The 122,147-nt window shown below is 46.9% G+C and overlaps 3 protein-coding genes across 8 annotated transcripts in view; 2 read left to right on the forward strand and 1 right to left on the reverse strand.

Annotated features, from left to right (window-relative positions):
* LOC134354341 (carbonic anhydrase 4-like) overlaps window positions 1-8,187 on the forward strand; it is a 24,365-nt gene extending 16,178 nt beyond the window's left edge. Inside the window, exons 8-9 of the mRNA XM_063063275.1 lie at window positions 6,555-6,718; window positions 7,208-8,187. Of these exons, the coding sequence (XP_062919345.1) occupies window positions 6,555-6,718; window positions 7,208-7,474 (431 nt within the window). The 3' untranslated portion in view covers window positions 7,475-8,187. The remainder of the gene's footprint in view (window positions 1-6,554; window positions 6,719-7,207) is intronic.
* Window positions 8,188-14,902: 6,715 nt separating this feature from the next.
* Window positions 14,903-29,731, reverse strand: rnf25 (ring finger protein 25). The gene is made up of 10 exons (XM_063062444.1): window positions 29,690-29,731; window positions 28,551-28,625; window positions 27,549-27,651; window positions 26,788-26,855; window positions 23,255-23,324; window positions 22,830-22,901; window positions 20,539-20,679; window positions 19,953-20,039; window positions 16,781-16,915; window positions 14,903-15,893 (listed from the first exon to the last, which is right to left on the reverse strand). Exons 1-10 carry the CDS (start codon window positions 29,710-29,712, stop codon window positions 15,420-15,422), a joined length of 1,248 nt encoding a protein of 415 aa, XP_062918514.1. The 5' UTR covers window positions 29,713-29,731; the 3' UTR covers window positions 14,903-15,419.
* Window positions 29,035-108,123, forward strand: stk36 (serine/threonine kinase 36 (fused homolog, Drosophila)). 6 transcript variants are annotated; one of them, XM_063062439.1, is made up of 27 exons: window positions 29,035-29,044; window positions 30,894-31,055; window positions 31,334-31,474; window positions 35,365-35,442; window positions 36,499-36,629; window positions 40,867-41,116; window positions 41,355-41,448; window positions 41,918-42,090; window positions 42,403-42,584; window positions 52,155-52,251; window positions 58,430-58,576; window positions 59,984-60,163; window positions 61,521-61,609; window positions 68,623-68,728; window positions 69,162-69,312; window positions 71,247-71,362; window positions 76,875-76,982; window positions 79,792-79,884; window positions 80,386-80,480; window positions 89,810-89,867; window positions 90,147-90,257; window positions 92,180-92,254; window positions 92,653-92,815; window positions 94,290-94,437; window positions 98,757-98,913; window positions 103,779-104,275; window positions 105,007-108,123. In XM_063062439.1, exons 2-26 carry the CDS (start codon window positions 30,945-30,947, stop codon window positions 104,250-104,252), a joined length of 3,528 nt encoding a protein of 1,175 aa, XP_062918509.1. In that variant the 5' UTR covers window positions 29,035-29,044; window positions 30,894-30,944; the 3' UTR covers window positions 104,253-104,275; window positions 105,007-108,123. The 6 variants fall into 6 exon arrangements, with proteins under 6 accessions (XP_062918509.1, XP_062918508.1, XP_062918510.1 ...); XM_063062438.1 differs by lacking the exon at window positions 29,035-29,044 and adding an exon at window positions 29,837-29,937; XM_063062440.1 differs by lacking the exon at window positions 29,035-29,044 and adding an exon at window positions 29,837-29,937 and having other exon boundaries at window positions 58,433-58,576.
* Window positions 108,124-122,147: the final 14,024 nt, after the last annotated feature.

Here is a 122,147-nt window from a genome sequence, read left to right on the forward strand (position 1 = left end):
TAGATACCAATGATCCAGAAATCTGAAACAATATCCCCTGCACCAATTCCTCAGCCAAGCATTCATCCTATACTTACCCTCACTGGTGCATGGCATGGGCAATAATTAAGAGATTACCACCCCTGAGTTCCTGCTTTTCAGCTGTCTACCTAGCCTCCTCATCAATTTTCCTATGTATATCGTTGATAGCAATATATACCACAACTTCTGGCTGCTTACTCTCCTCCTTTAGAATGCTGTGCTCCTGATCTGAGATATCCTTGATCGTAGCACCCAGGAGGCAGTATACCATGTGGGCCAGAGTTTTTGATGCCCATAGAATCTCCTGTCTGCTCCCCAAACTATAGAATGCTCAAATACCACTGCATTTCTCTCCATTTACCTTCTCAGCTACAGAGCCAGAATCAGTGCCATATTACTGGTCACTACATCTTTCCCTGGGAAGTTGTCCCCTCCCTCAATGATATCCAAAGCAGTACAGTATACCTGTTATTGAGGGGAATGGCCACAGGGGTACTCTGCATTGTCAGGTTATTCCTTTTTCCTCTCCGGACAGTCACCGGCTACCTGCCTGCTGCAATTTAGGAATGACAATCTCCCTGCAGCAATTATCTGTCATATCCTCACTCTCTTGTATGAGCTGAAGGTCATCCAGCTCCAGCTGCGGTTCCCTAACATTGTCTGTAAGGAGCTGCAGCTGGATGCACCTCATGCAAATGTAGCTATTAGGGAGACCGGATATTATGCAGAACTCCCATATCTGAAGTGAAGAAAACACCATTGACACTGGAACCATTCTAGCTAGGAGAAATAGACAATAGGTGCAGGAGTAGGCCATTTCGCCCTTCGAGCCAGCACCACCATTCACTGTGATCATGGCTGATCATCCACAATCAGTATCCAGTTCCTGCCTTATCCCCATAACCTTTGATTCCGCTATCTTTAAGAGCTCTATCCATCTCTTTCTTGAAAGCATCCAGAGACTTGGCCTCCACAGGCTTTTGGGGCAGAGCATTCCATATATCCACCACTCTCAAAGGAAAGAAATAAATTTACCTTAGCCCCTTTTCTTACCAAAATGTCTAGCTTTCCAGTCTGTACACTTGCACAGTGGCCACTCTGCTTAAATCACACTTAGTTTTATAGACATTTGCCAAATGCCTAATAAACTCACAACTGAGGTAGGTCATTATCCTACAATCTTCTGATGATATTGCATCAGACTCCATATCCATTAGGCCACCAAGTTGCACACTTAAGGAAACCATTCTGACTTCAGCCTATTTTATCATGTGCCACCAAGTACCCTGAACCTTGTCCTTAATAAAGGACTATAACATCTACCCAGCCACTGAAATCAGACTAACTGGTCCATAATTTCCTGTCCCTTGCCCTTCTCCCCTCTTAAAGAATGGCATGACTTTGACAATTTTCCAGTCTCCAGAACCATACCAGAATCTAATGGTTCTTCAACAATCACAACTAAATGCCTCTCAGCTACCTTCTCAGAATTCCAGGGTTTAGTCCAGCTGGTACTGGTGACTTATCTACCTTCAAACTTTTCAGCTTCGCAAGCACCTTCTCCTTAGTAATAACGACAACATTCACTTTTCCCTCCTGACTTCCATGAATTTCTGGCATACTGCTGGTGTCTTCCACAGAGAAGAATAATGTAAAATACTTAAGCAGTTCATCTGTCATTTGTTTGTTTCAATTACTACCTCTCCAGCATCATTTTCCAATGGCCCAATGTCCACTTTTATCTCTCTTTTACTCTCTATACTGCATATCTGGAAAAAGAACTTCTACTATCCCCTTTTGGCTGGCTTATTATTGCCTAGCTGATGTTCATGTTTCATATTTTCTAACCTTTTTTTAGCTGCCTTCTGCTGGATTTTAAAAGCTCTGCAATTCTTTAGCTGCCCACTATTTTTTCCTATTTTCCATGCTCTCTCTTGCTTTTATGCTGCTTCGATTTCCATTGTCAGCCATGGATGTCTCATCCAAGCTTACCCCATCGTTCTGCTGCTCTAACAGTCATAACGCCATGAGATATAGAAGCAGAATTAGGCCATTTGGACCATCAAGTCTGCTCCACTATTTTCCATGATCCAATTTTCCTCTCAGCTCCAGTCTCCTGCTTTCTCTCTATATTTCTTCAGACCTTGACCAATCAAGAATCTATCAATTTCTGCCTTAAATATACATAAAGACTTGGCCTCCACAGTTGCCTGTGGCAAAGAATTTCATAGTCACCACTCTCTGGCTAAAGAAATTCCTCCTCATTTAATTTCTAAAAGGATGGCCCTTTATTCTGAGGCTGTGCCCTCTGGTCTTAGATGCTCACAACATAAGAAACAGCCTCTTCACATCCATTATATCAAGGCCTTTCACCATTCGATAGGTTTCAATTAGGTCACCCCCCCATACCAATAAATTCTAATGAATATAGGCCCAGAGCCATCAAACGCTCTTCATATAACAAGCCATTCAATCCTAGAATCATTTTCGTGAAACTCCTTTGAAACCTCTCCAGTTTCAGCGCATCCTTTCTATGATACGGGACCCAAAACTGCTCACAATACTCCAAGTGAAGCCTCACCAGTGCTTTCTAAAGTCTCAATATTACATCCTTGCTTTTATATTCTCATCTTGAAATTAATGCTAACATTGCATTTGCCTTCCTCAACGCAGACTCGACCTGTAAATTAATCTTTAGGGAATCCTGCACAAAGGTTCCCAAGTCCCTTTGCTCCTTGTTTTTTTTGTATTTTCTCTCCATTTAAATTTCTTCTTCCAAAGTGCATGACCATGCACTTCCCGACACTGTACTCCATCTGCCATTTCTTTTGCCCATTCTCCTAATCTGTTTAAGTACTTCTGTAGTCTCTCTATTTCCTCAAAACTACCTGCCCCTCCACCTAGCTTCACATCATTTGCAAACTTTGCAACAAAGCCATCAATTCATCAATTCCATCATCAAAATCATTGGCATATAATGTAACAAAAGAATAGGTCCCAACACAGACCCGATGGAACACCACTAGGCACCCACAGCCAACCAGAAAAGACTCCCTTTAATCCCATTCTTTGCCTCCTGCCAATCAGCCACTGCTTTGTTCATGCTTTCCTGTAATACCATGGGCTCATAGGTTGTTTAGCAGCCTCACATGTGGCTCCTTGTCAAAGACCTTCTGAAAATCCAAGTACACAACATCAACTGGTTCTCCTTTGCCTATCCTACTTGTTATTTCTTCAAAGAATTCCAACAGATTTGTCAGGCATGATTTTCCCCTGAGGAAACCATGCTGACTGCAGCCTATTTTATCATGTCCCTCCAAGTACCCTGAGACCTCATCCTTAATAATCAACTCCAACATCTTCCCAACCACTGAGGTCAGGCTATCTGCCCTATAGTTTCCTTTCTTCTGCCTCTCTCCCTTCTTGAAAAGTGGAGTGACATTTGCAATTTTCCAGTCTTCTGGAACCATTCCAGAATCTAGTGATTCTTGAAAGATCATTACTAATGCTTTCACGATCTCTTCAGCCACCTCATATAGAACCCTGGGGTGTACACCATCACTCTATCTGGTAATTGTTCTTCTTTTCCTTACCTACTACCCCATCATTCTCTTCAACTTCTGCCATCTCCAAAGGAATCTTACCAGCAAACATAGCTCTACCTCCCACACTATCTGCTTTTGAAGAGATTGCACCCTCTGCAATTCCCTCCTCTATTCATCCCTCTCCACATATCTCCCTCTCTGCACTTATCCCTTCCAGTGGCCTAACTGCTACACCTGCCCATACACTTCCATTCAGGGTCCCAACAGTCCCTTCACATGAGGCAACACTTCACCTGTGAATTTTCCCAGATCATCTACTGTGCCCGGTGTTCCAGATGCAACCTCCTCTATATTGGTGAGATCCATGGTAAACTGGGCGACAGCTTGGTCAAGCACCTCCATTCCATCCGCTACTAGTGGAACTTCCCATTTTATTTCTGATTCCCATTCGGAAATTTAAATCCATTGCTTCCTCCATGCCAAGATGAGGAGACTTCAGGATGGAGGAGCAACACCTTATATTCTGTCTGTGAAGCCTCCAACCTAAGGGCAAGAATATTGATTTCTCCTTCTGGTAACAAATCTTCCCCTCTCTTCCCCCTCTTTCTGTATTCCCCAATCTGGTCTTTTATCTCTTCTCACCTGCCTATCACTTCCCCTGGGTCCCTTCTTCATTCACATACTTTTATGATCCACTCTCCTCTTCTATCAGATTCTTTCTTCTCCAGCCCTTCACCTTCCCCACCCACCTGGCTTGACCTATCACCTTCCAGCTAGCCTCCTTCCCCTCCCCTCATCTTGTTATTCTGGCATCTTCACCCTTCCTTCTCAGTGCTGAAGATGTGTCTCAGCCCAAAATGTTGACTGTTTATTCATTTCCATACATGCTGCCTCACATGCTGAGTTCCTCAAGTACTTTGTGTGTGTTCCTTTGGATTTCCAGCAGCTGCGGACTTTCTTGTGTTTATGAATTCTATCACTGCCTCCTAAGGGTTCCTTTATCTTAAGCTCCCAAATCAAATCAATTAGATTACACAACACCCAATCCAAAAATGCCTTTCCCCAGTGGGCTCAACCATAAACTATTTGAAAAAGTAATCTCTTAAGCATTCTTCAAACTGGGATCCAGCAACAAACTGATTTTTCAAATTTTCTTTCATATTGAAATCCCCAACATCTTTACTCTTTTTTGCATGCTTTTTCTATCTGTTGTAATTTGTACTACTTGGAAGCCTGAATGTAATTTCCATCATGGTCTATTTATCCTTGAAGTTTCTATACCCACACCAATTCGACATCTTCTGCTTTTATATCACTTCTTTGTAAGGACATGATTTATTACCAAGGGAACCATTCCACCCTTGCTGCTGACCTGCCTATCCTTTTGCTACGACGTGTATCCTTGGTTTTTAAGTTCCCAGCTATGATCTTTCAAATATGACTCTGTGATGCCCAGAACATCATACCTGGCAATTTCTAGCTGCACCATAAGCTTATTTCATATACAGTGTGCATTCAAATATTCTTTTCACTGTATACATGAATGATTTGGATGAAGGATTTGATGCATTGGTGGACAGGCGTGCGGATGGTATGAAGGTATGTGGAGGGGCAAATGCAGTTGAGGATGCAGAGAGTCTGCAGAATGGCTTAAGACAGATTGGGAAAATGGACAAAGAAGTGGTGTATGGAATATAGTGTAGAGAATTGTACGGTCATGTACTTTGGTGGAAGGAATAAAGGCATAAACTATTCTATAAATTCAACAATCAGAGGTTCCAAGGGACTTGGGAGTCCTTGTGCAAGATTCCCTAATGGTTATCTTGCAGGCTGAGTTAGTGGTAAGGAAGGTAAATGCAATGTTAACATTCACTTTGAGATGATTAGAATATAAAAGCAACTATGTAGTGCTGAGGATTTATTGGGCTTTGGTTAGACCGCACGGGGTATTGTCAGTAATTTTAGGCCCCTTAACTGAGAAAAGATGTGCTGGTATCGTTGAGAGTCCAGAGGAGGTTCATGAGAATAATGTGTGGGAATGAAAGGGTCAATGTATGAGGAGCATTTTCTGCAGTCTCTGGAGTTTAGAAGAATGAAGGGGGATCTCACTGAAACTTTTCGACTCTTGAAAGGGTGTGGAGAGGATGTTTCCTTTCATGGGGATGTCAAGGACCAGAGGGCACAGCCTCAAAATACAAGGATGACCCTTTAGAACAGAGATGAGGAATAATTTCTTCAGCCGGGGGTGGTGAATCTGTAGAATTTTTTGCTGTAGGTGGCTGTGGAGGCCACGTCATGGAGTATACTTAAAGTGGACTTTGATAATTTCTTGTTTAGTTCTGGTGTCAAAAATTATGGGGGAGAAGGCAGAAGAATGAGGTTGAGAAGGATAATAAAACAATCATGATAGGTGGTGGAGCAGTCTCGCTGTGCTGAATGACCTATTTCTGCTCTTATGTCTTATGGTTACAAATATTATACCTTCAGTCCTTTTTTCACCACTCTTCTCAATATTATCTCCATGTTGCCTGAAGTTAAATTCTTATCCCTTTCTAGACTTTCTAATTCTTCACATTGGGGACTTCAGTAACCTCTTCCACACCCTCCTTGCATTTTACTTTATTCCTATGTTTCCAAACTGTTCCAAACTGTTTCCCAACTGTTGAACCCATCCCTTACTCTTTAGTTTAAAACCCAAACCTATCCAGAGGCCAGTTATGCGATGTGCCAGGATCCTGGTCCTGGCATGGTTCAGGTGGATCCCATCACATCCGAACAGTTCCCTCCTTCCCCAGTACAGTTGCCAATATCCCATAAATTAAAACATACTTCTCCCATACCAATCTTTGAGCCACATATTTAATTCTATGATCTAATTAAACCTATGCCAATTTGCACGTGGCTCAGGGAACTATCCAGATCATTACCTGTTTCTGTGATTGATTCTGACCTCTCCACCACCTCACCTGACCCCACTCTCCTCTGTAGGTGATAAACTCACACTTGATGGGGCATTCTCGATGATGGATCTCATTGACAGCATCAACCTCACCAAATACTACCGGTACAATGGCTCCCTCACCACTCCAGAGTGTAACGAGATCGTCCTCTGGACTGTATTCGAAGAACCCATCCGCCTCAATGCATCACTGGTGCGTACATCATCTGCCTGTGGGGGGAGCTTTACTCTGTGTCTGACGTAGGGAGTGTGTGATGGGATGATGTGGAGGGAGCCTTTCCCTGTGTCTGATCTCAGGAGTGTGTGATGGAATAGCCTGGAGGGAGTTTCACTGTGTCTTTCACCCCAGGAGTGTGTGATGGGATGGTGTGAAGGGAGCTTCACTCTGTATTTGACCCTTGAAGGCATGCAAGAAGCTTCACTCTGTGTCTCATACCAGTAGTGAGAAACAGAGTCAACAGGATGAAGCCGGTGACAGGATGGTGTGGAGGGAGTTTCATTCTCCCTGTCTGACATCAGTAGTGTACGATGGGATGGTGTGGAGGGAACTTCCCTGTGTCTGAAGCTGGAAGGGTATGACAGGGCAGCGCGGTGGGAAGTCTGCCCTCTGTCTGACCGCTGGATGGTTGGTGAATGACTCCTCTCTTCCCTTCTCTCACCCCTCTGCCCTCTCCCCTCACAGGTGGAAACTTTCTACGCCGACCTCTTTGTCAATGCCACCCAAGGAATACACTTGCTCAACAACTTCCGGCCCGTCCAGGAGAACAGGAACCCAATCTGGGCCTCACGGGAGGCATCCCAGGCAGCCCCCACAGTCATCCCCACCACCACCCCCTCCATCATCCCCACCACCCCCACCAACCCCACCACCACCGGAGGGAGCTCAACTGTCTGGACTCACCCCCTTGGCCTGCTCCTGCCTCTGGCTTCCATCCTGAAGTTGCTCTGAGTTCCTCTCCTCCACAGTGAATGACACTCCCTTGCCCCACATGGGGCAGGCAGAGAGGGGGGAGTTGAAGTGTTTATAAGGACTGATAGAGGGAGCCTTAAACCATAAAATCAAATTGAATCGAATCATAAGCACCTGATGTGACAGGAAGGTGCCCCATCCAACCTGATCCAGTCTGGTGAGGGATCGTAGGTTAATTGGTTATTATAAATTGTCCTGTGATTGGGCTAGGATTCAATGGGTGGGGTGCTAGCCAGTGCATCTCATTGGGCCTTTTCTGCAGCTGTCTCAAAAAAATCAATCAACCAATCAATAACTTATTAAATAAATACAGAACACCTAGATCCACTCCAATGGGAAGTCTGATCCAGTCCAGTGAGGAGTTCACTCTCTCCCTGATCAATCTGATGTCCAGTCCAGTTCATTTCGAGCTAATGGGTTGTGGAACATTGGTGGGTGCCATCAGGATGGGGGCACAAGCTTAGCACTCTGTCCTCCCTGTGTTGAGAGTCTGGACTGTCAGCTGCAGAGCTCCACAGGGAGCAGAGCCGAAATGCGGTCCCAATCACCTTTGTGTGATTGCACCCCATCATTTTCTCTGGTGACAGGATGGGTGGCTGGGCATGGTGCCTGAATTACTGTGTCAGTTCATATTATCTCAATGCATAATTATTTCAATGATTAAACTGCACTTTATATGTGACATTGTGTCTCGTGAGAGGATTGTGTCCAGTCCATACTACATACATCTTGTCCAGTATTGGGTCCCCATAGTAGGGAGGCAGGGGGAATGTCCTGATTAAAGATGAGAAATGAGAGAGAAGGAAGGAGGGGAGATGGGGAGGTGTTTTGGATGAGAATAAGAGGAAGAGTGAGTATGTGTGTGTGGGGGGAGTGGAGGAGGTTAGTTGGGAGGGGTATTTGGGTGATGTCGGGGAACAGGAGGAAAATGTACTGATGAAAGAGGAGAAATGAGAATGGAAGAGGGGTGTTGAGAGCTGAGATGAGATTGGGTGTGGGAGTGGGGGGGGGTGGGAGGAGGGTAATGTCCTAACTAAAGAGGACAAATGGAGAAGGGAGAATGTGCGAGAACAAGGCCGGGGGAGGTTGGTGACTATGGAATGAGAAAGAGTGAGTGTGAGGCTGATAGTGGGTGGGTTGGAAGGGGGGAGAAGAAATGGGGAAGGGAGGAGGAGATACAGGAAGGAGAGGGAAGAAAGGATGGTGGGGTGGGAATGAGGAAACAGGATGACTCATCATTTTGGAATTGCCTGTTCTGTTCCCTGACAACCCCAATGATACCAAAGATATCAGACCCACTGCTCCACCAGTTTACTCTGCAGACATAATTGCACTACCAGATCCAGCTCAGAACACATCAAGTTCGCTGATGATACAAGTGGTTGTCCTCATCAGCAACAGTGATCAGTCTACATACAGAGAGTTGGTAGAGCTTGATAAATGCATCTCAAAGTGGACAAGACAAAGATGATTGAGGACTTCAGGATGCGCAGGTTGACTCAGTCCATTGCGCATCAATGACTCTACCATGGAGAGAGGGAAGAGCACCAAGTTCTAAAACCTAAGTTTTTAATGCACAATCTAGCTTCGATCCCCAACACCTCCTCATTAGTCAATAAGGAATAGCCATGTCTATACTTTCTGAGCAGGTTAAGATGTGCAAGGCTCCTTGCCCCCATTCTAACAACTGCCAGTGAGGCCAGATCATACAGTTTAAGGAATTGATTAGAAGGGAGTGCATCAAATTTTTGGATCATTTGCCTCTCTTCCAGGGAAGGTGGGACCTGTACAGAAGAGATGGTTTGCACCTGAACTGGAGGGGGACTAATATCCAGAAGGAAGATTTTGCTAGTGTTGCATAGAGGTGCGGGGGTGGGGGGGGGGGTTATACTGGTGTTGCTGGGGATGGGAACCAGAGTGCCAGAACATATCAGAAATCAGATGTTGTTTGGACCTCAGCCAAAGTCATGAATCAAAAGGTTGAGCACGGTACAACTAATGTTCTCAGCAGCGTATATTTCAATGAAAGAAGTATTGCAGGAAAGGCAGATGAGCTCAGGTGGTGGTATGGCTTTGCCAAATTTTAGAATGTATTATTGGGCAATTAATATTTGATATATTACTTTTTGGATTCATTATTCAGACATACATAGATGTCCTTCATGGTTGGATTTGGAGAAAAACTCGGTGAAGGGTTTCTCTTTGGTCTCTTTACTGGGAGCTCCTCTTCCCTAAGATTAGTAGACAAGACTTTAATCCCATTATTAAACATACATTAAGTATTTGGTTTCAGTTTCATAGATTTTTTGAGTTAAATAATTTTGTTCTTTCTAGTAATATCCATTCCAATTATGTTTTTAAACCATCAATTTTGGATAAGGCCTTTTTAATTTGGAAAAGCAAAGGAATAACAACTTTTTCAGATTTGATTTTAGGGGATTGTTTAATGTCTTTTTCTCAGTTAGTGGATAAATATGATTTATCTGATGTACACTTTTTTAGATATTTACAAATTAAGAATTTTTTACATGGTTTGCTGCCAAATTACCCTTCTGCTTATCCACCTAATATGACAGATGCTCTCTTTCAGCTTAAACCACTTCAAAAAGGGTTGATAGCTATAACTTATAAATGGTTATTGAATTTACGAATGACATTTAATGATAAAATTAAACGTGCTTGGGAATTGGAATTTCAAGAGTGATTTTCAGATAATCAATGGAGTAAAATTTTTCATTTGGTTAATAACTCATATATTTGTGCCCGTCATTCCTCGCTACAGTTCAAGGTAGTGCATCAGGCCCATATGTCAAAGGATAAACTAGCACGTATTTTTTCCAACATCAATCCTATTTGTGACAGATGTAATATTGAGGCGGCCACTTTAACTCATATGTTTTGGTCTTGCATAAAGCTAGATAATTTTTGGAGAGATGGTTTTTAAAACGCTATCAAAAGTCTTGGATCTGGACTTACAACCTAATTTACTTATCCCATCGGAAGCAGGAAATATTCCTGATTCTGCTCAATGTATGATAGCCTTTTCAACTTTATTGGCTAGGAAAGCCATTTTATCGAAGTGGAAGGATTCTAATCCACCTTCTGTCTTTTACTGACTTTCCTCCATTATGTCCTGTTTAAGTTTGGAGAAAATAAGTTGGACATTTGATACATCCTTTAAATTTGAGCAAATCTGACGACCTTTTATTCAATGGCAGCGTAGGTTCACAAGGTTAATTCCTGGGATGGCGGGACTGTCATATGTCGAAAGATTGGAGTGACTGGGCTTGTATACTCTGGAATTTAGAAGGCTAAGAGGGGATCTTATTGAAACATATAAGATTAAGGGATTGGATACGCTGGAGGCAGGAAGCACGTTCCCGCTGATGGGTGAGTACAGAACCAGAGGCCACAGTTTAAGAATAAGGGGTAGGCCATTTAGAATGGAGTTGAGGAAAAGCTTTTTCACCCAGAGAGTGGTGGATATATGGAATACTCTGCCCCAGAAGGCTGTGGAGGCCAAGTCTCTGGATGCTTTCAAAAAAGAGATGGATAGAGCTCTTAAAGATAGTGGAATCAAAAGTTATGGGGATAAGGCAGGAACTGGATACTGATTGTGGATGATCAGCCATGATCACAGTGAATGGCGGTGCTGGCTCGAAGGACCGAATGGCCTACTCCTGCACCTATTGTCTATTGTCTGTATTGTCAATATTTTCATTTGATTTGATTTATTACTCTTCCAATTATTTTTTTTCGAAGTTTTAGATTTGATCAGAAAGTCTTTCCTTTTTTTTGGTCATATCCTCAGAATGGACTGCCCAGTTCCTTCCCCCCACCCCCTTTTTCATATAGTGTAGTGGTATTTTTCCTCTCATTTTAAAAATTTAAAGTTTTTTCCTCCCTTCATGAATTGAAAAGAGGAGAATTGGCTGTCTTCTATTATATACTACATATCAGCTTAATACTATGTGTGATTTTGATAACGTCTATTTCACTGTTTGTATTATTGATATATATATTTGAGATAATTCTTCTCTTGTTTGTATATATGCTCTTTTTAAATCAATAAAAAGATTAAGAAAGAAAGAAAGAGAGAAGAATCAACACATGGAATTACAATATTGTAGCCATTAGTGCGATTTGGATGCCGGAAGTGCAAGACTGGCAGCTTAGTGTTCCAGGGCTTCGTTGCTTTCGACATGACGGAGGAGACATTAAAAGGGGAGGGGTGGCATTAGTCAGGCAAAATGTCTGGACAGACTGGAGGACTCTTCGAGTGAGGTTTTATGGGTGGAACTGAGGAATAAGAAAGGTATGGCCACATTAATGGAGCTATATTAATGGGGTGCGGCCCGTGGACAACCGATTCCATGCCAGTGTCGCCGAATGAGGCGTTGCAGAAGGAACATCAACATTTTGTGGCGGCGGATGCAGCTGTCTCTGTACTTGAGTGATTGCGCCCTCTCTTTCTCTTCACGGTTGGGTGAGTTTACTACTGATTCTACAGTTGAAGAATCTCATAAAAAGTAACGCAGCAGACTGTAACACCGTAACAGCGACTCTTTGCTAGTCTCAGAGGGAGAGAGCGACTGTGGCTGTCACCAGGTTTGGATATGGCCCAAGTGTGGAGTGAGAGACACTGAAACAGGTCACAGATTTTTATGTGAACAGTGTTAAAGGGTAAGAAAACAATAAACACTGGGCCAAACAGGATCGTTAACTAAAACTCCCCAATGGAAAACGAACCCTACACTGCGGCTGAAAAGTTAAACGAATACCGCTTGTCTTCAGATTCAGTTGACTCAACAGTCCAATTTCCTCAGGCAAAACGGAATGATGATGCGCTACCGAATCTGTGGTTGTGGCAGTGGCAGGTCAAACTGTCGGGTAAACAATAGCGTTTGGTTACTGCAGATCATGGCTCCCTTTGGGGGATTGGTGGGTGGTGGATGCTGATGCTTTCTGCTGAATGGAGGGGGAGATTGACCCTTTGCCGCTGCTTGTGCGTGGGAGGTGGAAAGGGGGCTTTGGGGGGTCTCTTGTTTTTGTGGATGTCCGCGAAGAATAAGAATCTCAGGTACACATTACTGCATACATTATCCGATATTAAAACGGAACTATTTGATATTATAGACCACACAACAGCACGCGGAATTTTGAGGAACAAATTTGTCAAGAGACGGCAGACAGTTGCTAGAAACACAAGATTGTTATAATCGGTGACTTTAACGTTCCATATTTTGAATGGTACTCCCATGCTGTAAAAGGACTAAATAGGGTAGGGCCTGTCTAATGTGTTCAGGAAAGTTTCCTTAATTAGTACATAGAAGTCCCAACAAAATTGTGCGATACTTGATCTGCTATTAGGCAATGAGACAGGACGGGTGACATCAGATTGTGAAGGTGAACACCTTGCATCTAGTGATCCCAACGCCATTACTTTCAAAGTAAATATGGCAAAAGATAAGCCTGGTCCACAGTTCTAAATTGGAGAAAGACCAAATTTGGTGGTATCTGGCATTTGCCGACTGGGACATCTATTTTCTGGCAAAGGTGTATTTGGTAAGTGGGAGGCCTTCAAAAGAGAAATATTGAGCATACAAAGCTTGAATGCACCTATCAGAATAAAAAGTAAATATGGTAGGTTTAGGGAACCTTAGTTTTCAAGAGATAGAGGCCCTGGTTAAGAAAAAAAAGGAGCTGCGTAGCAGGTATAGGAGGTAGGAACAAATGAGGTGCTTATGTAAGAATTGCAGGAGAACACTTAATAAGGGGGGTTCAAAGAAGACATGAGATTGTCCTAACAGGCAATCTAAACGTGGAGCCAGAAGAGTTGGGGGAGATCTTAAATGTATTTTTTCACTTTAGTATTTACCCAGGAGACCTACACAGTCTATAAAAGTGAGGCACAGCAGCAGCGAGGTCAGACTCTAGAGATTAGAAGAGGAGCTGCTGTTGTCTTGAGGTGGATTACATGGCAATGTAATGGATGGAAGTATGGAAACATAGGCATAACTCACAACCACCAACATAGAGAAGCTGGTCTGACGTGATGACATAATTACATGAAGTTTTTTACCGTGCCTTTATGTTCCATTCTGGAGGACAATAAAAGTGTTGTTATAATTTCCCTTAAACTTAAAGGTCCTCTGCTGTTTTATTTGCGAAAACCCAGAGCTTGACAAGGTGTTCCACAGACCTTGTAGGAGGCATATGCAGAAATTGCGGGGGCCCTAGCAGAGATATTTAATTCATCCTTAGAGACAGGTGAAGTGCTAGAGGACTGCAGAAGATAAAGTTGTTCTGCTTTTTAAGAAAGGCTCTAAAATAAGACCAGGAAATTATAAGCCGGTGAACCTAATATCAGTAGTAGGAAAGTTATTGAAAGCTATTCCAAGGAACCAGATATATGAGTATTTATCCAATATGATGGACCGATTAAGGATAGTCAGCATAGTGTTGTGTGTTGTAGGTCAGGTCTAACCAATCTTAAAGAATTTTTTTGAGAAATTTGATGAAGGCAGTGGATGTTATCTTGAAGAGTGAGGAGTGCAGTTGGACAAAGGGATCTGGGAGTACAGGTCCATAATTCATTAAAAGTGGCGTTACAGGTAGATAGGGTCGTAAAGAAAGTTTTTGGCACATTGGCCTTCATAAGTCGAAATACTGAGTATATGAGATGGGATATTATATTGAAGCTATACAACAGTGAGGCCTAATTTGGAGGATTATGCACAGTTTTAGTCTCCTATCTACAGGAAAGATGCAAGTAAGGTTGAAAGAAAACAGAAAAATTTACAAGAATGTTGCTATGATTGGAGGACCTAAATTATAAGGGAAGATTGAATAGGTTAGGACTTTATTCCTTGGAACATAGAAGAATGAGGGGTGATTTGATAGCAGTATACACAATTATGAAGGGTATAGCTACGGTAAAAGCAAGCAGGCTTTTTCCACTGAGGTTGGTTGGGACTACAAGTAGAGATCATGGGTTAAGAGCCCAAAGTTTAAGAGGAACACGAGGGGAACCTTTTTTTAAAAACTCAGAGGGCATGAGAGTGTGGGATGAGCTGCCAGGGTAAGTGGCTGCATCATTGCATGATATGGAAGCTGCAAGGCATTGGGCTGCAAAACCCAACACAGGATAGTGAGAACCACCGAGGGAATCACTACAGACTCCCTCCCCTCATTTCTGATAATTACCAGAAGTGTTGTATATGAAGGGCCCAAAGCATTGTTGAGGATCTCTACCACATAATCCACAATCTCTTTAACCCACTACCATCAGTAAGGAGGTACAGGAGCATCAGGACTAGAACTGCTAGACTGGGTCTGTGAGTCTCATACATAACTTGCCACCACTGAGGTCTTGTTACAAGGACAGCAATACTGTTAACTAATTATCTGTGCTGCACACATAACATGCATTTTGAAATATATTTTATTAACTTATTTGTGGGAACATTTTGTTTAATGTGCTGTATGTACACTGTGGTATGGAGGAACACTGTTTTGTTTGGTTGTGCATATGTACAGTCAGATGACAATAAACTTGAACTTTAACTTATTATCCGGGTGGACCACACAAGGTATTCACCCCCAGATCCCAAAATGAATCACAATGGACTCGTCACCAACCTGTCCTGGGACCCAGACCAGATCGGCATAGACCGGACCCATCACTGACCTTCCCCTAAACCCGGTCAGATCAGCGTGGGCCGATCACCAACCCCCCTTCAGGACCCACACCAGGTAAGAATACACCGGACCCATCACTGAACCTCCCCAGGACCTGACCCAGATCAGCATGGACCAGACCAATCACCTACCCTACCTGGAACCCAACAGATCAACATGGACTATCCTGGACCTAGCACTGATCATCCATAGGACCCGATGGGATCAGTACCGACTGCACCCTTCAGTGACCCTCCCTGGGAGCCTCCCCAGGCTGCGGGTCAGCAGGATCCTGTGGCAGGGGGCACCCCTTGCCAGGCCAGCCACGCCCCCGCCCCCTTCCCCTTCCCCGCCCCCAGCCAATCCGGCCCCTGCCAGCCCTGGGATGGGCACCCCCCTCCATCCTGGGCCAAGGGCCTCGAGCCTGGGGCGGACTCTTCTCAATCTCAGTCTCCAGCTGGGGCTTGGTGAGCCGCGATGTGTGTGAGGCCTCAGCTGATGTCTCCACCTTCTCCTCATTCTCCTGCCTGACACCTTGGGTCTCAGAAGGAGCCCGTGTCCCATGATGGCCCCTCCTGGCGGGGCGTGGGCGGCAGAAGGGGCGGGAGCTCTGGGGGTGTGGAGCCCGAGGGTCCATCTGCTGAGGAGGAGGGCCAGCAGGCGAGGGCGTCGCTGTGGTCTCCTTCCGCTCCACCTCACGGGCCATGACGTCCAAAGGCTGTGGAAGTGCAAGAAACTGGGGTTAGTGATGTAGTGGAGGGATGAGGTAGGGGGTTGAGGAGAGGAGAGGATGTGTGTAGGGGAGAGGGACAGAGGAAATGTAAGGGTGAATAAGGGGAGGCATACTGGAGGGAAGGAGGTGGGAGAGAGGTAGCAGGGTGGAGGGAGGCAGGGAGGGTGAGGAAGAGAAGAGAGGGGAGAGGAAGGTAGGGAAAGGATAGGACAGGGAAGAAGGAAGGGGAACAAGGAGGGAAGGGGAGTGAGGTAAAGACAAGACAAAGAGGAAGGGGAAGCATAGGGAGGGGAGGAAGGAACAAGGGATGGGCAATTGGAGAGGGGAAAGGAGGGAGGGAAGGGGAAAGGGAGATGGGGAGAGGAAAAGAAAGGGGAGACTGTTAAGACGAGGAGGATAGAAACTCCTGTACCAGTCCCAATGTCACCTCCTGGGATCTTCCTTTACAGCATCCCCAAGTGCATTCCTGTACCAGACAGCATCCCCCCAGGATCTACCTGTAATGGACATGATTCCCCCACCATCCCCTCCCCGAGCTCTTCTAGTGTCCCAGTATCTGTGACCTTCCCGTACTGGATACTGACCCCCCCTCGGATTCTTCTTATACCAAGCCATCAATCCTGGGATCCTCCTATAATACTCTCAGACCCAGGATCTTCCTGTATGGACCCTACCCCCCACCCTGCAATCTTCCTGCACTGCACACCCAGCCCCAGGATTTTTTTGTACTGGACCTCATTCCCCGCGATCTGCCTGTATCAGATCATTGTACCCCTAGGGTCTTCCTGTACAGGTCCCCACTCCCTGCCTCGAGGGATCTTCCTGTAGTGTACCCACAACACAAGGATCTTCTTGTATCTGTTCCCACTCACTCTGGTCAAGCTAACGAGGAAGCGATCACGGTCAGCCTGGGGGTCTATGATCCCCCCACGCTCCTTCTGCCGGCGGTAAATCCTCTGAAGCTCCTGCCACCTCTTCACCCACGTCTCATCTGGCTGGTAGGGTTCCTGCAGGCAGAAGGGAAGATGGTGGGTGTCCACACAGAGGCCAGTTGCTACATGTCTAAACATGACCAAGAAGTTGCAGGCAGAGGGAAGATAGACATTTGGGAGAGCAAGGAGTCCATAAGACATCAGAACAGAATTAGGCTACTTGGTCGGAGTCTGCTCCACCATTCCATATTGGCTTTTTTTAAAAATCCCTCTCAATCCAATTCTCCTTTCCCTTGTAACATTTACGCCCTGATTAATCAAGAACCTATCAACCTCCGCTTTAAATATACCCAATGATTGGGCCTCCACAGCTGTCTATGCCATTAAATTCCGCAGATTCACTGCCCTCTGAATAAAATTCCTCATCTGTCCTAAATGGATGTCTCTCCATTCTGAGGATATGTCTTCTCTTCTTGGACTCCCATAATATTAAAAAAAATCCTCTCCACATCCCCTATATCTAGGTCTTTCAATATTCCATAGGTTTCAATGAGATTACCCCTCATTCTTCAGAATTCCAACATGTACAGGCCCAGAGTCATCATATACTCCACATTCATTTTTGGAATCATTCTTGAGAACCTCCTCTGGACCTTCTCCAATGCCAGCTTGTATTTATTTAGACAAGGGGCCCAAACTGCTCACAATACTTCTAAGCAGTCTGATCAATGTCTTCTAAAATCCTCAACGTTGAATGCTTGCTTTTATATTTGTCCTCTTGCAATGAATGCTAATAATTCATTTGCCTTCCTTACCACTGACTCAATCTGCAATATAACCTTTAGGAAATACTGCACAAGGACTGCCAAGTTCCTTTGCACCTCAGATTTTTGAATTTTCTCCCCACTTAGAAAACAGTCTACACCTTTATACATTCTACCAAAGTGCATGACCATTCACTTCCCTACAGTTTATTCCATCTACTGCTACTTTGCCCATTCTCCTACTCTAAGTCCTTCTGCAGTCTCTCAACTTCCTCGAATCTACCTGCCCCTCCACCTATTGTCTGCAAACTTGGCCACAAAGCCATCAATTCCATCATCCAAATTATTGACGTACAACATGAAAAGAAGTCGTTACAACATCGACTTCTGTGGAACACCATTATTCACTGGCAGCCAACCAGAAAAGGCTCCCTTTATTTCTATTCTTCACCTTCTGGCTGTCAGCCAGTCTTCTAGCCATGCCCAGATCTGGTTCGCAACTCAACACCCAATCCTTCTGGGTAGGCTCAACCACAACTACTACTACTACTACGTCGACTCAGGCCTAGGGGGCTGGCGTTGGGCATGATGACGGACTCTCCACTTCTCCCTCTCCCTCATCAATATGTTCAGTTCATCTACATTAGCCACGCTGCTGTCTTCTAGGAGCCTGTTGACCAGTCTTGGGAGGGTGCCCAGGGTTCATCCTCTCACGCTTGGGCTCCCGTATGATGACTAGGCTGGCAGGTAGCTTGGGGTGGTGTAGACAGTGCCCTGGTAGTTGCAGTTTTCTTGCCTCAGTTTTAGTGGTGAGCATTGGCAGGTTGTTACAGAGCTCGACATTTGTTATGTGCTGTTACCAACTCACGTCAAGAGCCATCCGGAGCATTCGTGTATAGCAACCGTCTAGAGACTTTCGCATCGTCTTGGTGAGTGTCCACATCTCTCATCCGTACGTGAGAATGAACTCTATGACTGCTGTGAAAATCCTCTTTTTAAGCCCTCTGGTCAGGTTTGACTTCCAGATTTCCTTCATGTCATTCATGGCCCTCCACGCCAGCGCCTTCCGTATCTTTATGTCCTTCTCTGAACTCATCATTCTTGACCCGAGGTACTTGTAGTCAAAGACTTTCTTAATGGTATTATTTTTTACGGTCTTGAGAGTACCTTCGTCGCAGTTAAACACCACATACTCTGTCTTTTTAGCAGTTAGGTGAAGTCCAACTTTATTGCACTCAATTTCCACTTGTCAGTCGCTGCTGTGCTTCCTCCATCTGGTCAGAGAGCAGGACTATGTCATCTACAAAATCGAGATCTGTGAGCATAACTGGTCTGATCCTTTTGGTTTGTCCTGGTTTTATGGTAAAACCAAGCTTGTCATGATCTTTGGTAGCTTGACGCAGAGCATAATCAAGGAAGATTATGAAGCTGTATAAAGATGTAGGGTGCCAGAGTGCCTCCTTGCAGCACACCAGCTAGGAGCTCGAACACTGCTGTTTCTCCATCTGGTGATACAACTTTCGCCATGGTTTTGCTATAGCTGGACTCTATTGCTCTCAGTAGATGGTCTGGCACTCCGTAAGCTTTCAGGATCTTCAGCATTTTACCTCAGTGAATGGAGTCAAAAGCTTTGCGAAGATCGATGTAAGCAAGCACGGCTGGTAGGTTGTTCTTCTTGACTTCCTCGATGATTCTATGGAGAGCAAGTATTTGCATTACTGTTGTGCGCTTCTGCCGAAAACCATTCTGATTGAATCTTAGCTTGGGGTCAATGGTGGTGCGAATCCTGTTCAAGATCATCCGATTGTATAGCTTTGCTAAGATGCAGGTCAAGCTGATACCGCGGTAACTATCTGTCTTCGTGAGGGATCCAGACTTGGGGACTGGGATAATGCTTGAGAGTGATCACTGTTCCGGTTTGTCACCTTTCATCAGTGCCGTATTACGTATGTCCAGCAAGATGTCATCCAGGTCGCCATTCTTCAACCACAAACTGCTCTAAAAAGCCATTCTGTAATTTCCCTCTCTTGAGATCCAGCACCAACCTTCTTTCACACCAACAGAATTTCCTGTTTGTTCCTCTCATTATCTGATCGGCTATCACTATTGCCCCTCTTCCCTTCTGAGCCACCGAGTCAGAGACCTGGGCGCTGCAGCTTTCCCCTTTGGAACTGAGTCTGAGGAAGGGTAGACTGTGCCTAGACAATCTGGTGCGGAGGGGAGGTGAACACAATTGCTAAGGGTTAACCGCACCCATCCACTCCTCCTGGTGACTTCACAACCCCTGACCACACCTACCACTCCCAGTGATTCCACGGCCCCTGACGTCCCCCATGCCCCCTCCTCACCAGCGGGTGACTAGGATCGGCAGCCGATGACAGCAGGCCCAGGTTGTAGGTCAGAGGTTCCCGGCAAACGGGGCAGAGAACACCCACCTGCTAGAGGCAACAGGGAGATGCAGTGGTTACTAAGGGGAAGAAGGGTGACAGGAGAGTTCCCTACTCCCTCAACCTTTTCCTCCTTCCACCTCCCCTATTTCACTGAACCGCTCTTCTTCCCCACCTTGCTCCACCCCACCAACTCCCTGTCCATCTCCCTCATCAACCCTTAAAGCTTTCCCATACTCGCCCTTCACATAGTTCCCCATTCCCCTTATCCAGCTTCTCCCTCAATCCCTTTTTCCACTCAGCAGCCTCCCATTCCTATCTCCTCTCCCACTCCCCTTCTTTTCCTATCCCTCCTCTCTGCTGCCCATCCCCTCTCCTCCATGCTCCCAAATCTTCTTTCCCTCCTCCCTGCCCCCTCCCCACTCCCAACACAATTCCCATCCCCCCCATTCCCCCAACCTATTTCTTACGCCCCACGGCCTCATCACTTCCTCACCACACCATTTATCCCTCCTTCCACAGTCCCTCCCTTCCATGAGTTCCTTACCGTCTGTGTGTTGGGGGGTTTAGAGGAGGGTGGAGGAGACCCCTGCACCCTGAGCTCCGCCTGCACGTTCTGAATGTAAGAGGCCAGGCAGTATGAATGGAAGTGGTGGTAGCAGCTGGTCCGGGTGAAGTCGTCGCTCTCCTGGGGAGACAGACAGACCAGATGCCCAGGTGGGTGAGGCAGGTGGAGCATATGTTGGTGCGGGGGTGGGGATGAGCCAACTGGGTCAAGGTAGCTGGAGCAGAATTCTTCCGGGGGAAGAGATGACTACGACTGGGGGAGTGGGGTCAAGGTGGGCAGCGCAGGTATCAGAAATGGAAGAGGCAGATGGAGCAGACGTTGTTGGGGGGAGGGTGGAAGATGTGGGCAGAGCTGGCATTGGGGATAAGAGGCGGGTGGACCAGCTGTCGAGAAGGTCGGCAATATGGGCACAGCAGTTTTCACTATGGGGGTGGTGAGGGCAGATGTCGGTGGCATGGAGGCGAGGCAGACAGAGCAGATGCCCATGGGGGGGCGGGGTATGTGGAGGCAAGGCATACAAAGCAGACATCCATCCTAATGCACAGGAGAGGGGTGAAGGAGGCAGAACAAACATCAGGGAGGGTGGGCACGTCGGGTGGTAGTGGGGTCGGAACAGGTGGAACAAGCTTCCAGTAAAGCAGGGCCCAGGTGTTGGGGTGGATTCACGAGGCAGGTTGGGCAGATGCAAATGGGGGGGGGGGGGGCAGAGCAGATGTCCCAGCGTGAGGAAGGTTGTGCAGCTGTATAGTAGAGTAGGACAAGCAGAACAGATATCTGAGTGCGGTGGGCTATCCACTCCCCCACCCATTGCTCTGCTCATGCCATCAATCACCAACTCTGCATCTCAAACTCCATTCCCCTCATCATCAGGAACTGCTTTGGGTTACTCTCCCCCATCCTCTCCTCATCCCTACCCCATTCTCTCCTTGTCCACTTCCTTCCACCCCCGTGCACTCATCATCCACCTCTCTTTAATTCCTCCTATGCTATCAAACCCTACACGTCCTCCAACCCCACCACACTCCCTCCTCTCCTTAACCCTTCTCTTCCAATCACCTTCCCTCCACTCTTATCTCTCTCCAACCTTGCCATCACATCTGGGATTCAATGCAGACAAGTGATATTTAGGAGGATAGATGAGGGTAGGACTACATAGTGAACATTAGGGCACTGAGAATTGTGGTAGAAAAGAGGGATCTGGGAATACAGATCCAGAAATCCTTGAAGGTGGCGTCACAGGTGGATAGGGTCATAACATGATCTTTTGGCACAATGCGCTTCAGAGCACTGAGTACAGGAATTGGAATGTTTCACTGAAGTTGTACAAGAGGGCAAACTAAGCGTACTGTGTGTAATTCTGGTCACATACTCACAGGAAAGATATCAATAGATCTGAAAGAGTGTAGAGAAAATTTACAACCACGTTGCCAGGACTTTACCATCCTGAGTTAGAGGGAAAGGTTGAATAAGTCTGGAGCATAGGAGAAATAGGGGCTATCTTAGAGGCATACAAAATTTAGGGACATAGATATGGTGAATACATGGAGGTTTTTTCCTCTCAGGTAGGATGAAACTAGAACTAGAGGTCATAGGTTTTGGGTGAAAGGTGAAATACTGAAGGGTGGTGTGAGTATCAGATGACAATCAAGTGGAAATGGTGCATGGAGGTTCAATTGAATCATTCAAGAGCGGTTTGGACATGTATATAGACGGGAGTGATATGGAGGACTATGGCCTGTGTGCATGTAAATTGGACTAGGTAGAAGATTAGTTCTGTGCTGTCATTCTCTCCGACTCCGTGACTCTACCCACACATACTAATTCCTGCTCTCTGTCCCACCCATCCCTCCCTTCTCCCTACCCCTCACAAACTCCTTGCTCAACCTTAAGCCCTTCCCTATCAAACATCTAATACCCCATCACCTACTCTTTCATCTCCATTCCCTCTTCCACTAGCATGCCCTCGCCCCTCTCCCACTGACCTATTCCCCATGAGACACACAGCGGCACTCTCTTCCCCACTTCCTCTTCTCGCACTACCCTGCCTCATTGATCCTCATCTTCCCTTTCCCTACACATCATCACCCACTGCTACTCCTCGACCCTATCAGACACCAATCACAGACCACACATCCACCGTCTCCCCTCCTCTGCCACATTCACCTCTTCCACCCTTGAATCTTTTCCCAACATTGTTGCCCACTGCTACTCCCTTGACCCACTCCCCACCAGGCCACAGAGCACCACCCTTCCCTGTTTGGCCCCCTCACCTGAAAACAGTTCAGGCAGATGACACAATGACCAAAGGGCACATTGTTGTTAGTGAGGATCTCCTTCCCCTTCTGAAAAGCACAAGAGCAGGTCATTCAACACGACAGCTGAGTCCCTGGAGTAAATCTAGCTTCCTCACACCATCCTTCAGGAACCCCTCTCCCCCAACTGTCATGATACTGACTATATCCCAACTGATGTTAATCCAGCTCCCTTACGTCTTCCCTCTACCCATGTTCTGTGTCACTGACTGTCTTCACTGATTTTAATTGTTCTGTCAACGACACTTTCCTCTAGCACCCTATCACTGACTATATCCCCTCTGATGTTAATCCTGCACACCATTACCTCCAGCTCCCACCCCACATCCCCTTCGAACGCAGACCCCACATTGGCAAGTCCTGCCACTCAATCCCTTGCTCACCTCGATCAACTGGTAGAGCACCTGCCCTCCTCTTCCCGCCTCTGCCTCCTCCTCCAATTCTCGTCGGATACTGCATCATCAGAAAAGGCACATTCCTGTCAGATTATCCCCAGTGAGACCTGTCACCCTCACATTCTGGCTGAATCTTTACACCACCCCACTTTGTTAAATTGATTTATGATTGTCATGAGTACTGAGGGATAGCGAAAAATTTGTTCTGCAACCTATCCATTCAGACTACTTTATCGAAGTACGGATATGTTAGCATATACTTCCTTGAGGTTCATTTTCCTGCAGGCATTTACAGGAGAAAAAGAAAACCAATAGTATTTTACCAAAAACTACATAAACAAATAAAGATCAACTTACGACCAATGTGCAAAAGAATGCAAACTGTACAAATAAAAATAATACTGAGAGCATGCGTTGTAAAAAGTCCTTTAAAGTAAGTCTATAGGTTGTACAATCAGTTCATAGAGTTGAACGAAATTATCCATGCCAGTTCAGGAGTCTGATGTTTGTAGAATAAATGTTGCTGAACCTGGTCAGGTGGGGCTCAAGGCTTCTGTACCTCCTGCCAAATGGTTATAGTAAGAAAAGGGCATGGCCTGGTTGGTGGGCATCTTTGATGATGGATGCTACTTTCTTGTGGCAGCATTATAAAACAGCATCAGCACATTCAGAGAATACAAATCAAAAACAATAACAGAATACAGGAGGAAGTGTTATAATTAGAGAAAGAGATCAGAGAGAGACAGGAGAGGGGGTGGGAGAGAGAGAGTGTCAAAGTGTTGTGACAAAGTCTGATTCAGTGGAAATCATTTTTGTTGTGGAAATAAACAACACCTTTTCTGGTTGGCTGCTGGTGACAGGTGGAGTTCTGCAGGACTCAGTGTTGGGACTGTTTCTTTACATGTTATATATCAGTGATTTAGACGACTAAGTTGATGGCGTTGTGGCCAAGTTTATAGATGATATTAAGAAAGATGTGGGGGCAGGGAGTACTGAGGAAGTAGGAAGTCTGCAGAAGGGATCAGGTAGATTAGTAGAATGAGCAAAAAGATGGCAATGAACTACAGTGTAGGGAAGTACATGGTCGTGCACTTCGGTAGAAGGATGATAGACATATACAATTTTCTATATGGGGAGCAAATTTAGAAATTGGAGGTGCAAAGGAACTTCAGAGTCCCAGTGCAAGATTCCCCAAAGGTTAACTGCAGTCAGTAGTAAGACAGCAATGTTAGCATTCATTTCGAGAGGACTAGGATATAAAAGTAAGGATGTAATGCTAAGGCTTGGAGCATTGTGAGCAGTTTTGGGCCTCTTATATAATAAAGGATGTGTGAGGGTCCAGAGGAGGTTCACAAGAATGATCCTGGGAATGAAAGGGTTAACATAGGAGGGTTTGATGGCCCTGGGCCTGTACTCACTGGAGGCTGGAAGAATGAGAGGGATCTCATTGAAATCTATTGAATATTGGAAATCCGAGATGTTTAGAGAGAATTTCCTATATTAGGGGACTCTAGGACCAAAGGACAGTATCTCAGAACAAATGGATATCCTTTCAGAAAAGATGAGGAGGATTCTTTTTTTTTTAAGACAGATGGTGGTGAATTTGTGGAACACTGCCACAGACTGCTGTAGGGGCTGTTATTGGATATATTTAAAACGAAGGTTGATAAGTTCTTGATTAGTAAAGGCATCAAAAATTACTGAATTGAAAAACTTACTCAATGACATTTATGAGACTGGAATAATACCAGAAGAGATGAAAAAAAAAATCAGTATTTATCACTCTTCCTAAGAAACCTAGAGCAATAGAATGTGAATTACAGAGAACCATAAGTTTAATGAGTCATATCACCAAGATACTTCTAAGAATTTTGGTGACAAGAGCTATAAGTAGGATACAAGCTGAAATAGGTAAAGAACAATGTGGTTTTGTGAAAGACAAAGGTACAAGAAATGTGAGATCGATGTTAAAGATACCATCAGAACGAGCTATTCAAGTGCAAAAATATTTGTTTGTTTTATCGACTACACAAAAGCTTTTGATAAAGTGAAGCACAATAAGTTATTCGAAGTATTACAGGAAACTGTAGATCTATATTTGAAAGACCTCCGCCTAATCAGAAATCTGTACTGAAAACAAACTGCTGCTGTAAGAATAGATGGAGAAGTGAGTCAGTTTACGAAAATCAAGACAGGTGTTAGACAAGGGTGTATTCTCTCCCCTGATTTGTTTAATACGTACAGTGAAACAACATTACAAAAAATAAGAGACATCTTGGGAATCAAAGTTGGCGGTGAAAACATCAATAATTTTAGATATGTGGATGACACTGTGTTAATTGCAAGTACGGAGGAAGAACTACAAAACTTAATTGATATAGATGTTGAAGAAAGTGCAAAAATGGGTCTGTCTATCAATCGCAAAAAGACAGAATGTATGGTGATATCCAAAAAGGAGAATCCTATCTGCAGGCTGAGAATAAATGGGGAAGGCATAAAACAAGTACAGAACTTCTGCTACTTAGGAAGCTGGGGGACATCAGATGGCAGGTGCGACATGGACATCAAAAGAAGAATAGGGATGGCAAAAGACAACTTTATGAGAATGAAGAGTATACTGACCAACACTAAACTAGGCATGACAACCCACTTCAGAACACTGAAATGTTACGTTTATCCAGTTATGTTATATGGCTCAGAATGTTGGACAATATCTAGTAACATGAAGAAACGAATTGAAGCAGCAGAGATGTGGTTTTTGAGGAGGATGCAAAGAATATCATGGACGAAACAAATATCTAATGAGGATGTCATGAACAGAGCAAACACAAAAAGAGAAATAGTGTATGAGATCATGAAAAGGCAACATAACTTCACTGGACATGTGATTGGGAAAGAGGAGTTAGAATGCACTGTAATTATTGGAAAGACTGAAGGGAAGAAAGCAAGAGGAAGACAAAGACAAATGATGATGGAGACAGCAGCCAGAGAACTGGAAATGAATACCAATGAATTGATCCACTTGACCCGAAACAGGAGTGTGTGGGCCATGGCAGTCAAAGCTCAACCTGGATATGGCACCTGATGATGATGATCAAAAGTTACAGGGAGAAAGAGGAGAATGGAGTTGAGAGGAATAGTAAATCAGCCATGATGGAATGACAGAACGTACTCAATGGGCTGAATAGCCCAAGTCTATTCCCATGTCTTATGGCCTTGGGACTTACACAATGAATGGTAGTGCACTGAGAAAAGCAGTAGAACACAGGGATCCGAAAATACAGATCCATAATTCTTTGAAAGTGGTATCATAAAGAGATCTTTTCACACATTTGCTTTCATAAATCAGCACTGAGTAGAGGAGTATAGATGTCCTGTTGAAGTTTTATTGGTCAGGCCAAATTTATTATGTACGATTGTGGTCAACTACCTACAGAAAAAAAGTTGAAAGGTCCCCACCACTCTCCACTGCCATAATAAAAGGCAAGACACTCGGTAAAACTCGCAAAGACATTTCCCACCTGAGGATCCGGTCATCTGACAAGCCTCGAGGATTCCAGATTGAGATCGATGGCACTATGTCAGGATACTGGGAAGAGTGGGAGGGAGGAAGGGAGGAGACAGGGTAGAAAGAAGAGAGAATGGGAGAGTGGGAAAAAGAACCCCAAGCAGAAAGGGGAAATCAACAGATTAATCTCCTGACCTGAACATCAAGCTGCAGTGTTAATTAATGTCAATGACAGCGCGCTGGGGGCGAGATGTTACTGAAGGAGAGTGTAAGGGAGGTAGTTGAACATTGGTGGAGTTATAATCAACCACATAGGCCCAGGTACAGCCTGGGCCAAATCCTAAGTCACTTAAGACTCAATTCTGAGAGCACAGTGGGAGATGGCAGCAAGTAGGGAGGAACTGCCATGGGAGAGTGTGGTGCAAAGTGAGGGTGCAGGAGGGAGGCAAGCAGAAGAGGAGGGCAGGGAAGATGGGCCAGCAGCGAGAAGGGATTGAGAAAGGATGGGGAACATGGAGGCGGTATGCTGTGTTAAGGGATGCTAAGGTGGGGTGGGGGAGGAGGGGGGCTCTGGGAGGGACTGGCAAAGTGGTGGGGAGGGTGTGTGTTGGGGCATTAATTTTCGTAGGCAGCAGGGGGGAGTGGAAGCAGCAAGGCATAAGACAGAGCACGTGGTATCGGACCACGCCTGGGACGCTAAGGGCCATCAGTAGAGTGTATAGTCTTTCGCTTCTCACACCCACCCTCCCTCACACCCAACTTCTCCACACTCACCTGGGCAGTTAAGGAGAGGCCAAGGGTGAGGCAGACGTACTGGGACTCGGTGACGTCCGCTGTAGCCGGGTGCAAGGTGATACTGAGTTCCCAAGGGTGTTGCCTAGAGGTAGGGAGGGAGAGGGTCAGCAGGCAGGCAGGTGGAGGGGAGGAGGGGAGGGGGAGAGGGGAGGGGGGAGAGGGGAGGAGGGAGGGGGAGGGGGGAGAGGGGAGAGGGGAGAGGGGAGGGGGAGAGGGGAGAGGGGAGGGGGGAGAGGGGAGAGGGGAGGGGGGAGAGGGGAGGGGGGAGAGGGGAGGGGGGAGGGGGGGAGAGGGGAGGGGGGAAGGGGAGAGGGGGAGAAGGGGAGAGGGGGAGAGGGGGGGAGAAGGGGAGAGGGGGAGAAGGGGAGGGGGGAGAAGGGGAGGGGGGAAGGGGAGAGGGAGAAGGGGAGGGGAGAAGGGGAGGGGAGAAGGGGAGAAGGGGAGGGGAGAAGGGGAGAAGGGGAGGGGAGAAGGGGAGAAGGGGAGGGGAGAAGGGGAGGGGAGAAGGGGAGGGGAGAAGGGGAGGGGAGAAGGGGAGAAGGGGAGGGGGAGGGGAGAAGGGGAGGGGAGAAGGGGAGGGGAGAAGGGGAGGGGAGAAGGGGAGGGGGTGGGTGTGGGGGGAGGGGGTGGGTGTGGGGGGAGGGGGTGGGTGTGGGGTTAGGGGTGTGAGGACAGTGAGGTGGGAGGGAGGTGAGGGAGGGGATGGAGGGAGGTGAGGGAGGGAGGTGAGAGAGGGATGGAGGGAGGGGAGGGGAGAAGAGAGGAGGAGGTGTGTGGAGAGGAGAAGGGGTAGTGAGAAATTGGGGAGGGAGAGGGAAATGGGGGGTGCGGGTGGGTAATTGGGAGGGAGGGTGTGTAGGGGAGAAGGATAAGGTGAATGGAGAAAGAAGTGGGAAGTCGGGGAGGGGAGGGAAGTGGTGTGGGTGGATAGGGTATGTGGAGGGCTGGAGGAAGGAGAGGAACAGCTCCACAGCTACCTACCTGTTCGAATCGTGTGAAATCTTCAGCTCATCCAGGTAGATGGAGCGAAGGATTTCCAGCTCTGAGCCCAGGTCCCTGCAAGAAAGGGACGGAAAACTGTGTCAGAGTGGCAGAACAGTGGACAGGCCCTTCACCCCGACTTGTCTGTGCTGAACAAAATCCCACTCAAACCATACAGCTGCAACATAACTTTCCAAAGCCAGCATCTCAAATGAGATGATACTGAACAGCAACGTCCATTGGATTTGTGGGTCAGACTTATTGTACTGGGCTTGAATACAGCATGAGAATTTAGAGGTCTGGTGAGATGTCGGCCAGAGATGAGGGGAGTGAGATGGCAGAAGCAGTAAATAGCTGCAAGTCGGAGGCCAGCAAGCCCCAGAGATTGTGGTGTGAGGACAGTGAGTCCTGTGATTCAAGGGCCAAGGTTTTTTGACAAGGTCCAAAGTCAGAGGCCTGTGATTGTCAAAGAGGAGGTCGAAATCCTGAGATTTGTGAGTATAGAAGTTAAGCCTGAAGTTCAATGCCCCATGCGACTGTGGAGCCATGGTCTGGAGGCTGGAGGTCAGAGGTCTGGATGAGGTGTGGGTGTGTGTAGGAGAGGGGGGAAATAGGCTTGTTTTGCTGTTTTTGCATGTTTTTCTGGGAACGTTGTGAGCATGCTCAGTTAGCACCAGATTGTATGGTAACATTTGTGAACTGTCCCCAGTACATCGTCAGCATATAAATCTAACCTGATCTAGCTGTGACTCCACTCACAGGAAACCTTGCACTCTAGTCTACAAAAACACCCAGGACCCCTTTAACATTGGAGAGGCAGAGGTCGATACATGATTAGTCAGGACATGGGGAGAACACAAGAGATTGGGGCTGAGAGGGAAAATGGCAGACTCGAAGGGCCAAATGGCAGGAGGGAGGGGGAGGATGGAGAAAGGAGGAGGAGAGGCGGGGAGGGGTTGCGGAAAGGGAGGGGGTGGGGGTGGGGAAGCGGGACGGAGAGGGAGAAAAGCGGGGAAGGGAACGGGAAGGAGAAAGGTGATCCCGGTTCTCTGGAGGTACCCTCTACTCCTGCGCCCGCCCAAACCGGCTCTCCCTCCCTCACCACCCCTCCTCCACTCGTCTCTCTTCCCAGCTCTTACCCCTCCTCTCCTTCCTCCGCCATTTTGTAGTCTTCCGGCCGCCGTCACTCTGTACTGTCTGATGATTGGCTGCAGCAGCTGTCGATCAGATGGGGTGCCTCGGCCTCTCTGGTTGTATAGTAAATTCTGGTTTCGTTCCCGAGACGCGGCGCCGGTTGCCATGGCGGCGGGCGCGGGGTCCTCTATCAGAGCTGGGCTAACTCTGTTCCGCCTGACGGGCAGTAGACACACGGGGAAGGGGGAGACAGGTGAGGTGGGAATGGAAGGAAGGGAGAGATGCTTGGAGTGAGGGAGGGAGGAGGTACAGACAAATAAATGGGGTGGTGGTTAACGGGAAGGAAAAAATTAGAATGTGCGATGGAGTGAGAGGAATGACGGAGGGAGGGGGATGAGAGTGAGGAATAACGGAGGGAGGGAGAATGAGAGTGAGAGGAATGACAGAGGGAGGGGGAACGGAGAGCAAGAAGAATGACGGAGGGAGGGGGAATGAGAGTGAGAGGAATGACAGAGGGAGGGGGAACGGAGAGCAAGAAGAATGACGGAGGGAGGGGAATGAGAGTGAGAGGAATGACAGAGGGAGGGGGAACGGAGAGCAAGAGGAATGACGGAGGGAGGGGGAATGAGAGTGAGGAATAACGGAGGGAGGGGGAATGAGAGTGAGAGGAGTGACGAAGAGGGAATGAGAGTCAGAGTGACGGAGGAAGAGGGAATGAGAGTCAGAGGAGTGACAGAGGAAGAGGGAATGAGAGTCAGAGGAGTGACGGAGGAAGAGGGAATGAGAGTCAGAGGAATGACAGAGGGAGGGGGAATGAGAGTGAGAGGAATGGCGGAGGGAGGGGGAACGGAGAGATGGATGTCGATGGGGGTTAAGGGGAATGAATCGAGGAAAGGATGGGAAAGGAGGGTGGGGAGGGGAGGGGAATGGAATAGACGGATGAGGAAGGAAAGAAGGGTGGAAGGAGTGGGATGGTGATGGAGAGGTGAGGGAAGCAGAAAGTGAGCAGCAGAGGAGAATAGAGAGGAAGATCGTCAGGTGTACTGGGACTGAATGAGGGAGTGATCGAAGACAGGGAGGATTGTACTTTTGGAAAAAAGGAGGCTAGCAGACTTTCCCTGACTGTTGGAAAGGGATGATAGGGGTCTCAGGTCGGGAAGAAGGCTAAATCCCCACACCCCACTGAACTCTTGCCCTCACCCTCTGCAGGCAGATCCGCGGCTCCTTCGCTTGGAGCCATCGTCTCCCGGTAACCCCGGGATGGAGAACCCACCACTAGGCTCGGGGTTGAAGGATTACCATGTGCTGAATCTGATCGGGGAGGGGTCCTTCGGCAGAGTCTATAAGGGCCGCAGGAAGTTCAGTGGACAGGTACTGAGCCTGTGCCACCTCTAAACACTACCTCCCCAAGTCCCCTGCGCATCGCCTCCCCTGTTGTTGCATACTGCCTACCTCTACCCCCATTCCCCCAGTGACCTTGTACGTCCTCCCACCTCTTCCCCTGCCCCACCTCCTTCTTCATTGGTGACACCCCTTGGTGCCCCTGACTCTATTTGACTTCTGTTCCCACCCCCATATGACCACGTGCTCCAGCCAGCCCTCCACCCTCAGTAACCTCTTCCCTGGTGACCGAAGCCCTGTCCCTGCAGGTCGTGGCGCTGAAGTTCATCCCGAAGGTCGGCCGCTCGGAGAAGGAGCTGAGGTGCCTGCAACGGGAGATTGACATCATGCGGGGTCTCCGGCACCCCAACGTGATCCAGCTGCTCGACAGCTTCCACACTGACCAGGAGGTGAGGAACTGATTGGCTTCGGCAGACTGCACCCAACTATGGCCGCCACGCCATGACTGGCTGTTGCGTCTTTTTTTACAGAAGTGCATTGTTACAAATTACATTCTAGAATACTAATCAGAATCAGGTTTATTATCACTGCCATACAACATGCTGTGAAATTTGTTGTTTTCCAGTGGCAGTACATTGTAACACATTAAAAGAAATTATGTGCCTTTTGAAGGTGTCCTCGATACTGGGGAGGCTAGTGGCCATGATGGAGCTGGCGGAGTTTACGACTTGCTGCAGCTTTTTCTGATCTTGTGCAGTGGCCCTTCTTTACCAGACAGTGATGCAACCAGTTAGAATGCTTTCCACTGTATACCTATAGAAAATTGCAGAGTGGTCTTCAGTGACTCTCCTTAGGCTTCTGATCAGGTATGGCCGCTGTTGTGCCTTGTTTGTGATTGCATCAATATGTTCAGCCCAGGATAGATCTTCAGAGATATTGAAACTACTCACTCTTTCCACTGCTAATCCCTTGATGAGGACAAGTCTGCGTTTCCTCAACTTTTCCTTCCTGAAATCCACCATCAATTCCTTGGTCTTACAAACGTTGATGATGAGGTTGTTGCGACATCTGTCAACCAGCCGATCTATCTCAATACTATAGACTCCTCGTCACCATCTCAAATTCTGCCAACAATAGTTGTGTCATCAGCAAATTTATAGATGGTGTTTGAGCTGTGCCTAGCCACACAGTTATGGGTGTAGAGAGAGTTCAGCAGTGGGTTAAGAAAGGATGCATCCTTGAGGTGTGCCAGTGTTGTCAGTGAGGAGGAGATGTTATTTCTGAACTGCACTAACTGGTCTCCTGATGTTGGAAGTCAAGGATCTATTTACAGAGGGAGGTACAGAGGCCTGATTTGGGAGCTTGTTCATTAATACTGAGGGTATGATGGTGTTGAATGCCGAGCTGTAATCAGTTGACAGCAGCATGACGTACGTATTGCTGTTGTCCGGGTGATCCATGGTTGAGTGGTGAGCTAGTAAGATTATATCTGGTGTAGGCCTGTTGTGGTGATAGGCAAACTAGCAGGTCCAAATCCTTGCTTTGGCAGGAACGAGTCTGGTGATAACTACCCTCTCAAAGCACTTCATCACAGTAGAGACGAGTGCAACTGGGCAGCTTACCCTGCTCTGCTTGGGCAATGATGTGATTGTCGCACTTTTGAAGCAAGATTGAAGATGTTCTTGAACACTCCCACCAGTGGATTGGCACAGGTTTTCAGTGCCTTACAAGGTACACCATCAGGGCCTGATGCCTTGCGAGGGGTCACCCTTGTGAAAGATGTTCTGACGTTGGCCTCTGAGACAGAGATCACAAGGTCATTAGATGCTGCAGGATTCGCGTAGGTTTAGTTTCTCGTCTCCCTTTCAAAACACGCATAAAAGGTGTTCAGCTCACCTGGGAGTGAAGCGTCACAACCACTCATGAGGTTTGGTTTTGGCTTGTAGGAAATAATGGCTAAAATTAAATGGCCATTACAGGGGTGAGCCATATTTCCAGGAAGCAGACCCCAATATAACCTCTGGTACCGAAATGTTGTTCTGAGTTCTTCTATTTTACTTTACAGAGACTACGTTCACCAGTAGCATAGTTGGGATTGGTGGTCTAAAGGCTCTGCATCTCAATCGTACCTGCAAACTGCCCCACGCTCACTTCCTTTTTCTTAAAGAGGAACTGCACTCACAACGTGAGCCTGTGATCCAAGAACGGCTGATTTTGAGAATCGATAGGTTTTTTGAATGTCTTAAAATGATGTTACTTATTGGGAACCTATGTCTATGACTGGATTTCAACTGTAGTAGTTCTAAACTGATGTGAGATGGATTCTTGTGAGGGCAAAAGAACACCAGATGGACATCTATGTGTGCTTTACTGACAACATCAAAGCCTTCGACTGTGCCATTCATGTCTAACTGTGGATCACATTAAGACACAAGGCTGTATCAGAATATTTGATCGTCCTCGTGCACGATCTTTATATCAATCAAGAGGCAGCAGTTCGAACGGGACAAGGAGAAACAGAGTGGTTCAGCATCCGTAAAGGCATATGATAAGGCTGTATTCTCTCATTTAATTTGTACACCGAACAAATCTTCAGAGATGCAGGAATATACGAGGATAATCAAGGGGTGAGAATTGATGGCAGAATCATCAATAATCTTCGTTGTGCTGATGACACCACAATACTGGCTGAAAACGAAGAACATCTGAAGCAAATGCCAACCAACATCAAGTTACGTAGGCTGAAGATGGGTCTGCACCTTAATCTGAAGAAGGCTAAGATTTTGATTACTGGCAGCACAACTGATTTCAATCTTGATGGCGAGGAAATTGAAGTGGTTGACAGTTTCAGTTTACTTGGATCAATGATTGACACTGAAGTGGTAAGCAGTCAAGAAATCCAGTGAAGAAGCACCCTTGGCAGAGCAGTCATGGAGGATTAAGAGAAGATTTTTGGAAACAGGACTCTATCTCTACGTACAAAGATACGACTTGGGCAGGTGATAGGTGATGGTGTTCTCAACAACATTATATGGATGCGAAAGTTGGATGGTAAAGAAGGAGGATAGGAAGCAAATCGATGTCTTTGAACTGTGGTGCAGGAGAACAGAAGGAACAAATCGGTCCTCAATGAGATCAAATCGTCTCTCTCTGGAGTCTCAAATGACAAGACTCCACCTATCACTCTTTGGGCACATCATGTGAAGAAACAGCTTTCTGGAAAAGGATATCTTGCTTGGCAAGGTGGAATGACAGTGGAAGAGGGGAAGGCCGCCAATCAGATGGACATAATAAGGACAGCTATGAATGCAACGCTATCTACAATGAACTGCCTTTGCGAGGATCGAAACTCATTTAGGACAACTACCCATAGGGTAACCGTGAGTCGATGACTCAATGGCACGTAACAACAAATAGTCAATGGGAATATTTGATACTATAAACACAGAGACATTAACAGTAACTGATATAATCACTAACACAAACTAAATTATATGAAAATATCCCCATCCTGATCTTGGATGACTCTCATCCCATGTGGTGCCTAACTGTCCTGGAACAGCTGCATGATACCTGTGTTTCACCTCCACTGTTACACAGGCACGGACATATGCCTGGAACGTCGCCTAGACAAAAACCTCTGCTGCCCACTTCCAACACCTATGAATAGTTATCTTTGCCAACCCCAAGAGCAAATTTACTGGGACATTTTAAGCCCTCCTTCCACCCTCCCCTTACTGGATGAATGCATTTAAATAGGGTCGCTGCACCCCTGGACAGGATAGTCCAATTGTGGTCACCGTGCCACTGGTTGGGATGGTCTGATTGTGGTCGCCACACCCTGAATGGAATGGTCTGATTGTCGTTACCGTGCCCCTGGATGGGATGGTCTGATTGTGGTCGCCACACCCCGGATGGAATGGTCTGATTGTCGTTACCGTGCCCCTGGATGCGATGGTCCGATTGTGGTCACCGCGCCCTCGTCAGCATGGTCCAATTGTAGTCACCGTGCTGCAGCATCACCGTCCGATTGGAGTCACTGTGTCCCCGATAAGAGTGGTTTGATGCTGGTTGCTGCATCCCCGGGCAGGACGGTCTGGCTGTGGGCACCATACCCTGGGACTGGGCAGTTTGATTGTTGGCACCATCTATTTGGGCGGGATGGCCCAGCTGTAGTCTCTGCACCTTTTGGACGAGTTGCATCTTGACCTCATTTCTGGGTTTGTGGGAGTGCACCGTATATAAAGACAATTGTAGACATGGTGGTGATGGGTGTGGAGTGATGTCGTGTCTGGTGTCTCACTCTGGCTTTCTTCCACTGACTTGTTCTTTCCTGCAGGTAGTGGTGGTGACGGAGTATGCGGAGGGCGAACTCTTCCAGGTGTTGGAGGATGACGGCAGCCTCTCCGAGGAGCAGGTGTGTGAATCTGTGCCAGACCACCCTACAATCTCCACAGCATTCCTCCACCCTGTTCACTCCCTTGCCTTCACTTTCCTCTCCCACCCTCTCTGATTACCTCCCTCCTCCACCCCTGCCTTAAGCAAACTCTACATCCCTGTTCATCTTGCCACTGTCCTGCCCCCACCCATTACCCCTCTCGTCCTCTCCTCCCTCACCCCTTTTGCCAGCCTCCAGGTACTTCACTCTCCTCCCTCTATCTTTCTCCCCCACGTCTCTCTCCCACTGTCACTTACACTCCATGTCCCATTCCCCGGCATCCCCCACAAGGTCCCCTCTAGCTGATCCCCCCCCGACACTCCCTCTGATCCCCCCTCAACCCCCCACACACCACCTCATTCCCTCTCAATCCCTCCCTCAACCCTCCCAATCCCTGCCTCACATTTGTCTTCCTTTCCTTCTCTGTCGTCAATCCTTCCCTCCCTCCCTTCCTCGCCGCCCACATCTCTCACTCTTTCCTTTTCCTCTCTTCCTTCCTCCCCCTCCCCCTTATCTTTCCCTGCCACACCCTCTCCCCCTCCTTTTCTCTACCCTGCTCCCAGCTCCGCTCTGACCTCCTTGCTCTATTTCTAGGTCCAGGAAATGACAGGTCAACTGATGGTCTGCTCTGTACTACCTACCCCTTCCCCCCCAACATCTCTCCCCCCCAACATCTCTCCTCCCAACATCTCTCCCCCCCAGCATCTCTCCCCACCAACATCTCTCCCCCCATCTCTCCCCCCAACTCTCCCCCAACATCTCTCCCCACCAACATCTCTCCCCCAACATCTCTCCCCCCAACATCTCTCCCCACAACATCTCTCCCCAATATCTCTCTCCCCCAACATCTCTCCCCCTCAACATTTCTCCCTCCAACATCTCTCCCCATTAACATCTCTCCCCCCGCAACATCTCTCTCCCTTCACCCTCCATCTCTCCCCCCACAACATCTCTCCCCTTCAACATCTCTCCCCCTCCTGGGTAGGATAACAGCTCCTTTCTTGCCCTGCTCTGATCTTTCTGCTCTATGTGCAGGTCCAGGAGATTGCGGGGCAGCTGGTGTCTGCTCTGTATTACCTGCACTCCCACCGCGTCCTACACCGGGACCTGAAGCCTCAGAATGTTCTGATCGGCAAGGGAGGGATCCTCAAACTCTGCGACTTTGGGTGAGCTCAGACCGGGGACCTCCCACCACTTTTGCCAGCGGCAGTGCTAAGGGAGGTCCTGAAGTGTGGTACATGGCCTCTTCAGTCGGTTCTTCACAGGAATATCTGAATTAGACACAGCACTCCCCTCGGCAACTAGGAGTGCTGGCATGGGGAAGTGATGCAGTGAGTGGAAGTGAGTGATGAGGGGCAGGCATCAGAGTCTGGATAGGAAATGGAACATTCAGTAGTAGAGCACGTTAAAGGCTCCCATGATGTTGTACCAACCTTTAAGCTACTCCAAGTTAAATTTAACCCTTGCCTCTCACAGAGTCCACCATTTATCTTTCATCCGTGTGCTCATAAATGTCCCTTACATGTCCTCGTCCATCGACCCCTTAAATATGCTACACAGGTTGGTAGAGTCCTTAAGAAGGCATATGGTGGGTTGGCCTTCATTAGTCAGGGGATGGAGCTCAAGAGCTGTGAGGTAACATTGCAGCTCTGTAAAAACTTTGTTAGACCCTCACTTGGAATGTTGTGCTCAGTTCTGGTCACCTTATTATAGGAAGGATGTGGAAGCTTTAGGGAGGATGCTACCTGGAATAGAGGCCATGCCTTATAAGGTAGGCTAAGTAAGCTAGGGATTTCCCCTTTGGTATGAAGGCAGATGAGAGATGACATAATAAAAGCATGCAAAATGAAGTACAGATTGAGTAGATAACCAAAAGACTTTTTCCCCAAGATGAAAATGCTTATAAACGTGATTGGAGGAAGGTACAGAAGGGATGTCAGAGGTGAGTTCTTTACACAGAGAATGGTGTGTGTGTGGATAGTGGTAGAGGCAGATACATCAGGCACATGAATGATGGAAAAAAAAATGAAAGGCTATGTAGGAGGGAAGGGTTAAATTGATTTTAGATTAGATTAAAAAGTTGGCACAATACCATGGCCTGAAGGGTATGTACTGTGCTGTAATGCTCTGTTCTATGTTTTATCCAATTCTCACCCCGTCACCCGCCATCTGTTTAAAATAAACCCCACCTCTGACATTCCCCCTCCCTCTATTCCTTTATTCCAGTCACCCTCTCGTACTAACCATTTCTGCCCTGGGAAAATGGTGCTGGCAGGCCACTCTGTAAATGCCTCTTATCTTCTTATATACCTCTATCAAGTCACATCTAAATTTTCCTTGCTCCAAAGAGAAAAGCCCAAGCTCGCTCAACCATCCGAGCAGGCTCTCAATACAACCATCCGTTGTACAAGTTGTACTGAAGTTGCACTTCGGAGCAGAGATGAAGTGTGCTAAGTGTCTTTTTCCACTTCCTCTCACAGCTCGTTCGATTTCTGGAGAGGAAATGGAAGGGATGGATATAGTAAGAAAACTTAAAGGAGGCGGGAGCACCGATAGGTCACAATCTTTCTCTCCTGGGGAGGGGACTCCAAAATCAGAGGTCACAGGTTATAGGAGAGAGGAGAAAGGTTTAAAGGGGCAGGTTTTCCCACACAGAAGGTGGCGGGAATATGGAATGAACTGCCAGAGGAAGTGGGAATAGCGACTACAATTAATTATACTTGGACCTATATTTGGCCTCAGAATAGGAACGCCAGGTTTCAGAGATCACAGCTTCATTATGTTGCAGGTATAGAAGTGTAATGAATGGTACGTACGCAGACCTCGACAGCTAAAACTATAGCAAACTTCTATAGATGTTTGGTGGAGAGTATATTCTTTTTAAATCTTTTTATTAATTTTCCAAAATTATAAACAGAATAACAACATTGATACAGAGAGATTGGAATTATCTTATTGTTGATAAACATGTACAAAAAAGACTTCAAATAATACAGGTGTAATAGACTTCCAAACTCTTAATATAATCATAGAGAAAAAAGAAATAAAAAGAAAAAAATAATGCAAAGAAAACCCCCCCCAAAAAACAAAAAAAAGAAAACTAAATACTAAACCCAAAAAGAAAGCAATTGGAACAAAACAAGGCAAGACCAATATCTCAAATCGAATATGTTCAATAATGTCGTTAACTCCGCTCCTCTGTTTATATATTTTAAGTTAATAAGAAGGATTCGGAAAAGGTCAAGTCACATCATATGAGAATGTTGAGGTGGACGGTATATTTAGTGGCTGCATCACAGCCTGATATGGAAACACCAATGTCCTTGAACGGAAAATCTGACAAATAGTCATGGATATGGCCTGTCTATCACAGGTAAAGTCCTCCCAACCATTGAACGTATCTAAATGGAGCGATGTTGCATCAAAACAACATCCATCATCAGGGACCCACACTACCCAGGGCATACTCTCTTCTTGCTGCTACCATTGGGAAGAAAATACAGGAGCCTCAGGACTCACACCACCAGGTTCAGAAATGGTTATTAACCCTCAACCTCCTTCCTTGGACCAGAGAAGATAACTTCACTCAACTTCCCTTTCCCTATCAATGAACTGTTCCCACAACTATGGACTCACTTTCAAGGACTCTTCATCTCATGTTCAGAATCAGCATCAGGTTTAATATGGCATATGTCATGACATTTGTTGACTTTGAGGCAGCAGTGTGTAATAATGGAAAAAAAGCTGTATTACAGTAAATATTTATAAAATAAAAAGTGCAAAAATAGAAGTGAAAAAAAAAATAGAGAGCTGGTATTCATGGGTTCAATATCCATTGAGAAAACAGATGGCAAAGGGGAAGAAGCTGTTCCTGAATAGCTGTGTGTGTGTCTTCAGGCTTCTGTACCATCTTCCTGATGGTAACAATGAGAACAAGGCGTGACCTGGGTGATGGGGGTCCTTAATGATGGACACTGCCTTTTTGAGACATCGCTCCTCAATATTTATTGCGTATTTATTATTTTTGTTGTTTATTTATATATTTGCACAGTTTATTGTCTTTTTTATTGTCAGGCTGTCCGTTCCGTTGGAGTGGTCTTTCATTGATTCTATTATGGTGTTACGTACCCCGTAACTGGGTTGCCAAACCAGCAGAAATGGATCACTCAGTTGGAGTCTGGAGTACTAGAACTAAGAAAGTTTTATTAAAGAAACAAGCAACACATTAATCGAAAGGATAATAAATGCAACAGTTCAGTGATGATAAACACACATGTGCACAGCATTAAGATAACAGCATCAATCAAGCTCTATCGTTGTCTAGGGGTAAATGACCAATTTCAAAATGACTCAAAGTTCAGTCCAGTTAGTAGTTCAGTTCGCAGTAATCGTTGCCATGGCGGTGGACAAGGTGGGGGAAGAGAGACATAGAATAGGAACAACTCATCATTCAGCACAGCTTCACTCACAGACCAGCGGGATGGCTCACAAACAGCATTTGGGCGGGTCCTTGGTGATGTCACCTGAGGTCACCGACTGTGACCCCTCCTCCAGATGCGGTCGATCCTCTGCAGTGAACCCGGCACCCAGGCAAGGGCGGACACACACCGGGTTCCCGCTGATCGTACCTTTCCACCCTGGCCGTTGTCTGATACTTCTCACCCACTCGTGAGAAGCGTACCGCTTCCAGGGTCTCGTCACCTCGGGTGGCGTGTGTGTGTCCTGTCTTAGCGAACCTGTCCCTTTTTATCCCCCTGCTGGGGTATCGCCTGTCCATCACTTCAAAACAGTTCAAGGTTCAAAGAGGGGAGCCGCTCCAGACAGCTCTTCCTCCCACATCCCTTCATTACACATCTCCAGACGCTGCTCCATTGTTCCTTATCTCTCCTTCCCCTGAGGGCAGGTGGCAGACCAACTGCTGATGTCACTGATGCTAGCCCAGGCCAGCAAACATCTTGATTTTATGTGTATTCTCGTAACAATGGTTATTGGAATTATTGAGTACACTTGCAAGAAAATGAATGTCAGGGTTGAAGATGTGACATACATGTACTTTGATGATAAATTTACTTTGAACTTGAGGAGAGGGACCTTGGTTTGAGTACAAACACGGCAGTCCTGTATGTAACTCTGATCTCTCGTCACTATTTGTACCCATTCCAAACCCATTGCTGTATTTTGTTTACTCCTCCTCCTCCTCTCTTTGATTTGCTCCCACTTTTCCCTCTCTCTCTCCCCCTCTCTAACCTGCTTTATGTACCTCTCCCTCTCTCTCCCCTTCCCCTCTCCTTTCCCTGCCTCTCCTTACTCCCTATTCCCCTCTCCCCCATCTCTTTGCCTTACACCCCCCTCCACCCCATCTCCCTCCCCTCCCTCTCTCTCTCCACCACTTTTCTCCCCTAGCTTTGCACGGGCCATGAGCCAGCAGACCCTAGTGCTGACCTCCATCAAAGGGACCCCACTGTACATGAGCCCAGAGCTGGTGGAGGAGAGACCCTACGACCACACGGCCGACCTCTGGTCCTTGGGCTGCATCCTCTATGAGCTCTTTGTCGGCACTCCTCCCTTCTACACCAGCAGCATCTTCCAGCTGGTTAGCATTATCGTCAGAGACCCTGTCAAGTGGCCCAAGGGCATCAGCTCCCAATTCAAGGTCAGTCAGCCTCAACCTCCCTCTGTGGACTTTGGCGGGGGTTTTGAGGTGTGGGGTAGAGTGTCCATGAGGTAGGGGAGGGGATTTAGTGGGTGGGGGGAGTTGATGATTGGGGGAGTATCTGTGGGCTCTGGCATGGGATTTGGTGGGTGGGGGAATCGGTGGAGAATGGGAGGAATCCCCTGCCCATTGCAGAGCTTCTGATCCAGTCTCTCACCACCCCACACCCCCAACCCAGGAGTTTCTGCAGGGACTTCTGACCAAGGATCCAAACCAGAGACTCTCGTGGCCTGACCTCCTCCACCACCCATTCGTGGCTGACAGAGTATTCGGTGAGAGGGTCAGGGAATGGCAAATGACGGCAGGGTGATAGAATATGGAGGGAGAGGTGTGGGGACAAATGTGGAGAGGGAGAGAAATATTGGAGAGGGAGGTGGGACAGAGAGCTGGAGGATGGCAGAAAGGGAGAGAGGGTGGGAGGCAGGTGTGGGCTGGAAAGGGAGGATTGGGAGGGAGGGGAGGGCTTTCGAGAGGGTATGGGCTGGAGGGAGGGGGGGTCAGGGAAAGAGTGGAGAAGGAGGAGAGGGAGGAAGCAATAAAAGTAGGAGGGAAGTGGAGAGGGAGGTCTGAGAGGATGGAGAGGGTCTGAGGGATAACAGGGTGGGGGCTGGAGGGGAAGTGATAATCCCTCCCGCCCTGTCTCTCCCAACCTGTCAGTGGTGGAGGAAGGGAGGGAGGGAAGAGTATGATGATCGCCCTGACTCTGGTTTCCACCCCACCCCCCACCCCCACCCCCCACAGTAGTGGAGGAGGAGAGACAGGATGAGGCCAGCTACAAGCCCCTGACCCTTGTGCTAAGCCCCGAGGAACAGGCACGGAAGGAAAAGCAGAGCCGTGAACGGGCACCCACCTCTGGTCACTCCCGCATCCTGAGGAAGGCCCGGCAGAGAATGCTGCAGGAGGGACGCAACAAGGTCAGAAAGAGAGGGTGAAGGAGTGGGGGCAAAGGTGGAGAAACAATGTGTGGATCGGGCTGGGGGATGAAGTGCTGGTGTGTGGGCAGGAGTGGGGAGCAGAGAGAGGATGTGGGGGACAGAGACTAGAGAGGAGAGAGCCTCTCTCTACACCCTGCATCCATAACTTCTCTCCATCCTCTCCCCCCATCTGGAACCCCCTACTCCTCTCCCCCACCCCCCACCCCCACATCCCTCCTGGTGTGCCGGGTTGGATTTTTCTTGCATTGAAGGATCCTGGCCCATCACCAACACCTCTTTTTACCCCCACAGGACTCGGGTAATCAATTGGTCATCCAGGAGACAAACCCAAGGGTGGATTCCAAGGCCCAGGAGAGTAGGTGGCCTGCAGGAGAAGAGGCTGCTAATGACTGGATCCCAGCACACAGCGCTCATCCCTGTGTACAGACCACCAGCCACCAGGGAAGCACGCAGGCCCAGCAGACGGGGCAGAGGTGAGGGGGAGCGGGTGGGTGTGGGAACTAGCATTGGGTGGAAGGAGGTAAGAGGACAAGAGGGGAACTGGGTGGGAGGAGACTGCAGAAGTCCAAACTTCTTCCTAATTAGGGTCCATTGATTTGGCAGGATCCCTCAAATCTCTCTCACAAAAGTTGGTGGTGGCACAGTGGTAGATTCAGAATTAGCTTTATTATCATGGACTGTCAAGAAATTTGTTATTTCGTAGCAGCAGTACAGTGCAAGACATAATAACATTTACTAAAAGTCACAAAAAATAGTGCAAATATCATGTAACAAGGTAGTGTTCATGGACCGTTTAGAAATCTGATAGTTTTGGGGCAATGTTTTAGCTGTTCATAAAACGTTGAGTGTTCCTGTACTCCTCCCCGATGATAGCAGTGCAAAGAAAGTGTGTCACAGATGGTAAGGGTTCGTAATGAAAAACACTGTCTTCCTGAGTCATTGCTGCTTGATGGTGGAGCTGGTTTGATGCTGTGCATTGAAGCCTCTGCACCAGACAGTGACACAAGTGCTCTGCTGTAGAAATTGTCTAAGAGTTTTTGACACACCAAAGACTCTGCGGTGTCTACCTTACGAGGTGATGTGCTATTTCCGCCACTTGCTCAGGGCAACTCCATCCCACCACAAACCTGCCTCAGTACAGGACGACAGGGTTCTCTACATTTTCCTGAATGCTCCTCCTTCAGTACTTCCAGGGCATTCAGGGGTCAGCAGATATGTTGCAATGGAAGGCTTTGAGAACATCCTTGGAACTTGTGGGAAATTAGGAGGGTGGGTTAGAAGGTATGGAAGGAGTGAATGGGAGAGGAATGTTAACCAATGATGCCCCAAGTGGATTGAGTGGATACAAGTGACGCCTCCAAGTGGATTGGGTCATCAAGAAGGTGTGAGCCATGCTTGCCTTCGTAGGTCATGGCAGAGAATATAAGAGTTGAGACATGAAGTTGCAACTTTACAAAACTGGTTAGATTGCGTGGAGTATATTGTGTGCATTTCTGGTCTCCACACTATAGGAGAGATGTGATAGCACTGGAAAAGATGCAGAGGAGATTTCCCCAAGACAGCAGCTGGATTGGGAGGACTGTAGTCACACAGTGAAATTGGAGAGGCTGGGACTTTATTCACTAGAGCGAAGGAGGCTGAGGGGGTGACCTGAGAGACGACAGCTTCAGTCTCCCAGTTATGAGACTATTGAACAGTCCCCTAGTACCATAAGACAGAGTCTTGATCTCCAAGTCTACCTTGCAATGACCTTGCAAATAGACGGGAGGAGAAGATGGCGGCGTGATGCAGCTCGCAGCGGCCACTCCGGTGGAGATATCTGTTATCTGTCAAGTAGGGTGCCGTGCATAATCCTGATCTGATGGAGACAGACGTGAGAGCACGGAGGAACATCCGGTGAAACTTCTGAAATGCCTGCTTCGCTACCGCTGCTACTGTGTGATGCAGAATCTCCGGAGGGGAAGGCCTCGAGTCCTCGGCTTTGCTTGTTGCTCGGTGGCCGGGCGGGGTCGAAAGCACTCGGCAGAGGGTGGTGCTCGGTGCTCAGTGTCGGAGGGCTGGTTGGAGGCTCGAAGTTTTCGGACGGACTCAGAGTCGGCTGCGGTCCGGTGCTTCCAATGCATTGGCAAGTTTGCGGCGCTTGGAGGTTCATGGCAGGGAGAGTTTCTCCCTTCTGCTGTCTGCGTGAGATGATGGGGCTATTGGGACTTGAGACTTTTTTTTACCGTGTCCATAGTCTGCTCTTTATCAAATTACGGTATCGCTTTGCACTGTTGTAACTATATGTTATAATTATGTGGTTTTGTCAGTTTCGTCTTGGTTTGTCCTGTGTTTCTGTGATATCTTTCTGGAGGAACATTGTATCATTTTTTTAAATGACAATAAATGAGGACTGGGTGTCCTCATAATCTAAAATTATTATCTGCCTGCACTCCAATGTGGTAATAAAATGGTCTGTGCAAATGGCATTCAAAACTAAGTTTTTCAATGCACCTCAGTACATATCTCCAAAATAAATTATTTACCCATTTGATCTCAAGGTAATGCAAGCGAAAAGCAATTAACAGAATGCAAAATGAAGTGTTACAGTTACAGAGAAAGTGCAGTGTCGGAGGATAATAAGGTACTGTGGCGACCCACTTTCTGGCACCCACGAACCGGCTCACGAAACAGTGCGCGCAGGCAGAGGGCTGGCAGCAAAAAGGGCGCCAGGCCATCTTCACCAGCAGGGGGAAAATCCCGCGCGCAGAAAGGGTTTGGGAATATGCATTCCCCACAGTAGTCCCACCCAGGGAGGGCGGGAACGGGAAGGCTTTAAAGCGGGCCACGAAGTTTGAATAAATCTCTTTCATCGCAACTCTAACTCACCGACTCCGTGTGGTTATTCTAGCGCTGTGTGTAGCACGCCGCTACAATTGGTGACCCCACGGCCCAAACGATATTTGGACCAGAGATGACCGACACTGCATCTGTTCACGCAGTTTCGTTAAAACTGCCAAGCTTCTGGACGCTGCGACTCCAATTATGGTTCGAACAAGCAGAAGCACAATTCCACATTCGGCAGATAACCTCGAAGTCCACTCGCTACTACCACGTGCTGAGCTCCCTCGACCAGGAGACTGCTGCACAAGTTGAGGAGTTTATACAGTCGCCCCCGGAGAACGGCAAATACACAGCATTCAAAGCCCTGCTCATAAGGACTTTCGGACTCTCACGGCGCGAACGAGCACGCCGCTTAATGCACCTGGATGGTTTGGGAGACAGGCCGCCGTCAGCATTAATGAACGAGATGCTGGCCCTGGCTGAAGGACACAAACCCTGCCTCATGTTTGAGCAGGCGTTCCTAGAGCAACTGCCCGAGGACATATGCCTGCTGCTGTCCGACGCAGATTTCAGCAACCGCCGGGAGATGGCGGCCCGAGCAGATGTGCTGTGGAATGCCAGGAAAGAGAGAGGGGCATCCGTCGCACAGATCACCAAGCCGCATGCCCAACGACAGACCAGAGCTGGCAGCAGAGCCTACAAAACCCGGCGACGGGAGTGAGGAGCCCAACGAACAATGGTGTTTTTACCACCAGCGGCGGGGCACAGAGGCCCGCCGCTGCAGACCACCCTGCAAATTCCCGGGAAACGCCAGGGCCAGCCGCCGCTGATGGCTATGGCGGCTGGCCATCAGGACAGCCTCCTGTACGTCTGGGACAAGCAGTCGGGACGCCGCTTTTTGGTCGACACCGGAGCGGAGATCAGCGTCTTACCTCCAACGAGTTACGACACCCGCAACAGAGAACCGCGACCCACCCTGAGGGCCGCAAATGGCAGCACAATACGAACCTACAGCACCCGCACGGTGCGGCTACAGTTCAGCTCCAGCCAGTTCACGTGGGACTTCACACTGGCCGCTGTGGCCCAACCACTCCTGGGGGCAGATTTTCTACGAGCCCACAGCCTGCTGGTCGACTTGCAAGGGAAGCGATTAGTCCACGCCAAGACTTTTCAAACGTTCTCCCTGGGTGAAGCACAGTTGCCAGCCCCACACCTGGACTCCATCACGCTGTCCGACGATGAATTCACCAGGGTCCTGGCGGATTTCCCATCAGTACTGACACCGCAGTTCACGGTAGCCATGCCCAGACACGGAGTACAGCACCATATCCCGACCCAGGGACCACCCCTCTACGCCCGTGCTCGAAGGCTTCCCCCGGACAAGCTCCGACTGGCGAAGGAGGAGTTCAAGAAGATGGAGGAATTAGGGATCATACGACGGTCCGACAGCCCATGGGCCTCCCGCCTTCACATGGTGCCCAAGGCAGCGGGGGGCTGGAGACCATGCGGTGACTACCGCAGACTGAACGAGGCTACAACGCCAGACCGCTACCCTGTGCCGCACATTCAAGACTTCGCAGCAAACCTTCACGGCGCAAGGATCTTTTCCAAGGTAGACCTCGTCCGGGGATACCAACAAATCCCTGTACATCCGGACGACATCCCCAAAACAGCACTTATCACCCCGTTCGGACTTTTCGAATTCCTCCGAATGCCATTTGGTCTAAAGAATGCCGCACAGACTTTCCAGCGGCTAATGGACGCGGTGGGACGCGACCTGGACTTTGCATTCGTCTATTTGGACGACATCCTCATAGCCAGCAGTAGTCGGCAGGAGCATCTGTCCCACCTCCGCCAGCTCTACTCCCGCCTGAGTGAATTGGCCTTACAATCAATCCAGCCAAATGCCAGTTCGGACTCGACACCATCGACTTCCTGGGCCACAGGATTACTAAAGACGGGGCAACCCCGCTGCCCGCCAAGGTAGACTCGGTCCGCCACTTCCCCCGACCCAACACAATCAAAGGCTTGCAGGAATTCGTGGGTATGGTGAATTTCTACCACCGTTTCCTCCCCTCAGCAGTCCGAACCATGCGCCCCTTGTTCACTCTAATGTCGGGTAAGGGCAAGGACATTACCTGGAACGAAGAGGCCGCAACCGCTTTCGTTAAAACCAAAGAAGCCTTGGCAAACGCCGCGATGCTAGTGCACCCCAGAACGGACGTTCCTACTGCCCTCACGGTGGGCGCATCCAACACAGCAGTCGGTGGAGTGCTGGAACAACTCATCGAGGGTCGCTGGCAACCCCTGGCGTTCTTCAGCAAACACCTACGACCACCCGAACTCAAATACAGTGCTTTCGACCGGGAGCTATTGGCACTATAGCTGGCAATCCGGCATTTCAGGTACTTCTTAGAAGGTAGGCCCTTCACCGCGTTCACATACCACAAACCGCTTACCTTTGCGTTCACTAAGGTGTCCGACCCCTGGTCTTCCCGCCAGCAGCGACATCTGTTCTACATCTCCGAGTACACGACGGACATCCGGCATGTCTCTGGAAAGAACAATGTCGTGGCAGACTCACTTTCCAGACCTACCATACAGGCCCTGTCCCAGGGGGTGGACTATGCAGCGCTGGCAGAGGCACAGCAGACAGACGATGAGATCCCCAGTTACAGGACTGCAGTCTCCGGTTTGCAGCTCCAAGACCTCCCCGTAGGCCCAGGTGAGAGGACCCTACTATGTGACGTAGCTACCGGCCAAGCCCGCCCCGTCGTCCCAGCAGCCTGGCGCCGGCGGGTGTTCGAATCCATTCACAACTTAGCGCACCCCTCCGTCAGGACAACTGTCCGGCTGGTCTCCAACAGGTTCGTGTGGCATGGACTTCGTAAACAGGTCAGTGAATGGGCCAAAACGTGTACGCAGTGCCAAACGGCCAAGGTGCAGCGGCACACCAAGGCTCCACCGCAGCAGTTCGAACCCACCCGCCGGAGGTTCGACCACATCCATGTGGATATCGTGGGGCCCCTGCCAGTGTCACGAGGAGCGCGGTACCTCCTAACTATGATAGACCGGTTCACCAGATGGCCAGAGGCAGTCCCGCTCAGCGACACCACCTCCAAATCCTGCGCCCGAGCGCTGATCGCAACCTGGGTAGCACGCTTCGGGGTACCAGCCCACATTACCTCCGACAGTGGCGCCCAGTTCACCTCCAGCCTGTGGTCAGCTATGGCCAGACTTTTAGGAACACAGCTACACCACACAACTGCCTACCACCCACAGTCGAACGGACTAGTGGAGCGCTTCCACCGTCACCTGAAATCGGCTCTCATGGCCCGCCTGGAGGGGCCTAACTGAGTGGACGAGTTTCCCTGGGTCCTGCTCGGAATCCGCACGGCGCCCAAAGAGGATCTGCACACCTCGTCGGCCGAGTTGGTGTACGGCGCGCCCCTGGTCGTCCCAGAAGAGTTCATACCAGCCCCAAGGGGGCAAGAGGAAGAACCCACAGCAGTCCTGGACAGACTACGGGAGAGGCTCGGTAACCTGGCCCCCATACCCACTTCACAGCACGGACAGAGCCCGACCTGCGTACCCAAAGACCTGCAGAACTGTAAGTTTCTTTTTGTACGACGGGGCGGACACCGGGCACCGCTACAGCGGCCCTACGAGGGGCCGTTTAAGGTGATCAGGAACAACGGGTCCACGTTCGTGCTGGACATTGGGGGGAGAGAGGAGGTTTTCACGGTGGACCGACTCAAACCGGCCCATGTGGACTTGGCGCAACCGGTCCAGGCTCAGGCACCGCGGCGCAGGGGCAGACCTCCCAAACAGAGGCCGATCCAGGCTGTGGACATTGGGGGAGGTATCGCCGGTTCTGGGGGGGGACGGTGTTATGTGGCGACCCACTTTCTAGTACACACGAACCAGCTCACAACAGCGCGCGCAGGCAGAGAGGCCGGCCCCAAAAAGGGCGCCAGGCCTTCTTCACCAGCAGGGGAAAATCCCGTGCGCAGAAAGGGTCTGGGAATATGCATTCCCCACAGCAGTCCCACCCAGGGAGGGCAGGAACGGGAAGGCTTTAAAGCGGGCCGCGAAGTTTGAATAAATCTCTTTCATCGCAACTCTAACTCACTCACCGACTCCGTGTGGTTATTCTAGCGCTGTGTGTAGCACATCGCTACAGTACAAAGATCACACGAGGTAGTCTGTTAGGTCTCATTGTACCGTTAATCAATACTTTTATTACAGTGGGGCAGAAGCTGTCCTTGAGCTTGGTGGTGTGTGTTTTCAGGCTTCTGTATCTTTTGCCCGATGGTATTGTTTATTATTGTCACGTGCACCAAGATACAGTGAAAAGCTTGTCTTGCATACTGTTTATACAGATCAAATCATACAGTATCTGCAGTCTCTGATGTCAGTATTATACATAATTGATGTCAGATCTCTTCTGTTTTATTGTGTTGCTGGTGGCCATGCTATGTTGGTGTGAAAATGTGCAGTGACACTTAAAGGTTGCCCCGGCACATCTTTGGGTGTTTTGCTTGGTAATGCAAATGACATATTTCACTTTATGCTTCGAAGTACATGTGCTAAGTCTAAATCATGACATAGTGTATTAAGGTAGCACAAAGTAAAGTGATAACAATGCAGAATAATGTTAAGGCTATTGAAATAGTGCAGGGCAGGTAAACAATAAAGTGGAAAATCATAATGAGGTAGTGCGGTGAAGAGTCCACTTTAGCGTGAAATAGGTGAGTGGAGAAAAGAGTGTGTCTCGGATGGATAGAGGTTTTGATATACCGGTTGTTTTGCAGAGGCAGTGAGAAGTATAGAGAGTCCACGGAGGGAAAGCTGGATTCCGGGAGGTGCTAAGCTGTGTCTACAACTCTCTGGAGTTTCTTGTGGTCATGGGTAGAGCAGTTGCCGTATGAAGCTGTGATGCTTTCTGTGGTGCATTGATAAAAATTGGTGAGGGACAAAGGGGACATGCTGAATTTCTTTGGTCTCCTGAGGATGTAACGGTTCTGTTGTGATGCTCAGAATCTTTATTCCCAGGGTAGGGGTGTCAGAAACAAAGGCACAGATTTAAGGTGAGAGGTTAGATATAGGGTTGGCATGATGGCATAGCAGTTAGCACATTGCTTTACGGTGCCAGCAAACACAGATTAGGGTCCAATTCCAGCAGCTGTCTGTATATTTTCCCTGTGACACGGTGGGTGCTCCAGTTCCCTCCCACAATGTATTGTTAGGATTAGGGTAAATCATTTATGGACATGCTTTGTTGGCACTGGAAGCTTGAAGACACTTGCTGGCTGCCCAGCACAATCCTTGCTGATTTGAAAATTATACATTTCACACGATGTTTCAATATACTGTACATGTGACAAAAAAAGGTCATCTTTCTCTTAAAGGAGATCTGAGGGATGAGTTTTCACATACAAAGAATAGATGAGATCTGCCAGAGGAGATGGTGGAATCAAATACAGTTACTACGTTTGTGAGGCATATAGACAGCCTGGACAACCAAGTCTAGCTCTTAGCCTTCACGTGTGGCTTAGCTACTAAGCCCGGTGGAACTGTTTCTACTGATGAGAGAAGGGACAAAGGCGGTTTACTGATGTCTAAAAACCAGTTGCTCTAGGCAGATGGGGCTTGTTAGCCGTGGTTGGCAGCTCATGGGGAAGGCTTTGAGAGTAAACCCGAGGGAAAAATCCAGAGCTGTAGTCCCTAAGGCAGTCCTATGTTGAGTTCAACACTGACTGTCAACCATGTGATGCTGCTTGTGCCAAACTGTCAGTCTCTGCCGTTGCAACACACACAAAATGCTGGTGAACGCAGCAGACCAGGCAGCATCTATAGGAGGAGGTACAGTTGACGTCTTGGGCCTAGAACCTTCGTCAGGACTAACTGAAAGAAGAGATAGTAAGAGATTTGAAAGTGGGAGGGGGAGAGGGAGATGTGAAGTGATAGGAGAAGACAGGAGGGGAGGGGTGGATGTAAGAGCTGGAAAGTTGATTGGCAAAAGGGATATGAGGCTGGAAAAGGGAGAGGATTATGGGATGGGAGTCCTAGGGAACAGGAAAGGGGGAGGGGGAAGCCCAGAAGATGGGCAAGGAGTTATAGTGAGAGGGACAGAGGGAGAAAGAAGAGAGAAAAAAATAAATAAATAACAGATGGGGTACGAAGGAGAGGTGGGGCATTAACGGTAGTTAGAGAAGTCAATGTGCAGTCTCTGCCGTTGCTTTGGATTCATCAGCTGCATGGAGAGGGGGAGCCTGCTGCACCGGCAACAGCTTCCTCACCAAATTGTACTGCCCAGGATTGTTTACTGGCTTGAGTACAGCAAGAGTGGAGCATCCAATAGTTGACCAACCAACGGAGGCCTCACTAGGCAGGCAGTTAAACAACAGGGTGCGGAGAGATATGGTCCTAACATAGACAGATGGGACAAAGGGTCAGCAGGTCACAGTGGTCCAAAGGACCTTTTTCCATGCTGTACCATACTATGATGGTCATGTTTTGAGAACCCCATACAGCTATAGAAATGGTGGGATTAAGCTGGAGAGGGTACAGTAAAGATCCACCAGGTCGCTTCCGGGACTAGTGGATGTGAGTTATGAGGAGAGATTAGACATGCAGGGATTGTTTTCCCTGGAGTAAAGGAGGCTGAGGGGTGGCCTAAAAGCACATCGAGCATGGATAATTTGGGTGATTACAGTCTTTCTTCCCCAGAGGAGAGGAGTCTAAAACCAGAGGGCACAGGTCTAAGGTGAGAGGGGAAAGGTTTAAAGGGGTAAGTTTTCCTACACAGAGTGTGAGAAGGATATGGAACAGGCTGCCAGAGGAAGTAGGAGAAGCTACAATTAAAACACACTTGACAGGTACACAGATAAGAAAAGTTTAGAGCAGCCATTTCCAACCTGCTCCACCGACCTGGTTAAAGGTAGGGGTCCAAGGCATAAAAAAGGATTTAGAGGTATATGGGCAAATGGGACCAGCTCAGGAAGGCATCTTCCTTGGCAGGGACCAATTGGGTTGAAGGACCTGTGTCAATGTTCAATGCACCCTATTAGTGGCAGAGGTCAATGGTGTGAGACTGCCGTGGGGAGGGAAATGGGGGGGATGGAGAGGGGCTGATACCCTGCCAGCCTCCCTCCCCAGAGCACAAGGTATCCATTGGTTCTCCTCCTGGGGCCTGATGAGCACTTTCCTGCCAACAGTCTTCGACAGATCAGCCGGGATTATGAGCTGGAGTTCCCCGAGGTCCAGATCTCAACGAGGATGGTGAAGAAGAAAAGTCACAGCACAGAAAATGAGGTACCATCTATTCCTATGTCACCATCACTGACTTTGTGCCGTTCCATCATATAATCCCATGGTCAGACATAGAGTAAAGCTCCCTCCATACTATCCCATCGCATAATCCTCTGGTCAGAGACAGAGCAAAGCTCCCTCCATATCATCCCATCACACACACCTGGGGTCAGTACGAGGAGAATAAAATAGGACAGTGCCAATGTGTCTTTGTTAGTACAGATTTAATGGGTTGAAGGGCCTGTCTCTGTGTGGAAGGACTCCCTGGCACTACTTCCTAGGATAAGGGTAATGCAGTGAGTAACATTATCCAGGGCACTCTCCCAGGGATGTAAAGGCTGTAAAATGTGGGGCTGGATCATACAGTGGCTCAGTCAGTAGAGCTGCTGCCTTTGGGCACTGAGACTTGGGTTCAGTCCCTCCTCCACAGCTGTGTGTGTGTGTGTGTGTGTGTGTGTGTGTGTGAGACTGCGATACTGTGTCGTACTAATTGTGACTATAAGAAATAGAGCAGAATTAGGCCATTTGGCCTATCGAGTCTGCTCTGCCATTAGATCATGACTGATTTATTATCCCCCTCAATCCTATTTTCCTGTCTTCTCACTGTAACCTTTGACACCCTACTGAACAAGAAATTATTGGCTGATGTCTTGGCCTCCACAGCCATCTGTGGCATTGAATTCTACAGGTGCACCACACTCTGACTGAAGAAATTGCTCATCTCTATTGTAAAGGGGCATCCTTGTATTGAGGCTGTGACCTCTTATCCTAGACTGCTCCAATGTAGGAAATGTCCTCTCCACTGTTGGAAATGTCCTCTCCACAACAACTTTACCTAGGCCTTTCAAAATTTGATAAGTTTCAATAAGATCCCCTTTCTTTCTTCTAAGCTCCAGCAAGTAAAAGCCCAGAGCCATCATAAGCTCCTTGTATGTTAACCTTTTCATTCCCGGGATTAGTCGTGTGAACTCCTTTGGACCCTCTCCAATGCCAGCATATTTTTCCTTAGATAAGGAGCCGAAAGTTGTTCATTATATTCCAAGTGCACTCTGACCAATGCTTCATAAAGCCTCACCATTACATGCTTGCTTTTATATTCGAGTCCTTTTGAAATGAATGCTAACTTTGCATTTGACTTCCTTACTACTGACTCGACCTGCAAGTTAACATTTCGGAGGTCCTGCACGAGCACTCCCAAGACCTTTTGCACTTCTGATTACTGAATTTGCTTCCCATATACAAAATAGTCTATGCCTTTGTTCCTTCTACCAGAATGCATAACCATACACTTTCTGACAGTCTATTCCATATGCCACCTTTGTCAATTCTCCTAATCTGACCATATCCTTCTGAGGACTCCCTGCTTCCTCAACACTACCTGCCCCTCTTCCTACCTTTGTATCATCCACACACTTGGCCACAAGTCCATCAATTCAGTTATCCAGATCATTGACATATAACATGAACAGAAGCTGTCCCAATACTGACCTCTGTGGAGCACCATTAGTCAGGTGGCAGCCAACCAGAAAAAGCCTCCTTTAATCCCACTTTTTGCCTCCTGCTAGTCAGCCAGTCTTCTACCCAAGCTAGTATCTTTCCTGTAATAACATGGGCTCTTTCTGCCTCACGTGTGGCAACTTGAGAAAGGTCTCTAGAAAGTCCACGTAAGCAACATCCACTGACTTTCATTTGTCTATCCTGCCTGTTATTTCCTGAAAGAATTACAAAGGTTTGTCAGGCAAGATTTCCCCTTAAGGAAGCCTTTTTAATATGAGCTTCCAAGTACCCTAAAGCCTTATTCTTAATAATGGGCTCCAACATCTTACCAACCAATGAAGTCAGGCTAACAGGTCTTCTGCCTCCCTCCCTTCTTAAAGAGTGGAGTGATATTTGCAATTTTCAAATCCTTTGGAACCATGTCAGCATCTAATGATTCTTGAAAGGTCATTACTAATGTCTCCACAATCTCTTCAGCTGCCTCTTTCAGAACCCTTGTGTGTAGCCCATCTGGTCCAGCTGAAGGTGTAAGCAAAATATTGAGCTTGTCTGCCATTTCTTTGTCCCCTATTACTAGCTCTCCACATTATTTTCCAGCAGTCTGATCTCCATTCTCGTCTCTCTTTTACTCTTTATATATCTGAAAACATTTTTGGTATCCTCCTTTATATTATTGGCTATCTTACCTTCACATTTTATCTTTTCTGTCCTTATTGCTTTTTTAAGAAATAGCTTTTTGTTGATTTTAATGGCTTCCCAATCCTCTAGCTTCCCATTAATTTTAGTGATGTTATATACTCTCTCTTTTGCTATTATGCTATCATAGACTCTTCTTGTCAGGCATAGTCGCCTCATCCTCCTTTTAGAATCTTTCTTTCTGGGGATGAATCTATCTTTTGCCTTCTATATTACTCCCAGAAACTCTATCCATTGATATTCTGCCATCAACCCTGCAAATGTCCCCTTCTAATTAACTTTGGCCAGGTCTTCTCTCATGCCACTATAATTCTCTTTACTTCACTATAATAATAATACATCTAACTTCAGCTTCTCCCTTTCAAACTACAGGGTGAATTCTATCATACTATGATCACTGTCTCCTAAAGGTTCTTTCACCTTAAACTCCCTCATCAAGTCAGTTCATTACACAAGACCCAATCCAGAATTGTGTTTTCCTACTGGGTTCTACCGCAAGCTGCTCTTAAAAAGCCATCTCAAAGTTCAATGTAAATTTATTATTATTAAATTTATTTATTATCAAACTAAATATATGTCTCCATATGGAACCCCAAGATTCATTTTCTTGTGGGCATTCACAGGAAACACAATAGAATCAATGAAAGACTACACCCAACAGGATGGACAAACATCTGGTGTGCAATAGAAAACAAACTCTGCAAATACAAAAGAAAAAAGATAATAAATAAATATTGAGAACATGAGATGAAGTGTCCTTGTAAGTGAGTCCATTGGTTGTGAGAACAGTTCAGTGATTGAACAAGTGAAATTGAGTGAAGTTATCTCCACTGGTAGTTCAGCCTGATAGTTAAGAGATAATAACTGTTCCTGAATCTGGTGGTGGGTGTCCTGAGGCTTCTGTACCAGCTTCCTAATGGCAACAGTGAGATGTCCTGGTTAGTGGGGGTCCTTGATAATGGATGCTGCTTTCCTGCAACAGCGCTCCATATGGATGTGCTCAGTGGTGGGGATGGATTTAACTGTGATAGACTGGGCTGTTTCCACTACATTTTGTAGAATTTTATGTTCAGGGGTGTTGGTGTTTCCATACCAGGCCATGATGTAACCATTTATTATACTCTCCACCACACATTTGTGGGTGTTTTGTCAAAGTTTTAGATGTCATGCTGAATATAAGGAAGTAGAGGCACTGCCTTGCTTTCTTCATATTGGCACTTGGGTGTTGGGCTGGACAGATCCTCTCACACGCTAACACTGAGGAATTTAACTTGCTGACCTTCTCCACCTCTGAATCCCCCGATGAGAACTGGCCCATGGACCTCGGGTTTCCTCCTCCTGAAGTCAATAATCAGCTCCTTGGTCTTTCTGACAATGAGTAAGAGGTTGTTGTAGTGGCACTACTCAGCCACATTTTCAATCTCCCTCCTAAATGCTGATTCATCACCACCTTTGATTTGACCAATGACAGTGGTATCGTCAGCATACTTGAACGTGGCATTGGAGTTGTGCTAAGCCTCACAGTCATTAGTATAAAGCAAGTAAAGCAGGGGGCTAAGCTCACAGCCTGTGGTGCTCATGTACTGATGGAGATTGGAGGAAATGTTTTGCCCTTCTGAAATGACTAGGGTCTGCAATTGAGGAAATCAAGGATCCAATTACACAAGGAGGTATTGAGGCCAAAATCTTGAGCTTAGAAGCTTGCAGACATTCAACAAATGAACTCTTTTAGAATCCAGCACCAACCTGATTTTCCTAATCTGTCCGCATAATGAAAACCTCCATGACTACGTGCCTTTTCTATCTTTTGTAATTTGTATCCCACATTCTGGCTACTGTTCGGAGGCTTCACATCAGGGTTGTTCATTTTTCACCCTTGCAGTTTCTAAACTCTGCCCTTGAAGATTCTGCATCTTCTACTTAAACTACTGACACCTCATCCCTCTGCCCACACACCCAATATTGCTCCATTCTCTACAGATCCATGTGCTTAGGAGCCTCTTAAATACTTCTATTGTACCTGTCTCAACCATCACATCTGGCAGTGCATTCCAGGCCCCCATCACTCTCTGCGTAAAAAAAAAAACTTGCCCTGCACCTCTTTAATACCCTCCTTCTCAATTAAGATGCATGCCCTCTGGTGTTAGGATACTGGCTGCCTACCCGATGTATGCCTCTCATAATCTAATAAAACTCTTAAGAGGTCTCATTTCAGCATCCTGCACTCCAGTGAAAACAGTACAAGTGTGTACAATCTCTCCTTATAGTTAATGCCTTCTAATCCAGGCAGCATCCTGGTTAACTTCTGCACCCTCTCCAAAGCCTCTACACCCTTCCTGTGGTGGGGTGACCAGAACTGAATGCAGTCTTGAACTCAATGCGTCGACTAATAAAGGTAAGAATGCCAAACATTTTTTTTACCACCCTATCAGTGTGTCCAGTTGTAGGGGGGCTTGGACCGTGCACCAACACTATTAAGGGTCCAGCAGTTAACTGTGCACTCTCTCTTTCCTTAAGACTCTGGTTAGCCTTACTTATGAGTATTGTGCTCAGTTCTGGTTGCCCCAGAAGGATGTGGAAGAGTTACAGAGGGTGCAGAGGAGATTTACCAAGATGATGCCTGGACTGGAGAGCATGTTTTATGAAGAGATGTTGAACAAGCTAGGGCTTTTCTCTTTGGAGTAAAGGAGGATGAAAGGTGACTCGATAGAGGTGTTTAAGATCATAAGAGGTATAGATAGAATGTTCAGCCAGCACCCTTTTCCTAGGTTGGCAATGGTTAATACAAGAGGAGCGACTTTTAAGATGATTGGATAAAAGTAATGGGGGGATGTCAGAGGTAGGCTTTCTTCCACACGTGGTGGGTTCATAGAATGCGCTGCCAGTATTAGTGGTAGAGGCAGATACTTTAGGGACACTTAAGTTTAAAGTTCAAAGTAAATTTATTATCAAAGTACATATATGTCATCATATACCCTGAGATTCATTTTCTTGTGGGCATTCACAGTAAATACAAAAGAATCACCACAGAATCAATTTTAAAAAACACACATAACAAGACAAATAGACAGCCAATGTGCAAAAGACAACAAACTGCAAATACAAAAAATACCCAAAATAATAATAATAAATAAACAATAAGTATTGACGACATGAAATGAAGAGTCCTTGAAATGAGTCACTACATGGTGGAAACAGTTCAGTGTTGGGTTGAGTGAAGTTATCCCCTTGGTCCAAGAGCCTGATGACTGAGGGTTAATAACTATTCCCGAACCTGGTGGTGTGAGTCCTGAGGCTCCTGTTCCTCCATCCTGAAGGCAGAGCAAGAAGAGAGCATGCCCTGGATGGTGGGGGTCTTAATGATAGATGCTGCTTTCCTGTGACACCATTCCTTGTAGATGTGCTCAGTGGTGGGGAGTGCTTTACCTATAATGGACTGGGTTGTATCCACTAATTTTGGATGATTTTTTCATTCAAGAGCATTGGTGTTTCCCTATCAGGCCATGATGCAACCAGTCAGCATACTCACCACTACACACCTATAGAAGTTTGTCAAAGTTTTGGATGGCATGCCAAATAGACTCTTAGATCAGCCCATGGATGAAAGAAAAATAGAGGGTGTTTCAGGAGGGAAAGGTTGGATTAATCTTGGAGTAGATTAGAAAGACAGCAGAACATTGTGGGCTGAAGGGCCTATACTGTGCGGTACTGTTCTGTGTTCTGTGCTTGTATTTGACCTCCCAATGTGCAACATCTCAAACTTGCCTGGAATAAACCCCACCTGTGTCTGCAACCAGTCTGTATCCTGCCGCTTAATTCGGAGACCCTCTGCGAGGTCACATTTCAGGTCATGGGGAGAGATTCCAGCGGAAGTTTGGTTGGGGGGATTCTGGAATACGCCCTCACTCCAGCGGTGACGTGATGGTGGAGAGAGGAGGGAATGTTGATTAGCAGGAGCCAGTCACAATGTCCTATCTGTCCCCTTCAGCAGGCAGTGGACAGTGATGATGAATGGCAGCAGCTGATCGAGGCCACTGACCCATCTGCTCTGCAGCTCAGCACCCCGCTGGCTCTCCTGCAGGACCCCACCTTCCGCGAACGACTGCAGACTAGGCTGGAGAACTCCAGCGCGCAGGTACAGGTTACAGAAGTTGGGGGGGGGTGTTCTGTTCTAGGTGGTGCGTGGCACAGAGACTCTGGAAGGGGGAGGTTGGTGTGGAGGGGCGCTGGTCCTGTGTGGTGTATGTCACAGGAATCCTGGAAGGGAGGGAGGTTATCAAACCACAAACAAGAGAAAATATGCAGATCTGGAAATCCAAAGAAAACACACAAAATGCCGGAGGAACTCAGCAGACCAGGCAGCATCCATGGAAAAGAGTAAACAGTTGACATTTCAGTCCAAAACCAGTCGTCAGGACTGAGAGAGGTTAGCTTGGAGGTGGGTGTCCCTGTGGAATGGGGATGAGAGAGATCAGCAATGGGACCAGGTCATTGCACTGTGTCCAGGCTGGTGTAGCATTGAGACCCAAGGAGGGCATGGGGGTAGGAAGTTGTCAGCGCGGGGAGAGGGACAAGGTATCTCAGGTGGTGTTCGGCACAGGGAACAGAAAAGGGTGGAGCTGGTGTAGGGGGAATGTGGTGTTCCTGTGTGTTGTAGGGTACTGGGAATCCAGGGGAGGGGAGGGGAAGAGGTTGGCGCGGGGGGACCGGATTATGGCACAGAAACCTGGATGGGGGAAGTCGGTGAGGTGAGCACTGTTCCTGAATGGTGTATGGTGTGGAGCTCCGAATGAGAGATGGAGTATCTATGCGGAGAAATGGTGGGTGTTCTTGAGTCATATACGGTATGGGAGCCCAAGTGGGTGAAGGGGAAGTTGGTGCAGAGGTGATGGTCTTGGGTGGTGTATGACAAAGGAGCCTCAACTGCTCGGGAGAGCCATGCAGGGTGGTGTGGGGGGGGGGCAGGTGTTAAGCATCACTGGGTGTGGGTTTGTGCACAGGATCAACAAGGTGGGGGGGGTTCATGTGCAAACACAAGATCAATGATGTGTGTATGTTGTGTGTGTACTCATGCAGACAGGGTGTGTGCTATGTGTATGCATGTCTGCATGTAGGCAGCATGCACTGTGTGTACACGTGCAGACAGGGTGTGCTGTATGTTTGCATACAGACAGTGTGCACTGTAGATATACATAGAGATTGAGTACATGTGCAGACTGGGCTTTGCATTATGTCTACACAGAGAGATGGTCTGTTATGCGTAGATGCATTGTGGCGACGGGATAGCAGTGTAAATGCACGTGTTTATGCATGCAGAAAGGATTTGTGCGGTTTATGCATGCAGATGAGTGTATGTTGTGTGTTCATGTAGATCGTATAGATTTTGTATGTGCACGTGCTGACAGAGCTCAGACTGCTTGCATGTTCAGCATGCATGTGTCCATGCCACACATTGTGTGCATGGGCAGACAGATGGACAGACACCGACCTGGACCCCCACCTGTCCATGCTGCCCCTGATCATTTCCCTCCCCATTGCGTAGGTACTGGAGGGGATGCTGGAGGGAGCCTCCCGATTACGCCCAGTGCTGCGCGTCACCACCCACCTGCTGGCCACGCGATGTGACGGGGAGCTGCTGCACACCTTCTCTCAGAGCCTGCGCCTGCCCCAGCTCCTGCTACAACTCATCAGGGCTGTGCTGCAGAGTGACCATCTCCGACAGGTGAGTCACAGCCGTCTCTGTTCTTTGTATCCATCTCCGACAGGTGAGTAAGCCCTTACCCCGTTTCCTGTACCTTAGCCCCCACTGTTCCCTATCTCCCTCACGTCACCGATAGGTGTGTAACCCCTGTACATTGTTTTGTATACCTCAGCTCCCACCGTCTCCCATCTCTTCTCCTCACCCCGTCCCCCATCTTCCATAACCCACCCTCTTCCCCCAAAATCTTATGCCATCTCCTGTCTTGTCTGTTGTCTCCCACCCTTCCTCTCCTGTCTCCCATCACTCATCTTTCTGATCCTGTCTCCAATCTCCCTCCCTTCTCCCATTTCACAGCACTTATTATCTCATTCAACTCTCCCGTATTCCTTGACTTCACCTTTCCCTCTCCAACCTCCTTCCCCACCCCTCTTCTGTTTCCCTCCACTCCCCTCCCATCTTCCTACCCTCTCTTCATCCATGTCCCTGCCCTATCTGTCTCGCCCTCTTACCATCTCATATATCCCGTCCCCCTCCCATCATTCTACTGTCCCTCCTCGCCCTTCCTACCTCCTCTACCTTTCCTTCTTTTTCCTTCCCTTTCCCTCCCTTCTCTCGCCTCAGCTCACTTCTCCTGTTCAAGGTTCTCCTTCCCAGCTTCCATCTCCCATCTCATTCCTGTTCCTATTCCCATCGTTCTCCTCCCTTTTCCCATCTAACCCCCCTACCGTCTCCCATCTGCCACCCTGTTCCTCTTTTATACTGCCTCCCCTCCCAACTTGCAGCACTTGCTATTTCCTCCCTTTCTCTCCTGACCCCCCCCACCAATCTTGCTGACCCCACGCCTAACCCGGTCTCACCATCCGTCTCCTGCACCCTCCCACTTGCCCACCTTGCTGCCCACCATCCTGTGCCTCCCACCTCTTGCACTGCACTGTGCTCCCCCCATTTTGCATTGCCACCATCCGTCCCACACTGCTGCCAACGCCCCCCCATGCCACACCGCCACCTCTTGTCCAGCTCCGGCCTCACCCACTTGGCACTCCCCTTCCATCTCCCTCCCTTCGCATCTCCTTCTCCTGTATGCCTTGCCCTCATCTCCTGTCTCCCGCATTCAAACTCCTATCTCCGAACATTCCACTCAATCCCCCCGCTACTTACTATAGCCAATCCACCCCCCCATAACCTCTTGCCCTTAGCAGTCTTACGTCTGTTTGCCCTCTCCTCTCTCCCCACCTCCCTATGCCCATTGCCTTCCCATCGCTACTAACATACTCTCCCTCACCCACCCTGTCCCTCCTTCACTCACCGTCCCCCACCCCGGACCTCATTAGCCCGATCTCTCTCACTCAACGCCCCTCTGTCTCTCTCTGTCCTACAGCAGCCCTGGAGAGCACCTGTTCTCTGCGACCTCCTCTCTGCCCTATCTGCCTACTTTGCTGGTGACTTTGGCATGGATTCTGATAGTGGGTAGGTACCCAGCGTATTTTTCATTGGTGCACTGCTTTTTCCCATTATCCGGATGGCGTGGGGTCAGTGCGCTAATCAGCCCCATTGTGTGGGTGAGGCAGAGAGTCGAGAGGTTTTTGGGAGAATAAAAGGGGATTGGCCCAACATATTGATCCAATTACAAAGAAGGCACAGCAGTGGCTCTATTTCATTAGGAGTTTGAGGAGAATTGGTATAACAAAGACGCTTGCAGATTTTTACAGATGTACTGGGGAAGAATTCTAACTGGTTGCATCACTGGATAGTATGGAGGGGTCACTGCACAGATCAAAAAGATCTGGTAAAATTGTAAACTTGGCCAGCTCCATCGTGAGCACTAGCCTTCTTAACATCCTGACACCTTCAAAAGGCGAAGGCTCAAAAAGGCAGCATCCATCAATAAAGACCCCCATCACCCAGGACATGCCTTCTTCTCATTGCTGCTATCAAGGAGGAGATACAGGATCCTGAAGGCACACACTCAACATTTCAGGAACAGTTTTCTCTCTTCCGCAATCAGATTTCTGACTGGACAATGAACCCATGAGCATTACCTCAGTATTTTGCCCCTCTCTTTTTGCATTACTTATTTAATTTATTTTTATATCTCCTAACAGTTATTTATTACAATCATATTGCAATATACTGCAGCTGCAAAGCAACAAATTTCATGACATATGCCGGTTATATTAAATCCAATTCTGATTCTGAGGCTTTACAAGGTGTTGGTCGGACCACATTTGGATAACTGCACAGTTCTGGGCGCCTTATCTAAGAGAGAATTCAAGATTCAAAGTACTTTTATTATCAAGGAATGTGTAAATTACACAGCTTTGAGATTTGCTTGCTCACAGGTAGACAGAAAGAAAGAAAGAACCCAATTTAAGAAAAAAAAAGAATAAAAATAAAAGACCAACACTAGTTGTGCAAGAGAAAGAAAAAAAAACTCAAATCTCACAAGCAGTTGAAGCGAACAACAACATTCTGAACCAAATTGAGCCCTCAGATCCAAACTCTGGAGCAGCCAGAAGAGGACTTAAAGCCTCGCTTATCAGTTCACCGTATTAGCGGGCACAGAGCACAGCAGCTGGGGCAGTCTTCATGGCGTCAGTGCCATGGAGAGAAGGATGTTCATCATGGAGAACGAGTGCAACTGGCTCCCTGGGCCAGCATTTAAATTGACCAAACAACGGAACAGCAAAAGGCTCCGGTACCCTAAAGAGAGGAATGAACATCGCGGAGAGTGAATGAAATCAGCTCTCCCCTTCGATTTGGGACACTGTTTTAATTGTCTAAACAGTGTATTGTATCTCACACTTGGACCTGGGTATCACTGCAGCAAAAGACTCTGGGCCTAGAACACGCCACCCAGCAACTCGCTCCTGGCCCAGATTTTACTGCCCAGCCCGAAGCCACTCTCAATCTCGGCAAATTAGCTCTACACTCAGAGAAATCCAACCTTGCACACGGGCCAGTTGTACAGGCATCGAATCTCCTCTGCCCAGGCCTCGACTTCTGCTCTTGGCACCCAGAGTGATGCAACCTCGCACCTGGGCCAGTTGTACTGGAATCAGAACTCCATCAGCAACAATTCTGCAACACACCATCTCGGCTCATCCCCTGAACTCACCTTGCCGTCACTCACCCCTTCACTGTTTCCAGCAATAACTTAACACAATTTACCTCAGGAAAGGTATTTTTAGTGATGTTTTTAGTCGGATTTCTTAACTTTTTAACTATTGCTTGTGTTCAGTGCTGCCATCTTAACTGGAAGTAAGGAATGTACTAGCAATGGAGAGTGTTCAGAGGTTTATGAGCACGCTTGCAGGAATGAAACGCCTAATGTATGAGGAGTGTTTGATGGCTCTGGGCTTATTCTCGCTGGAACTTAGAAGAATGGGGGGGGGGTCTCATAGTAACCTTTTGACTTTTGAAAGGCCTATATAGAGTGGGCACGGAGAGGATGTTTCCTGTAGTGGAGGAGTCTGGGACAAAAGGGCATACCCCCAGATCATAAGGACATCATTTTAGAACAAAGATGAGGAGGAATAACTTTAGCCAGAGTAGTGAATCTGTGGAATTCATTACCACAGATAGCTGAGTAGGTGAATACTAGGTATATTTAAAGTGCAGGTTGATTAGTCAGGGCATTAAAGGTTATGGGGAGAAGACAGGAGAATGAGATTGAGAGGAATAACTAATCAGCCATGATGGAATGACGGAGCAGACTTGATGGGCTGAATGATCTAATTCCACTATATCTTCTAGCCTTACAATCCCCTTGAAAACCTCCTGGATATGAAAAGTCTGGATAGAGTGGGCATACAGGAGCTGTCTCCATCAGCGAGTGAGTCCCAGGATCTGAGTGCATGGCCACAACATAAAGGAACGTCCCTTTAGAACTGAGACGAGGAGGAATTTCTTCAGCCAGAGGGTAGTGAATCTACAGAATTGAAGAGGATGGGAACCAGAGTGCTCGAATAGGTAGTGAAGAGGTTGTGGAGACAGATGTTGTTAAGATCTCAGACAAAGTCAGGATTCAAAAGGTTGATCATGGTGGAACTAATGTTCTGAGCTGCATATACTTCAATGTAAGAAGTATTGTGGGAAAGGCAGATGAACTCAGCATGAATCAACACATGGAATTATGATATTGTAGCTGTTACTGAGACCTCCAGGAGGGGCAGAACTGACAGCTCAATATTTTGGGATTCCTTTGTTTTAGATGCGACAGAGCGGGAGGGATTAATAGAGGAGCGGGGTGTTACCACTCAGGGAAAATGTCATGGCAGTGCTCAGTCAGGATAGACTAGAGAGCTCATCTAGTGAGGCTTTATGGATAGAAATGAGAAATAAGAAAGCTATAGCACGTTAGTGGGATTATGTTACATCAGTTCACGGATTTAGAGGAGCAAATTTGTAGAGAGATCACAAACTGTTGCAAGAAACATAAGGTTGTAATAGTTGGTGATTTTAACTTTCCACATATTAACTGGGGCTCCCATACTGTAAAAGGGCTGGATGGGAAAGAGTTTGTTAAATTTGTTCAGAAAAAAATTCCTTAATCGCTACATTGAAGTCCTTTCTTGCGAGTGCGATACCAGATCTCCTTTAGAGAATGAGACAGGGCAGGTGATAGAAGTTTGTGTATGGGGAACACATTGCATCTACTGGTCATAATGCTATTAGTTTCAAGGTGATTATGGAAAAGGATAGGTATGGTCATCAGGTTGAGATATTAAATTGGGGAAAGACCAGGTTTGATGGTATCAGAAAGGATCTGTAAAGTGTGGACTGGAACAGGTTGTTTTCTGGCAAAGGTGTACTTGGTAAGTGGAAGGCCTTAAAAATTTAAATTTTGAGAGTACAAAGTTTGTATATCCCTGTCAAAATGTGAAAGATAAGGATAACTAGGTTTCGGGAACCTTGGTTTTTGAAAGATATTGAGGCCCTGGTTAAGGAAAAGAAGCAAGTGCACGGCAGGTATAGGAAGGCAGTTACAAACGAGGCACGAGGAGTATAAGAAATGCAAGAAAATACTTAAGGAAATCAGGAGGGCTAAAAGAGGTCATTAGGTCACTGTAGCAGACAAGGTAAAGGAGAATCCCACGGGCTTCTACAGATATATTGAGAGCAAAAGGATAACAAGGGACAAAATTAGTCCTCTGGAAGATCAGAGAAATGATCTATACATAGAGCCAAAAGAGATGGGGGAGGTCTTAAATAGATATTTTACATCTGTATTTATTCAGGAGACAGAGTCCATAGATGTGAGGCAATGCAGCAGTGAGGTCATGAACCTGATAGAGATTACAGAGCAGGAGGTGATTGCTGTCTTGAGGCAAATTAGGATGGGATTTTTTCTTGGATCTTGTGGGAAGCAAGTGCAGAAATTGCAGGGGCCCTAGCTGAGATATTTCAAACATCCTTAGCCATAGGTGAGATACTGGAGGTTTGGAGGATTGCTAATGTTATTGCATTGTTTAAGCAAAGCTCCAAGAATAAACCAAGAAATCAAAGGCCAGTGAGCCTGACATCAGCAGTGGGAAGGTTAATGGAAGGTATTCTAAGGGATCGAATATGTGAGTATTTGGATAGACAGGTACTGATTAGGGATGGTCAACATGGCTTTGTGCACAGTAAGTCGTGTCTAATCAATCTTATAGAGTTTTATAAGATAGTTAGTAGGAAAGTAGATGAAGGCAAGATTGTGGATCTTGTCTACATAGACTTTAGCAAGTCCTCTGACAAGGTCCTACATGGAAAGTAGGACAAAAAGGTTCAGTTGCTTGGCATTCAAGCTGAGGTAGTAAACTGGATTACACACTGGCTTCATGGAAGAAGTCAGACAAACTTCTATAGTTGTGTGGTGGAAAGTATATTGACTCTCATGGCTGCATCATGGCCTGGTTTGGAAACACCAATGCTTTTGAACAGAAAATCCTACAAAAGGTAATGGATTCAGCCCAGTACATCATGGGTAAAGCCTTCCCAAACATTAGCACTTCTACATGAAACGCTGTTGTAGGAAAGCAGCATTCATCATCAAAGATCTTCACCACCCAGGCCATGCTCTTTTCTCACTGCTGCCATCAGGTGGAAGGTACAAGAGTCTCAGGACTTGCACTACCATGTCCAAGAACAGTTACTACCCTAAAACCATCGAGCTCCTGAACGAAAGGAAATAGCTACACCCACTTGCCCATCCATTGTGATGTCCCTACAACCAATGATCTCACCCTAAGGACTCTTTATCTTGTTATTTCATGTTCTTGTTATCTATATTTGCATTTGCACAATTGTTGTCTTCTGTACTCTAGTTGATCTTTCATTGATCCTATTGCTGTTCTATAGATTTGCTGAGCATATCTGCAGGAAAATGAATCTCAGAGTTTTATGTGGTGACATATATGTTGTTTAATAATAAAGTTTACTTTGAACTTTGAACATCAAAACACCTTCGTTCTGTCTGCAACAGACAGGATTTGCCAGTGGCCAATCATTTTAATTCCATTCCCCATTCCTATTTCAACATATTGGGTCAAGGCTTCCATATTCCGACTGGGTAGCCCCTTCTCTGATGGTAGGGACATTGATGTCTCTAACCCAGTAATTTCTCCCTGCTTCCCCTTCTCTCTTTTCCATTCCCCATTCTGTCTCCCCTCTTACCACTTCTCGCCTGTCTATCAACTCCCTCTGGTTCCTCTCCTCTTTCCCTTTCTCCCATGGTCCACTTTCTTCTCCTACCAATTTCCTCTTCCTTCCAGATTCCTTCTTCAGTTCTTTACCTCTTCCACCTATCAACTCCCACATTCTCATTTCGTCCCTCATCCCCCTCCCACCTATCATCCTCCTCACCCGGCTTCACCTACCACCTGCTGGCTTGTACTCCTTCCCCTCCTCTCACCACCTTATTCTGGCTTTTTACCCCTCCCTTTCTAGTCCTGATGCGTCAGCCCTAAGCATCAACTCTGTTTCTGCTGCCTAACCTGCTGAGTCCCTCCAACATGTTTTATGTTGCAATGAAATGCATCATTTCGTGAAATCAGAGTCAGTGAGGACCGCGCTGGGGGCAGCCCGCGAGTGTTACCACACTTCTGGCGCCAAACTAGCATGCCCACAGCACACTTACCGTAACCCATGTGTCTGGAATGTGGGATGAAACCAGGCACTCAGAGGAAACCCACACGGTCATGGGCAGCAGATACAAACTCCTTACAGACAGTGGCAGGAATCGAATCTTGATCTTACAGCTAGTGCTGTAAGGCATTGCACTAACTGCTATGCTACTCTGCTGCCGTCTACTCTAGCAAAGTTTTACTGGTGCACTGCAGAGAACATTCTGAGTGGTTGCATCACCATCCGGTATGAAGTCGCCAATGCAGAGGATCAGGAAAAAAAACCCTGAGAGTTGGAAACTCAGCCAGCTCCATCATGAGCACTAGCTTCTCACCATCGAGGACATCTCCAAAAGACAATGCCTCAGGAAGCCAGCATTCATCATCAAGGACCTTCACTCTCCAAGACAATGAGAATGTACAAGAGCCTGAAGACACACTGTCAATGTTTTAGGAACAGCCTCTTCCCCTGCACCTCCAGAATTTATTTTATGTTTTTATTTTTATTTAGAGATACAGTGTGTAATAGGACCTTCTAGCCCTTTGAGCCGCACTGCCGAGCACCTTTCCCTCTCAGCTGCATAGATGTGCAGTGCGCAGTAACTGAAATGCTGCCGTGCACATAGCCTTTGTTGCCATGCAGCTGGAATTTTCTTTTACATAATGTTAGTATAATGTGCTCGTAGTTTTCAGGCCGTGTAAAAAAAAAAAAATTCCTGCTCAGGGCAGTCGTTGGTCTATGCAGCTGTGGAAAAAAAATAGAGGAAATGTTTCCACACAGCAACCCACAAGTTAACCCTCGCCTCATCACGGGACAACTTACAATAAAGAATTAACCTACTAACCGGTATGTCTTTGGACTGTGGGAGGAAACTGGAAGTCCTGGAGAAAACACATGCATTCCATGGGTAGTATACACAGATACCTTACAGATGAGGTCAGAAATGAACCTGGAACTCCACTCTGAGCAGTAATAGCATCATGCTAACGTCTATACTACCATGGCTCCCTATCTGAATGATCCAAGAACACTTCCTCACTATTTTCCTCTCTTTCTGCACTACTTATTTTTGATTTTTTTCATATTTCTTTTTGTAACATGTAATTCTTTTGTTCACATTGCACTGTACTGCTGCCACATAAAAACAAATCTAATAACATTATGTTAGTGATAATAAACCTGATTTTAATTCAGAACTCAACACCGTACTCTAGGTTGACTCAGCACTTGAATAACATGATGAACTTATTCTTCTCCTGTACCATATGGCATTATTGCTTGGATTGAATCCTGTTATCAGGCACACAGTGACAGTGGTTCAGGCAGCCCCAGGCACCAGCTCCCCATCCTCACTGGTTCCTTCTTACTCTTCCCAGGATACAGGCATTGGACCAGTCTGCCTCACAGTTCCTCTCACTCCTCCCTTGGCTGCTGTCACAGGGGTCTGTCCAGGAACCGCGGCTGAAGGAACAAGCTCTCACGGTAAGTGGAAAAGGCATTAGGGTAGCGTGGTAGGTACCCTGTCTCCCCCAGGAACCGAGTGTCAAATTAAGTCCTTTCCCTCCCCTCTGGGACTGGGTGTCGTGCACACACCGTCCTCTTCGATCTGTCAAAGGGACAGTATTGTGGGAGCTTTACACTGAGTGACTCTGGGGGTAGATGTATAATGGGATGGTGTGGCGGGGGCTTCACCCTGTGTCTGACCCCAGTTGTGTGTGATGGACAGTGTGGAGGAATGTTCATGCTATGTCTGACTCTGGGAGTGTGTGCTGCAGTGGGTGGAGGAAGCTTCATTTTATATCCCACACTGGGAGTGTGTGATAGGACGATGTGGAGGAAGGTTCACAATGTTTTACTGTGGAAATACACTGCATCTGTTTTAGTTGTGACCTGTGTTTCTCCTTTCTGCCCCCAGTGTCTCATCCTCCTGTGTGAGGCAGTGGATCGAACCTCTCAGGCTTCCTCTCGCTTGGTTTATGAGTCTCTGCTGTCTGAGCACCAGGCTGTATTGGACAGTTTGCTGCAGGGCAGCCAGGAAATGCAGCAGCCACCCACAAAGCAGCAAGGTAGTATGTGACAGTGTTTTCAGAATTTACTGGGAAGAGCTAGCTAGGGACGTGCTTCCAGCATATAGAGGAGAAATTCTGATGTTCAATAGGTACATTTAATGTCAGAGAAATGTATACAATATACATCCTGAGATTATTTTACTTCGCAAACATCCACATGCCCCAAAGAATGAATGACAGTTAGTGAGAACCCCAAAGCCAGCCCTCAGCTCCTCCTCCATGCGTAAGCAGCAGCAAAGCAACACACCCCGCTCCCCCACCAGCAAAAAAATAAGCATCAGCACCCCCCCATCGAGCACTCACGCGTGCAGCAAAGCATCAGTAAAGACACAGACTTGCAGTACCCCAAAGACTACTCGTTCACCTGGTAATTCAACATATCACAGGCTCTCCCTCTCCTTAATAAGGGAAAAAGAGGTATTCCTGTTTCACAGCGAGAGGAAGACATAACAAGCAACTTGTCGATGTTAAAAGTCTGTTGCGTCACCTTTCCCAGCCCTGCTCCCAGAGAATCGGCCCCGGAAAGGCTCGGGTCTCTGGACACACAGCTCCCAATTTTCCATGTCCTCCCGTGAAGCCTCAGTCAGGGGCACCAGCCTTGAGTCAGCCCAACTCCAGAGCCACGGAAATCCGGCACCCTGAAGGCACGCTAGTCTTCCAGGCTGTGTCCTTGGCATATCAAAAAACGTCCAGTCGTGAGGCCCCGAGAGCGGGTCCCATTTCCGCAAAGAACCAGAGTCAGAGTGCAACTCCATGTCAGGGTCTTCAAAAAAACCTTGAAAAGGGAAAATAGAGATATCAAAGATAGAAATAGTGCTGCTTCTGAAGATGCAAGCAGAGGAGTTGCCGTTTAGCGCCATCTTAACTTTGCTCCGCCTTCTTCCCAGACGTGCACAGAGCTCCCAGTGTAGGTCTGACTCGGGGATTCAGAGATGAGAGCCGTGCACTTTGTTCCTTGTGTGGGTCTGACCCAGGGGGCACAGACGTGAACCATTTGCGGTACTCACAGTGTGGGTATAATTCACAGGTCATGGAGGAAGGAACTGTGGTCAGTGCTCTGGGTCAAACCTGGGGTTGGGGTGGGGAACAGTATTCCTGTTGTGAGTCTGAGCTAGGGGATACAGAAAAAGGAACTCTGCATGGTGCTCCTGGTGTGGGTATAACTCACATAAGTACATTGAAATATATGCAGCTCAGAACATTATTCCCACCAGCTCAATTTGTAGCAGGGAACCATGCACAGTGCTGCTGGTGTGTGACTGACCCAGGGAATACAGGGACAGAAACAAATGCGTGATGCTCCCATTGTGGTTCTGATCTGGAGAATAGAGAGATGTGAACCACGCACAGTACTCCCAGTGTGGGTCTGACCCAGAGGGATAAAGAAACAGGAACTTGTTGTTGAGTACATTGTAGATCACCAGTGTTTCATTCGAAGTTGCACTGATGATGTTGCTTAGCTGGGTAACAAAACGTCTGCAAGCTAACAAGCCAGCTCGGCGAGCCACTCAACAACAACATCCTCAACCTGAGCTACAAATCTTTTCCAACATTTTGAAGACAGGAACTGTGCACGAGGCCCCTGGACTGAGACTGTCCCGGTGTGGATCTGACCAAGAGATACAGAGATAGGAACTGTTCACGGTGCTACCACTCTAGGTCTAAACTAGAGGAATCGTGTAAGGTGCTATTTATGTGGTGTGACCCAGGAACCAGGCATGGTGCTCCCAGTGGGGTCTTGCCCAGCGGACCCAGAGCTGGAAACCATGCGTGCTACTCCTGGTTTGGAGTGGACCTGTATCTGACCCAGAGTAATATTGAGATGGGATTGTGAAGTCTGGGTTTGTTCCCTGTGAGGGTAAGACAGAGACCAGTCAGAACACCAGAATTAAGCCCCTGCTTGTTCCATTGTGCCTACCTTGTTCTCACAGGTTTGGAAGGGTTTTCGGAGTCCCAGGATCACCTTCAGGTTGTGCACACTGCTGCAGTGGCTGCTCTCTGCCACGTCCCACCAGGAGGGAGCTGCTGTCAAGAATCCAAGCGCAAGGTAACATCTGGACACACTGTTGTGTTCGTTATTGAGGGACAGTGCAGTGCTCACCAGAATGCCAGCATGCAGCATACTCATCTGAACTTTATTGCTATTCCTGGTTGTAGAGTGTGTAAACTCCCATGAGGAAGTGGCTAACTGAGTGGCATAGGAATGACACTATTAACTACCACAACATCTCTTCTTGAAAAAAATGAAAACTAGGTGTGTACTACTTGTCGAAAGAACTGCATTGAAATTATAGTCACTAAAACGGAACGATTCAGTTCACTTTACCTAGAGCACATAACTTATGCTTTTTATATAAACATAAAAAAGAATTTCCAACATTATATCTGTCTTTCTCTTTGTTTTTAAGTCTCACACTCTTGGTATAAAAACAAATTGCCAACATTATAACTGTCCCTCCCCCCTCCCCTCCAAAAGGAATGGTGTCACTCTTGGCCTCAGTTGGATAAGGTACTCTTCTTTCAATAACCCCAGGCATGCGAACAACTCCAAGTAGTTCTCCTGCCACTGAACATTGTTTAGCCAATCCAATTTTGCAATGAGGTTCAGCTTCTCAATGACTTGTCATCCCAGTAGTGGTGAGAAGAGATTCTGAACGATGTAGACATCCTCTTTTAACTGTTTCTCAATTTTATGGATGGAAGCAGTAAACATTCCTTACACAGTGAGCTTGTGTTTCCCTGGCTCCATCAGCACTTTCTTTGTTGGGTTTAGCGTAATGCCTGTTTTCTTCACCAGTTTTGTGAACAGACATTTGGGGATGGTTATGACATCTGCCCAGGGTCCATTTTGAACATTACTGCCTCATTATGCAACTGAACCATAGTACACCAGCCTTGTCTATTTGAATCTTGAGCCCCAATGAAAGCTCTCTCTTCATCTGATTCATTGGTCTTCTTTGCCCTCCTGAAGAACTGTGACACTGATCTTTATAATGGCCAACTCTATTTCACTGGTGGCATTTCACTTATTTTGCTGGACAGAGCTCTTTTACATGGACTGGAGACTTGCTGCATCTCCTGCAGTTGGACATCTTACCTGCTCTTTGTTTCGCTTGTCTTGTTTTGTTTGAACTGAGCTCTACTGTCACCTCTTTCTGTAGTCATTATGACTGCACCTTGTTTGAACCCTTCTTTCTGTACAGCTTCTAGCTTTACCTCAGCATCATTTTCATGCCTGAGTTCCACCTGTTGCTGACGAACATTCTCACTCTGCCTGACCATCGTAATAACTTTCTTCAGTGTGAGACTTGCCTGCAACTGAAGCCTTATCTGACAATTTGGTGTCAAGTAGCCCAACAGCAATGCCATCTCTAATGAGCTCATCTCTCAGATTTCCATATGCAGAGTTGTCTGACAGGGTATACAATGCTAAGAGGAAGTCATTTACGCTTTCATCTGCCTTCTGTTTTCTGGAGTTGAACTTTGCTTTCTCCTATATCACATTTTACTTTCCTGTGAGGTACTCTTTGAATTTATCCTGCACTGTTTTGTACTCCTTATTCTGAGCATCTTTTGGTCCTAATGCACCCATAATGTCATCTGCTTTGCCACCCATGCTGTATATCAGTGTGATTACTCGATGCTTTTCTGAAGCCCGAGTGAGATTGCTTGCAATTCTACATCTCTCAAAGTGTCTGTCATCTCTCAAAGTCCCTTGTTTTAGAGAAATCAAATATCTCAGGGGTCTTTATTAGTAAGTAGATGTAGGTACTGCAGGTATATGCTCCATTTTTCTGTTTGTTATTTTATTTATTTGGACTGCAAAAGTCTTCTCTCCCTGAGAGTTTGACTGACTGCTCTGCTGTGTCTGTGTCTCTATGCACTTCCCCAGGCTAGTGGCCCACAGATTATTACAATGTATCCACTTTAGGGTATAGCTGAAGGCATTTCCAAGCAACCCTGGACCTTTCTCAGCTCATGTCTCATGGTTCGTACAGTTAGCAAACTAGCATAGGCAGTTTAAGGTACTAAGTTTCTGGATATTTTTCATAGATATATGTAAACAAGAACAGTCTTACTGTAAATTCTTTCTTGTTGGGGATCTCACTTGGTCTGTAGCACCAATTCATCGACGATCAACCACTTCTGACACCGTGTTGTGTTTGTTATTGAGGGAGTGTGCAGAGCACACCAGGACACCAGCCTGCAGGATATTCAACTGAACTTTATTGTTAACCTTGCTTGTACAGAATGTGAACTCCTCCCATGTGGGAGTGGCTAACTGGATGGCATAGGATTAACACTATTAGCTACCACTACACACACTACAAGGCAAGCAGAAGACAATGGACTCTCAAGAGAGTCTGTGTTCCCAGCAACTAGTCTTCCAGAGACTTATTTTTATATTCTAGTGTCAGCGAGTCTACAGAAGGAATTGGACTGGTTGGGGGAGTAGGCAAATAAGTGGCAGGAGGAATGCAGTCTGGGGAACTGTGGGGTGATGCACTTTGGTAGGAAGGATAAAGGTGTTGACTATTTTCTAAATGGGGAGAGAATTCAGGAATTCAAGGTACAAAGGGATTTAGGAGTCACAGTTTAGGATTCTCTTGAAGTTAACCTGCAGGTTGAGTCAGTAGTAAGCATGGCAAACTAAACATTAGCATTAATTTTGAGAGAACTGGAAACTGAAAGCCAGGATGTGTTGCTGAGGTGTTCAGATCTTATCTGGAGTATCGAGCAGTTCTGGGCTATGTATCTAAGGAAAGATGAGCTGGCTGTAGAAAGGATGCAGAGGAGATTTAGAAGAATGATCCCAGAATGAAAGAGTTAACATAGAGGGTGCATTCAGTGCCACTGGACCTGTACTCAGATGGGTTGAACGGAGGATCTCATTGAAACCTCTTGGATGTTGACAAGTGGATGGAGTGAACATCGATACAATGTCCCCATCAGTGGAAGAGTCAAGGATTTGTTGCGTAGATGAGACAGTTAGCCTTTGAGAGATCTCACTGGAATTCAGAAGAATGAAAGGAGATCTTATAGAAACATATAAAAATTATGAAAGGGAAAGGGGCAGGAAAGTAGTTCCCACTGGTAGGTGAGACTAGGACTAGGGGATATAGCCACAAGATTCAGTGTTATTGATGTTGGTTTATTATTGTCACATGTGCCTAGGTACAGTGAAAAACTTGTCTTGTGTACTGTTCAATTCACTATAAAATGCATTGACAAAGAATAAGGTAAAACAATAATGTAGAATAAAGTGTAAAGATTCAGAGAAAATATAGTGCAAGTAAACAATACTTACTAGCAATCGCCTCTTCCTAATGATCATACCAAAGAGCGTGTGGTAAAAGCATGGACCCAGCATTGTCTGTTTCACAGTCGTGGGCGTGCATGTGTTGGAGGCCCTGCTGACTAGGCTTGTTGAAGCAGGGAAAAGAGGAGGTATTATGCACCTCTACTGGGCTGAGTGTAGACTATCAGAAATTTTAGCAAGCTCCCTATAGTCATTCACAGGTATATTAGTGAGGGCTGTGCAAACTGGATCAGGCTTTTGCTGAACGACGAGTTCTTTAAAAATAAAACAACAGTGGTGATTTTCCAGGAGAGATAGCATGTGGTCTGTTAGCTCCGAAGGCCAGCATCTCCCAGACCAGGCAAAGGAAGCAACTTTAGTGTGCTCAGACTCCAATAGACCAAAAGTCTGTAAAAGCTGGGTTTTCAGTCTGTGATGTTTTTCATGTTCTGTCAGATACTCTCTGCCCTGGAGCTACTGAGCCACACTACTACATAATAATATCTGATGTTGTCAGCAGAGATTTCTCGCAGCACGAATTGGGCCTTGACTTGTGCAAATCAAGTGATGGCATTTTATTTCCAAAACTCTGGCAGTATCAAAGTGACTGCATTGGTCGACATCTTCTATAACTCTGGAATCACCTGGAGCATTGAGAACATCAATGTAGGTTTTTGTAAATAACACAGCAGAGGCAATTTAAGTTTAAGGAAAACCGTAACATCTCCTTTGTTGTCCACTAAATACAGAACACGAAGTGCAGTGTAAAACTTCACGTCATTATGTCATCACGTCAGACCAGCCTCGTAAAGTGAGCCCCGACTCAATGTCGGTGGTTGTGAATTATGCCAATGTTACCACCCATTACATTACCCTATACAAGCCCTGTCCAACCTCTCCTTATAACTCCAGCCTTGCAGTCCCAGGAACGTCCTGGTGAATCGTTTCTGCATCCTCTCCAGCTTAATCCCACCTTTCCTATAGCCGAGTGACCAGAACTGCACACAGTACTCCAGTACTCACTGACATCTTGTACAGCTGTAATGCGGCATCTTGTCTCATGTGCTCTGACCGAAGGCCAGTGTGCCAGTCACCCCCTTTACCGCCTGTGTCCCAATCTCCACTTTCAGTGAACCACGATCTTGTATCTCGGGGTCTGTCTGTTCTACACACTCCCCATTATAGGGTACAGTTCTGGTTGAAACATTACAGGAAGGATGTCAAAGCTTCAGAGAGGATGCGGAAGAGGTTCACTAGAAGGCTGCCCGGATTAAAGGACATATGCTCTGAGGAGAGATTGGAGACACTTGGGTTGTTTTCTCTGAAGAGGCAGAGGTGAGGGTAGACCTGATAGAGGTTTATCAGAATATGAGAAGCATCAGTACAGTAGGCAGAATCCTTTTTCTCACAGTTGACAGTCCAATACTAGAGGGCATGCGTTTAAGGTGAGAGTAAGTTCAAGGGAGATATGTGGGACTGTTTTTTTTATTAAACAGAGATTAGTGGGTACTTGGTTTGCTGCCAGGGGTGATGGTGGTGATGAGGTAGATATAATAGAGACATCTAAGGGGCTGCTGGACAAATAATTGGAATTGGTATTGGTTTACTATTGTCACATGCCCAGATACAGTGAAAAGCTTCTCTATACACACCACACACGGGCAGAAAGGATTCAGTGTTAGGCGTGCGGTACTGCAGATACTGGAAATCTACAGCAATACACACAATGTGCTGGCAGAGCTAAGCAGGTCAGGCAGCATCTATGGATGGGAATGAACAGTTGATGTTTCGAGCCAAAACCCTTCATCACGACTGCACAGAGTACTCCCTAGTGCAGCCTTACTGACATCTTGTACAGTTGTAACGTGGTCTCGCGACTTCTGTACTCGATGTCACATCCAGTGAAGGCCAGTGTGCCGAAAGGAATCGGTTTTATGGTGCATCATGTTCAGCATAGATTTGACGGGATTGAAGAGGCTGTACACTAAATTCTAGGGACTCCAAGCTCTCTACAGGAGGGCCCAGCAAGGCAAGTGAGAAGGTAGAGAGACAGACTATCTGTGGGGTAGATGAAAAGACCAGGAACGGGTTCAGGAAGCAGGAAGGTTGGGGATGGAGGGAGGTGGTCAAAGACACGTCAGGGTGGGGCTGGAACCTCTGTCAGGGAGTGGGGGAGTGGGGAGGTTTGGGATGCTGATGACTCAGGATGGGGTGTGCTTGCAAATGATGGGAGAACTCTGAGCCTCTTTCTTGGTTACAGGTGACTCAGTATGTGAACAACCGCCTCTTTCCCACAGAGAAGCCACGGGCACCGAACAGGTTTCTGAATGGAATTAAAGACCAGACCCTGGTGCCCTACACACTAAAGGTAGGGAACATGGACAGGGACACTGGTGTACGGGTCTCCCCCTGAAGGAGAAACCATAGTTAGTGTTCAGCTCTCACACTGAAAGACACTGGTTAGTGTACAGATATTCCCCTGACAGAGGGATTGAGAAACACAGTGTGTAGATCTCCCCCGAAAGAGATGGACTGAGAGGCACCTGTCAGTGTACAGATTATCCATCTGAGAGAGCAGGACTGAGACACAAGGGTCAGTGTGCAGATCTGCTGCTCAGAGAGAGGAACGGTGGGACACCAGTGTACAGATCGAACCCCTGAGAGGAAAGGATGACAGTGTACACATCACCTGCTGAGAGAGAGGGACTGAGAGACATTTGTCAGTGTACAGATCTGTCCCTGAGTGAGCGGGGCTGAGAGACACAAGTCAGTGTACAGATCTCACTGCGAGCGAGAGACTGAGCAACAGCAGTCAGTATACAGATCTCACGCTTAGAGAGAGGCACGAAGACATTGGTCATTGTACAGACAACCCCCTGAGAGAGAGAGGGGCTGGGAAACACTAGTTAGGGTACAGATGTCCCTCGAGAGAAAGAGACCAAGAGACATTTGTCAATGTACAGATCTCGCTCTAAGAGCAAGGGACTGAGAGACATCAGTCAGTGTATAGATCTCCCCAAGAGAGACTGACTGAGAGGCGCTGGTCAGTATACAGATTTCCCCCTGAGTTAGGGGGACTGAAAGACACTGGTCATTATACAGAGCTCCCTCTGAGAGAGCCTCATTCAGAGACAGCAGGCAGTGTACAGTTCTCCCCTTGAATGAGAAGGATTGAAAGACACTTGTCATTGTACAGATCTGTTCCCCGAGAGAGGGACTAATAGTCACTAGTCAGTGTATACAGATCTCCCTCTGCAAAGCACCATTCAGTGTACGAATCTCCCCCTGGGAAAGAAGAACTGATAGACACTGGTCAGTGTACAGGTCTGAGAGAGAGAGGGAGAGGCACTTGTCAGTGTACAGATCCCCTGCAGAAAGAGAGGCAATGAGAGACATCGTTGTGTGTACAGATCCCCCGCTGAGAGAGAGGGACTGAGCATCATCAGTCATAGAGTCATATAGAAGTACAACACAGAAACAGGCCCTTCAGCCCATCTAATCTTTGCAGAAACCATTTAAACTGCCTACTCCCATCAATCTGCACCGGGACCATAGCCTTCCATATCCCTACTATCCATGTACCTATTCAAACTTCTCTTAAACTTTGAAATCGAGCTCATGTGTACCACTTGCATTGGCAGTTCACTCCACACTCTCACCACCCTCTGAGTGAAGAAATTTCCCCTTAAACTCTTCACCTTGTACCCTTAACCCAATACCTCTGGTTGTAGTCCCACTCAACCTCAGTGGAAAAAGCCTGCTTGCATTAACCCTATCTATGCCCCCCATAGTTTTGTATACCTCTATCAAATCTCCCTTAAATCTACATTCCAAGGAATAAAGTCATAACGTATTCAATCTTCCCTTGTAACTTAGGTCCTCCAGGGCAATATCCTTGTAAATTTTCTCTGTACTCTTTCAACCTTATTTACATCCTCCCTGTAGGTGTTGGGCACGTGGCCAAGTGGTTAAGGCGTTTGTCTAGTTATTTTGAGGTTGCTAGTTTGAGCCTCAGCTGCGGCAGTGTGTTTGTGTCCTTGAGCAAGGCACTTACGTACACATTGCTCTAGGCTGTGCGAGGAGTGGCGCCCCACACGGACTTCCAACCTGCGCCTTGTAAGGCATGAAAATGCCCGACGCAGGCCTCTCATGGTCTGAGTCGACGTTCCCTCCCTCCCTGTAGGTAGATGACCAAAACTGCACACAATACTCCAAAATAGGCCTCACCATTGTCTTCTACAACTTCAACATAACATCCCATCTCCTGTACTCAGTACATTGACTTATGAAGGTCAATGTGCTAAATGCTTTCTTTATAACCCTATCTACCAGTGATGCTACTTTCAATAAGTTATGAAACTGTAGTCCTAGATCCCTTTGTTCTACCACACTCCTAAAAGCCCTACTGTTCACTGTGTAAGACCTACTCTGGTTGGTCCTACCAAAGTGCAATACCTTACATTTGTCTGCATTAAATGTGATCTGCTATTTTTCAGCCCATTTTTCCAGCTGATGCAGATCCCTCTGCAAGCCAAAATTTCCTTCCTCACTGTCTACTACCCACCCGCCCAAATCTTGCTGTCATCTGCAGATTTGCTGATCCAGTTAACCATATTTGGTCAGTATACAGATCTCCTGCTTAGAGAGAGGCATTGAGAGACTCACACATATATATATATATATAGACAGAGACAGAGACAGACAGACAGACACAGACACCAGTGCATGTACAGATCTGTCCGAGAGAACAGATGTCCATGTATGTCCATGTACATACCAGCAAGAGAGGGACTGAGTCACCAGTCAGTGTAAATATCTCCCTGAGTGAGGGGAACTGAGAGACAATGGCCAGTGTATAGGTCCCCACACTGAGCGAGAAGGACTGTAAATCACCAGACAGTGTAAATATCTCCCCGAGAGAGAGGGACTGAAGTTACCAGTCAGTGTACAGATCTCCCCTTGAGAGAGAGGGACCAAGAGAAAATAGTCAGTGTACAGATTTCTACCTGAGAGAGAGGACTGAGAAACACCAGTCAATGCACCGCAATCCCTGTGTGTGTGTGTGTGTGTGTGTGTGTGTGTGTGTGTGTGTGAGAGAGAGAGAGAGAGAGAGAAAGGGAAAGGGAGAGAGAGACATGCACAGGTGCTTACTTTGTTTGTTTCCTCCATTCTCTCAGGTTATCTACTCCTGCTGTAATGTCAGTAAAGACACATGTCAGCTCGTCATGGACGAGGCTTTACAAAACTTGATCGGGCTCCTGGAAAGTCAGGTAAGTTTCACTCGTTAATCAGACAGCAGTCTCACCTGCTTGACTGTCAGGGTCGGTCTCACACACTGTTTACCTCACCCCTCCTTGGACCGTGTGTAAGATACACCGTCCTGCTCCCACCACCCCTCTCCCCAAGGACTAGGTATTGGGTGCACTGTCCTCTCTCCACCATCAGGAACTGGGCTTAAGTGTGATCATCCGCTTTCACACCTCCACTCCCCCATCCCTGCCCCCACCCCCGTGATAAGGTGGTGGATACACTGTGTTCTTCATGTCCTCTTTACATCCTCTGGGACTGGGCATCAGACAGATCGTCCTCTTCCCCCATTACCCCCTCCGCCGGTACCAGGCTTCAGACACACTGTTCTCTCCCCACCCTCTGGGCTTCGTATACTCCATTCCCTCCCCCTCCATCAGTATTGGACGTCAGAAACACTATCGTTTCCTCTCTCTGGAGTAAGTTAGCAGCCCCTCTCTGTATAATCTGTGTGTGCTCCACAGGTCTCCCCCGAAGACCCCGTCTGGTCTCAGCTCTGGGAACTTTCTCTCTTCCTTCTGTTGCTGGTGGTGATACAATTGGATCATGTCCCAGACAGGTGCGTTATGTGCTCTCCATGTTCTGACCCTTCCGCTCTCTTCATATCCGAATTGCCCATGAAGATGTGGCAACTCATCTCCTGTCCCTCTCCCAGAGAGGTCATTCCTTTGGATGGCCACCTCTGACAGCACTGGTTACTACCATGTTCTGTGACCTCGCCACTCCAGACTCCAGGGGAATGCGTTCCTCCAGAATTCCTTGCTAGGTGTTTTTTACCTCCCTGGGTGTTGCTTATTCTGGGTATGGGATTTTTGGGGAGCTTGCCAGCATTTGCAAGGCCCCAACTTCACAGGCAGTGATTGCCCATCCCTCCTCACCCCTACGGATTTGGGTCTTGCCTATCTCCCACCACCTCTGGAGAAGTCCGGCTTGCAGCATCTTTGCCCATCCCTCATCGTCCCTTTGAGAATGTGTGAAGCTTGCCAGCATTTAACGCTCATCCGTCATCTTGCCTTGAGAGAATGGAAGTTTGCCAGCATTTGTTGTTCATCCTTTGTCATTCCCCCTCCCCCGGCCCCAATAAGGTGCTTACTTGCCTGCATTTATTACCCATCCATCAATGCCCCCTCGAAATGGTGGGATTTTGCCAGCAGTTATCACCCATCCCTCAACATGCCTGGAGAAGGTGAATTTTTGTTGTCATTTATTATCCATCTGTTATTACCCCTTGATAAAGTTGTTGCTTGCCAATATTTATTGCCCATTGCTCATTGCCCCCTCGAGAAGGCAGGGAGCTTGCCAGCATTTATCAGACAAAAGACCTTAGAGCAGAATTAGACAATTCGGCCCATCGAGTCTGCTCTACCATTCCATCATGGCTGATTTATTATCCCTCTCAACCCCATTCTCCTGCCTTCTCCCTGTAACATTTTACATCTTGATTAATCTAGAACCCATCAACCTCCACATTAAATATACCCAATCTCCTAGCCTACACAGATTTACCACAGTCTGGGTAAAGAAATTTTTCCAACATCTCTGTTCTAACTGAATGTCCCTCAATTCTAAAGCTGTGCCCTCTGGTCCTCCGGGTGCAGTCTATCCAGTGCCCTTTAAAGCTTCAGCATTCCATCCTTGCTTTTCAGAATCAGAATCAGGTTTATTATCACTGGTATGTGACGTGAAATTTGTCACTTTAGCAGCAGCTGTTCAATGCAATACATAATACAGAAGAGAAAAAATAATAACAATAAATAAAATAAAAATAATAACAAATGTAAATCAATTACTGTATGCTTATATTGAATAGATTTTTAAAAAACATTCAAGAAACAGAAATACTGTATATAAAAAAAGAAGTGAGGTAGTGTCCAAGGGTTCAATATCCATTTAGGAATCTGATGGCAGAGGAGAAGAAGCTGTTCTTGAATCACTGAGTGTGTACCTTCAGGCTTCTGTACCTCCTACCTGAGGGTAACAGTGAGAAAAGGGTGCTGGAGGTCCTTACCAATGGACGTTGCCTTTCTGAGACACCACTCCCTAAAGGTGTCCTGGGTACTTTGTAGGCTAGTACCCAAGATGGAGCTGACTAGATTTACAACCTTCTGCAGCTTCTTTCAGTCCTGTGCAGTAGCCCCCCCCATCAGGCAGTGATGCAACCTGTCAGAATTCTCTCCACAGTACATCTATAGAAGTTTTTGAGTGTATTTGTTGACATGCCAAATCTCTTCAAACTCCTAATGAAGTATAGCTGCTGTCTTGCTTTCTTTATAACTACATCGATATATTGGGACCAGGTTAGATCCTCAGAGATCTTCACACCCAGGAACTTGAAACTGTTCACTCTCTCCACTTCTGATCCCTCTGAGGATTGGTATGTGTTCCTTCGTCTTACCCTTCCTGAAGTCTACAATCAGCTCTTTCATCTTACTGACGTTGAGTGCCAGATTGTTGCTGCTGCACCACTCCACCAGTTGGCACATCTCACTCCTGTACACCCTCTAGTCACCACCTGAGATTCTACCAATGATGGTTGTATCATCAGCAAATTTATAGATGGTATTTGAGCTATGCTTAGCCACACAGTCATGGGTATACAGAGAGTAGAGCAGTGGGCTAAGCACACACCCCTGAGGTGCCCCAGTTTGACTGTCATCGAGGAGGAGATGTTATCACCAATCCACACAGATTGTGGTCTTCTAGTTAGGAAGTCAACGATCCAATTGCAGAGGGAGTTACAGAGGCCCGGGTTCGCCAACTTCTCAATCAGGATTGTGGGAATGATGGTACTAAATGCTGAGCTATAGTCGATGAACAGCATCAATGAATAGCATTTTAGTCCTCTCAAAATTAATGTTAACAGTGCATCTGCTATCCTTACCACAGACTCAACCCGGAAGTTAACCTTTAGGGAATCTTGCACGAGGACTCCCAAGTCTCTTTGAATCTCCCCATTTAGAAAATAGTCCACACTTTTATTCCTTTTGCTAAGTGCATGTACTTCCTGACACTATATTCCATCGGCTGTCACTTTGCCCTTTTACCCAATCTGCCCAAGACCTTCTGCTGACACCCTCCTTCCTCAACACTACATGCCCTTCCACCTACTGTATCTCTATATCACCTGCAAATTTGGTCCAAATCATCAATAAATAAGTGAAAAGAAACAGTCCCAACACAGACCCTGCGGCACACCACTAGACACCAGCAGCCAACCAGAAAAGGCTGCCTTTATTCTCACTCTTTGCTGCCTGCCGGTCAGCCAATTGTCTACCCATGCTAGTAGTTTTCCTGTAATACCATGGGTTCTTACTTTGTCAGCTTGATGTGCAGCATCTTGACAAATGCCATCTGAAAGTCCACATAAACAACATCCACTGCCTCTCCTTTGACTATCCTGCAGATTATTTCCTCAAAAGATTACAATAGATTTGTCAGGCAAGATTTCCCCTTAAGGAAACCATGTTGACTTCAGCCTCTTTCAACATGTGCCTCCAAGTACCCTGAAACCTTATTTTTAATAATGAAATCAAACATCTTACCAACCAAAGAAGTCAGGCGAACAGGCCTGTTATTACCTGTCCTTTGCTTCCCTCCCTTCTTAAGGAGTGGAGTAATATTTGCAGTCTTCCAGCTCTCCAGACAATTCCACAATCTAGTGATTCCTGAAAGATCTTTGCTTATGCCTCCTCAATCTCTTCAGCTTCCTCTTTTTGAAATGCTGCGATGTTGTTCTTTTGGTCCAGGTGACTTACCTATCTTAAGACATTCCGGCTTCCCAATCCTTAGTAAAAGCCCCTTGACACTCTTGCATTTCTGGCATTTTGCTGGTATCTTGCACAGTGAAGATTGACGCAAAATAGTTACTAAATTCATACGCAATTTCTTGGTGTACCTTGGATGTTAAGCTCCAAACTATGACCTCCTTTTAGCCATGACTAAGAAATGCCCACAGCACCATACCTGCCAAACTCTGTGCTATAAGATCATCTACCTTATTACATATACTGCGTGCATTCTGTTACGTACCCCGTAACTGGGTTGCCAAACCAGCAGAAATGGATCACTCAGTTGGAGTCTGGAGTACTAGAACTAAGAAAGTTTTATTAAAGAAACAAGCAACACAGTAATCGAAAGGATAATAAATGCAACAGTTCAGCGATGATAACCACACGTGCACAGAATTAAGATAACAGCATCAATCAAGCTCTATCGTTGTCTAGGGGTAAATGACCAAATTTCAAAGTGACTCAAAGTTCAGTCCAGTTAGTAGTTCAGTTCGCAGTAATCGTTGCCATGGCGATGGACAACGTGCGGGGAGAGAGAGAGAGAACAGGAACAACTATTCATACACGGCTTCACTCACAGACCGGCGAGATTGCTCACAAGCAACTTTTGGGCGGGTCCTTGGTGATGTCACCTGAGGTCACCGACTGTGACCCCTCCTCCAGATGCAGTCGATCCTCTGCAGTGAACCCGGCACCCAGGCAAGGGCGGACACACACCGGGTTCCCGCTGATCGTACCTTTCCACCCTGGCCGTTGTCTGGTACTTCTCACCCACTCGTGAGAGGCGCACCGCTTCCAGGGTCTCGTTACCTCGGGTGGCGTGTGTCCTGCCTTAGCGAACCTGTCCCTTTTTATCCCCCTGCTGGGGTATCGCCTGTCCATACTTCAAACAGTTCAAGGTTCAAAGGGGGGAGCCGCTCCAGACAGCTCTCTCCCCCGTTCCTTCATTACACATCTCCAGACGCTGCTCCATTGTTCCTTATCTCTCCTTCCCCTGAGGGCAGGTGGCAGACCACTTGCTGATGTCACTGATGCTAACCCAGGCCAGCAAACATCTTAATTTTATGTGTATTCTCGTCACACTTCCCCCCTTTAAGGATTTTTACCGGGAGGTAAAAATTACAAACATGAATACATTATTTGATACATACACAAATATACATCTTTAACAGCTATTTGGCTAATACAAAGAGTTTGAAGCTGTCAACACCTTGACAGACAGTCATCACATTTTCTGTTCCTTTTACACGTGTTATTAATAATCCCTTAGACCAGGCTCCAACTCAGCAAACTTCATAGTGGCCAAAAACACTGATGAATTGCGATCAATGTAACCTCTCATTTGGCTTTTTCCCGGACCACAATAACAAGGGTCGTCCCATTCCGACTCAGTTTTCTCTCGCAAGGGCTTAGTAGGAGGGGGACGGGTATTGACCGCAGAGTTATTGCAAAACTTCCTGCAGTACCCCACCATCTCCAAGAGCCTTCTGAGGGCCCTCTTGTCTGTCGGGGTTGGGAGGTCAGCGATAGCCTGCGCTGTAGCTTGCATCACTGCCAGCTGCCCCTGTGTCACCACAATTCCCAGGTAAGTGACCCTCGTGTGGCCGAATTCATTTTTTTCAAGGTTCACTATCAAACTGGCTTCAGACAGCCGTATTAAATTGCCAATACACACCTCTGTGTTCATCAGCCCTTTAGTCACTGAATTACTCAAAAAATATGGGTGTTGTTTACTAGGCCGCCCTATTGTAACAGACATCACCCAACGTCCCAGTTCTTTGCATTTCCTCGGGACAATCAAACCCACGGGCGCGAGTCGTTTAATTACTTCTGCTAAAGATTCGCTTTGTTCGGGGATTAAGGGAGAGACCTTATCAGTAGACCTGGCCAAAACAATAGCCTTCTCCCATCTGATCGATCCCATACTAATCTTTTCAAAATGTTTTTTTCCTCTTATCAGGGGGCCCCTAGCTTCATTGATTTCCACGCTAACACCGACTAGGTTTGTTAGCATATCAAAAGCCGGTGACCGTCTCAGTTCGCGTCGGTCATGATCAATAACATTCTTCCCCCTGGGCAGCCGGTAAATCTCTTTCATGATTCCACCAACTGTTTCCTCCAGCACCGCAAAATGTCCACTGGGGGGTACCTCGTGGGCCATGTTAAAAACCTCATCCCCATAACTCTTTTGCACCACCCCCCATTCCTCATCTGCGGATACTGTCCTTGATTTCCCTTTCTTCCTTAGCACTTCCTCCTCCGCACAATAGCTTGTCAAGGCTGTGTCAGAGAGAGCGGTCTCTGCCACAACTATCAGCCCCTCGTCTCGCTCCTGCGTCTGCACAAATTCTTTCCTGGCTACTGCTACGTCCGTCCCAGCTCCCTCACTACCTCTTATCTCACTACACCCTGTCTCATACAAGGTTGGCAAAAATGTTTCAGCTAAATTCACTATCGCGGGCCCGCGATGAACCTGTGAGTCCATGGGCGGGGCCTCAATGCTGGCAGGCTGACCTGTCAATCTCACTACTGGGAACACGATTCCTCCGGCGATGTCATTACCGAGCAAGACTTACACGTCTTTCATCGGTAATTCGGACCTCACCCCGATCGTGACTAGTCCAGAGACCAGGTTGCTCTGTAAGTGTATCTGGTGCAAAGGGACTGACTCTGTCCCTTCCCCAACACCTTTGACCTCTACCTCCCCAGTCTGGGTCTCTGAGCTAAACTCTAATACACTCTTCAGTATTAGTGACTGACACGCTCCCGTGTCTCTCCAGATCCGCACTGGAACTGGTTTTAACCTCTCCTTCACTGACACCAGTCCGGCCGAGATAAACCTCTCGCGCCCTTCCTGGACTTTTTCAGACCTGTCCTTCCCTAGCGGTTCGCTTAACAGCTCGATACAGCCATTCCAAATTTCCGCTTTTCCTTTCCCCGTCTCCTTCTTTGGGGCAAAGCACCTGGACGCAAAGTGTCCGACTTTCCCACAATTATAACAGACGACCCCAGGAGACTTCCGACCAGACTGCTCCCAGTCTACCTTATCCTTTTCACTAGTCCCCGGCTTACTTTCTGACTTTTCCGGCGGACTCTCCCCGCCGTCCTGACTACCCTTCTGGTAGCCTTTACTCGGGGAAAACTTCATTTTATGCGTCAACGCATACTCATCCACTAACTTAGCAGTTGCGGCTAACGTGGCTGCCTCTTTCTCATCGAGGTAGGGTCTCATACCCTCAGGGACACAACCTTTAAACTGCTCAATCAGGATCAGTTGTAGCAGTCTGTCATAATCCCCCTCTACCCCCTTTGAGGCGCACCAACGCTCACAATATGTCTGCATCTCACGGGCAAACTCCAAATACGTGCGGTCCCACCGCTTCCTCGCATTCCGGAACCTCTGCCGGTATGCCTCCGGGACCAACACATAAATCCTGAGGATGGCCTCTTTCACCACCTCATACTTCTGGGCATCTTCCGCGGATAAAGCGGAGTAAGCTTGTTGGGCTTTCCCTTTCAGTACACTCTGAAGTAACACAGCCCACTTATCCCTCGGCCATTCCTGACTTATAGCCACTTTTTCGAAGTGGAGGAAGTACCGATCCACGTCGGTATCGTCAAATGGGGGAACCAGCCTAACCTCCTGGGTCGCCCGGAACCCTCCACCTTGGTTCGGCACGAGCCCCTGCTCGGCCCTTATCTTTAACTTCTCCAGCTCAAATTCCCTTTCCCTCTGTTTCCCTCTCTCTTCTCGCTCCCATTGCCTCTCTTTCTCCTCTCTCTCTAACTGTCTGTCCCTCTCTTTCTCTTCTCTCTCCAACTGTCTTTCTCTCTCTTCGTGTTCTAACTGCCGTACCCGGAACTCGTGCTCGAGTCTCAGTTTTTCAAGCTGTACCTGTACCGCGTCTCCAGCAGGTTTTTCAATAGACACCACCCCCAGCTCACCTTGGGGAAACACACCTTTAGATACATAGTGCTCTACAATAGCTCTGTGTATCTCCTCTCTCCTCATTGTCGACTTCACCTTAGCAAGATTCAACCGTTTGGCCACAGCTATCAATTCCGATTTCCTGGCATCCTCTAATGCCTCCAAGGTCGGCGCCTTTATAAATTCCTCAGCCTCCATTTCTGCTGTTTGTCTTTTCTTTCTTTCGGGAATTTCAACCCAATCAATTTACTCCGTCCCAAATTTAGCGTTCAAAATCGCGGACGAGAACCCCACTTATGTTACGTACCCCGTAACTGGGTTGCCAAACCAGCAGAAATGGATCACTCAGTTGGAGTCTGGAGTACTAGAACTAAGAAAGTTTTATTAAAGAAACAAGCAACACAGTAATCGAAAGGATAATAAATGCAACAGTTCAGCGATGATAAACACACGTGCACAGAATTAAGATAACAGCATCAATCAAGCTCTATCGTTGTCTAGGGGTAAATGACCAAATTTCAAAGTGACTCAAAGTTCAGTCCAATTTAGTTCAGTTCGCAGTAATCGTTGCCATGGCGATGGACAACGTGGGGGAAGAGAGAGATAGAACAGGAACAACTGATCATTCAGAACGGCTTCACTCACAGACCGGCGAGATGGCTCACAAGCAACTTTTGGGCGGGTCCTTGGTGATGTCACCTGAGGTCACCGACTGTGACCCCTCCTCCAGATGCAGTCGATCCTCTGCAGTGAACCCGGCACCCAGGCAAGGGCGGACACACACCGGGTTCCCGCTGATCGTACCTTTCCACCCTGGCCGTTGTCTGGTACTTCTCACCCACTCGTGAGAGGCGCACCGCTTCCAGGGTCTCATTACCTCGGGTGGCGTGTCCTGCCTTAGCAAACAGGTCCCTTTTTATCCCCCTGCTGGGGTATCGCCTGTCCATCACTTCAAACAGTTCAAGGTTCAAAGGGGGGAGCCGCTCCAGACAGCTCTCTCTCCCACCTCCCTTCATTACACATCTCTAGACGCTGCTCCATTGTTCCTTATCTCTCCTTCCCCTGAGGGCAGGTGGCAGACCACTTGCTGATGTCACTGATGCTAACCCAGGCCAGCAAACATCTTAATTTTATGTGTATTCTCGTCACAATTCAAATATAACAACTTCAGTCCTGTATTCATTACCCTTTTTGATTTTGGCTCTGTTACACTTTAACTCATCCCACTGACTTCAGTATTACCCTATCATCTGCCTGTTCTTCCTCAGTCTCACTACAGCTGGCTGTAGTGAGACTACACTACCAAGTGCCCCATCCTTGGCCCGATCACTCCTGTTCCCATGCCCGTGTCAAATTAGTTTCAACACTCCCCCACAGCTCTCGCTACGTGAACCACTACTTATCATTTCTTCTGGTGTTGCAGTTCCCACAGTGCCGTCGGGTAAGGGGATCCTGGGATTCAGACCTGGCCTCTGCGAAGGAAGATTGGGACAGTGCAGGGGGTGAGGTGGGAGATCAGGCGAGGATGGTCTGTCCTGGATGGTGTCAAGGTTCCCAAGAGCTGTTAGAACTAAGTAAATGGAGAGTGTTCCCATCACACTCCTGACCTGCAGATAGGGAAGAGGTAATGTGGCAGTTATCGAGTCCATGGACTATCTCCACCCAGGGAAGTGGGAAGTGTTTCAGCACTTTTCTCAGAGGCTTCCCACCTCACCCTGCCCATTCTGAGCCTCCTGCCCTTATCCTGCTTGAGAGGTTTGGAATGGGTAGTGGATTGCAGGAATCCCTGACTTGGAGATCTCCTCCCACCTGTTGAAGGTGAAGTAGGGGGCTGGGGTCAGTGTATCTGTGCAATGTATAGGATGGGTCCAAATGGGGAAGTGGTGTCACTCGGTGATCTATAGACTGATGACCTCTCTCCCCAAACTACCCCACTCAATATTTCTTTCTTTCCATTCGAACTCTCTCCCCTCTTAATCATGTTTCTGTCTCTATTCTGTCGCCCACCCCCACTCTCTCCCTCTGTCATCTGCCCTGCCGCCACCTGCCCCCCTCACACTCTCTCTCGCACACCTCCACTCTTTCTCCCTCACCAATTCCTGCCCCTCTCTCACCCTTCCTTGCCCCCTCTCTCCTGAACTCTTCCCACCCCCTTGCTCTCTCTGCTCGCAGGCTGGAAGATGCAACCGGTGCAGTCGTCTCGATCTTACTGCGATCTCCGGTTCACACTGTGAGTACAGCAGCAATGTGGTTGGGTCAGGGAACGGGAGGTGGAAGGTGGAAGGAGGGAGCACTACAGTGGGGGCTATTTACAGGTCTACTCTCACTGTCCACTCTGCCGATTTCACTCACATCCCGGCTCTGGCCCGCACTCTCCTTCCCTCCGCCTCGCCCCTCCCCCCACCGTAGCCCTCTCCTTACCCCTTTCCATCTTGGTGTCACCCTCTTTCTATTCCCTCTCTCTACTCGCACCTGTCCCTCTCCCCTCACCCTCACTCCTCTTCCACAGAGTGCTGCAGCCCTCCTATTGATCGAATTGAGGTCTCGAGGTTGTTCCGTGGAGCTTCAGCTCGAAGACCTTCTGCAAGCAGCCCTTGTCACGCTGACTTCCAGCTTCCAGGTAAGGTGTAGCACCTCCCAGCTCCACAGGGAGTGTGTGATGGGAGGGCACAGGGGGAGCTTCACTCTGGGTCTGACCCCAGGAGTGTGTGGTAAGTTGGTGTGGAGGGATCCTTACTCTATGGCTGATCCTGGATGTGGCTGAAAGGGTAGTGTGGAGCTACCTTCACTCTGATATGTGGAGGTGCAGTTAGTGTGTAGGGACCTTCACTCTGATAGGTGGAGGTGCAGTTAGTGTGGAGGGACCTTCACTCTGATATGTGGAGGTGCAGTTAGTGTGGTGGGACCTTCACTCTGATAGGTGGAGGTGCAGTTAGTGTGGAGGGACCTTCACTCTGATAGGTGGAGGTGCAGTTAGTGTGGTGGGACCTTCACTCTGATATGTGGAGGTGCAGTTAGTGTGGAGGGACCTTCACTCTGATAGGTGGAGGTGCAGTTAGTGTGGTGGGACCTTCACTCTGATATGTGGAGGTGCAGTTAGTGTGGAGGGACCTTCACTCTGATAGGTGGAGGTGCAGTTAGTGTGGAGCTACCTTCACTCTGATAGGTGGAGGTGCAGTTAGTGTGGAGGGACCTTCACTCTGATAGGTGGAGGTGCAGTTGGTGTGGTGGGACCTTCACTCTGATAGGTGGAGGTGCAGTTAGTGTGGAGGGACCTTCACTCTGATAGGTGGAGGTGCAGTTAGTGTGGAGGGACCTTCACTCTGATAGGTGGAGGTGCAGTTAGTGTGGAGGGACCTTCACTCTGATAGGTGGAGGTGCAGTTAGTGTGGAGGGACCTTCACTCTGATAGGTGGAGGTGCAGTTAGTGTGGTGGGACCTTCACTCTGATAGGTGGAGGTGCAGTTAGTGTGGAGGGACCTTCACTCTGATAGGTGGAGGTGCAGTTAGTGTGGAGGGACCTTCACTCTGATAGGTGGAAGTGCAGTTAGTGTGGAGGGACCTTCACTCTGATATGTGGAGGTGCAGTTAGTGTGGAGCTACCTTCACTCTGATATGTGGAGGTGCAGTTAGTATGGAGGGACCTTCACTCTGATAGGTGGAGGTGCAGTTAGTGTGGAGGGACCTTCACTTTGATAGGTGGAGGTGCAGTTAGTGTGGAGGAAGCAGGGAGTCTGGTCAGATAATTGGCAGATGGGATGCATTGCAGAGAGAAGGGATAAAGGCGTAGACTATTGTCTAAACAGGGAGCAAATTCAGAAATCAGAGGTGTAAAGGCACTAGTGCAGGATTTCCTAAAGGTTAACTTGCAGTTTGAGTCAGAAGTAAGGGAGACAAATGCAATGTTAGTACTCATTTTGTGAGGACTAGAATATAAAAGCAAGGATGTAATGCTGCATCTTTTTAGCATTATAAGCAGTTTTTGGGCCCTAAATCTAAGAAAGGATATGTTGCTATTGGTTAGGGTCCAGAGGAGGTTTACAAGATTGAGGGGGTTAACATATGAGGAGGGTTTAATGGCCCTGAGCCTGTACTGACTGGAGTTTTAGAAGAATGGTGGGGGGTGCACGGTGGATCACATCGAAACTTACCGAATATTGAAAGGCCTGGACAAAGTGCATGCGGAGAGGATGTTTCCTGCAGTGGAGTCTAGGATCAGAGGGCGTAATCTCAGAATAGGAGGGTGTCCCTTTAGAACAGAGATGAGGAGGAATTTCTTGAGACAGGGTGGTGAATATGTGAAATTCATTGCCACAGCTGGCTGTGTATATGTGTATTGTGTGGATAGAAAAAGAAGGTTGATGGTTCCTTGATTAGTGAAGCCATCAAAGGTTATGGGGAGAATGAATTGAAGAGAGATATTAATGATAGAATGGCAGAGCAGACTCAATGGGCCAAATGGCCTAATTCTCTTCCTATGTCATAAATAGCCCTAAGGAGTGTGTGAAGGGTGGGTATAAGTACTGTGTTTCCCTCTTTCAGCATTCAGTTACCCCACCACAAGACCTGGGCATGTTGGACGGGCTGTTGATCCTGTTGCTGCAGATAGCTGCTGAGGTATGGACTGAAAAACACTCCCTCCACTCTACACCTCTCTCACTCTCACTCCCCCATCCTCTCCATCGCTTCCACCCTCCCCCATCACCTTTTCTCATTCTCCCTCACTGTCACTCCCTTTCGCTCCTGTTGTTTCCTATCTTCTCTCTCTCTCTCTCCCTCACTCTCTCTTCCCCCCATCTCCTTCTCTCTTCCACTATGACTCAGTGACTCTCTTTCCCCCTCACCCTCCCAATCACTCTTTCAATCCCTCTGCCCCATCTCTCTCTGCCTCTCTCTTTCTCCCACCCTCTCTTGCTTTCCTACCCTCTCTCTCTCTTTCCTTCCTTCTCCTTGCCATCACTCTCTCTTTCCCTATGAGTCAGTGACCCTCTCCACCTACTCCCTCCCTCCCACAGGGTGCAGCTGCCATTCTCCAGGGTTCTGAGGTGTGGCCACTCAGCTGGCGGAGGGTGTGCCATGCCCTGCGCATCTGCCCGGAGGGGCCGCTGATGGAAGGGGACACGCCGAGACCAGGAAGACCCACCCCTGTCCCCAACTGGAGCTGTCTCTCTCCCACAGGTGAGTCCAATTCTGCCTCCTCCCTATGACCTCTACCACCCACCCTCTCTCCTCACCTCCCCACCTACCACCTTCTTGCCTGTCCCTTCTCCTGATCACTTCCCTCTTTCCCCCATCCTCTCCCTCTTTTGCCACTCTGTCGTTAGGTCGCATCTGGAATTTCCACTTGGTGGATGATTTCCCTCCACGCCGCTCTGACATATTGGGAGGTTACAGCAGTGGTTTGCCTTTGCCTACTGCCAGGTGGCTTTAAAGAGATCACCACCTCCTGCAGTGGATGACAAGGATGTCTAAGTGCCTTGTTGTGCTCTTAGCGCTCCACCATGCCTGCTGGCCTGCCTTCTTGACCGTTGGACGATTAATCGGTCTCTTCCACTCAGTTAGCCATGACCAGATTTCACACGCTGGGATAGGCAGATCTCCCACCGCACTGAGGGTCGAAGACCCGTCGGCTACCATCACCTGGTTTGGCCCGTCTGCCGAGACAGTTTACCAGGATGTGGCCGCTGCACGTGTTACAGCTACTTGGAGCCACAGGTGAGAGCTGAGCGCCAGGTGGGGACCAAAGGTGGACGAGCAGCCCTGAAAAGGGCACAGCAAGCCCCCCACCAGAGGTGCTACCCTCCCTAGACACCCCATACACCCCTTCACTCTAATCGTCACTTCCCTTGCCTAAAACCTTCCACTCCACACCCTCTTCTCACCTTCCCCTTTCCCATGCGACCCCTCTCTCCTACATGCCTTTCTCCCCCTCTCACTGCTTCCCCCAACTCTCCCTATCCTTTCCTCTCCTTCTTCCCCCTCCCTCTTTCCTCTCCCCCTCCCTCTTTCCTCTCCCCCTCTCTCTTTCCTCTCCCCCCTCTTTCCTCTCCCCCCTCTTTCCTCTCCCCCCTCTTTCCTCTCCCCCCTCTTTCCTCTCCCCCCTCTTTCCTCTCCCCCCTCTTTCCTCTCCCCCCTTTCCTCTCCCCCTCCCTCTTTCCTCTCCCCCCTCTTTCCTCTCCCCTTCCCTCTTTCCTCTCCCCCTCCCCCTTTCCTCTCCCCCTCCCCCTTTCCTCTCCCCCTCCCCCTTTCCTCTCCCCCTCCCCCTTTCCTCTCCCCCTCCCCCTTTCCTCTCCCCCTCCCCCTTTCCTCTCCCCTTTCCTCTTCCCTTTCCCTCCTCCCCTCCCCTTTCCCCCCTCCGCTCCCCCCTCCCTCCCTCCCTCCCTCTAACCCTCCACTTCTCACCTCCCACTCCCTCTCTCTTCTCCCCCTCCCCCTTCACTGGCTTGGCTCACTCTCTCTCATGACAACCCTGCTTCCTCTTCTGGGTACACCTCTCTTCCTAATAACCCCTCCTTTCCAGGGAACCCCACCCCTGCACCTCTCTGGCTCCCTCACTCCACCTCCTCCAACTCTCCCACGTCCTACACCTCCCTACTTGTTGCCCTCATTATTTCTCCCTCTGATTTGCTCCTGCTCTCTCTTTCCCGGACAGGGCTTCTGGCTTTCCTCAGTCTGGCCACACTGGTGTTTGCCACCGTTCCCTACCACTGCATTCCGCTGCTCTCCAGTCCCTCCAGTGTCGTGTTGGCAACACTCGGGCATCTGCTGTCAGAGCCATTCCTCGCTCATCTGAGTCAAAGGTCAGTATCCTGGGCCAGGCACAGAATGAGACAACCTCCACACCATCCCATCATATAATCCCCATGTCAGGTACAGGGTGAAGTTCCCTCTGTACCGTACCTTCACACACTCCCGGGATCAGACCCCAGATTGAAGCTCCCTCTGCCCCATCCATGAAATTGTCTCGGGGTCACGCAGAATGAGGCTCCCTCCACGCTGTGTCATTACACGTTCCTGGGGGTCCGACACACAGTGAAGGTGGCTCTGCACTGAGCCATCATACACACCTACAGTGGCATGCAAAAGTTTGGGCACCGCTGGTCAAAATATCTGTTACTGTGAGTAGTTAAGTGAGTAGAAGATGAACTGTTCTCCAAAAGTCATAAAGTTAAAGATGAAACATTCTTTTCAACATTTTAAGTGAGATTAGTGTATTATTTTTGTTTTGTACAATTTTAGAGTGGAAAAAAAGGAAAAGAGCACCATGCAAAAGTTTGGGCACCCCAAGAAATTTGAGCTCTCAGATAACTTTTACCAAGGTCTCAGATTTTAAATAGCTTATTAGGGCTATAGCTTGTTCACAATCATCATTAGGAAAGGCCAGGTGATACAAATTTCAAAGCTTTATAAATACCGACTCCTCAAACCTTGTCCCAACAATCAGCATCCATGGGCTCCTCTAAGCAGCTGCCTAGCACTCTGAAAATTAAAATAGATGGTGCCCACAAAACAGGAGAAGGCTATAAGAAGATAGCAAAGCCTTTTCAGGTAGCCGTTTCCTCAGTTCGTAATGTAATTAAGAAATGGCAGTTAACAGGAATGGTGGAGGTCAAGTTGAAGTCTGGAAGACCAAAAAAACTTTCCAAGAGAACTGCTCGTAGGATTGCTAGAAAGGCAAATCAAAACCCCCGTTTGACTGCAAAAGACCTTCAGGAAGATTTAGCAAACTCTGCAGTGGTGGTGCACTGTTCTACTGTGCAGTGACACCTGCACAATTATGACCTTCATGGAAGAGTCATCAGAAGAAAACCTTTCCTGCGTCCTCACCACAAAGTTCAGCAACACTCACAGCAGAGGCCCTATAAAGAAGGTGGGGGGAGGGTGGGAAGGAGAAGGCTGGTATGTTCCAGGAGAAAAACCAGTAAGGGGAAAGATAAAGGGGTGAGGGAAGGGAGGCAGGGAGGTGATAGGCAGGAAAGGTGAAGAAGGAATAGAGGAAAACACAATGGGTGGTAGAAAGAGACAGAACCAAGAGGGAGGAGGTAGGCAGCTGGGGGAGGGGGCCCCTTCCCCCTACAGTCCTGGCGAAGGGTTCCGGCCCGAAACATCGATCGATCTTTTCCACTGATGCTGCCCGACCTGCAGAGTTCCTTTAGCGTGTTGTGAGTTTTGCTTTGACCCCAGCATCTGCAGATTATTTTGTGTTCACAAAGTTCAGCGTCAGAAGTTTGCAAAGGAACATCTAAACAAGCCTGATGCATTTTGGAAACAAGTCCTGTAGACTGATGAAGTTAAAATAGAACTTTTTGGCTGCAATGAGCAAAGGTATGTTTGGAGAAAAAAGGGTGCAGAATTTCATGAAAAGAACACCTCTCCAACTGTTAAACACAGGGGTGGATCGATCATGCTTTGGGCTTGTGTTGCAGCCAGTGGCACGGGGAACATTTCACTGGTACAGTAGAGGGAAGAATGAATTCAATTAAATACCAGCAAATTCTGGAAGCAAACATCACACCGTCTGTAAAAAAAAAGCTGAAGATGAAAAGCAGATGGCTTCTACAACAGCGTAATGATCCTAAACACACTTCAGAATCCACAATGGACTACCTCAAGAGGTGCAAGCTGAAGGTTTTGCCATGGCCCTCACAGTTCCACAACCTAAACATCATCGAAAATCTGTGGATAGACCTCAAAAGAGCAGTGCATGCAAGATGGCCCAAGAATCTCACAGAACTAGAAGCCTTTTGCAAGGAAGAATGGGCGAAAATCCCCAAACAAGAATTGAAAGACTCTTAGCTGGCTACAGAAAGTGTTTACAAGCTGTGATACTTGCCACAGGGGGTGTTACTAAGTACTGACCATGCAGGGTGCACAAACTTTTGCTTCAGGCCCTTTTCCTTTTTTATTATTTTGAAACTGTAAAAGATGGAAATAAAAAAGTAATCTTACTTAAAATATTAAAGAAATGTGTCATCTTTATCTTTATGCCTTTTGGAAATCAGGTCATCTTTTACTTGCTCAGCTATTCACAGTAACAGAAATTTTGACAAGGGGTTCCCAAACTTTTGCATGCCACTGTATGTCAGAGAATGAATGAAGATCCCTTTACACCATCTCGTCCACTCACACAGAGTGAACTTTCCTCTGCACCATACCTTCATACCTATCCCCACCCTCCAAGGTCAGCTACAGGGTGAAACTCTCTCGATTTTGTTGTGTTGTTCATTATTTTATCACATAAACTGAGCTATAGAAAAGATTTTTGTTTTACATGCCTTCCATACAGACCATTCCATACATCTTATCATTCACACACCCCTTGGGCCTGGGGTCACAGAGTGAAGCTCCCTCTACACTATTTTATCACACAGTCTCAAGGTCAAACACATTCAAAGCTCCTTCTACACCGTCCTATCATGCACTCCCAGAATCAAACAAGGTGAAACTCCCTCCACACCATCCCATCACACACAGTCCGTGGTCAGACGCAATAAAAGCTCCCTCTACATTGCCCCATCACACACTCCTGGGATTGGACTGAATAAAACTCCCTCACACTGTTCCATCACACACACGCCCCAGGGATGAGACACAGGTTGAAATTCCCTCCACATTATACCATGACAACCCCTGCCCGCCCCCAGAGTCAGACACAGAGTAAAACTCCCTCCACGCAGTTCTATCACACACACAAACCCCCCTCCCCCCCCAGAGTCAGACACTGGATAAAACTCCCATCACACGCTGCTGGGATCAGACAGAGTGAAACTCCCTGCACACCGTCCCATCATGCAACCACCCTGGAATCAGACACAGAGTGAAATTCCCCTGTCACCATCCCACTGCACAATCCCCAGAGGTGATCTACAGGGTGAAATTCTCTCAACTTTGCTGTATTGTTTGTTACTTTATCACATGAACCGAGCTATAGAGAAGATTTTTGTTTTACATGCCTTGAATACAGACCATTCCATACATCATATCATTCACACACATCAATTCATTGGAACAATGCATTCAGATGCTACTAAAGTAAAACATTAACAATGCAGAATAAATTGTCAGATTGCACAGAAAGTGTATTGCAGCCACAATGAGGTACACTGTGTGGTCAAGAGTTCATCTTGCTCAGTAGTCTTACAACAGTGGGTTAGAAACTGTCCTTGAGCCTGGTGGGATGTGCTTTTGAGCTTTTATATCTTTTGCCCTTTGGAAGAGGGGAGAAGAAAGAATGTCCAGGTGGGTGGGGTCTTTGATTATTCTGGCTGCTTTTCTCAAGTAGCAAAGGGTATAGACAGAGTCCGTGGAGGGGAGGCTGGATTCCGTGACGTGCTGAGCTGTGTCCACAACTCTGCAGATATTTCTAGGGTCCTGGGTGGAGCAGATGTACCAACCGATGATGCATCTAGATAGGATCTTTTCTGTGGTGTATCGGTAAAAACTAGTAAAAACCAGGGGTGTGCTGAATTTCCACAGAGGAAGAGGTATTGGTGAGCTTTACATGGTTGGACCAGGACAAGGCTGCTCGTGACATTCACTCATTCACTTAGAGCTCTCAGCCCTCTCGGTCTGACATCGTAACTGTTGATCTTCATCGCCCTCTTCCTGAAGTCAGTGACCATCTTTTTTACTGACATTGAGAGGCTGCTCAACCCCACAACCTTCCACTTCTCAACCCATCGGTGTGTGAGTATTTTAGGTGGGCTGCCTGAGCCCATACATTCAACTACGGACAATTTACTGTTAATTTCTGAAGCTAAATGAGTTCTCGTGGCTAGTTGAACTGACAAAGGTAGCCTATTTTACATTGCATGGTCAACCTTCTGAAATAAAGATCTGTATCACTTGTTCTGTGTCACGTGGCCAGCATCTTGTTTAGTTCAGGGATTTCCCCCTCTGACCGTGGGCCAGAGAGCAATTTACAGTGAAGGTTGCTGCTGCTACCAGCATAAGAGGCCTCAGGGAACGAAGCAATCTCCGGTTCAGTTGAACTGAATTACCCGTGTCTATATATAAACAATTCATCATGTACATGTCATGTTATCAGGTTGTCTTGACACCCTGTTTCTGTTCTCTCTGGTAAATGAAGTGTCCCATTGTCCCGGTTTTGCGTGTGCAGGTTCTGCTCCGAGCCCGGCCAGGACTTCGTGTCATGCGTGGTGCTGCGAGTGTGCCAGCTCCTGTGTTTTCCCTTCGCCACAGATGTGGAGGAGCCACTCTTCAGTAATGTCCTGCTAGCCCTGCTGGAGGGAGACATGGTCCGGCACCTAGTGCAGGTATGTGACACACATGTCCAGCCACGCACAGAGTGGCAAGCGACGCTGCGCACTGCAAATGGTCCACTAGCATGGGCCTTCAACCCGGTATGATACACACGGTCCACATATACAGACATGCAGCTCTGTGCTATAGACATGTTCCACCAGACACACAACCCACACTATACACACACTCCACATGCACAGATAATGTCATAGTCCCCCATAGTGCACATGCTGCAAATACACAGACATGCAACTACGCTTAAACACACACTCCTCGTGGACACTTAACCCCATGCCATACACATACTCCACATGTATAGACTTGCAACACCGCACCGTATAATTCATTTAATTGTCGTGCAATCGTACATGAATACAGCCAAATGAAAAAGCGTTACTCTGGGGCCAAGGCGCACAACACAGTACCAACAGTCATTCACAGCACCAGGCACACGAACAGGGCCTATCAAAAATCAAAAGTATTCAGCCCACCCTCCCCCGTAAGGTTTAATTTTTATTGTGAAACCGCTTGGTTTCCTCGGCTGTGTAAGTCTGGGGAAGAGAATCTCTGGCCCCGCCAAACTTGTGAGATTGAGGTGCACTCCCACCCCAGACCCCGCTGTTTTTGTGCAGGGTGTGTAATTTGCTACCCTGTTACAAATCAGTGCCACGGAATAACAGACAGTACGCCACATATGACTAAAAGATTTATGTTTATAATTCTTAATTTGACTAAAGGGTTAGTAAAGAAAAAAGCCTATTTTAACGAAACAGTCTAATGTGCACAAGTTGGAGCTGTCAGTTTCTCCAAGTCACCAGTCCTCAATCGATCTTACCCTGGGCTTCGTCGAATCACGGTCCTGCTCCAGGTCAAATCCTACGACTCCTTCTCTCCAGCATCTTCCGTCTTCATCTTGTCTGGAACAAACGCCCCAAACCCAATCTTAGTGTCCCTCACCAGAGAAACCTCCCCTTAATTCCACCATCCTAATTGGATGGCACACATTTCTCTTCATCTCTTCATCTTCAACAATAACCCAAACATAGGCTGAAAACAAGCAGCTCTCACAGAACTGCCAAAATGAAATACATACAGCATAACAGTAAAAATATGAACCAGGGTATTACAATTGTTTTACAACATTGAATCACATTGGATTTAATTTGGCTTTTTTAACACTGCTCAACAGAAAAAGCCTCTTTCAAAGAGAAAACTAATCTCTACAAAGTGATCCAAATGAATTACAAATATAAAACACAAAATAATTGATTGCATAATCAATTACTGACCCCCTTCAAGTCAGTATTTAGTAGATGCACCTTTGTCAGCAATTACAGCCTTGAGTCTGTGTGGATAGGTCTCTATCAGCTTTGCACATTTTGCACCATTGGTGCAATTTTACACCATTCTTCTTTACAAAACTGCTCAAGCTCCGTCAGATTGCATGGCAATCGTGAGTGAACAGCCCTTTTCAAGTCCAGCCACAAATTCTCAATTGGATTGAGGTCTGGACTCTGACTTGGCCACTCCAGGACATTGACTTTGTTGTTTTTAAAGCTACACATTCTTGTGTAGCTTTGGCTTTATGCTTGGGGTCATTGCCTTGCTGGAAAACAAGTTTTCTCCCAAGTCGCACTTCTCTTGCAGACTGCATCAGGTTTTCATCCAGGATTTCCCTGCATTTTGCTGTATTCATTTTACTCTCTACCTTCACAAGACTTCCAGGGCCTGCTGCAGTGAAGCAACCCCACATCATGATGCAGACACCGCTGTGCTTCACTGTAGGGATGGTGGGATGGTAAGTTTTTAATGATGTGCGGTGTTTGGCATAGCCAAACATAGTGTTTAGTCTGATGGCCAAAAAGCTCAATTTTGGTTTCATCAGACTGTAGAACTTTCTTCCGACCGATTTCAGTCTCCCACATGCCTTCTGGCAAACTATGGCTGTGATTCTATGTGAGTTTTTTTTTTCAACAGTGGCTTTCTCTTAGCCACTGTTCCATAAAGCTGTGACTGGTGAAGCACCCGGGCAGCAGTTGTATGCACAGTCTCTCCCATCTCAGCCAATGAAGCTTGTAACTCCTCCAGAGTTGTCATAGGTCTCTTGGTGGCCTCCCTCACTAATTCGCTGCCTGCACGGTAACTCCGTTTTTGAGGACAGCCTGCTCTCAGCAGAGTTACAGCCGTACCATATTCTTTCCTTTTCTTGTTTTTTTTTTTTTATCTTTTTATTGAGTAAGTATACAAAAAAGGTAAGCCATATAAACATTAATACAATGTTAAAGTACAATAAAATTCCAAAAGATAACAATACCAAAAAGAAAATACTACAAACAATGTAATTTAAGCATAAGAAACCAAGATAACATAATAGTATACTAGATTTTATATATATCAATGGAAAAAAAAAGAAAAAAGAAAAAAAAACCCCCCAAAAAAAAAACCCACCGTGCAACTACCTAAAAGCAAAGCAAAGCAATGGGCTAACTTGAAACCAAACAGAGTTAAACTTAAAATCACGTCCTCAATCCCGACCTCCATTAAAACAGTGAAAAAAAAACAAGAAGGGTAAATATTACATTAAATGAAAATATCGAATAAAAGGTCCCCAAATCTGTTCAAATTTAAATGAAGAATCATAAAGGTTACTTCTAATTTTCTCCAGATTCAAACATAAAATCGTCTGAGAAAACCTTTTCTTGATGATAGACTTAACTTTACTCCAAGGATATTCAGCGACTTGGAAATTTTCTTGTTTCCACCTCCTGACTTGTGCTTTTTAAATCACAAACAAGAGAAAATCTGTCGATGTTGGAAATCCAAGCAACACACAAAATGCTGGAGGAACTCGGCAGGCCAGGTAGCATCTGTGGAAAAAAGACCAGTCAACGTATGAGGCCGAAATCCTTCGGCAGGATGCTGCCTGGCCTGTGGAGTTCCTCCAGCATTTTGTGTGTGTTCTGCTTTTCAGTAACCTTTTCACGGGGTTGCTTGGAGTACTCGTTTGTCTTCATGGTGTAGTTGTCAGGGTACTGACTCACCAGCAGTTGTACCTTCCAGATACAGGTATATTTTTACTACAATCAATTGAAACACCTTGACTGCACACAGGTCTGCAAAAACAGATCTCAATTTAACTAATTATGGGATGCCTGTAGCAAATTGGCTGCACCAGTGATGCTTTGGTATGTCATATTAAAGGGGGGGGGGAGGAATACTCATGGAATCAACTATTTTGTAATTAATTTAGATCACTTCATAGAGATCTGTTTCCACTTTGACACACAAGTCATTTTTGTTGATCATTGTTTTAAAAAAAAGCCAAATTAAATCCACTGTGATTCAGTGTTATAAAACAATAAACATGAAACTTCCAAGGGGTTGAATACCATTTACAGGCACTGTAGCATATGATAGCAGTAAAATACAGTCACACACAAACAAAATATTCCAAGTCCCTGTATGAATTGTGCAGCAGTCTGCAGTCAGACAATAGATCTTGTCTTCTGCCAAGTGAACACTGGATGGCGCCACTCCAGCATGAACACTGCAACGCTGCCTCAGGCAGTCCAGTGGAGCACACCAGCTCCATCGCCTCTCTCCTGGGCAGCTGCGAGCGGCTGACAACACCGTTTGAAGCCTGGTCCTCTCTACGACGGAGGCCATGCAACTCCCCCCACTATTCGCCAGTCAAGCAGTGAATCAGACTTCCACATCACCTGAAAAGTAAGTCTCACTGTTACCCTGCATACAGCCTTCGCAGACCGATGGCTCTCTGATGCTGACAGCAGCACCTAGTCCAGTTCCTTCAGTTTCTCCACCAACCAGCAGCTCGCTGATAGGGTAGACCTGCGGTACTTTAAGTTCTTTATGTTCAGTAGGGTCTTGTGATAGTAACAAATACCTTTAAAGAAAGGTAGTAACACCTTTAGACACAGCCCCATAGAAGCTGCTGTGTCTTAAGCCTTATATATACTTCTACGTCAAATGTAAGCTGTAGGTACCGCGTACCCTACACCGTAGGGTGACGTGCACCTCCACAAAAAAGTAACTCGCGCATCGTGGCGACGCAGACCGCAACAACAGTGATTGGTCCGCTTGGCATCGCATTTCCGCCTACTTTTCTCCGCCATGTCTGTACACTGATGCGAAATAAATAGTTGGAGACGATGAACCGAATTGTCAAATCTACCTGCCGACATCCGAAGATATTTGAAATGCATTTCCTTGTCCATGTCTCTCACAAAGGAACTCAACACAGTGGCATAGAAACCCCACCGCCAACTAGCGCTTTGGCGGTGAATTGCAGAGTGACGCAGACACAACTACGCATGCTCGCTATGGCGTAGGGCTATGCAAAAGTATAAATCAGGCCTACGGCGTAGCCCGTACGCACAAGTATAAATCAGGCTTAAGCATGCCACCACCTTTATGAGAGGTAGAGATGCTCCACGTGCTCTGTACTGGCAGTTTTACTGTAACACTTCCTTCCCAAGCACTCTCTTCACCAGCCTTCTCTTCGCAGTGCCCACATCTCCTTTTACCCTACCCTCCTCCAACAGTCTGCACCCTGAATACAATTACACTGCAATATAAACCACAGACACAGAAGTTCACAATGCAAATAGTTTTCTTTAGAAACAGCTTTATTCTGAACGTAACCATTTGAGTGAATTAAATATTTTCTCTTTCTCTCCCCCTTCTTCCTCCTCTTGTCTCCTCCTTCTGCCCACTCTTGCCCTTCTATACCCTCTGACACCCCGCACTCTCTCTCAATCTGTATCCATCCTCTTCCCCTTTTCTTCCCTGCCCCTGTTCTACCCTCTCCTTTCTCTCCCTTGTATAACCCTCTCTCTCTCTCCCTCCCTCCCCCCAGCTGACTCTGTGTGGCCTGCCCTCCCCAGAACCTGACCTGCCCCTGTCTCTGCTCTGCCACCTCTCCCTGTCGGCAGTGGGCCCCAGTCAGGAGCGGCTGCTCTCCAGCCTGCCCCCTCCTACCCACCTCTCCTCTCTGCTGAACCAGCTCCTTTCCTCTCCTCCCCCCTCTGCTTCTCCCTCCTCACCACCCCCTCCTGCTCTCTTACTGTCACTCCTCTCCTGGCTTTGCCGCCTCTCTCCCCCTACTCGGCCACTACTGCGCGACGCATTGGAGGGAGAGGGAGGCGAGGGGAGTTCCACGCCCTGTCCCTCCAGACCCCTGCTCCAAGCTCTGTCCCACCCACACCCTCTGGTCCGGTCCCAGGCATGTCAGCTGGCCTCTGTCCTGCGACTGGAGGGCGAGGCGGCAGGGAATGGGGTCACCTCTCCAGGATCCCCACCCGCTCCCAGAGCTTTCCCTGAGGGAGAGTGAGCTGCTGGGCAGGAGTCCAAGAGGTGAGTGAGAATTTGAGAAGGAGGAGGAGGAGGACTGATGGTGGGAGAAGGGAAAGATGAGTTAGGGGGCCTGGGAGTGGAGAGAGGAGGCAGAGGGAGAAGTTCCACGAGATGTGAGTGGATAGGGAAGGAAGGGGATGAAGAAGAGAGGTGGGTTAGGAGGGTGGGGGTGTAGATGGAGGAGGCAGAGTGAGGAGTGAGTGAGGGTTGACGTGGCAGGTAGATGGAGGTTTGGGAGGAGAGAGAATGAGAGGAAAGGTCAGGGTAGGTGGAGTGGAGGGAGGGGACAAGACTGGGAGGGGGAGAATTATTATATAGGCATCCGTTAGTCTCACAAGACCATGGATTTGCACCTTGGAAAGTTTCCAGGACGCAGGCCTGGGCAAGGTTGTATGGAAGACCAGCAGTTGCCCATGCTGCAAGTCTCCCCTCTCCACAACACCGATGTTGTCCAAGGGAAGGGCATTAGGACCCATACAGCTTGGTACCGGTGTTGTCGCAGAGCAATATGTGGTTAAGTACCCTTGCTCACGGGCACAACACGTTGCCTCAGCCAAGGCTTGAACTAGCGACCTTCAAATCACTAGACGATTGCCTTAACCACATGGCCACGTGCAAGGGACCTTTCTCCAAGAGGGAGAAAGGTCCTTTGATTTCCAGCATCTGCAGATATTCTCTTGTTTGTAACTTGAGCATGCACAGTGAGACTAACCCTCTCCTACTTCCCCCAGGTCCTGATCTCCCTCAAGGCTCCCAAGCTTCTGGCCCAGCTGTGGGATTGGACTGTGCCTTCTCTCACCACCCCTGGCATGCACACCCAGTCATCGGTCCAGAGGTTTCTCCATCACTACTCCCAGAACTTGGACATCTTGTGGTCACCTCCCCTCCTGACACCATGCCTCTCTCCTGGGACAACAAGGGCTGAGGGTTGTAAGCAGGATGGGAGCTGACAGGGAGCGAGGCAGCCAAAGGCAAAAGGTTGGGCTGGGTTGGGGGTAGTGTGCAAGAACAAAGTCCGTGGTGTTGCGAGGTCACAATTCAATGGTGGAGATCACATAAGTGAGGGGCGAAGGGCAGAGGTCAGATCAGCGAGAGATTGCAGGTCAGGGATGGAGCCTAACAACAGAAAGGTCAGGGCACTAAGGGGTTGGAGGTCAGGGGTGGTGAGAGGTCACAAGTCCAGCAAAAGTGACAGACAATGGGTCAGGAACGAAGGTTTGGGCAGAGGTCAGTTACAGGTCAGGGTCAGCTAGAGATCAGCTACACAGGCTGTGAGAAGTCAGGGGTCAGTTGGTCTGGGGTTGAAAGCAGACACAGCAGCTATTTTACCTGAGGGGCTCCAAGAGCTGTTTCCTTCCTTTGGCATAGGGGGATGGCAGGTGGAGGGAGGGAAATGGGTAGAGAGACCTCCACTTCCCGTTGTGCACCATACCATCCATCAGCTCTGTATGTCCTCACATTAAATTCTATCTGATAAACTATCACATCCAAATATTGCATATTTAGTTCATCCATAGCTTGTACGTTGCTGTCGAGTGAGTGCTGCACACAGGGTTGCTAGCCTTGAGTGCCTGTGCCAGTCTTTCCTGGAGGTCAGCTGTCGTTCCAGCATCACTGACCTTTCTCAGTTGCCATCCAGTCTTTCCTGGAGGTCAGCTGTCGTTCCAGCATCACTGACCTTTCTCAGTTGCCATCCAGTCTTTCCTGGAGGTCAGCTGTCGTTCCAGCATCACTGACCTTTCTCAGTTGCCATCCAGTCTTTCCTGGAGGTCAGCTGTCGTTCCAGCATCACTGACCTTTCTCAGTTGCCATCCAGTCTTTCCTGGAGGTCAGCTGTCGTTCCAGCATCACTGACCTTTCTCAGTTGCCATCCAGTCTTTCCTGGAGGTCAGCTGTCGTTCCAGCATCACTGACCTTTCTCAGTTGCCATCCAGTCTTTCCTGGAGGTCAGCTGTCGTTCCAGCATCACTGACCTTTCTCAGTTGCCATCCAGTCTTTCCTGGAGGTCAGCTGTCGTTCCAGCATCACTGACCTTTCTCAGTTGCCATCCAGTCTTTCCTGGAGGTCAGCTGTCGTTCCAGCATCACTGACCTTTCTCAGTTGCCATCCAGTCTTTCCTGGAAGTCACTGGTGCTCCAGATGTCGCTCACATCATACACCAAAGTGCTCTCTTCAGTTACCTGATGAGGTAACCATGGCCTTTGGCCAGGAGCAGGTGCCCAACCTTCCAAGAGTGTTTTGACCCCCTAACAATGACACTCCCCAATTGGCTGGTCAGCAGTCACTACCCATCTGCTCCTGACTTCCAGCTTAACTCCTCCCGCCTGCTCCATATCCAGCAAGAGGCTCTTTCTGCTTCCTCCCCCATCCCGCGAGCTGCTTGGTTCTTCTTTTCATCGAGGCCCGGCGCAGACAACAACCTCCATGCCGACCTTGCTGGGAACTCTCTACAGCCGATCTCCATGGGGAATAGCCACATCTGCTGTGCTTTGTCTCTGCACTCCTGGATTAAGGACTGATACTTAAGGGCCTTCCTCTTGTGAGTCTTCTTGAATCCTTCCTCCCATGGTACTATGTGTGCCACCAGGATGATTTTCTTGTCTTCTGTGGACCACAGTACAAAATCTGGTCAAAGTGTGGTTTGCACCAGTTCTGGGAACTGCAACTTCCTCCCCACATCAACCCTCATCTCCCATAAAGCACTGGTGAGGCCTCACTTAGAGTATTGTGAGCAGGTTTGGGCCCCTTATCTTAGAAAGGTTGTGCGGAAACTGGAGAGAGTTAAAAGGAGGTTCACGGAAATTATTCCAGGATTGAATGGTTTGTCATATGAAGAACATTTGATGGCTCTGGGCCTGTTTTCATTAGAATTCAGAAGTATGAGGGGTGACCTCATTGAAACATATCAAATGGTGAAAGGGCTCAATAGAGTGGATTTGGAGAGGATATTTCCTATGGTGGGAGAGTCTAGGACCAGATGACACAGCCTCAGAATAGAGGGGCAGCCTTTTAGATTGGAGATGAGGAATTTCTTTAGCCAGATAGTGATGAGGCAGCTATGGAGGATAAGCCTTTATGTATATTTAAGGCAGAGGTTGATAAATTCTTGATTGGTCAGGACTTGAAGGGAGATGGTGAGAAGGCAGGAGATTGGGGTTGAGAGGGAAAATGGATTAGCCATGATGAAATGGTGTAGCAGACACAATGGGCCAAATGGCCTAATTCGGCTCCTGTATCTATGATCTTATGGGCTTAATTTCCAGATGAGAAGTTATTTAGTGTTCTGTGGTTGGATATAGCATGCACAATTTTGACTGTTGGGCTCTCTATTTGTCCTGCATGATTCAAGCTGGTAGCTCATTGAGAACAAACGGCCATAAATGACCAATTGTCACTTGCTGGAAAGAGGGGAATAAATGGATACTGGGTTAGAGCAGAGCCAATAAGAAGGTGCTAAAGGTTAGACGTGTGACGTGTAGCCAATGACTGAAATGCAATATTTGAATTGGTAAGAAATGAGTGTTAAAGAAAACACTCTGAGTGTGCTGGCAGCAATGACTCTCTGGGGGTTTACTATCGTGGATCTGAGGTGCCCCATTGACATGAAGATTCGAATGGGACTATGAGAAACACGTCCAGCAGCAAATATTCCTTTTTAACTTGTATTATCTTTTTTATTTGGTTGGTTAAGTTCATGTGTTCTTCTGTTGAGATAATAAAGCCTGAGAAGAGTTTATTCGTAATAAAGGTACATGTCAGTAATTACAGATTCTCTCTGTGCCTCCCTGATCATTAGTACAAGGGGTGATACTAGTAACAGAATTGGCATCCCTGGGTGGGCTCGAGGTTCAAACTCCCGATGAGTCAGCTGGAGACTCAAGGCAGACCACGTGGGGCATGGTAGCTAGTTAGTACCAATCCAGATGAAAAACTCAGGGAATTCTGCAAGTCCAAAGGACTTGGATTATTTTGATTGGAGGGGATTCCTCCAGAAGTATGTATTGGGGAAATGGCCCCAATATGGGGAGTATGCTGGACACACCAGTGGTGAAGGTGGCAAAGCTCTTCTAAAAATTGCCAAAGGGAAATTGTCAGACAAGGAATTTAAGTGGCTACTAAAATCAGTAACTGTGGCCTGCCTCAATGAGGAATTAAAAAGGATATCAGCAAAAAGCTGACACCAAACGAGATAGGTTACAATAGGAAATATAGGAATGATGGCAAAAGGCTGAAGCGGAGCAATATCGGTGAGAAACTAAGATACCCAGAGTGGGATAATTTAGAAGATGAAAACAAAAGACTCCAAGAGGAAGTAGAAACCCTTAAAGGAGATGCAACTGATTTGCAGGGACTGAGACTGAGACATTTGGTGCATGTGAACCAATATCATCTGAAATGTGAGAATTTAGATAAAGAAAGGAGTAAACAGGAGGAAGAAGCCAATTTAGCTAAGAACAAATTGGAGGAATTAAAGAATCAGTGCAGTGATTTTAAAGCAGCTATGTAGGTGATACAGAAATCACCCAAGAAGAAATGCAATACGATTGATCATACGAAGTGTTTAAAACAGATACAAAAGCTGCAGGATCAATATGCTACACAGAGAGGAATAATACTTGCCCACTTGCTTCAAAAAGGCAATGATTATATCAGTGCCTAAGAAGAATAATGTGAGCTGCCTTAATGACTATCGCCCAGTAGCACTCACATCTACAGTGATGAATTGCTTTGAGAGGTTGGTCATGACTAGACTGAACATCTGCCTCAGCAAGGACCTGGACCTATTGCAAATTGCCTATCACCACACTAAATAAAAGGCAGATGCAATCTCAATGGCTCTTCACATGGCTTTAGGCCACCTGGACAATACAAACACCTGTGTCAGGATGCTGTTCATCGACTGTCGCTCAGCATTTAACACCAATGTTCCCACAATCCTGATTGACCAGTTACAGAACCTGGGCCTCTGTACTTCCCTCTGCAACTGGATCCTTGACTTCCTAACTGGAAGACCACAATCTGTGCAGATTGGTGATAACATCTCCTCCTTGCTGATGATCGACACTGGTGCACCTCAGGGGTGTGTGCTTAGCCCACTGCTCTACTCTCTATATACCCATGACTGTGTGACTAGGCATAGCTCAAATACCATCTATAAATTTTCTAATGATGCAACTATTGTTGGTAAAATCTCAGATGGAGACAAGCGGGCACGCAGGAGTGAGATATGCCAACTAGTGGAGTGATGTCGCAGCAACAACTTTGCACTCAATGTCAGGAAGACAAAAGAGCTGATTGTGGAGTTCAGGAAGGATAAGATGAAGGAACACATACCAATCCTCATAGGGGGATCAGAAGTGGAGAGAGTGAGCAGTTTCAAGTTCCTGGGTGTCAAGATCTCTGAGGACCTAATCTGGTCCCAACATATCGATGCAGTTATAAAGAAGGCAGGACTGTGACTGTACTTCATTTGGAGTTTGAAGAGATTTGGTATGTCAATAAAAACACTGAACAACTTCAACAGATGTACCGTGGAGAGCATTCTGACAGGCTGCATCGCTGTCTGGTATGGGGAGGGAGGGGGGCTACTGCACAGGACCATCAGAAGCTGCTAAGGGTTGTAAATTTGGTTGGCTCCATCTTGGGAGTCAACTAAAAGTACCCAGGACATCTTCAAGGAGCGATGTCTCAGAAAGACAGTGTCAACCTAAGGCATACCCTTTTAAGACAGTAAGATATAGGAGCAGAAGTAGGCCATTCGGCCCATCGAGTCTGCTCTGCCATTCAATCATGGGCTGATCAAATTACTCCAGTCATCCCCACTCCCCTGCCTTCTCCCCATACCTTTTGATGCCCTGGCTAATCAAAAACCTATCTATCTCTGCCTTAAATTCACCCAATGACTTGGCCTCCATAGCCACGCGTGGCAACAAATTCCACAGATTTGCCACCCTCTGCCTAAAGTAATTTCTCTGCATCTCTGTTCTAAATGGACGTCCTTCAATCCCAAAGTCATGCCCTCTTGTCCTAGGCTCCCCTACCATGGGAAATAACTTTGCCAAATCTAAAATGCTCAGGCCTTTTAATAATTGGAATGTTTCTATGAGATCCCCCCTCATTCTCCTGAACTCCAGGGAATACAGCCCACCAGTGCTTTATAAAGTCTCAACATTACATTCTTGCTTTTATATTCTCATCCTCTTGACATAAATGCCAACATTGCATTTGCTTTCTTCACCACTGACTCAACCTGCAGGTTATTTCCATTGAGAGTGGGGGAGATTCAAACAAGAGGACATGAGTTGAGAGTTAAAAGGGCAAAAGTTTAGGGGTAACATGAGGGAGAACTTCTTTACTCAGAGAGTGGTAGCTGTGTGGAACGAGCTTTCAGCAGAAGTGGTTGAGGCAGGTTCGATGTTGTCATTTAAAGTTAAATTGGATAGATATATGGACAGGAAAGGAATGGAGGGTTATTGGCTGAGTGCAGGTTGGTGGGACTAGGTGAGAGTAAGAGTTCGGCACGGACTAGAAGGGCCGAGATGGCCTGTACCCATGCTGTAACTGTTATATGGTTAAATTCTAGACATCCTGCACAAGGACTCCCAATTCCCTTTGCATCTCTGCATTTTGAATTCTCTCCGCATCTTAATAATAGTCTGCCCATTTATTTCTTCCACCAAATGCATGAACATACACTTTCCAACATTGTATTTCATTTGCCACTTTTTTGGCCATTCCCCTAAACTATCTAAGTCTCTCTGCAGGCGCTCTGTTTCCTCAACACTATTCGCTCCTCCACCCATCTTTGTATCATCATCAAATTTAGCACAAGTCCAAATCATTGACATTCATCATAAAAAAAAACAGCGGTCCCAATACCGATCCCTGTGGAACTCCACTGGTAACTGGCAGCCAGCCAGATAGGATCCCTTTATTCCCCCTTTCTGTACTGCTGATCAGCCAATGCTCCACCCATGCTAGTAACTCCCCTGTAATTCCATGGGATCTTATCTTGATAAGCAGCCTCATGTGCAGCACCTTGTCAAAGGCCTTCTGAAAATCCAAGTACAGCACATCTAATGTATCTCTTTTGCCTACCCTGCTTGTAATTTCCTCAAAGAATTGCAGTTGATTAGTTGGATCAGGATTTTCCTTTCAAGAAACCATGCTAGCTTTAGCCTATCTTGTTATGTGCCTCCAGAAATTCCATAATCTCATCCCTAACAATTGATTCCAACAACTTCCCAACCACTGATATCTTTGATATTAGTCACCAGCTTCCTTTCATAATTCATCTTTTCCTTCCTAATGACCTTCTTAGTTTCCGTCTGCAAGTTTTTAAAAGCTTCCCAATCCTCTATCTTCCCACTAGCTTTGGCTTCCTTGTATACCGTCTCTTTTGCTTTTACTTTGGCTCTGACTTCACTTATTAGCCAAGGTAGTCTCCTTTTTCCATTCGAAAATTTCTTCTTATTTGGAATATATCTGTCTTGCACATCCCTCATTTTTCACAGAAACTCCAGCCATTGCTGCTCTGCTGTCCTTCCTGCTAGTGTCTCTTTCCAGTCAACTTTGGCCAGTTCCCCTCTCATGCTCTTGTAATTTCCTTTATTCCACTGAAATACCGACACATTGGAATTTAGTTTCTCCTTCTCAATGTGAACTCGATCATATTGTGATCACTGTTCCCTAAGGGTTCCTTATCCTTAAACTCTCTTATCACCTCTGGATCATTGCACAACACCCAATCCAGCACAGCCAATCTCTTTTTCTCATTGCTACCATCGAGTAGGAGGTAGAGAAGCCTGAAGGCACACACTCAACAATTCAGGAACTGCTTCTTTCATTCTGCCATCCAATTTCTAAATGGACATTGAATCCGTGAACACTACCTCACTTGCTTAATATATATTATATCTATTTTTGCATGATTTTTTACTCTATTCAATATATGCGTTCTGTAATTGATTTTCTTTATTACTTTTCTTCTGTATTATGCATTGCATTGAACTGCTGCTGCTGTTAACAAATTTCACGACACACCCCGTTGATAATAAACATGATTCTGATTCTGATATGATATGTGCTTTTGGATCTAAGAGAGGAGGGGAGGATGAATATGGAGCTAAGTATTGGCAAGATTTAGCAGATAAGGTATCCAAATATGGTCATGATGAGGAGCTCCGCCCCCCCCCCCCCCCCCGCCGACGTACAATCAAAAAGAGCCTGTACTACCGATGGCATGATTCACCCTTCTAGTTCAGAGGGAGGTGCCGGGGCAGGGAGTCAAACCCCAGAATATAACATACACTTCACCATTCGGGGTACAGCAGCTGATGCATATTACTAAGGATATTCTGACATATATGCCAGGGGACGATCCAAAGGAACTGTTTCAGGTAATTAGTTACCAGAAAGCAATACGTGGTCTGGATTACGCCGAACGAAGAAGATTGATTATAAAGTGCTTGCATCATAACATATCGCCTGCTTTGCCAGAAGCATATGGGTACGCTGGGGGAACAAACTGAGGAGTTAAAGAAAGAAATATTGGCTGTTATGGGTAATAACAGCGGGGACCCAATAAACAAGTTACGTAAATGTTAACCAGAGGAAAGGACAACGTCACGTCTGTGGATGGTGTTTCAAGCGGCGTATTGATTAACGGCCCACAAATAAATGGTTAAGGACATTAGTGTCTCGTAGCACCGTCGAATCTAAAACAATGTTGGAATTGTTTGATCCTTAGGAAAATGATTAGAGCTTGGGAGAATGATGTGCGGGAGGTAAATTTTAACTTTAGGAATACTCCCGAGGCTCTTTCGAGAAAATGCACGGGACATGGTGTGGGAAATGCGGGTGAAGACAGAAGCCAGCGGAGATTGTGGAAGGGAAGTAACACCTCGCTGGATGGTGCGCCTTCACGCAATCAGGGAAGCTGTTGTCGGGGGCAGTACGGCGCAGTTTTGTCGGATTGTATCTGAATATTTTGGTAACGGTTTAACCCTTAGGAACAAGATATTTTCTAAAATGATTGGAAGTGTAACTGGTTTGCATGTTTCAAGTGGGTAAAGTGCATTTTAGAGAGAGAGAGAACATGTGTGTGTGAGAGGGTGGGGGGGAGAATGAATATATCTGTATATTAAATAGTTAAATTAAAAATAGTGCAAAAACGGGGGGGGGGAACAGTGAGGTAGTGTTCATGGGTTCAATGTCCATTTAGACATCAGATGGCAGAGAGGATGAAGCTGTTCCTGAATCACTGAGTGTGTGCCTTCAGGCTTCTGTGCCACCCTCCTGATGGTAACAATGAGAAGAGGGCATGTCCTGGGTGATGAGGGTCCTTAATAATGGACGCTACCTTTCAGAGGCACCACTCTTGGAAAATCTCTTGGATACTACAGAGGCTAGTACCCATGATGGAGCTGACTAATTTTACAACTTTCCGTAGCCTCTTTTGATCCTGTGCAGTAGCAGCACCTACCCCCCCCCCCCACCACACACCACCGCCATACTAGACAGTGATGCAGCCCATATCTGTAGAGTTTTAGGTGACAAAGCAAATCTCCTCATGAAATACAGCTGCTGTCTTGCCTTCTTTATAGCTGCATCAATATGTTGGGACCAGGTCAGATCCTCAGAGATATTGACACCTAGCAACTTGAAACTGCCCATGGGTTCGTGTTCTGTCGTGTATCCTTCCTGAAGTCCACAATCAGCTCCTTGGTCGTACTGATGCCAAGTGCGAGGTTGTTGCTGCGACACCACTCCACTAGCTGGTGTATAGCATTCCTGTACACCCTCTCGTCTCCATCTGAGATTCTGTCAACAATAGTATCATCAGCAAGTCTATAGGTGGCACTCGGGCTATGCCTAGCCACACAGTCATGGAAGTATAAAGAGTAGAGCAGTGGGCTGAGCACACATCCTTGAGGTGTGCCAGTGTTGGTCTTCAGCAAGGAGGAGATGTTATTACCAATCTGCACAAATTGTGATCTTCTGGTTAGGAAGTCGATTATCCAATTGCAGAGGGAGGTACACAGGCCCAGGTTCTGTAGTTTATCAATCAGGACTGTGGGAATAGTTAAATGCTGAACTATAGTCAATGAATAGTATCCTGACACAGGTGTTTGTATTGTCTAGATGTTCTAAGGCTGCATGAAGAACCATTGAAATTGCATTTGCCGTAGACCTGTTGAGGCATAGGCAGATTGAAGTGGGTCCAGGTCCTTACTGAGGAAGGAGTTGATTCTAGCTATGACCAACCTCTCAAACCATTTCATCACTGTAGATGTGAGTGCTACTGGATGATAGTCATTAAGGCAGCTCACACTACTCTCCTTGGGCACTGATATAATTGTTGACCTTTTTTTAAGCTGGTGGAAATTTCCAACTGTAGCAGTGAGATATTTAAAATGTCTTTGAATATACCTGCCAGTTGGTTGGCACAAGTTTCCAGAGCCTTACCAGGTACCTCATCAGGGCCTGCCGCCTTGTGAGGGTTCACCCTCCTGAAAGACAGCCTGACGTCGGCCTCTGAGACAGAGATCACAGAGTCACTGAGTATAGCAGCGATCCTCACAGCTGTCGTTACATTCTCCCTTTCAAAGCAGGCATAAAGGGCATTCAGCTCATCTGGTAGTGAAACATTTCTAGGAAGTAATGTCCTGCAAACCCCTGCCAGAGTTGACCTGCATCCAATGTCATCTCCAACCTTGCCCAGAATTGTTTCTTTACTCTTGAAATAACCCTTTCTATATCATACCTGGTTTTCTTGTGTTCATGGGGCACTTCCACCCAGCAGTTTTTTCCTCTCTTCCACAGTTTTTTGAAAATTGTGTGAAAGCTTTTCATGGAGGTAATTAACTGTTTATTTTAAGTTTTGCAGTTACTTGCGGAAGGTTCTAAAGGAAGAACAGTACAAACATTGATTTTTGTTCGTCCTGACTATTTTTGTTCTGTGTTTCTTTATTCATTTTCCATGGAAAAATTGAGATTCCACACTGGCCGGGTGTAGAAACATAGAAACATAGAAAATAGGTGCAGGAGTAGGCCATTCGGCCCTTCGAGCCTGCACCGCCATTTATTATGATCATGGCTGATCATCCAACTCAGAACCCAGCAAAAGAATGAAACTTGCGCATCTCTATTCTGGATAGGAGATGCCCACATTTCTGAGGGAAATGGGCATTCAGGGAAATTGCTCATTAGTGGATATTTAAATTTGAAATTTGAAATTAATATTTTGGGAAGACTGGAACACTTGATAAGCAATCCTAACAGCTGCTTTTACTAACAAAACTGCTTTCTTCTACAGAATATAAAAGGTGTTGCTCAAGATTTTTTACATATTGATAAGGAGTTTGAGATCCCTTGGAAATTAGTTTTGAAGCAACCAGTGTTGTGTTATGTAAAGTGCAAATGGAAACTCAATTTAAATATTGGACTGGTCCAAACAGCATTTCAGCATTTATCTAGCTACTGCTGGATGTTCAAGTTAAAATGTCTTGGTCAGTCAACTTTGGCACTACAGGGTTGAGATGTAGCTGTAAATGGTATTAAAGTTTCGATCTTCCTTGTAGACAATCTTTATTGTACTGGAGAACCACATGAGCATCCAGATACGATAGCAAATGATCCCAAGGGACCATTTGTATCAAAATAATAAAGCGGGTGGGGTGGAGTGAAAAGAGATTAGAAAGCAGTTGATGGTATGGAAGTTGTCCTGTCCAAGACCGGAAGAAGCTGCAGAAGATTGTGAACAGAGCCTAGGACATCACACAAACCAATCTTCCGTCCATGGACTCACTTTACACCGCATGCTGTCGGAGCAGTGCTGCCAGGATAATCAAGGAAACGACCCACCCAGCCAACACACTTTTCATCCCTCTTCCCTCCAGGAGAAGGCTCAGGAGCTTGAAGACTTGTACGGCCAGATTTGGGAACAGCTTCTTTCCAACTGTGATATGACTGCTGAACGGATCCTGACCCGGATCTGGGCCGTACCCTCCAAATATCCGGACCTGCCTCTCAGTTTTTTTTTGCACTACCTTACTCCTTACTTAACCTTTTCTATTTATGACTTATAATTTAAATTTTTAATGTTTACTATCGATTTGTACTCCAGGAAGCGCGAAGCGCAGAATCAAATATCACTATGATTGTACGCTCTAGTATCAATAGTTTGGCAACAATAAAGTATAAAGTATACCCAAGAACAAAAAAGGCTCCTCATCAGTACAGATGGGTGAGAGGAGTACTGTGTGTGGTATATATGTCGAGGATGAAAATAGCCAAGGTAGGTAAATTATAGCTATAAAATTACCCAACACCATGAGTGCTCAGGCAGCTGTGGTATATGTGGTTAGCCACCTAGAATGCTGGCAGGATCAGTCATACACTTTGATAGCATGTAATGTACATTTGTAATAGGCTTACAGAGCATTTGCCTCTGTGGGAAGCAAATGCGTTTATTTCAGTGGACGGAAAGCCTCTCCCATCTGCTGCTCTGTTGCGGTATATATTTGAAGGAGCCCAAGGGGAAAGAATATGGAGCCATAAAGGTGAAAGCCCACTCAGATTAATCCCGAGAGGAATAGGAAGGCTGATGAGTTAATGGTTTAAATGGGTAGGAGTGACAGCCACAGATTGGGGAGATGGGTTACGGTTATGGATTTAACTGAGGAGCAGAAGAAAGATAAAAAATTTGAAAACTAACAGAAAGAGCAGGGTCAGATATATACAAAGAGCAGGATGTACATGTTGAGGGTGGAGTAGTCCTAGTGTATATGAAGGGAAGTTTGTGGTCCTAGAGGGGGGACAAAACCAGATGATTCACTGGTATCAATGTCTATGGGGATACCAGGGATCTGATAGCACCCTGGAAAAGATAAAGGAGGTATATTAAGTGTCCTAGGATGGACGATATGGAACACCTTGTCAAAAATTACATTGATTTGTGCACAATATAATCTTGATAGAAATGTAAAGGAAGGAGCCCGCCGACATACTAGACCAATGGAAGGGCCTTAGACTAATTTTCAGATAGATTATGTTGGATTCTTGCCACGACAGGAGAGTACAAATACATTATTTGTGGTGGTAGGAAGGAATTTGTAGTGGGAGGAAGCTTTCCTCAACTAAGACAAACATAACCAAAGCCACTGGAAAGGGTCTTCACTCACTGGGGATTATCCCAGAGTATCGATTCGGATCAAGGAACACGTTTTACAGCCCAGATAACGCAAGCTATCATGGCTCTTTTAGGGATCAAGTAGAAATCTCATATACTCTATAGATCACAGGCTTGTGGAATTGTGGAAAGGATAAACTGAACACCAAAAAATATGATTGCCAAAATGGTGCAACAACATGGCAGGTAGTTTTGCCTTATGTGCTAATGATAATAGGGAATACAGACAGGCATTGTCAATGGGTTACACCCCTTATAAACTCATGACCAGAAGGGACATGAGAGGATTGGAGATGTTAGGTTTAGATTTGTCAGAACCTGAAATAGATGAGATTGTGTCAGAAAAGTTGGTAGAGACAATAAAGGAGGTCACTTATGTGGCAGCCCATCAATTATGAAAGAAAAAGCAACAGGGTAAAGTAATACACACAAAATGCTGGAGGAACGTGGAGCAACAGAGTAAAGTCAGTCCCATAGAATTAAGTCCAGGACAAAGTGATGATTAGAATACAGTAACCCACCTCACTTTTAAATCCAAGCTTTGCAGGGCCCTATGAAATTATAGACAAAGCAAGTCCATCAGTGTACAGGGTACTGATTTCTCCAGATAATAGTGAATGGTACGTATCACGCAGTTGAAATTGGTAGGGGAGAAAAAGGACAATTATCACCATTGGCATGTAACAATTGATGAACACGATGGTCCTAATTTTGGAAACTTTAACTATCAATGAACTATCCTGATTTAGAAGATTTGGGGTTGGAAAAAGCTGTTCCAAGTAGTTGGTGACAGATTTGACCAAGGAGGAATTTTTCCATTCTCTCAGTCTGAGAATTATGGGAGTTTGTTAAGAAAAAAAAAGGAAAACATGTTGGTTCCCACCTCCCCATCAGTAAATGAAATTGGGTAGGAAAAGAAAGATGGATGACTTGAATCCAAAGACAATTGGAAGCCCGGGTTAGATGAGCTAAAAAAAAGATAGAAAATATGGACTTAAAATGATTTATGATTGAAAATTGTAACTGGAAATAAGAGCTGTAATACTTCTGTGTTACAAGTTTAATTTGATATGACGAGAATAATGTAAAATCGACTAACTTCAAGTAGCTAGAACTACAGCAGAGCCTAAATGTAGTGAGACCCAGTGTAACACAAAAAGAATAGGATTTGTGTTAAAAGATACAGGGGAATTTGTCACTTAGGTACCAAGGCATGTGCAAGTAATTTTCAATCTAACTGAAATAATGGTACTTAAATGGTGCTCGTCTACAATGGGACAGTTATTTACTCATATTCTTGGGAGACAAATAGAAAGAAGAGAGAGCTACTGGAAATAGTAAAAGCCTGTTATGCAAACAAGAGAAAATCTACAGAAGCTGGAAATCCAAACAACACACACAAAACACTGGAGGAACTCACTAGACCAGGCAGTATCTATGGAAAAATGTACTGTCAACGTTTTGGGTCGAAACCTTTCAGCAAGACTTGAAGAGCAGCACGGATCACATTGGAGGACCAGTGACAGAGTGTTTCACTGAACTCCTATCGAAGGGAAGATTTAAACTTCTTCAGGGTAGGCATTCCTGGAAGAGACTTCACAGAGTAGTAATCAAACCACAAATGAGAAAATCTGCAGATGCTGGAAATCCAAACAACACACACAAAAAGCTGGAGGAACTCAGCAGGCCAGGCAGCATCTATGGAAAAAAAGTACAGTCGATGTTTTGGGCCAAAACCCTTCGGCAGGACATGTTAGGCATCAAGGTTTGTGATGGCAAATACTTTAGATACAGCAGAGTTAGGAAACCAGATACAGTCCCTTCAGTAGAAAATGCAGGTACTACTGGAGAAAATTATTGGGATCAGATGCAGACTAATTAAATTGCTCAGAGTGCATCACAGGTAACTCTGGATTTACTTAAATTTCTGAAGCCCCTTCAAGATACAAAAAAAATCTGATTATTGACTGCATATACCTCTTACCTAAGGAAATACATAAATCAGAGATCTGTACTACATGTGCTAGTTGGTTGCTCGCCATGATTGGTATGAATCTATTACAGTTTGATGCACACCATGTACCTAATTGGGTTTCAGATGAGTAATAGAATGGGTTGGAGGACCCTGTGTCATATTAGAAGTCTTAAACTAACGAAGAGAGTACTGGGTACCTGTGATGGTTTTATGTTGGTGCAGTATTTCATATTCCCCAACATGGAAATAATCTAACCTACTCTTTGAAAAGGGTTCACAATGTGGGCAAATATCATGAGAATACTTGGCTATCCTTAAGCAACCCACCAACACATGCCATTGTTATTAATGGTACCTGGTAAGGGATAGATTTATCAAGATGCCATCAAAAGGGAAAACCACTTGCCCAGAAGAGATGACACGACAAAAATGTCTGAATTGTGGTTTCAGTACTAATGAGAGTTGTTCATTGTCTATTCTGCCTATAAATAATGAGTTTTTCTTACATATGCAGTGGTGGGTGGGACAGACATAAAGTAACAGCAACAATGACTTTTACCAAGGGATGTAAAGAGTGTCCTTTGGAAAGTCACAATGTTGCACTTGGGAGCATGACTTTAGATTTGACTACGGGAGGTTGAACTTTGCCTCAGCCAGCAGTAGCTAAGGTAATGAAGGAGAAACTTTCAATCCAATGCACTGATACAGATTGATATTTATGGGACTATGTTGTTAACAAATTGCAACTGATTCCTCATTTGACTACAGACTGGACACAAGTTGTGGAGTAGGCAAGGAGGTAATCCATCAATGGACTAAACATACAAAAGTTATTAAGACACACTGATAAAGCAAATTAAATATTGAGTGACTCAGATTTTGGGGATTACTTTTGAAATTGGGATCAAATGTTCAATTATATCCATGGCTGAGGAGAGGATAATATTGCATGCTGCTGTAATATCAATTTTATATACCCTGATAATTGTATTATTTAATGTGTATCACCTTAAAAGGTGGAAGGCTGAAGGTGAACAAAAGGAAGAGGACGGTGTACAGAGAAGATTGTTGTCTCTGAACCAGAGCCTCAGCGTCTCTTGAAAACCAAAATTCTCTACATTTGTTATCTTTACCCTTTATTCTGACAGGCATATACAAGCTTTGTACTCTCAAAATTTTGTTTTTGAAGGCCTCCCACTTACCAAGTACACCTTTGCCAGAAGACAGTCTGTCCCAATCCACAATTGCCAGATCATTTCTAGTACCATCAAAATTGGCCTTACTCCAATTTAAAATTTCAACCCACGGAACAGACCCATCTTTTTTTGCATTTACCTTGAAACTCATGGCATTGTGGTAAAATGTTCTCCTACACAAACTTCTGTCACATGCTCTGTCTCATTCCCTAATAGCTGATCCAGAATGGTAGGCTGTTGTTGGGACTTCTACAAGCTGATGAAGGAAACTTTCTTGAACACATCTGACAAACCATTTTGTCCTTTTACAGTATGGGATTCCCAGTCAATATATGGAAAGTTAAAATCACCTACTATAATAATCTTATGTTTGTTGCAACAATCTGTGATATCTTTACAAATTTATTCCTCTAAATCCCTAGCACTGTAGGGTTGTCTGTAATATAGCCCCCATTAATGTGGTCATATATTTCTTATTTCTCAGTTCCACCCAAATACCTCACAAGACGAGTTCACCAGTCTGCTCTGATGAAGCACTGCTGTGACATTTCCCTGACAGGTAACACTGCCCCTCCTCCTTTAATCCCTCTCACTCTGTCGCATCTAAGACAACAGAACCCCGGAACATTGAGCTGTCAGTCCTGCCCCTCCTGCAACCAATACTCACTAATGGCCACAATACCATAATTCCAAATTTTGATCCATGCCCAGAGATTGTCCACCTTTCTTATCATACTTCTTGCATTGAAATACAGGTTTCCCCCGCCATCCGAAGGTACAGCGTTCCTATGAAGCGGTTCGTAAGCTGAAATGTCGTAAAGCGAAGAAGCAATTACCATTTATTTATATGGGAAATTTTGTGAGCGTTCGCAGACCCAAAAATAACCTACCAAATCATGCCAAATAACACATAAAACCTAAAATAACAGTAACATACAGTAAAAGCAGGAACGATATGATAAATACACAGCTTATATAAAGTAGAAATACTTCTCCACAACGATTGCCTGCACAGATCTCGGTAGCAAAAATCTCACGCAAGCGCTGTTGGCATAAATACGCTCTCCAGTAACCTTTAAACTATGAAGCTGCCAAATCTACCAAATAACACGTAAAAATACACAGCCTATATAAAGTAGAAATAATGTATGTACAGTGTAGTATTACTTATGGGAATTGGGAAGACATCGAGCACACTGATGGTGGTGAGTTAGGCGGAGTCGTCGCAGGTTGGGGTGGTGCAGTGGCCCCCACCCTCCAGGCCGCCAACTGATACACTGCTGCGAAGCATGCAGTGGTAGCCGGGAGGCACACAGCACATCTTTAAGAAAAAAGCCGAAATAAACATGCTAATTAATTAGGTGCTGCCCGGCACGTAAATGTCAGCGCAAATCAGAGGCGATTGCCCATTGCATCGGCACTGATCTGGGCCGACAATTACGTGCTAGGTGGCACCTAATTAATTAGCATGTCTATTTCGGCTTTTTTCTTAAAGATGTGCTGTGTGCC

Source organism: Mobula hypostoma, chromosome 11 (assembly GCF_963921235.1).
Source record: "Mobula hypostoma chromosome 11, sMobHyp1.1, whole genome shotgun sequence".
Classification (NCBI taxonomy): domain Eukaryota; kingdom Metazoa; phylum Chordata; class Chondrichthyes; order Myliobatiformes; family Myliobatidae; genus Mobula; species Mobula hypostoma.

Excerpts from the sequence above, each read along its gene's own strand:
- rnf25 (XM_063062444.1), bottom strand. The coding sequence starts at position 29,712 with ATGGCGGAGGAAGGAGAGGAGGG. Across the intron at positions 26,856-27,548 it reads GCCTCTCCTTAACTGCCCAG|TATCCTGACATAGTGCCATC; the intron begins GTGAGTGTGGAG and ends CACTCTTCCCAG. Across the intron at positions 20,680-22,829 it reads TCTGCCTGAACTGTTTTCAG|GAGAGCGACGACTTCACCCG; the intron begins GTGAGGGGGCCA and ends CTGTCTCCCCAG.
- stk36 (XM_063062439.1), top strand. The coding sequence starts at position 30,945 with ATGGAGAACCCACCACTAGGCTCGGGGTTGAAGGATTACCATGTGCTG. Across the intron at positions 41,449-41,917 it reads CGTGGCTGACAGAGTATTCG|TAGTGGAGGAGGAGAGACAG; the intron begins GTGAGAGGGTCA and ends CACCCCCCACAG. Across the intron at positions 92,255-92,652 it reads TGCTGCAGATAGCTGCTGAG|GGTGCAGCTGCCATTCTCCA; the intron begins GTATGGACTGAA and ends TCCCTCCCACAG.